General features: G+C 33.6%; 4 protein-coding genes across 4 annotated transcripts; 2 read left to right on the forward strand and 2 right to left on the reverse strand.

The window, feature by feature from the left end:
• Positions 1–36575: 36575 nt before the first annotated feature.
• LOC123668477 (LIM/homeobox protein Awh) lies at positions 36576–88077 on the forward strand. The gene is made up of 6 exons (XM_045602207.1): positions 36576–36848; positions 67034–67215; positions 86434–86651; positions 86809–87051; positions 87270–87365; positions 87998–88077. The coding sequence occupies exons 1-6, from the start codon at positions 36576–36578 to the stop codon at positions 88075–88077; spliced, it is 1092 nt and encodes a 363-aa protein (XP_045458163.1).
• A 4600-nt stretch (positions 88078–92677) lies between these two features.
• Positions 92678–103958, reverse strand: LOC123668470 (protein henna). Its single transcript, XM_045602200.1, has 6 exons — positions 103796–103958; positions 95354–95657; positions 94861–95220; positions 94334–94596; positions 93549–93778; positions 92678–93023 (listed from the first exon to the last, which is right to left on the reverse strand). The coding sequence occupies exons 1-6, from the start codon at positions 103847–103849 to the stop codon at positions 92867–92869; spliced, it is 1368 nt and encodes a 455-aa protein (XP_045458156.1). The 5' UTR covers positions 103850–103958; the 3' UTR covers positions 92678–92866.
• A 9253-nt stretch (positions 103959–113211) lies between these two features.
• On the forward strand, positions 113212–128264 carry LOC123668737 (ATP synthase subunit gamma, mitochondrial-like). The gene is made up of 5 exons (XM_045602432.1): positions 113212–113303; positions 116946–117160; positions 124975–125138; positions 126626–126790; positions 128001–128264. The coding sequence occupies exons 1-5, from the start codon at positions 113212–113214 to the stop codon at positions 128262–128264; spliced, it is 900 nt and encodes a 299-aa protein (XP_045458388.1).
• A 1285-nt stretch (positions 128265–129549) lies between these two features.
• Positions 129550–142157, reverse strand: LOC123668674 (glycine cleavage system H protein-like). The gene is made up of 5 exons (XM_045602382.1): positions 142077–142157; positions 139474–139587; positions 133892–133971; positions 130892–131020; positions 129550–129813 (listed from the first exon to the last, which is right to left on the reverse strand). The coding sequence occupies exons 2-5, from the start codon at positions 139568–139570 to the stop codon at positions 129652–129654; spliced, it is 468 nt and encodes a 155-aa protein (XP_045458338.1). The 5' UTR covers positions 139571–139587; positions 142077–142157; the 3' UTR covers positions 129550–129651.
• Between the last annotated feature and the right edge of the window lie 2022 nt (positions 142158–144179).

Genomic DNA, 144179 nt, shown 5'->3' on the forward strand with positions numbered 1-144179 from the left:
AAGACTTAATAATAACAATCGTATGAATCGTTGAAATTACTTCTACTGAAAATTTTTATACCTATTGAACATGAAACATAACGCGTTTCAATATTTTAATTAAAATCATATTTACAGGGTGTGCTGTTTCAGGATTATTACTCGGTGGACGTAAATATCTTAATATGTTCACAGAAGAAAACGCGCTGTATCTACACAGTACAGATATATGAAGTGTCATATGAAGAGGAATGCTTTTCTAATGCATTAAAATAAAAATTATAAATTAAAAAAAGAACTCAGATAATTAAACTAATTACCAAAAGTGAGTATATGTAAGAGTGGATACACCCATCAAATTTCTGCTTATTAATCAAATTAATCTATAACTACTTTTATTTGAAAGTGAACCGAAATCGTGTTATTCACCCGGCCGAAGCCACAGACGGAAAGCTAGTATCTCGTGCAACTTCGGCACCGCGATTCGGAGACTAATCTTCAAATTAAATATCATGATTGAGACAAGGGTTGAACATAAATCTTTATGGCCGACAGTGCAATAGTTAGTTGCTGTAACTACTGCGCCAAGTTCCTCGTTAAAATATTTGATTGTACAATAAAGTGTCGCCTCGCGTCTCTTTAACATGATAAAACGGAATACAGCAGTGACATCAAATGACAGAAGCGACGTAAGTCGACATCGATTCTAGGCGCCCAAAACACATGAAAATTCTCTGTTATTAACAGTGCAAAACCGGATGCAGTGACGCCGATGTCGTCACACGCTCAGCGATGACGATTTACACGTTATAGATGATAATTGTTACACCGGGTACGCGTCGGGCTGTCTCATTAAGTTTGATTATTCAAATTTATTCCGTACTCCCTTAGGGCGTCCCCTACGGTGGACGATGCAACGGTTGTACAAAATGATAAGGTTGATATTTGCAATTGAAAACGTTTAGAATACATATCTTATTGATGATGGCGGTCTTGTTGATTTACGCGTTCCATCTTTTTATGTGTGGAAGTATAATTTATATGGATTATTTAACTGATAATGTTTTATTTACAATGTGAGGCGAAGATGTCGTATATGAATATATGACACTTTTAAATCGAATGTTTTATTATTAGTAGCATTTTATATGTGGACATATGAACATATATTTAACTGAGGTAGGGCACAGCAGAAATTTCCTGCTCAAAATCTGCAGCAGCCCGACTGGGGTAGTACCTCGACTTTATAGAAAATCACAGCAAAATAATACTGTTTTCAAACAGTATTGTGTTCCTGTTGGTGAGTAAGGTGACCGGAGCTCCTGGGGGGATTGGGGATTGAGTCGGCAACGCGCTTGCGATGCTTCTGGTGTTGCAGGCGTCTATAAGCTACGGTAATCTCTTACCATCAGGTGAGCCGTACGCTTGTTTGCCGACCTAGTGATATAAAATAAAAAATAAAAAAACACAATGTATATGTAAATGTTAATTTTAAGCGCTGTACAGCATTAGAAACTTTAGTCCATGTCATCGTCTCACACATTTCCATAAAAGGTTTCAACAACAAACTAAATAAGTTTTTATGGTATAGCTACAATTAATAAAAAAATTATCAGATATTCGTCAAATATCAGCTACCGTTTAGAGAGTCTATAATGTAACTTAACTTCGAAAACTATGATCAATCAATCAATAATCAGCTTATGAAGTAATTATAAAACAATTAAATTCCTAAACTGAATTAGTTCAATTGATGAACTATTGTTATTGGGCCGCCATATAAATATACAAAAATACAGACTACGCTTCAGACTGTAATATCCCACTACTAGGCTTAGGCCTCTTTCCCCGTGTAGGAGAAGGATCAGAGCTTAATCCACCACGCTGCTGCAATGCGGCTTGGAGGATATATTCCCTACTATGAGTAACGATCGCTATCAGGTGTACACGATAACAACCGGGACCGACGGCTTAACGTGCTCTTCGAGGCACGGTGGGGAGACCCACAAGGACTGCACAAACACCCAGACCACGGCAAACACCTGTATGGCCAATACAAATGTTTGTCATGTGCGAGGATCGAATCCGCAACCGCCAGCGCAACAGCCACAAACCAGTGCTGTGACCGTTGCGTCAACGCGGCGTCAAATACAAAAATACAGATCCTCTGGTTAGTATTATTTAATTATGATAAATACCAACACCGTATATTTTACATTGAGCTGTGTGGCGACTAAGGCGACTAAATAACACAATTCCACTACCACCTTGGAATTTAAAAAGCCGACCGATGGCGGGATAACCATCCAACTGCTGACTTTGAAATACACAGGCCGAAGACGGGCAGCAGCGTCTTCGGTGCGGTAAAGCCATCCCTGCGGTCACCAACCCGCCTGCCCAGCGTGCTGACTATGGGCAACACACATGAGTTCACGCCATTTTTGGTGCAAACTTGTGGAGGCTCTGGTATGTCCGGCAGTGTACTGCGATAGGCTGAACATACGTACATATTACGAGTATATTCATTATAAAATTTATTAAAGTTTTTTTTTATATATAAATTAAAAAAAACTAAGAAACAGAAAGAATATAATTTTTAAAAACTCGAAAATATAATTACTGTATATTCATCGCAGGTATATAGGTACTTGAGCTTAAGCTTTAATCTGAGGTATCTATTTATGCAAATACACAAGAAGTATTACGAAATAATAGAATAGGTAGACGATGCCGATGAAACAGAGCGTCACTCCCGCTCCGAGATAGTACCTCACTTTGTCTACTTCTTTACAAGTTTCCACATTTATTGTACTTATGGAAGTACAACCTAAACCTGAAAAATAAGTGCAAAAATTAAAAGATAAGAACAGAGATACAACTAGAGACTTATTGCTGTTTGATTTGCTGTTGTTTTGCTTTGTTTAGTGGCGCATATATCATGCAAGACATTGAAAAATTTACAATAAAGAAGTTTTTAAAAGATTAATAGCGAAGTTTCTGGCAAATTCTAGATTTCGAATCAATTTTAGCTTTATATTAACGAAAATAAATTCTAAAAACCTAGTATAATTTGTAAAATGACTATTCACGAGTTCTTTTCAGACTTACTTGTGTAAAAATTTCAATTATCTCTTGCTGGTGAGCAAAAGAACTATGAGAAAATTGATCAATTTAGCCCTTCTTTGTTACGTATAAATTTGACAAAAATGGTTTTAATGTACAGATTTTATCAGAAGAATTTAAAAAAATCAAGATACAGATTAGGTATGTACCACTATCAAAAATTTTATAACATTACAATGTTATCATAATTGAATTAAATCGATTTCGTTGCTGATTATCATCATTGCGTCAGAATAAATTTGAAGATTAAAAATATATTATTTTTCACGAATTTTCTATAATTTTGGTTTTGAATGAGTAATCTACGAGTGTTTTATCTTCTGCGATGTAAAATTAAGATCCTTATAAATTGTAATTAATTTTTCGGAAGTTACGAAGATAGATTAAAGTCTTAAGTTGGTGCGCCATAAGGGGGTTCTATCGAAAAGGTTTAAGGACATTTAAGCAATAAATATACTACTGATGATGGTTTCTTTAAACCTACATTATAATCTTCACACATATAGGCAGAAAGTTGTAGAAATTTCAATTTTTCTCTTAATACGTAGAGTTATAAAAATTTCAATTTTTCTCTTAATATTATACAATTTTCTATCAAAAAGCATACAATACTTGACTTACCGATTGTGATAAAAAATAGTGCCACAATTGCAAAACGACTGTAATAAAAAATAGTACTATTACAACTTATTGTATATTTTAGAATTAATAAATTATAAAAAAAGTGCGTGCGTACAAAGCACACGTGTCAGAAGTGAAACTTCTTTGGCAAGCTAATTTTTAAGTCTCGTTTATATTTATACAAATATAAAGCTTTAGATTTCCGTTCCAGCGCCATCGACAAAAACGTTGCTGTTTCATCAAAACGTTGCCGTTTCATCCGTAAAAATTTTACCCTCATACGCCTGAAGAAGTTTCACTTCAAAAATTATTGTTAATAGAAAAATTGGTAAACCTTGTCCAAATCATTTGAGCCTTTGTGTACTCTTGTGCCATTATGAAGCGATAATATGAGTATGTTAACATTTATCACAAATAAACAACACTTAATCAAAATGAAATGTTTTGAAATGAAATTTTGGTATAATGTTCTATGGTTGACGTTTGAAGTATCCCGTCATGTCACCAGATATCTAGAACAATGAGAAGAACTAAAGAGTATCGCATTTTAAATATTTGTTTTAAGTTAAGGGTATATATCATTCTGACTATCTATACAAATAAATAAAATTGGAGTGTCTGTTTGTAATATTAATAAGGCTATATATCATTCTGTATATTTATACAAATAAATAAAATTGGAGTGTCTATTTGTAATATTAAAATAACCGCTTTTTACTAAATGGTTATGGATGTAATAATCTCTGAAATGGCTCGACCGATTTTTACAGGACTTTCACTGGCAGATAGCTGATGTAATAAGAAGTAACTTAGGCTACTTTTATTTTAGATTTTTTTTTATAACTCTACGAACTGAACAATAACTTTTTTGTTAAATTCTACGCGGATGAAATCACGGGTACAAGTAGTCTTGTATAAAAATATATATAAACGATAAAATCAATAGCAGCGAACCTGATTACGTTTTATATTTAGCAACTGTGTTTTTATATAAGAAGAAAATGTCTAAGAAATATTTTTTTTTACCTAAATTAAACTAACGAAAGAAACGGAACAGCTAAAATAATACATAAGATCTATATAACGAGGGTAAAGTCGCGATATAAAAACTAGAATTACTTTAAATCGTAATCTATTGTTGGCCATATATTGGTTTGGCCAGTGAAATCCCGCTACTGGACATAGGGCTCTATTTTCATATAGAAGAAGCGGATAGCGGGAATTGAAACAAACGTCCTTAATTAACCTAATTAATTATAAATTAAAAAAAAATTGTATCAAAGTTTGTGTTAGCCATGATATTTACAGCGAAAAACGAAGACGTAATAATACGTATCGCGAAAGCTCTACAAATATTGTCGGTAGCTGCGAGACGCCCTCAAGTTAGTTCGTTACCGTCTTCGTCTTGAGCCGTAACGAACTGTTTGCACCCGCGGGGGCAGGTAATCTAATCTCGCTCCCCCCACTTCAGGGCTGTCACTACATAAAACAAATGAATATATTTAAAAAAATGCACACTCTACGACTACTAGGATTACACTACTAGGATTATTAGGATTTTTTCCTATATCTCGAGTCCGGAAAAACAATATACAAGCAAAAACGCCCCGACGTTGATATGATGACTATGAACAAAACCCGAGAGTTTGCGAAAGAAATTTCGGCCCTGAGTTTCCGTCAGCCCGACAATTTCCAGTTACGGCAGCGGACACGGTGACGGTGGGGCGGGGGTGGTAAGTAGCACCGGGTTTCAATGGCACCTCTTAGACCTTCTACAACGTTATTACGAGAGACTTCAACGCTTAAGTAGTTAGTACTCCCAGTACAAGACCGCGACGAATCGACCGACGATCTACCTAAGATTGCCGGTGTAGGCTGAAACCGGGATGTGTGACGCGAAATTGTATTGTATGTTATTTTACATTTAATAGTAAGAGACAGCCCTACTTCGCTCCGGGTGTGAGAGACACCCCTCCCGCCCCTTGCCGCCGTGCCGTTTTTCCCGATGTTTATTTCAGTATCTGAACGGCTGGCTCGCGACTTGAATATTTCAAATCGACAGGATATCCCTCGTAAAACAATTGTGTATGTGAATCTTATGTATTCAATTGTATACAATAATTTTTAGATAAATAATAGGGTGCTTGCTTGTATACTGTTGGTTATTTTAAAAAGTAATGCTTACCATACAGTAAAAACGTTGCTTTGTATTTTTAAATCGCATCTTAAAATACTTTTACACCTACCGTGTTGGTGTTGGTACTCGAGATTTAATGTTCAGCGGAATGAATCTCAAAAATAATATGTAGACAAAATAATAAAATTGCAATGCTTTAAAGAGAAATCTAATTTACTCAGATTACAAAATTTATTTTATACTGATCTGGTAAGCGTTTTTTTTGCCGTATATATTATGATAATTTAGGGTTGTATGTTTTTAAGATGACGCGTTAGCGCAGCTGTCACAGAACTGACGGTTGCGCTGGCGGTCGCGGGTTTGATCCGACAGATATTTGTATTGGCCATATAGATATTTGTCGTGGTCTGGGCGTTTGTGCTTGTGTAATGTGTGTATTTCCGGACACCCGACACAGGAGAAAATCCTACTGGGGGCCGTTGAGAGTGAAGCGTTTATTTATTAATTTCAATGCCAAATCAAAATAAAAATAAAAATTCAAAAAAAAAATATTACACAAAATATTTTAGGGTGGGCTGGGCCACCCTTGTAACTTAGGAGACAAAAAACCCTACCAAATATGCACAATTTTTTTAATATAGAAATCGGTTAAGCCGTTTCGGCTACACGGTTACGGGTGACACGAGAATTTTATATATTAGATATAACATGTTCTTATAGTGTTACTAGCGGACCGGACAGACGTTGCCCTGCCCGGAAAACAGCTACCAAATTTAATTGCTTACATACCGATAGCAGCGCCACCTACCGAGTCCAATTGAGATAAAAAACTACCCTATCTCCCAAGTTGGACTAAATTACAGATGCTTACAAAATTTGATAAAAATTGGTTCAATAGTTTCAGAGTTTATCGCCCACATAGATAATTTGGGAGTGAGTCATTTTAGGCGTAGGGAGGTTAATCTTGAAAACTAAGAATTCGATTTTTAAAATTCCATCACTGACATATTAGTGTCGTGTTTCATATTATTACAAATATACTCGTATTATTATATCTTCTATATCTATATATTATTTATTTCGAATCGATAAAGATCATTCATCAACATAAAGTTATTTCACTTATACAACCAATACTATATCATAGCCTTGTGTTCCAAATTTAATATTATATTATCACATCTTATAAGAAAAGTTTAAGTTCGAAATGAATATATCTTTCAAATGTTTAATTTAAGCATTTAATTAATATATGCAACAAAGAATAAGCTATAATACAATTAAAAAACATGCTCAATGATTATATTTCGCGTAAAAAAGGGCAGCGACTGTGAAGAATCATCTCCCAACACGCAGCCGACGCAAGCCCTCAATTGCCCGCCGATAATGAAAGGCGAACAATCATTAGACCGAATGCATTGTAATTTTCGCATTACATCATTATTCTGCACCCATTTACTATAATTCGGAACTCTTGAATGAGGAATGAGTGAACGAACCGCGTGAGAGCGATTTGTTGACACGCGACGCCTTTTCACCTCGATGCGCCTAAATAGACACTACGCAAACTTATTGAGAATTAATTTGTTGAACTAATTTCAACCTTATATTGTTACAATAAGAGTATTTACAAGATGTAGTTTTGAGTGATGGCGACGGTTCATTACGTATCAGAAGCTTCGCATTAACGCCAAATTGTTTTATTAAATAGTCGAGCCAATTTACACCTTATTTCAATGTAGAAAGAGGGGGATGTCTGAACGTGTTTCGTGGTTTATTTGTTAAATTAAAGATTTGTTTAATTCTAAAGCTGCATTGTAAACATGGGGGATATTTGGCTGATTGTAATTGCATTACATATTGCGCTTCGTGTGATAATTTTTTGTAGTTTTTACGCTTGTCAATCTCTATTTTGTTCTTATCAAATAAAACTATTACACATTTTGCTCTATTTTATGTTTTTACCTAGGTGATAAAGTTATTTTTAAGATATTGGTGTTTGTGAAGAAGTAAGAGATGTTTAATGTTGACTTTACTAAACAGTGTAGTACACACAGGTCGCTTAAAATGAAAAGGATCATTAAGCTTTGCTTTAGTTTTTTTTTTGCTCTTGTAATCGCTGCAAGCGAGAGAGCTTGTAGAGACGCACAACGATGCGATATTCATAAATAAGTGTAACTCGAAAAACGGATACTGCTGAAGTATGGAAATTTCTAAAATATTTTAGAGTTGGAAAAAACGAAAACGCGTTGTACGATTTTTTTAGCGTGGGGAAAATCCTCATGGACACCCTCCGGCGCGGAGAGGGGATTCAGACTCATACTGAATAAAAACCGCCACGTGTGTTCCGCCTAGGCGCCTATGTGGCGGGGTCGCAGGGACGCTGTACAAGTCATAATACCTACTAAGTCGAATATTATTCATGGTTATACTGTTAGTACCGTTTTTAGTCTTGTATATAATTTTAAAGTTAGTAGCACCGAGAGTTTTTTGTTCTTTCTAGCTACACTAGGAACATTAGTATATTTTATTTACTGTAACATTTAGTAAAGCCAAAGATAAAATAGGAAGGTAATGTTTACGGAGATATTAGAAATTAATTTTAATAAATTCTTGTGACTTAGTTAAGGTTGCTGGATAACACTGGGTACATTACCTAAGTTTGTAATATACCTAATGTTACGATGTAAATTTTTATTTTATTGATTGATATTTTTGCTACCTTTATTTTTGTAAAGTTTTTTTTTGTGAATGATATTTTGATTTGACGTCCGTTAAGTATGTGTGATCACCTTATGGCGAAATAAATACATTCATTTCACTATTAGACATTGGAAATTTTTAGACCATACAAACTGACTTTGAATTTTCTCCTTTTAGTTATTGACAATTATCCGAGTGTGGTGTTATAGACAATGTACTAGCAAATTAAATTAGATGAAAGTATTGTTATATCAACTTTTTTGTAACTAAAACTACTATTTTTACAGTAACAGAAGTTTTTTTTTTGTTCAATAGAATATTTAAATCGACTAAAATAAAAAAAAAAACTTTATGCGTGTAACAATAAAAAAAAAATTGTAGACTTTCAAATTTCAAACACCATAGTAAATATTACCTCCCATTCAAACTTGAAACTCTTTTTACATTTGCAACATCTTGCGGGCGAGCAAATATTTGCTAAAATGTCCCCTTAGCCCCTAAATGTCGCCCCGGTCCCCCATCCCCGGGGACGGCGTATTAAAAACAATAACAGCGACAATTGCAAACTACTAGTTACACTAACAAGTCCCGAAGGAGTAAGTCCAGTTTGATACACCTCTCTTTCATTACCACACCCTCATTTGTAGTAAAATGTAAATAATAAACCCCCATACTAATACAATTTTCGCGTGATGTACTTACAGCGAAGTTATTGTATCAAACTCTTAGATATCGTGCTTAATGAAAGCGATGAAGTTTAGTATTTCGTCACCAACAATTTACTTAACTTTAGCTAACTCGACTTTTCGATAAGTTGGTTTTTTAATTGCAAACTTGATAAAATGTGTTTATATATATAATTTAAAAAAATAGTAAATTGCAGTGAATAAATTAACTACCAAATTTCAAATAAGTTTCTTAATTAATAAAAATTTATCAAGTTTTTCCTTTTTATAAGCCTCTATAGTAAAGTTTACTTTTATGAAATAGCTTAGTATAAATTGCTGATGTCGAATATGAATCGAACAGGGCTGTCCCGCTAGTGGGCAAGGGTAAGAATCACTTTGATTGGAGAAGTCCTATATGTATGTATGTATGTTAGTTTAATTGCTTTATTAATTCAGCCTGTAATACCCCACTGAGGGTTGCAAGGTTATAGGCCTCTTTCAAAAGTAACAACAATTATTAAAAATATATTTAAAGGTAATTTAGAATAATCTAGACGAAGGGCGTAATTATACCTATTATGTGATATGATAGTCGTAAAGCAAAACAGTATTTCATTCAACTTATTATAAATAATGATTTAGTACAATTTTATTGACTAAAATGACTAAAGTTGGTACTTTAGGTTATTTTACACTTTCAATTTTCTCCTTAACTTAATGTTAATACTACTATCGTTCGAGTCGAGTGAGAGCCTAACTTACAACCAGAGAGAAGCTGAACGCCTAAACTTTTTTCTTCAACCGGTTTTTTTATCAAACCAACGTTTTGCTGTACTGTAATTGTATTTCAACAATTAACAGTTGTCAATGTAAGACTTTAGAATTCAATGAAAAAGGGGAATAAAACGGTGTTTCGTAGGGGGTGTCGCAGTGTAGACGGGGGGATGCGGGCGAAGTAATCGCATCGCGGCGGTCTGCGCGCGCGCGCGTGTAATCTCGTTGTCCTAATAGTCTTAAGGATCACAAAGGGCTGATCAAACGCTGCAATTTAACGCGCCAAATGTCACCGTACTAAATGAAAGAATCGTGTCTGATACAATTGTTTTTTACTATTTCATAACTTGAAATAAACGAAGGAAATGTAAAATCTTATATATAAAATTCTCGTGTCACAATGTTAGTTACCATAATCCTCCGAAACGGTTGGACCGAATTTTATGAAATTTTGTGTGCATATTGGGTAGGTCTGAGAATCGGCCGACCTCTATTTTTCATAGCCTATACTTATAGATGGCGGGTTTAAGGGGGTTAATCTTAATATATATAAATCTCGTGTCACAATGTTTGTCCTCAATGGACTCCTAAACTACTTAATCGATTTTAGTCAAATTTGCACACCGTGTGCAGTTTAATCCAACTTAAAAGATAGGCTATATTTTATTTTGATATATTATGTTATTATTATATTTCAGAAAAAATAAGGTGATACGAAGTTCACCAGGTCAGCTAGTAATATATATGGCAAAACAACCTTTGCGGGCTCAGCTATTATCTATGTATGAATGTATGAAGATGTAAACATATGTAAGTATGGGTATAATAAGGTTTTTTATGTCTTTTGGAAACTCATATTATCATCATTACAGCCTATACAGTCCACTGCTGGACATAAGCCTCCACAAGTTAACGTCAAAAATAACGTGAACTCATGTGTTTTGCCCATAGTCACCACGCTGGGCAGGCGGGTTGTTGACCGCAGTACTGGCTTTGTCGCACCGAAGACGCTGCTGCCCGTCTTCGGCCTGTGTATTTTAAAGCCAGCAGTTGGATGGTTATCCCGCCACCGGTCAGCTTTTTAAAATCCAAGGTGGTAGCGGAACTGTGTTATCCCTTAGTCGCCTCTTACGACACCCACGGGAAGAGAGGAGGTGGCTATATTCTTTAGTACCGTAGCCACACAGTACGCCCAATGCCAATGGTCAATGGTATTATTATACTCGGTACCGGAATATTTTTTAGAAATTGTGGTCAGTCTTATTTTGTAAATGGTATATCAACTTTCTTTTGATTTCATACAGACGATATATGATGAGGATAGATATATACATAGCGCAAAAGGCAGCTTCCAAAGCAAAGCCACTTTCCGAAAAAACTTTATTTTTAAAATTTACGTTTTGGGTAAAAAACTTAAGATGGATCATATCATAATTTTTTTAGAGCATTGAATATATTTCGTTATAGCGTAGGATCAAAATTTTGTTTACTCATTATTTTTAAAGAAATGTTGAGCATGCCGGACAAAGTTCGTTTTGTCAAAAGTTAATAGTAAAAAAAAAAATTGTATTAGAACCTTCCATGGGCCTTAAAGAACATATTAAAAATTAATTATACGAATTGAGAGAGCCATTCTTGAGTTTTTCGCTTAGTAACATTCATTTTTATTTATATAGAAGATATCTCATATACTGGCTGTAAATTTAGTTTGTATACTTCGTAGAACAAAAATTCGGTTATCAAGCCAATAGTATCGACTACATCTGATACGAACCAATAGCCTTCATTAGTCAAGTAGACTATAACATTTCTACTCAAAGGACTGTTCTGTCTGACCAAAGCAGAGCATTCCTGGAATGCGTAATGAAATCAAGCGTTTTGCTGACTATCACCCTCCCCAGGGTTGTTTAACTTCCTTAACTATCCCTTTCCGTCACTCCATTGTTCCGTGCACGAAAATTACGGCAGAGGCCTGTATTATTGTGATTACGACCTTTTGGTAACAACGTGATTGTTCATTTCTTACAGATATTTTATTTATACGAAATTTCCGATACGAATGTAAGAATTATTTGCCAATATCTGACATTTTTGCTTATGGGTTTTTTAAGCATTTTAAAAATGAACAATTAGCTTCTTACATTCAAAAACTCCCAGTAGAAAGAAAATCTGTTTATTTATTTACTAAATAAGACTTTATAATATTTTTTTAAGAAAATAACATTATTCTAATCAGAAAAGTACAAAGACTATCTTGTAACAAATAGTGATATCTTACAGACTCTTTGTCTAACGATATAAAAACACGTAAAACACAAACATAAAACTCTCAGACCACCATAAATATTTGTATGATTGGCAAATATTTGTTATGACGAGAAACCGAATCTGACTGCTGACTGACTTTTGTTCCAATCATTGATGATTACATAGATTAATTGTAGGTTGTCTATAACTTTATCAACTATTTTTTTTTTGGATATCAGAACATTATGGTTTAGATAAGAGAACTAATATACAAAAATTTTAAACTTTCAGGTCACTGTGAACTTCTCTATTACACGGAACTTACCGCGATTTTTATTTTGAAAGACCCGATATTTTGGCGGCGAAACTATAAAAGTGTAATTATAGCTTTTACAATAATCAACATTACACATAAGATAAACATTTGAGTATGATCGAAATTTCTCACAGTTGTCCCCAGTCTATAAAGGATACTTTGGTAAATTTGTGACTTTGGGAAACTTTGGTAACAGGCAAAATTTTTATACGCTATGAATGTAAAGTCTAGTCTAAAATAAATATATAAATGTCACGTCCCCAAATCAGTGACGGACAAACGCGTTGATTGTTAATGCGAGGGCGGAGGACGATACTCGACAGGGGGAAACTTTCTCCTACTTCGAAAACTCAGTAACTCGATTTATTGGTCGATACAAACCGCAATGTCAGATGTTGATTCTGCACCTGCAATTATATTGTTTAACTTATCTCTATTTTTTGTAATTACCATATTGTAATGTTGTTTGGTGATGAAAATGATAAAAGTACAATGGGCATTATGCTGAAGTTTATATTGCGTACAGGATGTACCTGCGATTTCACACACATACACATTTTTCACATACACACAGACATATTTTCCCTCCTCGATGAATCCATACTAAATTTTCGGATAACTTATTATTGTTATTGGCTTCCGCAGTAACTGCATATAGACATTATGGTGATAATGTTGGATAGCTTACAAATTAGACATAGCAACACGGAGTTAGAAAAAGAAAATGGAGTAGAGAAAATGAGGGTTAGAAAAATACGTAAAATAGATGTTAAAAACATTTTTTGCCACTCTGTACCTATACGGATTTTTCAATCGACTTAAAGCTGATACCTTATATATATAATATGTATATCAAAAATAAAACAACTCTTCGTTAAAATAATAAGACCTAATCCATTTCGAACTCAAAGGGCACAACAATGTGATTTCCAAGTCTGCGCACAAAGCAACATCGATAACGAAATTATTCGCTCGTAAAAATGCCGAGAGGGCGTCGACGCAATTAGAATTTCAAATTTGCAATTTGCAATGAAAAATCGATCCTTCCGGCCAATCCGATCGCTTCCGACCGGTTGAGGAGTGGAATTAAAATGCGAATGAAACGGAACGTGCAGAAATAGACAGATTCTGAACAAAAAATATACGTAATTACGAGCAGCGCACTGCGCAACCGGAAGTCAACAATTAGTTAGAGACGTAAAAATATGGTCAATTTTGTTTGTAGGTTATTTATAATTAGAAAATGAAATTGTTGGATTTTACATTATACTTTGATTTCTATATTACAGTTATAAGAATGCGCAGTGAGTAATAAAATATTTTAACTTTCTAAGTTTTTCTTCCTCTTTGCTCGCTATGAAAGTAAATTTGTATATTTCAGGGTAAGTTTTAAGACTTATGTTTGCAACGGTTAATGTTGGTATATCGATAGCATAGGAAAATAAATAATCATCTGCAAGGTTCGACACTCAGATTTATTATTGACCAGAAGGACCTAACATTATATGCAATATTATATATAAATAAAACAGATTGAAATTTTACAATATTATACATTTTTAGAATTAACGACCTCAGAACTAAGTATTTACAGATAGTTGTATAAATCATGTCCGCGTGGAGTGGAACCAAAACTGCTGGCAGCATTTCTCTGTTGAATTGCTATGGCGATTCTATAGGCAAAAATGCACCAGCTATCTTGTCACCAGTGGAGTAATACGACGAAGAGTTAAATGTTTTAATTTTTTTATAGCACTGCTTTTCCAAGTTCCAAGTGTTTCGATTGCAAACGGCACAAAAATGTAATTTGTAGTTAGTAATTTGGAGTAGTAACTTAATCGTTTCAGCTTTCTCCGCAGGGGCTATCGGTCTTAAGGCTGTCTTCCTGACATGAGACGGAGCAAGTGTATCAACGCAGATATGGAATTAATTATTATTGAACAATGGAAGTGAACGATGTAAACGTAGAAGTGTGGGTGTATACAAACATCTATTCGTCCAACCTCATCGTCCAATTCTTGAGCATAGATAGGTACTTTCTCGCGCTAATAACGATGACTCAACGAGAACACAACCATGTCAAACCAAGGGTGTAAAACCGGTGAAGGGTTACGAAAAAGCAGTGGTCTAGTATACTTTTTGCCGCTCGGAGCCTAACGAAAATTTGCCGCAAAATAAAAACATAGTGGTGACTAAAGAGAAAGAATGTTTCCAATGTATACATTATTATTATTAGATTATTATTTATTTATTTTTTTCTTAGATTTTTATTATATTCCAAGAGTAAAAATACAAATCTCAATAGGCGCAGTCTGCTATAGGTACTAAAAGTTCCAATCCCTTTTTTAACCAATTCGACTGACTAAGTATATGCGTTACCTTATTTTCTATTGGTTGCGTCAATTTTAATCAAAAAAATTTATTCGAAAGCCAGTGCTAGTTGAGATCCCAGTGAAATTTAATTCTCTTTCTCTCCTTTAAATTAGAATGAGCCAGAGCGTATAGTTTTTATATCACTAAACTAACATAACATTTAAAGCACAGTCAATATTACTGAATGTAATATTATTGCTCTTCGTGATACGAGTAGACGTACATATATGTTAAAATAAATGAATAATCTATAACATAACTATCACTCAGTATGCATGTACCGACTAGTACATGATTGATGGGATAATTGAATCAGGAGCGGTCAAGACTAACAAAGGTCCACCTAACGACTGGGTACGGAAGTGAAAAGGTAGTTGGTATATCTATACACTGGTAAAACCTTTCCTAAGCTACAGCCTTTATAGTATCAAAAATGTCTGAAGGAGGAGCTTTTGATAAATTATACAGGCGGCAAAGAATTTATAACTGGTTTTCCGTTGGCTTCAGAATAGTGGAAAAAGGCGTCAATCAGAGCATCTAACAAGAAAATTAAACAAAATTCACCAAAATCTCTCTAGAGAGGACCAAAGGAATTGTCTAAAAACGTAGCTGTTGACATATGGGCGAAAAATCGACCGATCGACGGGCTCAGCAGCACCATATCGTATGCGTAGCTGAGAGTAGTTTTATAATTTTATTTTATAATATTATGATTTTATTATATTTTAAAAAAAGAACATATGATTATTTATTTTTATATATTATTTATTTTGGCTTTCTGTTTTTATTTTTAAGTTTCGTTTTAAGTCGTCAAATAATTCTGTTACTTATATGTGGAATCTTGATTGATTAATGTTAATCTTATTTTTTTTCCATTATTATTGAATGAATTTTGTGATAATTGTTTGCTTCTCGAATAATAAAATAAAAATAAAATCAAAAAACCACGGAAATAATGTACCCATAGAACTGTAAATGATATTTAAAAACAGTGTAGAAGTTACATAATCCTTTAAAACTTATTTGAACTCGAGTATCAAAAATACATATATTATAACACTAGTGACATCTGCCCGTCCCTATTTTTTTACACGACAAGTAATCACCAACATATCGTATACTAAAACCTTCTCCGATACACGATGCATCTTATGGTATAAGTATTATTTCGATGGTTCAGTAGTTTTCGCAGTATAATCGAACGAAAAAAAAAACGGTTCCCCGTTTATTAGTTAGTATAGATATATTTATTTTACGTTTGGTTTTATTATCTTATAGTTATGAACTTTTTAACAAAACTTGTGTAATTATTTGTACATGATTTAAAATAAACGAAGTACAGAAACTAAACATCATAGTAGAAGCTTGATTTTATAATGGAGTCAGTCTTTCTGACAATGCAACATATGATCAGTACAACTAGCTGCTAGATACAAAAATGTGAAACCGTACATTAAATTAGTTTATTTATTACTTTATTTATTTATTTAATGCTTTACAAAGCACTAGACAGAAGCATATACAGAAAACAACATACATCACTACATACAACGTACATTACACAGGAAAAAAAAAACAAATTTTCAGGTTTTAGCAAATCGCAGGCTTACATTTTTAATGTACAAGTTCTTCATTCATTTACGTTAATAGTTAAAGTAATTTTAGATACGACCATTAAAGTAATTTTAATACGTCCGTGAAAAATATCAGTCTATCATACATTAAATTATTATTTTTTTTAATATCATATCAAAAATTGACCGCTCCAGTGGGGTTCGAACCCGTGTCTCCGACTGACCGTGTCGGCGCTCTAGCCAATTAAGCTATGGAACGATGTACCCGCTAGAGCGAAATTTTTGATATGATGATTTTTATTTTCAAAAATGTTTAGAATTCCTAATGTGTGGGTAACACAAAATTAAAATCGTACATATACATTAAATTAAATAGAAATAAAAAACAGTTAAATAAAAGTTTGAGAAACGCTGTGTTCTTTGTTTACATTTTATCTCATATACATTATTACTATTATCTTATTAACTTAAAAGTTAAGTAAAAGTTAAAGTTATTCATAGTCAATTAATACATTAATTTAAATGTTCCAATTGATCCAATCTTATTTTATTTCATCATATATCTTTTAATCTCCACTTACAACTGTTAAGAACTTACAAGTACTCGCACAAAAGCGTAATAGTAGTCGACGTCTGAATATAATATCGCCTAAAATCCGACCTAAATACGCCCTTAGCCTTTTGTCACGTGACCTCAAAAGCGCAAAATCCAAAATTACCGTATCCAAGTGAAGGACCATCGAGATACAAGCGGTCGTAATGGCGGTGATTGCTGTCACATTAATCCCTCGTTACAGAATGCACTGTGACTACATACACAAGTAACGTGCAGTTTCGGTTTATGGTTAACTGGGCGTCCACATGGTTTTACCCGCAAGTTTCATACATTAATTTATTGTATGATGACTGTAATACAAAAAGAATTAAAACGAATATTTTTTAGATTTCAATATCCAAAATTGGAGTCACTACAATTTTGTAATAGTGGACCTATACCAAGTAAAAAGGTTATTTAGAGAACCTAATTTAGTTAGTAAATTGATTACATTTTAAAATTATAATAAAACAGAGCAGTTATATTTATAGTTTTTTAGTTATTATATATATATAATATAACTGCTCTGTTTTATATATATATACTTAAGGTTTTTTTAGATTAATATAACTTAACTTATTTATATAGTTATTAAATTGTATATATCGAAAATTTAAATGAGCTGTAAAGTTAAGAACACCATTTTAGAATGTCTAAATGAACAAACTTTTCCTCCCTACCTATTATGTTAGTATATACTCCACTTTATGGCCTAGATATTTAAGAAGAATATTTCGGTAGGAACTCGTACTAGTACTAAGCTTAGAGGGAGATAAGCTAAAAAGCTCAGTGCACAACATTAAAAGCTTTATAGTTTTATTACTTTGATCCGAATTCCTTTAAAAAAGTTATTCTTGTAATATGTTATAATCTAATAATTGCACACATTAGAAAGGAGACAAAATAAAATGAGCTCATTCGGTGGCAGGTTAGAAGTACAGACTGGGGATAGTTAAACCTCTAGTTGAAGGAAGGTTTCTTGCATCCGTTCCTCCCATCACAAGCTACCTTGCTTTATGCCCTACAATGCCAATTAACTAGTCATATCTAGATATATAGCACTATACAAGATATTTAGTGTTTGCGTTTCTCATTTTACTGTTTACCTTTTCATTGATTTTTAATGCAATAAAAATGGAAAAAATATTTGTATGTCATACAAATTTGTTATATTATGTGTATTTTAAGAGTAATTTTCATTCTTAAACCTTAAGAATGTCGCCGCAGATACGATTTCAGATCGACATAAGCTTTCTTCTGTATAATAGTAGAATCATATGCTAAGCCAGTAATATCCCACTGCTGGACATATGCCTCTTTCCTCATGTAGGTGAAGGATCAGAGCTTAATCCGTGACGCTGCTCCAATAGGGGTTGGTGGATTCTCTACTGTGACTAACGATAGATTTCCATAAAAGGTTTCAACAACAAACTAAATAAGTTATTATGGTATAGTTACAATTAATAAAAAAATTATCAGATATTCGTCAAATATCAGCTACTGTTTAGAGAGTCTATAATGTAACTTAACTTCGAAAACTATGATCAATCAATCAATAATCAGCTTATGAAGTAATTATAAAACAATTAAATTCCTAAACTGAATTAGTTCAATTGATGAACTATTGTTATTGGGCCGCCATATAAATATACAAAAATACAAACTACGCTTCAGCCTGTAATATCCCACTACTAGGCTTAGACCTCTTTCCCCGTGTAGGAGAAGGATCAGAGCTTAATCCACCACGCTGCTGCAATGTGGGTTGGCGGATATATTGCCTACTATGAGTAACGATCGCTGTCAGGTGTACACGATAACAACCAGGACCGACGGCTTAACGCGCTCTCCGAGGCACGGTGGGGAGACCCACAAGGACTGCACAAACACCCAGACCACGATAAACATCTGTATGGCCAATACAAATGCTTATCATGTGCGGGGATCGAACCCGCAACCGCCAGCGCAACAGCCACAAACCAGTGCTGTGACTTTTGCGCCAACGTGGCGAGAACGGTAGTAGTAGAGTCATAATAAAGTATTATTCAATTAGGAAATGTTTGTTTTGAGAGCGTCTACATAAAATATGTATTAATATTATTTTCCTTTTGGATTCATTCTATATGTAGGTACATACTTTTTTGTCAAATTATTCATCATCACCAGTCATCATTACAGCCTATACTATTAAATTACTATTGGGAAGTTGTTACTTACGGATAGATACTTAGGTCATCTTTATAGGTACGGTATCACTAAAATTCTCCTGGCCAAGGTAATCTCACCTTTATAAGAGAGAAAATCTTCATTCTGCAGCATTATATTATTTATAAACATCTACTAGATTTACAACAAGCAAAACACGTTTAGTGCAAATAAAAGATGACACCTCGACTGGACAGTGCCTATTACTAGAATTGAATACAATACATACAAATTTAGCTAATAAATGGTTTTATGATATATATAAGTATAATACAAAAACTAATATTTCATCCATAACTACAGATTATGAGTAACTAGGCTTCTTCATATTTTTTAATATTTTTTTTTTATGAACCTACCCCTCAATACCCGTGTTCAGAATACTCGAGTCCAACTTACCATTGTGACATCATACCATTGTGAAATTACATGGGACTGCTCCAGAGATGTGTCATAAATAGTTATTTATTGTGAATTGTCACGTAGAGTATTCACTCTACGTTGACAATTTCACTTCAGAGTGAAATGTCCTTGGTTAACTCTTGGTCTCCTTTTAAATTTTTGTCACGTTTTATACTAGTGTATTTGATCACGGCTTCAAAATAGAATCATTTGAGATCACTAATTTTTAGTAATTACGTCACAGGTATATTATATTTAGGTATATATTATAAGTAAATTACTTTAATTTATGTTTACTAATTTCGAGCTCAGTATTTACAATAAATATACCTAGTAAGAAAAACAGCATTTTTGAACAAATCACAGGAACTCTCTTAAGGGGCTTCTGGAAATGCAAAATATGAATTATGTAGCATTTTTAATTTAAATCCTTCTAATTCGTAGTAGTAGCGATAGTAGATTGGCATGGTGTAATTTAAAGCATTTTTTATCGTGTAGAGATATCCCTATGGTGGAAAATCAGCATACGTTCCACCGTGGTAAGTAATAACTGACATAGATATACCCTACTATATATCTACAACACCCGGAGCACGCTACGAACATTGCCGACTCTATCTCGGCTGTGTTAACACAGCGCGTTGCTAGAAGATCTAGACACCTTATTCACTACGGGAACACAACATCACTTAAGAGAACTAATAATTTGGCTATTAGCGTCATCATGTTTTTTTTAAATAACAATCCTTAGCAATATTACAAACGCGAAAGTAACTCTGTCTGTCTGTCTGTCATGCTTTCACGCCAAAACTACTGAACCGATCTAAATAACATTTGGTACACAAATAGTCTAGAGCCTGAGAAAGGATATAGGATACTTTTTAATGTGAAAAGGGGTTGAAAGGTGGGGATGAAAAGTTGTATGGAAGTATTGTTATTTTTAGAGCTAGAAGCTTGAAACTTATTTTCTAGGCTGTTGATTAAATATAAATAAATATGGCATTCAAAATTTGTGAAATATTTACTTTCAAGGGTGTAAATAGAGGAATAGAGGATGAATGTTTGTATGGAAATGTGTAAGGTTTATGTGAGTGTTTTATAAGTTTGCGACAAGAGACCAAATATTAGAGCTATTCGAATGTCCAAAGTCACTATTCACAGCTAGTAATGAATATAATAAACAGAACGTTCGAAAACTAACATATAGTTTAAATCATAACGAACTAAGCTTTCATTTACGTTATAAACAAATATCCATTAACGGAATTAAATAAAAATTAAAAGAAATCCTGAGCAGGTTTTAAACCATACATTAAAGGGGGTAAAACGCTAAAACAAGCACACAAGTTCGTGCGAACGATTGATACGAACATACACGAGTCAAATATGTTCACCAAAGACATGTAAGATCAACGCAAAGAAATCACGCTGTTAAAGAATCCACTCTAAGCATCGTGGATGACAATGACGTCATTACACTCCATTTTGTATGATTCAATATATAGACATACAACTAGCCATTGCAAGGCATGATATGTAGATATAGTTATATCTTTATAGTTTTGTTATTATTGCACGAATTTCTACTTCTAAATGTTTCGATCCAAAGGACTTCGACTTAGAAGACATTGCTCTATACGATTAGATCGTCTATTGCACCAAGTTTTATTTTTATAACATTTTCAAAAGGTCCAACAGACTAATTTCATTGAACAGAATATTATGGTAGAGCCATATAGTCGCGACAAATCGAACACTTTTTTCTTACATTCGTCAAGTAATTCCTCGTATCTGCAATCATTGGACAGATTCGAATATCACTCCGCTGCAAGCTGTTACGAATCAAAGGATTCTATCGCAATAAAGTTCATGTATTACACCTACCTACGTATCTACAACCAATTTGTCGCGCTTTCTGTTCCGGGGGGTGGTTTGCATTCATTTGCGTGGCGCTATCTTCTGATTTAGTTTGTGACGAAGTCACCCAATAAGGAAAGTGTTTGAATATTTATAGAGAAATGTAAAAATTATTCTAATAATTGGTTTAATGAGACTTAAAAGACAATTGAAAAGAAAAACCATTTGGATTTTGAACATTAATATCTATTTATCGGTCCTTAGTCATTGGCGTAATATTGAAGATTAATTGTTTGCCAACTTTAGTTCTAATGACTTAGTAATCTGATGCTGGTAAGTATAAAATGTCATTAATAGAGAGTCTACTAGAACTAAAAGTTTTTTTAAAGCAGGTATCTACTACAAAACACTGCACTTCCAGCTAATAGATACTTATAGTGGCAGCATACCTAAGTCAACACTTTTTTAAGTAAACAGTAAAATTGACTTCACCTGATTAGATGTTCATATTTAAATTTAAATATAATTAATCGAAAGTTTTTTAAAAATAAAAAGGTGTTCATTCAATTATTCGAATTTTCAATTCCAAATTCGATTTAAAGCATTAAAGCTCAATATTATTATTATACACTAAAAAAAATTAAAATAAGAAACGATAAACGTAAAATGTGTCCCCTTGCTTGTACTTGGGGGAAATACACAAAGCATACGCCCATAATGCAATAAATATCCTTGTAGGTACACCCATGTCCTAAATGAAACACGTCTAGAGCGGGGATCGAACACACGCTCGTTGGTACTGCTTGTTGTAACCGTCGCGTTACGATGCTTACTCACATTTCAGATGTATATTGTGGCTGTTTGAAAATAAATTTATATCTTTTTTTATTCTTTTTTTATATTAACTTATTTTTCTACGAGTGCTCGGTAAAACAATAAAAAAAACCGTTTATAAAAAAATTGAAACAAAATAAACATAACACGCATACAGCGATCTTTATACAGAGACATTAAGTAATTCAGACATGAGTCGATATCCGATATAGGGAACGTACCGCTTTAAGCGCAGTAGTTATAATACAAGTGATTTTAGTACTATTTCTATAGGCGAGGTCCAGTCGCCACGCCTCGCCTCAACCGACCAATCGAAAGGTTGGAAACGGAGGGTTATGAGCTTAGCACCGCCTCGTATTTTGAACTTAGTGCGAAGGTACCGTGTGAAGTGAACGGTCGTCGGTTAAACGTTGTGTGGTTCTGTTCCCCATGGTCGGGTTTTGACAGTTAAATGACGGGATTACCGTAAATGTATGATTGTAAGTTTTATTCTGTGATCACAGAGGATTCTTGGTAACATGAAGGTTAGTGGTTATTATTTATTTTTCATGTATGTTTATTGTCCAATGTTTGTGATGGTAGAGTAAATTTTTTGACGTTTGTTCTGTAGGATTAGAGTTATCGATATAGATATATATTTTTTAAGAGATTGCAATTATTAAAGAAAATGTTTTTATTGTGAAGAGATGAGCTCTGGGCAAAACGATATTCATCACAAATACGATTAAGAGTCATTTTTAAGTAACCGTTATTAACTTAATTTATACAAACTATTATAAACAATACGAGTATAATATTCATAATAATTTAAAGGAATAAAAGCAATTTAATAAAAATTGTAGAGTCACGTTCGTTTCCAATCAAGTTCTATTTGGAGACGAAACATAATATGCATTTACATAACCCACTAATTAAACACTACCTACAATTAATGAAGCAGTGATTTTTATAAGTCATAAAATAAAATAAAAAAACTTTATGACTTTAATTAAATAAACAACCAGTATTTAACAAAATCAATTATTTATTTAATAACGTGTGACATTAAAAACTAATAAAGCGTAGTGTTTATCGTAAAAAAAAATCTAAAATATTTAAATTCACGACTATGGTATCTATTTAAGGAGGTCGTAGGGTTTTTTTTGTGAGATAAAACCTTTTTGTAATTTTTATATTTTACGATTCTTAACGAAGGCCTGTTGTGATAAGAATCGATACCTTTTAGTTTAGAAATCTAAAAGTTAAAGAAGTAAGTTCAATTCGTACAATCAATTAAGTATGTAGATATGAGAAAATTTAATGGTTAGTTCCAAACGTTAAATATTAATTTATTTTTACAACTGTTTAATCTAAATTACTTCCCATACTTACTAATTTTTTATTTTCAATAAAATATCTGAAAGGAAACTGTTAACGTCTTAAAGAAAATGCCGACGGAAATGATTATAAGCTGTATTACACGATTAATCAGAAAAATAATAAGAAATATTTATACTTTTATTTTATTTCGTAAGTTATGACGGTATTATAAAATGATAATAGTAGCGTTAGTTTATTGAAATAAAATATTTTATTTTATTTGTGTAAGAAAATAAAATTGTTTTAGACTTTTTTTCATACTTTGAACTAGCAGCTGTGCCCGCAACTTCGACGGCGTGAAATTTAACAAAAAAGTTATTTTGCAGTTCGCAGAGTTATAAAATAAATAAATTTCTAAAATAAAAGTAGCCTAAGTTACTCCTTATTACATCGATCCAGCTGTTTCAGAGATTAGCCGGAACAAAGAGACAGACAGACAAATATTGTAAAAAAAATATTATATTAGTATATGTACCGTGTATCCGCCCATATGCATTTTGTAAATAGCGGTTATTTTAATATTACAAACAGACACTCCAATTTTATTTATTTGTATAGATATTATTAAAATATAAATATAAATAAATTCAAAATCAATGGCGCGTAATTACAATAAAAATATAATTTTTTCAGAGATTTACGCTGGATTAAGAAATGTTTTTTTGTTTTTTTTTTTCAATAACTATTATATTGTCTAAAGAAAAATTTCGTTATTTTAATCTCTTGTTTTTCATTAATATTTATTATTCAATTAGCGTTTGTTTTAATATAAATATTTCGATTCTATTAAAATAAATCCCATTAAAATTCCAATTTAGCAACTGATGGAAAACTAAATGCCGTCAGTTATTATTTCGGTATATTGTAGGCTGTAACCCAAACACTATTATTACACATTATACAGAAAGGTCCTTAATATAGTATATCAACTAGCATGCTTAATATTTAAGAATAATTGTCTGCCAACTTTAGTTCTGATGACTTAGTAATCTGATGTTGGTAAGTATAAAATGTCATTAATAGAGAATCTACTAGAACTAAAAGTTTTTTTAAAGCAGGTATCTACTACAAAATACTACACTTCCAGATAATAGATACTTATAGTGGCAGCATACCTAAGTCAACACTTTTTTAAGTAAAAATTTAAAATGTTTTTAGCTTACATAACACATGAAATCAACAATAAGTTTCCTTTTAAACATATTTAAAGTATCACCAAATATAACAATGACTGGTAAATCTTTTGCAATTCTCTTATAATTCGAACATAGTTTAACTACGGGCGCCTGGTTTCCTATATGAGTTTTTGATTAGGTATTTACTATTAGCGTTATTAACGTTGTACTGTTAGTCATAATCATGGAAAATCATAGGGTATAATATATTTCGATACAAACCAAAGAAGCGAAATTGAAACCAAACGAGTCAAAGTAGAGTTAATTCTAGTCAAAAATCATTTCAGCTCAGCCTATTGCAGTCCACTGCTGGACATAGGTCTCCCCAAGTTCGCGCCAAACATCCTCGTTTTCCACAATCCTCATCTATCCTACACCGGCAATCTTACGTAGATCGTCGGTCCGACGGGTCGAACGACGTCCCACACTGCGTTTACCAAGACGCGGTCTACACTCCAGGAGCCGTCTGCTCCAACGGCCATCAGTCCTGCGACACAGATGACCAAACCACTGCCACTTCAACTTGCTAATTCTATGGGCTATGTCGGTTACTTTCGTTCTCTCGCGGATAGTCTCATTTCTAATCCTATCTTTAAGAGAGACCCCAAGCATAGCCCGTTTCGTTGCAGGTTGAGCGACTTTAAACTTATGGACCAGTCCCTTCGTCAGTGTTCACGTCTCGCCTGCGTATGTTAACACAGGCAGGACGCATTGCTCGAAGACTTTTGTCTTCAAGCATTGCGGAATCTTCGAAGTGAAGACTTGACGAAAAAAATATATGACCTAATAAATAATGTAGTTGTTTACCCAATTTTAATTAAATACACATGTGATAAAAAGGGTATAGAGTGTCAAGTGCTTGTCTTTTAAGTTTTTTATACCCGTAACGTGACATTAACGTGCTCCAAGTCATATTATCTTGTTTGTCAAACGGTGCACACATCAAAACTTGTCAAACACGCTGTCGATCAAACATTCCATAAGACAGGGTAAACACGTTAACTTTTCAACGTAAAAAAAATATTTTTATTTTTGAAACACACAAATACAAAACACTGTGAATTATTGGTTTGTTATACTCAATATCAAATACTAGAAATTAAGATTTATTTTATATTTATCTGTGTATAAATGCATCTTTGTTGTAATAGTTATTTGGTACATATATTGTCACATATTTAAAATATTGTATACTGGTCAAATAAAGAATAATTTTTCATTTGCCGTGCCGTTAAAAACTGAACTGACAGGTACCTTATACCTAGTACTATATATTTGATTAAGACGAAAATAGCGAAAGATAGTTGTGATAGTATAAACTATTACTTTAATTACTTGTAAGGCATTAGTTGTATCTTTTAAAAGTTTGGCTGATATAATATAATAATAGGTTATCTATGTTACTTTTACAGTTATTTAGTTAAATAATTAGCACGAGCGCTCAAGATGTGTTTTTATTTATTGCAAATAAAATGTTCTTTGAAATTATTTGTTGTTCGTGTAAAATTGTATTATTAAAGTACAAAAATTGTATAATTTTTATTTGATTACAAATAAATAAAAATGAATATGTATTATTTTTTTAAAACTTTAAGATATGAGATGGTTAAGTTTTACAATTGTACACTACTATGACTGCCCGACTGTATTTAACGATACGGTAAATAGCCAAGAAGCCTATACTTAAAAAAAAACGTATTTTAATTATTTTTAGTTAATTTTACTAAAAAAATTGACATTTATAGATTTCAAAACTAGCATTGTTGTAGCAAAACCTTATATTGTATATACGTATACACGTTCAATCGATGATGTCGTATTTAATTTAAACTCGCTAATTCTTTTCAAAGGTACGTTCAGTATTACAGAAAAAATAATCGTTTTATGTAAATAAACGGTAAAGCTTTACAAATAATACTGAATTGGTTTCAAAGAACGCCGCGTATCTGATTCGATGATAAGATACTTAATACTTTCAATCCAAATTTTTTTTAAAGGATTGTTATCGAAAACAGCTCAAATAAAATATTAAATTTTCTATGTAAGAATAAAAAATTAATTTCGACGTTTTACAATATTGTATCTGCATATGTTTACCAATCTTAAGAACTAAATATTTACCTACCTTTATTTATAAAATTATAATTTTAATGAAATAAAATAATATACGAGTTTATGACAATTAAATGAATTAATAATTGCTCGAGCAATTTATTTTAATACCGTAGAATTTTGTTTAACATTACAATTTATTTTGAATAATTTAAAAAAAACACAATGAAATGTAAAATGTCATTATTTTAATAATTTAATTTATTTAACCTCATGAGTGTTTTTTACGTCACAAGTATTTGATTCATATTTATTTTATTACATATCTTTTTAAGAATTAAAATAACATTTTTTTATATTCTTTATTCAAAATAAAAAATTATAATAATAGACTATGCTATAAATTATACCTGTGTCGAAAGGTAAATGAATATACAGGAATATATCAATATAATCTTTACTTTAAAAAACTTTTTTATTTAATATTATAAATAATAAATAGCCTCACATTTATGTTCCTTTGAAATGAAGACTATAATTCAGATAGATTTTGAGCTAAAGATTGTAAACGTTGTTGGCTAAATTTATCTTTTAAAAAGACGTTTTTAATATTCGTCCTTACTATCTTTGTTACGATGTACTAAAAAAATTCAGGAATGAAATGAAAATAAATAGAAATTTACTCTGATGATAAATCGTGAAGACTTATTTATGGATATTATTTGAATTTGACCTTCAATAGCTATGCGACATTCGCAAGTTATTCAATACGTTATAATGAAATATCCTCTAATTTATACGTAATATATCAAGTAGAAAAATCTTAAGCAGTCCGATGGGGACGTACAGCAACTTTACAGAAGATCACAGCCAGGGGACGTTTATCATAATGGTACTCTTAAATAGTGTTGTGTTCCTGTATTGATTAAGCATACCTTATTCTCTTGTCAAGAACTTTTGGTTATGCGTCGTTTTGACAGCGGAGGAAGAGTCGGCAACACTTTTGATGTACTCCTTGTCTACTACGTAGGGTATGATAACCACTTACTATGAGACGGACCGTCCCCTTCTTAAAATCACACAGATATAAAAAAAAACATGATTTCACGCCATTTTTGGCGCGAACTTCTAGAGGCCTATGTCCAGCGGGGGACTGTATTAGGGTGATGTGATGATGATGATGATAAAAAGGCAGTTATAAGTTTGCACAACAGTTATACGATTTATCACACATAATTAAGTTTATAAATAGTTTTGTTTGTGTGTTTTGTTTTTCTTATATACGTAAATGTGTGTCACATCACATATTTCACAACGCACTTTTAATCAGATATTGACAAATTAAGTTTATTAAATTCGAATAAATCTTACAAAACTACGTAATATTTCAAAATTATAGTTGTAGGTATACAAGATGCCTTCGAAAGAAATTAACAGAAAATGATTTTTTAATTATAATTTACTAGTTCTTTGATTACAATTTATTTTCATGTCTTAGTAAATTTATTTTTAACCAACTTCAATAACGCGCCATTTTCTAAGCAATACATACGTATTACTTTTTTTTTTCTACCTTAGATTGATGGTCTAGGCTGGATGAGGATTATGGAGAACCGGAATATCTGGCGCGAACTTGGGGAGGTCTGGGTCCAACAGTGGACTGCAATAGGCTGAACTGACTGACGTATAATTTAAATTAGTAGGAAGCTATCGAAGAGCACCTGATAGCGATCGTTACTCATAGTAGGGAATATATCCACCAAACCGCATTGGAGCAGCGTGGTGGATTAAGCTCTGATCCTTCTCCTACATGGGGAAAGAGGCCTATGCCCAGTTGTGGGATATAACAGGCTGAAGCGTATCGAAGAGCTAGATAGTTTAGTGCACCATGGTCCTCAAACTCAGAGTACTCGGACCTTTTTTTTTATGTAACTAGGTTGGCAAACAAGCGTACGGCTCACCTGATGGTAAGCGATTACCGTAGCTTATAGGCGCCTGCAACACCAGAAGCATCGCAAGCGCGTTACCGACCCAATCCCCAATCCCCCCAGGAGCTCTGGTCACCTTACTCACCAGGAACACAATACTGCTTGAAAACAGTATTATTTTGCTGTGATCTTCTGTAAGGTCGAGGTACTACCCCAGTCGGGCTGCTCCATATTTTGAGCAGGAAATTCCTGCTGTGCCCTACCTCAGTTAAGCTGCCTAACTGCTGCTAGCCTTGGCTAATAACTAGTGTAAATAGTCCAAGTTTACGCTACCTAAGTGTTAGCTTGTGGGGGCTAGTTACTCTGCATTAAAAGGCTTCCTCCATGAAAAAAACAAAAGAAACTTGTAGTAGTATTTTATCTAAGAGAACTTTTTGTTTACAACTCAGGACGCGTAAGTGTCAACGACCTATTATTTGATCAAAGCCTAGGTACCAGTAATTAAGATATAGTTGGTCATTCGGCCATTGATAAATACATAATAATGATAAGCGGAATACATAAAAATTTATCTTTACTATTGAATAAATAAATGTTTTTAAGACAAGAGTTGTCCTAAGAAGAATCGGACCGATTCTAATTACACCTTCAATTGTTTTTAATAAATATTTATTGATAAAAAAGTTTTTTAATACAAATAAATAAAAATGGAAGTGTCAGTTTGTAATAATAAAATAACTGCTTTTTACTAAATGCATATGGATACACGGTACTTATACTAAAATAACATTTTTTACAATTTTTGTCTGTTTGTACCGGCTAATCTCTGAAACGGCTGGGCTAATTTTGACGGGACTTTCACTGGCAGATAGCTGATGTAATGAGTAACTTCGGCTACTGTTATTTTAGAAATTTATTTATTTACAACTCTGCGGACTGAACTATAACTTTTATGTTAAATTCCACGCGGACAAAGTCGCGGGCACAGCTAGTTATATACTATAATTACAGGTAAATTATAAATAACTTATTTCTTATCTATGACAAAAATGGTTCCAACTATCAGGTAGCTATTATATAGTACTAGCATCCCACCCTGGCTTGGCACGGCTATTTAACAAAAACTTCAAATTTTTTTTGATTTTAATCATATTAATATAGCCCATGTCACGCGCGGGTAGGGTAGCTTCCCAACAGGGTAAAATTAGTATAGATTTACAACAAAAATTAAAAATATAAGAGAAGGTTCAAGGCCACCCAAAGCCATATAAATACCCATCTTATTAGCTTTTTACTCGACCACGACAACACCAAAAGGAGGGTTATAATTTTGGCGGTCTATGTATGTTTATCTGTTTCCACTTATCTCCCAAACTACTTGTCATATATAGATATATGAATTATCTTAAAAGCGGCTACGTAGGTGTTTATACAAATATTTATTAAATAATTATTATTTAATGTATTCACAGTAAAATCTATCTATTATTTGCAACAAATATTGAAATATTGATTACCAACGTTAGACGGTGTCACCGTATGACACCGAGCCTTGACGTGACCGAGGCCTAAAATCCTCGAGACCTAACGTCTCTTACGGAAGGTCGAAAGTTAAATAGCTAGGTATTACGGCCTAGGCGTCTTTTTTAAGCTGGATAGCTTACGAAGGTTATTTTTTATAGAAATGGGTACAGATAACACGATTAAACCTGAAGACGTGTTGTGAAAAAAATTAACTCAAATTAGTCAACGGTTGTTAGTTTAGTCGGAATGTATAAAAGGGAAAATAATTACTTAAAAATACCCATACCTACATTACAAATAAATCATATGTACTAGGAGAACATAAAAACAGTAGGAGCTTATCTCGTATACTCAAACATATATTAGTTGCGAAAGTTCTTAGGTACCGTGATCGGTTGAAAAGAATATTAAGTAGCTTATTTAAATGAGAGTCCCTTACTGGTCGAGATTTACATATCGGGCCTCTGGAATTACATTACTGTGTTTGTGTCACACAAATGTTTGATCAGAGTTGAAACTTGCACGTACTTATCTATACATACAAATAAATCAAATTGGAGTCTGTTTGTAATATTAAAATAATCGCTTTGTTTTAAAAAATTTCATATGTATGTATACACGGAACATATACAAAGATGACATTTTTTTATAATTTTAGTTTGTCTGTCTGTCTGTTTGTTCCGGCTAATCTCTGAAAGGGCTGGACCGATTTTGACGGGACATTCACTGGCAGATAGCTGATGTAATAAGGAGTAACGTAGGCTACTTTTACTTTAGATTTTTTATTTTATTTTATTAGATACTCTACAACTGAACAATAACTACTTTGTTAAATTCTACGCGGACGAAGTCGCGGGCACAGCTAGTTTATATCTAATTTATTATCTACAGTAATACTCTAGAGCCGAGAGTTCGTCTATTAATTTGATTGTGTGTTTTTTTGTACGGTTTCAAAATATCTGCTTACGTTACATATACCATAAGCAAAAACATTGTGTGCTATAAATAACGTGGGTACAAGCAAGACGGATTTAAAAAAACATATATGCTATACCTATATCACTTCAGCCTGTAATATCCCTAGGCATAGGCCTCTTTCCCCAGGTAGGAGAAGTATCAGAGCTTGATCGTCCACGCTGCTCCGATCGCTATCAGGTGTATATGATAACCGGGATCGACAGCTTAACGTGCGTGCCGAGGCACGGTGGACAGACCCACGGGGATATACAACCAGACACAAATATCGACGCCGAGAGGGAATCAACCCGCGACTGTCGGTGTTTAGTTGCCGTCGACACGCCACAGACACCATTACACGAGAGCGTTACAAAATACCTATATCACTTATCAGTTAAGTAGGTATATTCAAAACTGCATCTAATATACAATCTTGTGTCTAATAAAAACTACTTACGTTGACTTTGTACAGCTCAATACCATTCGATAAACCATATAACCCGTTTACATCTGTAAAAAATAAAATAAAAAAACAATAACGAAAATTGTAAAAACGTTTTGTTTTTTCGAAAAAACAATATGAAAATATCAATACGTATACGTAGGATGCAATCGTCGTTACATCAAATCGGATTACATTTGAATCGGATGTTCGATAAATCGTCGCCGGAGCTGTCGTCGGCGGTAATTCGTTACGTTTCGTTTTACCGAAAAACTTATTCGATGCATCGAGAAATATTGCGGCGGCCGCTTTATAGACTAATATGTTATTTAAAGCGGTCGAGCGGAGCCCTGTGGCGCTGCCACCGACTCAATACGGATATTAATGATAGGAATGTATCACGTATCTTCAAAGCCCGTGCGAATGTCTCGTTCGTTTGACGGGTCAGCGAGTGCCCGGGTGACCTCAGCGCACTCGGTTATGCAGTTCTGCAACTTTTTACTAATGTTTTAACAAGTTCACTTGTTTTAATTATGAAACGGCGGATTAAAAGATGAGTAATGGGACGTTTAAATGTATTTTATTGTGAAGAAATTTTATTAGGTTTTTACGCAATGCTAGAGATAAATTCAGAGTACGTACTCAAGTATTGTAGTGCCTTTTGTTTTTTAGATTAATCTCAGACTCTATTAGATACATGAAGAAAGTGGCGTTAGCAATATGCTTTGTTGAAAAAAAAACATAACAAATTCCGTATGATAGTACCTACGTAGTGTTGAAAAATATAATCTGAAAATTTCGAAAATTAACCCCAATTTAAGGGGTATTTCAAAGACGCTGTATGTATACTTGAACAGTATAGTTATACATTTACATGCATATTACTAAAGCTTAAGGCCGTATAAGTCCCGATAGAATCACATCTATTTCGGGCTGTGGGTAATACTTTAAAAGAATTAGGTCTCCGTCAACTATAATAATCAGGAACGACGTATCATCAGCCTTATTTTAAGATAACGTTTTAAAAAAGTAAAAAGTTGTACTTTACGTTTTGTAGCCTTACTAACGCATAACTTTCCTAAATAAACACACGTTGTTACTTAAAAGTGACTTGTTAATTTGGTTTGTTCTGATCTTGATTAATCTTGAGATTAGTACAAAAAAAAAAAAACAGTTTATATCTTTATAAATTGGGACATACTACCAAGGCGGCTGACTTAAGATTAGATGATAAAAATATTTAAGCAAAGAGTTATCATACAAATAAACATATAAAATTGACAAATGCAATACGTCTGTATTTCTATACCAGCTGGGCCCGCGGCTTCGTCCGCGTGTAATTTAACAAAAAAGTGATTGCTCATTTTGCAGAGTTATAAAAGACCTGAATATCTAAAATAAAAATATCCTACGTTACTCCTTAATACATCAGCTATCTGCCAGTGAAAGTCCTGTCAAAATCGGTTCAGCTGATTCAGAGATTAGCCGGTACAAACAAACAGACAGTCAGACAGACAGACAAAAATTAAAAAAAAAATGTTTTTTGGTATATGTACCGTGTATACATCCATATGCATTTAGTAAAAAGCGGTTATTTTAATATTACAAACAGAAACTCCAATTTTATTTATTTGTATGGATGTGAAAGTATGTGATTTTGTTAAGCTCTTAAATTAAATATAGAGAAAATCGAAGAAAACTACAAAATATGTAGTTTCCCATTAAAAAAATCGACACCCCTGTACTAATCATTTTCATAACAATATTTTTCGGGTTAAGGATTTGTTCGTATTCATTTGTGAAGCGATAAATCTTTTTAAAAGTAAAATTATGAATATATAATTTTTAATTTAGCAAGTTATATAAAAATAAATTTGTATATTTTATTTGTTTCTTAAGTAAGAAATAACTTGATACAATCAACGAGAGAAATAAATGTTTAATTGAAAAAAATAAAAACTTGAAACGAAATATACAGTAGAGTAGAAAAATTACGAGCTCCAATACCGCCTTGTGTTTGTAGTATAAGTTTCTTCTGGCGGTAAAAATGTATATTGTAAATAACACATTAACATATAAAAGTAATTAACAACAAATTACGTTCTCTGACTAGGTTCGTGCCTTGTAGCGATTAATTTAAATTATTAAATGAGATCAACTTTTTAATACGAATTCAAGTGATAAATAAATATGAAAAGCGAAATATGTCAACGATGTTTCCGTTGTTTGGATATCATCGCTAAGCTCTCATGTAAATTAATTAGGTGACGTCAAATATGTTAATTCTTAAATAAAATGTAAAATGCTACGATCGTATTTTGATAGTTGACGGATGTGTTGACATTTTTAGATCCCGCTCCACATTTACAAATCCCAGTTTGATGTTTTATAGACTATAATCTGCATCAATAAAGGCGCTTTCCAATAAATACATATTTATTGAAAACAATTAGTAAATCCTTTGATTCATTGTATTATAATATATAAAAATTTGAAAATGAAAATTCTATTTATTCGTAATATAACAATATAGTAAATATGTGTTTTTTATTTGCGATTTGATTGCAATAAGGGTTTAGGTTATACATTGAGGATCACTATGTAATTCAGAACTGCCAAAACCAATAATCCTGACAGTTATGGAACATTATTTTAAATTGCTTTTTCATCGCCTCTTTTGAGAAAATTAAGGTAGTGATTCAAAGGGGAAATACTCCTAGCGTTCTTTCCATTATTCCACGCGTTCAAGACTTATACCCTAAGTATTTATTAACATGTTTGGGTTAATATGTATATTAAATTTTATTAGAATTAATTGTTCTAATTAGTACTAAAGATTTCCTAAACGCTACAAATGAATGAAGTTATAAAAGTGTGTGCAGGTAAAATACGGCGTAATCCTTAACAAACAGATGTGTCATATCGAATATATTTAATTTGAGGTTAAAATATCAAACTTTTTATTACCGACCCGCAGCTACCGGAGTGCTTTGAAAAAGTTATAGAAAGAGTTGACAAGGGACGTACAGACAGACGCGTAGACTGGAGGTTGGCTGTTTATTGAATAAACAAAGCAGACTCAGAGTTATTGTGCAACGATGACGCAGACGTTCCCATTTGGAGATCCTTAGGGAGTGGTCATTTTCATGTCTCTACATATGAAATTAATAAGAGAAAGTACGAGTAGTTATACTATGAACTTTTAACATATGTTTAAAATTACTAAGACAAAATCATTGTCTAGCTGCTAAGCATTGTGGAGTATATTGAGGATTTCCATTTCCAAAATATTTCTTTCTAATATTTATTTAATAAACCATTTCTGTATCTCTCGTTACCTCAATCAAATTATTAGAAAGGGGAGTCGAGTATGATGTTAAAAAATGAATAAAATGGCTTCATGGCGTCATAAGGATTGCAACATGGCGGACGTCAGCAGCTGTATCGTAAAATATGGGCGTGTTTTTGCGCATCATTGTTTTCTAACATTGTTTGTCTATGTACTTATTTATATACTAAATTTAAAAGTAAATAAAATATAACATATTTTTTATGTAAATTAATGAATATTTATTTTAGAATATGTATTTTTTTTAAATAATCACAATTTTCCCAAATAATTAAAATTTTAATATTATTTATCTTATACAATTAAACGAGCAATTCTTGTATATATATATATAATCTGAATCTCGGAAACGGCTCCAACGATTTTCATGAAATTTAGTATACAGGGGATTACGGGGGAGATAAATAAATCTAGCTAGGATTCATTTTTAGAAAATGTCGTTTTATCCCTGTTTTTAGGCAATGAAAAAATGGCTACAATATCGTTAGAATAAGAAGGTAAATTTCGCATCTGTCAATAAAGTTGTAATAGCTCAGGGGAAATCGGCCGATCGCGCTCGGCCGAAAAGATCATGGTTCGAATCCTCACGTAATCCAGATCGATTATCGTTTTTTTTCTTTTTTTTTTCTAAAAAAAATAAAATCGAAAAATATTGTTCATATTTTATCAATATGTAATTCGTATTTAAATATGATTTTCAAAAAACACGATTTACTAAAAATACCGAGCTAAGCTCGGTCACCCAGGTCCTTACTCTGATATAATCATTAAACGAACAAGTAAATAAACTAATCCACTATAATTCCGTTTGTTACAGTTTTATACTACTTACTTAAAATTTAGTACCTTGTCGAACTGACCAATAAAACTATAAACTTTATGTACAATCGAAATATCTGAATACTGATTGTGACATGGTCCTAATTGTGTTACAAGACTAGCCTTTCCATCTATATCCATTTATTTCCGTGTTAATTAGAACTTGTAGTTTAAGTTTTATTGTAGTGTGTGTTCACTTAATTTGCAAAGACATGACTACAATTACAAATGGAGGGAATTATTTTAACGTTCTGTAATAAGATCTACAGAGGTCAAATAGCCTTCGTTAAGACGGTTTTCTTTAATAGTTAAGCGGTAACAAACAAGTTAATTAAGTTAAGGTCGTGGGTTGATCCTGCACATTTTACAAGTTGGTAATCTTGAGTTTTAAGGAAAATACTTTGAATTTGTGTCTGGCGTGGTTCCATTACAATTAATACCATTACATACCATTATAATTTGTATAAATGTTGCATACGTTTTGTGAGACAAGAATTTTCTTCATGATATCTATTCAAATTAGTCTCGAAGATTTTGTGTAGATTTATATTCCGATTCTAGTAAAATGATTGAAAATAAAGCAATGGATGGAGATCTTAAGAATGCAGTTCGCATTCTTTTCTCTAGTGATACCCTCGCACCTTTTGATAATAAAACGCTAGAAGCCTTACGCGAAAAGCATCCCTTACCGAATCCGGCGTCCTTGCTCCCAAGTCCACCTATTTTCAATAATGTTTTACAGGTTAAAGATGAAGACACCTATGCTGCAATTATGTCATTCACAAGTGGCTCTGCTAGCGGCATAGACGGCATCACATCACAACATCTTAAAGATCTTGTGAGTGTCTCAGCCGGTGACGCTGGCAGGGCCTCTGTGTATCTTTGTAATTTCATGTTATCTGGCAAAGTATCTTCATCTTTTTTGTCTCATATTTACGGTGCAAGACTATTTGCCTTTAACAAAAAAGACGGTAGTATCCGCCCAATTGCTATTGGGACCACATTTCGCCGTCTGGCGTCTAAATTGGCATGTAGACACATAGTCTCCAGCCTAAAAACAAAATTTCAACGAAATACAAGTGGGCGTCGGAAGCAAAGGAGGTGAAGCAGCAGTTCACGCGGCTCGTACTTTTTTTAAAAGTAATGAGGCTGAAGTTCTGCTGAAAGTTGATGTAAAGAATGCTTTTGATTCTTTAGACAGAGCAACCTTGCTTAACGAAGTTTCATTACATCTTCCTGAAACCCTTTACCCTTATTACCCTTTTACCCTTATGTTTGGCAATGTTACAGTTCACCATCTAAACTACTTTTTGGCGAAAATACAATTTACTCTAATGTCGGCGTTCAGCAAGGAGACCCACTAGGTCCGGCTCTTTTTAGTCTAGGTATCCACAAATGTATCTCAAATTTAAAATCAAAATTGAACATATGGTACCTAGATGATGGAACCATAGGAGGTAAAGTGGACGATATCGTTGAAGACTTAATCAAAATTAAGAGATAGAATTGGTCTCAAATTAAATTTTTCAAAATCTGATTTTTTTTTCACAGATCTTCAATCACTTTCCAAAATTAATTTGGCAACGGAATTATTTAATAAAATTGCTCCTAATTTATAAATACTTGAAAGAAGTACACTTTATCTTCTAGGTGCACCACTTTTTGATGAAGGCATACAGCCAATTTTGAATAATAAGATTAAAATATTTGTTAAAAACACTGACACTATATTAAAATACTAGATCGTTCAATAAGTCCCGAGACTAACCTGGAAATGGCGCATATATTAAAAACTCTTTTGATTTTTAAAAAGTACTGGCTATCAATACAAGAATATGTGTCAAATTTTTAAAAATGGATCAATAAAATTATTGATTTTGAAACATTTATGTGACGCTACGGTTGTAATTTCGATACAATGGAAAAAAAACGAGTTTCGCGTTTTGATAAAACATTGTTTTTTAATGGGAAAAAATACCGTTGAAGCACTGCAATGGCTTATAAAATGTTATGCAGGATCAGCTACCTCTAAAGCAACCATTTGTCGGTGGTATGCCGACTTCAAACGCGGTCGCATGGACACCAATGATGGGGAACGCTCAGGTCGTCCAAATGAAGCAGTGACTCAACAAAATATTAACCAAGTCCTCAAAATCGTATTGGAAGATCGGAAGGTAAAAGTGCGAGAGATAGCCGAGATAGTGAAGATTTCAGCTGGTAGTGTTTTCACTATTTTACATAAAAATTTGGCCATGAAAAAGCTTTTTTCTATGTGGGTGCCGCGTTTGCTTACAACTAATCAAAAGGAACAACGTATCAATGATTCAGAGCGATGTTTGGCGCTGATGAATCATAATAAAAAGGATTTTTTACGTCGGTATGTAACAATGGATGAAACCTGGATATACCATTTCACTCCGGAATCCAATCGGCAGGCAGCGGAGTGGAGAGCGGCTGGTGAAAGCCGCCCGAAGCGTCCAAAGACTCAGAAATAGGCCGGTAAGGTTATGGCGTCTATATTTTGGGATGCGCATAGAATACTTTTCATTGACTACCTTGAAAAGGGGCAAAATATAAATAGTGACTATTACATGTGCTTATTGGAGCGATTGAAGTACGAAATTGCGGATAAACGGTCTCACATGAACAAAAAGAAAGTGGTGTTTCACCAGGACAACGCGCCTTGTCACAAGTCCGTGAGAACGATGGCCAAAATTAACGAATTGGGCTTCGAATTGCTTCCTCATCCCCATTATTCGCCAGACTTGGCCCCCAGCGATTACTGGCTGTTTGCAGACCTCAAAAAAATTCTTCAGGGTAAGAAATGTGACTCAAATAGTAAAGTTATCGCAGCAACGTAGGCTTATTTTGAAGCCAAAGACAAATCGTTCTACACACATGGGATAAAAAAGTTAGAAAAGCGTTGGAGGGACTGTATCGCTCTTGGAGGAGACTAGTTTGATGAATAAAAATTAATTTTATAAAAAAGACCTTTTTTTAGTACTTAGTCTCGGGACTTATTGAACCACGTCTTATTGTTTATTTGTCCCAAAATTAATATATATTTTACGCGCAAGCCCAATTTGTAAATTTCCTGGAATGACCGAAAAACTTGATCCCACTTTAAAAAATTCATTAGAAAAAATTCTAAATATATCTTTTGATGAAAATTCGTGGACCGTGAAGCTACTTTACCAATTAGAGATGGTGGCATCGGCGTGAGAAAAATTTCTAGTGTCAGTCTTCCTGCGTTTCTTGCTTCTGTGCATAGTATCAAGGGTTTATGTTCTGACATCTTAAAATCTAATTCAGTCCAAATTACAGATGCTACAGATGCAATAAAAAACTGGAAGTTAATTTGTCCTAATGGAGATATCCCGAAGGACGTTACAAAACAAAAACTTTGGGATATACCAATAGTTCACAATACTCAAAATCTTACAAGTGACAAAAACCGTGCCAGGCTTTTAGCTGTGTCGAATAAAGAGTCAGATCACTGGTTACACGCAATGCCGCCAAAAAATCTTGGGACACTTTTATACAATGAAAGTTTTAGATTTGCTCTCGGTCTCCGGTTGGGAGCTCCACTGTGCTTTGAACACAGATGTCCGTGCGGAAAAGAGGTCGATTCTTTCGGACTACACGGCCTTTCCTGTAACAATAGCTCAGGTAGGTTTTCCCGCCACGGTTCCCTAAACGATACCACAAAAAGAGCTCTTGCCACCACCGACGTTCCTGCTCTTATCGAGCCTACTACCAAAAAAAAAATAAAATGGCAAGAGACCTGATGCATTGACATTGGTTCCTGGGAAAGGGGACGGGCGCTTTTGTGGGACGCAACCTGCGTTGACACACTTGCTTCGTCTCATGTCAGGGAAATAGCCTTAAAAGCGGGAGACGTAGCGGAAAAAGCTAAAACGAGTCAACGGCACAAATATTCGTCACTTATTCCAAATTACATCTTTGTGCCATTTGCAGTCGAAACACTTGAATCTTGGAGTAGCAGTGTTAAAATTTTTTTAAACGAGATAACTCCTCGCCTTATTGCCTCCACTGGTTACAAGAGGGCTGGTGCATTTTTTGCCCAGAGAATCGGCATAGCGATTCAACGGGGAAATTCTGCCAGCATTCTTGGCACAATTCTACGCGGACATGATTTATACCAAAACTATCTGTAAATATTTAGTTCTTAAGTTGTGAATTGTAAATATGTATAATGTTTAATAAACTTTTGTGTAGATACATTTATTTCTTCTATACGTATGTAATAAAAAATACATACCTATTTTTTTTTATTAATAAGGTAAAAAGTTTTATGCTTACTGAGGGTTTATTAACTGACTTAAAAAGGAGGAAGTTCTCTACTCGACAATTTTTTTAATTTGTCTTACCTCAGAAGTTTTACTGGGTCGACTGATTTCGATGCTTCGAAATTTTGATTTACCTCTAAAAATGCGTATTTATACGACTATGTTTTCGTCGGCTCACGTTGTATTATACCTCATATGTTTTTACTGCGTGTCAGATCAGTATTTCGATGTTTTTTTTTGTAGGTAATCGAAATACGGTGTTTGTTAAGTGTTTCCATTTATTACGTTGTACTGGTTGAAATAATTTCAATCGTTTTTTTTTTTTCATTTGGATGAAAACAAAATTGTATATTATTTTATCTAAAATGGTTTCTTAAACTATTGAATAGTGTAATATATATCAAAATAAATTAAGTAAAATATAAATATGGATTTTTTTTACCTATGTAATATGTTTTTGTTTTAAACGAGGACTACAGGTATGCATAATTTGTTATATTATTAATAATATAAAAATAAAAACAAGATGTTCTCTTACAGTTGACGAGTGAAACAAAACATCGAGTTCGATCGGTTCTGTACAAATAAATAAAATTACAGTGTCTATTTGTAATATTAAAATAACCGCGTTTTACTAAATGCATATGGATATGTATACACGGTACATATAGCAAAATAGCATTTTTTACAATTTTTATCGGTCTGTCTGGATGTTTGTTCCGGCTAATCTCTGAAACGGCTAGACCGATTTTGACAGGACTTTCACTGGCAGATATCTGATATAGTAAGGAGTAACTTCGGCTACATTTATTTTAGAAATTCATTTTTTTATAACTCTGCGAACTGACCAATAACTGATTTGTAAAATTCCACGCGGACGAAGTCGCGGGCACAGCCAGTCAGAAATAAATTATTAAAATCGATATGACAAATATCAATATTAATTATAACGAACCAACTAAGCCTTCGATTTGACAATCGTTGATATGTTGTCTGTCTGCCCCCATTTGTCAAATGTTTTATCATCAAATTAACTAAATTAATGAATATTAATTCATCATATTAGACGTATTACAAAAATTTTACAAATATGAAATGATATTTGACATTATATTATTTATATAGATGTCAATTATATTAATAAGCCTAGGTATATTATTATTATAATAAATATAACAGGTATACATTTCATAATAAAATAATAATGTTCAATGTTAAATAATCAGTAAGTTGACTTAGGTCTATGAGTCATAGCGTCACCATCATCATAGCCTACGTTTTTTTTTATATTTAAAACGTAGCTATATGTAATATGATTTAATATTTTTTTTTTGTAATGGTTGCTAAGTTTACATTACAATCGAACTAATCTTTAAAAATAGTTCTAAAATATATCAAGCGAGCAATGATATTTTTGATATTTGTATTAAGTGGTATAAAAATAAAATATATTTCTAAAAGAAAATAAATTAATAATTAATTAATAATTTTTTTATTATTATTGCATATCAACACAATTAGAAATCATTATTTATTGATGTACATAAATTACTATTATCTGTTAGGTACTATAAAATTTCTAAGGGTGTTAACGTTTTTTGATATACCTATTTCATTTTCCCTTATCAAAATATAAACTACTAGCAATACCTGTGCGAATAATCCATATAAATAAAAATTAATGTTGCTAAGCGCATAACTTGAAAATGGCTAGACTAATTCGGCTAATTTATGTTTTTGTATGTTCCTTAAGGCCCACGGAAGGTTTTAATATTAAAAAGAAATTTAAACAAAAATATTAAAAAAAGAATTAACTTTTGACAGAACAAAGTCTGTCCAGGTAACTAGTTTGCAATATATAAGTAAATAATTGTGTTTGCAGGCAAACGAAAAAAAACCGACTTCAATTATATCGACAAGTAATACTACGTAGGTAGATGAAAAATAGTCAAGTAAATATGCATTATCAAAGATTACTCCAAAAGTAGTTATCAGATCTCGGTAAAATTTAAATGTGACCACATGATAAATATCAGCTTTCGATTAAATTAAAAATTATCAAAATCGGTACACCCAGTAAAAAGTTATGCGGATTTTCGAGAGTTTCCCTCGATTTCTTTGGGATCCTATCATCAAATCCTGGTTTCCTTATCATGGTACCAAACTACGGATATCTCCATTCCAAAAAAAAAGAATTATCAAAATCGGTACATCCAGTAAAAAGTTATGTGGTATAATACAACGTAGGTCGACGAAAAAAGCATCAAGTAAAAACGCATTATTAGATATAACTCTAAAAGTAGTTGTTACATCTCAAATAAATTTAAATGGGACCAAATGACACACACCACCTTTCTATTAAAAAAAACTTTGCCGAAATCGGTCCACCCGGTCAAAAGTGCTGATGTCACATACATAAAAAAAAATCAAAATACAGTCGAATTGAGAACCTTCTCCTTTTTTGGAAGTCGGTTAAAAAATTACCGACCGTTAATAATTGTGACTTAACAACGTTAATTTACAAAAACAAGAGCAATTATAACTTTTTTAGCTGTGGATGCCGGTAGAGCAAGCTATTTTCTATGAAATGATGTATAATATACGTGGAGTAGGTACTTGTGAGGTTTTTTCTAAAAAGGGAGGCAAACACCTTAGCGTATTTAATATATACTAGTGGTCGCCCAGAGGTCAAAATTCGACTATAGCTAAAAATTAAAATTAAAGAAATCCAAAAAGTTATGAAAGTGAAGAAGCTTTTTAAAATTTTTTAATTTGACTACAGACTTTGACAATCAACAAAAGTATAATATGCGTGTGTGCGTAAAATACATGGTAGTATGTGTAATGTTTTTTTTTTATTTGTTTAATATATTTATATGCATAATTAAAAAAAAAAAACTATTAGCATTCTGCACTCCTTCTTTATATAAACTAAAAGTGTGTGAAATTTCATACTCCGGTTTTCGTAAAAAGGGGGACAAAGTTTTAGCTTCACGTATTAATATTATAGATAATGAATATAAAACATAAATCACTGGGAGATCTAATATATATATAATTATTATACCATAAATACTTAACTTTAACTACAAAACTACGAGTAATTCCGTTAAATAATAAAATAAACGTTACAGAACCGCATCTCACAAGTAGGTAGATCGTGATCGCGTTCGAAGTCCGAATAAGTTCAGCTTGATATATCAAAAAAAAAAGTTTGACTTATATTATATTTACTTTGTTCATATACTTATTCGATTACCATAAGTATTTATTATACTAGCCGTGATATAGTCTGTCTGTCTGCCACCTTTTAGGTATTATTTACTTTTTAAACACACTTCTGTTTTTTTTTATTTCTGTTAAAATATAATATTTTATTAAATTTAATAAATAATTCAAAAAAAATTGATCACATTGACATTGAATACAACCTATATTTAAAAATATTTCTTATGGAATAAAAATTGTATGATTTTTTATTACAATGTATTTTTAATATATGACACATGATTAACATACATTTTATAACACAAAATAAAATAAAACAAAATAATAATGTTTATTTTTTTAAACGGTACACATTTAACACTTCGACGTCCAGCCCATTTGATAAATTGTTTCGCGCTGTTCCGAGCATTATGCGCTAGGCGAGGAATCTCGACCTATTAATATTTCATCAAACAGATGTCTAATATTAATAGTGTTCGATAGAGTGATGGAGAACGATACAAAGCGTTTGTACGAAATCACAAAAAATAATCCTCCGGACGTTAAAGGAGTGAAAATATCGAATATTTCACTCGCGTCATTTTGTAAGCGGACCTCTGGGTCCTTTGTGATACATCTCATGTTTTTTTTCCTTTAAGCTTCAAGTATAATATTATTTTTAATATAGTGTTTTCATTACAATAGACACTTTTCATTCATCTTAGTCAACACTTAAAGATGATGATACGTTCGTTAAAATCAACGATTCCCATGTAAGCGAGTTTAGAAAAGATAATGTTTGTAACAAACTGGTTGTCGCTTTGATTACGATTATAATTATTGAAATTTATGACAATAATATATAAAGATATATAAATATCGTCATTGAGTCGAATGATTTCTTTCGGACACGTTCATTTGCATATTATGTAAAATATTCGTAAGATATCTGTCATACACGAATGGCCTAAAATAGCTTATCGCCATCTTTGATCTGTGTATTTACTTTTTTTTTATCGAGTCGCGTTTGAACTGTATTGCCTTCAAGCCTAAAATAAAATTTAAATGATTTAGCTATAAATTAAATTATTTGTGTAAAAGTCAGTACTAAGATAAGAAATTAAAAATATACATGAACTTGATCATTATCTTTTTATGTATAATATGAAACTTTTTTATATATAAATATGAAATTTAGGTGAGAAATAACATCAAAATTCGTTTCTCTGCAACTAGCATGTCTTAAACAACTGTATTAAAACAATGTCAACTGTATTAAAACAATGTCAAAAGGTCATTCAACCATATTTTATGCGCTCATCGAAGTCTTAGAAGTAAGAAACAAAAGTTTAATCATTAGCTAAGTAATATATGTCGAGTTCGAATTAATTTTTACACATCCTTAAAATTGAGGCTACAAAGTATAGATCGTTTAGGAGGTGGGCGTAGTGATCGTAGCAACTAGCGGTTGCACAATGATCGCGGGTTCGATCTCGGACCACAAATGACAGTTTTTTCATTGCTGTGTTTGTGTTACGCACGTTTATTTATTTACCTTTTAGAATAAGCGATATTTTGAAAACAAAATTATAATACATTTATAATACGATTGAATTATAAATAAAAATTTGTATTATGTAAAAGTAGGTAGTTATTTAGGGTTAGGGGTTTTTTATACGACTACCTTCAGTTAAATTGTTGGTCCAGATAGCCTGATCGGCACCCGTAATTGTGTCACAAACTAACCCCTACTAAACTAGACACAAATAAATTACGTTTTTAATTCATTTGTGCGAAAGAAGGTAACAATTTTTTTTAGTAGTTTTTTGAGTTAGGGCACAGTAGTGAAACACTACACTACTGTGTTCCTAAGGTGAGTGAAGTGACCAAAGCTCCTGGAGAGCGTTGGAGGTAAGGTCGGCAACGTGCTTGCGATGCTTTTGGTGTTGCAGACGTCTATAAGCTACGGTAATCTCTTACCATCAGGTGAGACGGACGCTTGATTGCCGACCTAGTCATATCAAAAGATGTGTTTTTCACATTAAGGTACCTACAGAAATACATTTAAAAAATAATTTATATTAAGAGTGATAAACAGAAGATAGACAAGTAAAAAATTATCTACCGTCCTACGTCGTACTTTTAGTACGTACGAAAGATATAAAAAATATGGTTATAGAAAGAAAGCCTTTAAAAGAAACATAAATTAATGAGTATTTACTTTGGTTTCCCTGTAACACACCTACAAACATCCTCTATTGTACTAAAAATGGCTAAAAATTAAAAATGTCCATACTCATGTAGGCTTCACAAGCTATATATTTACTTGATTTAGCCTTTGAAATCCAACTGCTGAGCGAAGACCTCCCATATAGGAAATAGTTGAAACTCAATTAACCACGTACAACCCACAAGGACTGCACAAACACCCAGACCACGGCAAACACCTGTATGGCCAATATAAATGTTTGTTATAAGCGGGGATCGAACCCGCAACCGCCAGCCAACGCGGCGTCAGGAATATTAGTCAGGATCGTTACTCATAGTAGGGAATATATCCGCCAACCCGCATTGGAGCGGCGTGCTGGATTAAGCTCTGATCCTTTTCCTAGGGAAAGAGGCCTATGCCCAGTAGTGGGATGTTACAGGTTGAAGCGTATATTCCTGTATGAAATGTCATTAATATGTCATTTAATATGTCTAATGACAAAAGAGGTTTTATTGCAATTTATTGTAGAGTCCTGGATGTTTTAAATTCTGATAATCGAAAATTAAAAATTCCGGAAATTCCGTCAATTGAAAGCATTTTAAGAAATATTTTATTTTTAATATAAAAAAATACCTCATATATTATTTATAGTCACACACGACATAGCCCTCAGAATTAGCAAGTTGAAGTGGCTGCGAGCTGGTCACCTGTATATCAGGATCGATGACCACTGGAGCAGACGCGTCCTGGAGTGGAGACCGCGTGTTTGCAAACCCAGTGTGGGACGCCCTCCGGCTCGCCGGACCAACGATCTACGTAAGATTGGTGGTGGTGGCTGGATAAGGGTTGCGGAAATCCGGGATAGCGAAACTTGGGGAAGCCTAATGTCCAGAAGTTGACTTTGATAAACTGAAGTGATGATGATGACTGATCAATTAAAGTTTGCCGACAAATTTTTAAGTTAGTTGCTTGATCGGTATAGAAAATATAGACATTGTAACATTACATTAGGTCATCCTTAACTGTGGCTCATCTTAAACTGGCGGTTTTTTTTTATATATATCTCATAGACGACGATCTACAGTTGCAGCACTTGCAGCTAGTCTTATATAAATAAAAATGAATCGCTGATATGCATGTACGGTCGGCCAAGAAAATGGTGAACTAGTTTTGATTTAGTTTCCTGGTCATCGAAAATTACAACAAGGTTCGTTATTAAAAGATATTTCTAAAAGAGACATATAATAATGACGTAAATCTAATTGATAAGTATTCATACGTCATTATTGTATATGACATTTTAAACTCTATTAGGTATAAATAATATCGTTATCAATAATCAGATAAAGACGGCAATAGAAGTTGTCAGATCGATCTGCAAGCGAAACTAATCTTTATCACCTATGAATCTGCAAGCGACATTCAACCTTAGGGTGGTACACCACTTTCTTGGCCGACGGTACGTGCAAATCTTCCGCATGACTGCACCAAATTGAATGACTTATTTGTCCTTATTATTGAAAGAAATTATAAAGAAGAACTTTTTCTCATGCGAAAAAATATGGCGGTACGATGTTCGAAAGTACTTTTAAAATAATAAAGCGCAAATTTTAAAACGCCTTTAAATTGGGTCGAAAAGCTTAATATATTTTGGAGAAGACTTTCTTTTTTTATAAAACTTGTTCTTATTTTTCAAACACCAATCAGATAAAGCAAAGTACTTATTTGAAACTTCATTTTTTAAAAGCGTAAAATAAAATACTGCCCTTGTGTAAAAAGAAAGCTAGAAATTTAGCCAATTAGTCAACGAATTGAAATTCCGTATTAAGGTCAAATATATTTATAAACTGGCCTTTCTTTCATTATCACCTCAATTTTCTGTTAAATATTTTGTGTCAATTTTCAAAGTTTGTTTATTACTGTTGCGTTTTACAGATTAAATATTGTGCCGTTGATATTTTTGAAACCCAAGAATAAGTTTTCCTATCATAACCTTAAAATCAAACCAAATCCAAAAATTTCTTAATCGTGAAATTGTAAAGAGTAAATTAACTTTTAAGGATACCAACATTCAAATAAGTATCTTAATTAATATAAAAGGTTTTTTTTGTCATGTTTCCCTTTTATAAGCCTCTTCTGAAAAAGTTCACTTTTATGAGCTAGCTTAGAATATATGTTATTAGAAGTTATGCTGGTATCGAAATAATAATTTTTATAGGAGTGTTTGGTAAAGGTATAAAGAAGAATCAACATAAAAACTTCGCTTTTGCTCTTTAATGAAAAAATAATTAAAAAAAATATTGTGTCAGGTCTTTTATGAAATATATCGCCACGAAGCCCACACATCTTTTACTTATAGTTAGCTAGCTTTTATAAGTATAGTAAGTATAATTAGACCTCGTCCGTGTGGAATAGTGACTTTGTGCTGAACTTTTATTTATTATGTTTATTTTGCAAACACTACACTTACGTACTTATTATCAACAAACTGTTGTCTTCAATAATGATAAGCATCATACCTTACTTCAATTAACTCACGTTAATTTTTCCAACAAAATGTAGCTCATTTCCTTTTCGAAGGTCCAGTAATGCGCCAAATATCATTATAGGTAATATTGCACCAAAATTGTTTTTAGGAGCAAAAAAGTTACTTTGTTCTTCAACAGAAGGAATAACATAAAAAGTTAGTTCCGCATTACAATATTAATCACAAGAAAATAAATATTTTTATGATATAAATAAAAAAAAATGTTGACTTAACCGTGGAATACATATGGGAACGTCATCACCAAGTCCGTGATACCGAGATGGTCGTTATTTTCACCCATTATCTATGAATACTTTGAATCATTTTTCATGATAAAATTACTATTAAAACCGTGTGAGTACAAATGCGTTCTGAGTCGCGTACAATGAGCGAACATACGTCAAACACGGCGCATCGATTTCGGTGAGAGAAAACGATTCTTCGCTTCGTAATCCTCGTGTAAGAGGTCATTTCGTTGAGGATTAACCGTGTCCTACCTGTAATTTATCAATTTGTACTTTTAATGATATTTTGTAAGTTATGCATCCAATAATTTTAGTAACGCACAATTGGATTTAACGGTGTCTTTTTAGACCTGATCGCGAGCGGCTGCTCCTTTACAAGAATACCGACTACGCATTGTTGAGTGTAGAATTAAATTTTTCTCATACTACGTACGTCTTGTACCTACGTTGTACAGTTTTATACGTTAAGTATTTGAAATATATATTTGTGTATACCATTTAATAAACTATATGTATACATGATTATATTTTAAAGTGTAGGTACTGAGTTAAATGCTTTAACCTATCGCAGTCCACTGCTGGACATAGGCCTTCACAAGTTCGCGTCAAAATGGCGCGAACTTGTGGAGAAGATTGTGTGACAAGAGGTCCAAAATTTTGTCAAAATTACATATGTCCAAAATTCAACCTTTTACTAAAACTGTTTTGTATAGTGCAATTAATACACTTTATTAATAATTAATTACACAAATTTATTGGTGTTATATATTTATTGTCAGTCGGAGATGCAGGTTCGATCCCCGCTGGAACGGTCGATTTTTAATATGATATTTAAAAATGTTTAGAAATATATTTGTTTGAGCTTAAAATCGAAAATAAGTGTGCTAACTATGTAAATGAAAAGGTATTATGTAAAAAGTGCAATAAAATTTTTCTTTACATTTTCTTACAATTACCTCAAAACATAGAAGTAAGAAAATGACCAAAAAAAAATTAGAATTACTTTTAAAATTATTTTGTACAAATAATTGAGCTTATTCAAACAAGACATGTCACCGCTGAGAACAGAGCTACAACCTCTGAGGCGTGCCATGCGCCAGACGATCGTTACAATATTTTCAAATACAAACACAAAAACAATATTGGCCGTCCATATTCGTTCGCGAGTTAATTTATCGAAAGAGCCATTAAAAATTTGAAACGGGCTAGCGACGTCAGACAATAAAAATTCGAATATACAATGTATGCTTTTGATAATTTGTAACGTTATCTTGTATTAGCTTACCACATATATAACTAAAAACTAATATTACAAAATAGTTCTATAGGTATTTTTATATAACTAAGACGGTTGTAGAATTCTGCAACACCAGAAGCATCGCAAGCGGGGCCGTATCCCCTATTCCCCCCAGGCGCTCTGGTCACCTTACTCACCAACAGGAACACAACATTGCTTGAAGACAGCATTATTTAGCTGTGATCTTCTGTAATGTCGAGGTACTACCCCAGTCAAGCTGCCCCATATTTTGAGCAGGAAATTTCCTGTTGTACTCTACCTTAGTTAAGTACTGTTCATATGTCTATCACTTCGAAGATTCGGCAATGCAAGTCATACCTGTGTTAACATACGCCCACAAGCTTAAAGTCGCTCAACGTGCAATGGAACGGGCTTGGCTTGGGGTTTCTCTCAAAGATAGAGACTAGAAATGAGACTATCCGCGAAAGAACGAAAGTAACCGACATAGCCCAAGAATTAGCAATTTAAAGGGGCAGTGGGCTGGTCATCTGTGCCGCAGGACCGATGGCCGTCGGAGCAGACGGGTTTTGGCAAACGCAGTGTGGGACGTCCTCCGGCCCGTTGGACCAATGATCTATGTAAGATTGCCGGTGTAGGCTAGATGAGGATTGCGGAAAACCGGGATGTCTGGCGCGAACTTGGGGAGGCCCATGTCCAGCAGTAGACTGCAATAGGCTGAACTGGCTGACTGACTGACTTTAAATTAACTTCATTGTACTTATTAATTATACCAACACGCCACAAAAGAGGTTGTCCCATTTCTTTTAAGTTTTTTTCTTCACATTGAATCGGAGTCGTATAGTTTTGTATGCTGTAGTTTGTTATTTCACTTATAAATATTTATTTTAATGAAGTTTAATGTGGTTTCATAACCAAAATGATGCTGTGTGGTTACGGCGTTAAAGAATATAGCTAGCCCCTCTCTTCCCGTGGATGTCGTAAGAGCCGACTAAGGGGTAACAGTTCCACGACCACCTCGAAACTTAAATAGCCGACCGATAGCGGTATAACCATCCAACTGATGGCTTTGAAATACACAGGCCGAAGATGGGCAGCTGCCTCTTTGGTACGACAAAACCAGTCCTGCAGTCACCAACCCGCCTGTCCAGCCTGATGATTATGGGCAAAACACATAAGTTCACGCCATTTTTGGCGCAAACCTGTGGAAGCCTATGTCCAGCAGTGGAGTACGATAGGCTAAACCTCCTGAACCTTATAACCAAAATTAATGTAGATACAGTAAACCATGACATAGTCCATATAATGTCTTATATAAATCGAATAGAAGTTAAAGAATGTAGGTCGCTATAAAATAAATAATTTATGAAAATATGCACGTGTGAAAGACAAACTTATTCCAACCTTGTGACATCTATATTACATTGACAGCTCAATTAGTAACGACGTAACACACATAATCCATCAATGTAATCTCTACTTAAATTTCTAAGATATAGATATTAATATCACACAACACACACACAATGTGTGCACAGTTTGCTTCTTCACTTGTGTCAATTGTTTCATCGTTCTCAAGTATGCATGATCTGTTGTGTAAACTTGAACCTTATTACGTACGCGTTAATATAATATTAAATGTTTTAATACCCGTAATGTTAAGATGTTTGTGTTAACAAACAGTCGATTTAAACATTATATTATTTAGAAAATATGCTTAAGCATGATTTAATAGTTGGGCTTACTGTCGGTGAGTTGAAAGCATTTTTATTCTGTTAAAGAATTTACCTTTTGTAAAAAAAAAGATTAGGAAAATTTAAGCTTTTGTAGTCTTTATAAATAAGTATATAATCTTCATATCTACTACTAAGTTTATGAAAAGAAATGTAAAATTAATAAGAATTTTTTTCTATTTATTTATTACCACGTTAAAATTTAAAACACAAACCGCCTATGTGCCTAATGTTGGCAACATTTATAGCTGTGTTTCATGTAGGAGTCATCTGATGTACATACCAATACCTATAATATTTTTACCACGTAAATACAGAAATAAATATATTTTACAGTTAGACTCTTGACGGGATTCGACTACATAACCCAGGAGCAAAGGATAGTCAGTCAGCCATTTCAGCCTATTGCAGTCCACTGCTGGACATGGGCCTCCGCTAGCTTGCATCTCAGTTCGCAGACATCCCGGTTTTCGGCAATCCTCATCGAGCCTACACCGGCAATCTTACGTAGATCGTCGGTTGGATAATTTTATAGTCTTAAAAATTATATTTCAAAAAGTTATCTCAAGACAAAAAAGACCTCGGTTATATAATAATGTGCTCATTAGGTACATGCTATGACACGCATAGTGATTTTGGTGTATCTACTGAATATATCAATAACTAGCTGTGCCCGCGACTTCGTCCACGTGTATTTAATAAAATAGTTATTATTCAGTTCGCAGTTATAAAAAAAATCTAAAATAAAAGTAGCCTAAGATACTCCTTATTACATCAGCTATATTTGCTACTGAAAGTCCCATCAACATCTATCTAGTTTTTTCAGAGATTAGCCGGAACAAACAGGCAGACAGACAGACAAAAATTTAAAAAAATGTTATTTTGGTATATTTAGTAAAAAGCGTTTATTTTAATATTACAAACAGACACTCAAATTTTATTTATTTGTATAGATAAAAAATATGTATAAGAATCTTCGAGGACATGTATCATTTGTCTTCCCGCCCCTCGGCTGATGTATCTAAACAAAGTCGCTTTTCGCTGTCTGTATGCTTAGATCTTTAAAACTACGCAACGGATTTTCATGTGGTTTTCTTTGATAAATAAAGTGATTCTAGATAAACTATATCATATCTAAGTCATAAGAAGAACAAAATTAAATGTAAATTAAAATTTAAAGTATTAAGTAGTCATTGGTTTAAGCTTGAGATGTAATCGCTTATACTGATTATCTTATAAGAGTTGAAAAAAAAGTTTGTAGTATAAGTTTTCAAATAATACATACATTTTAGTAATATACTCATTTTTTAAATTGCAAAATTAGGCACTTACCAAGAGTCCGTAATTAAAACTCTTAGGGAATAAATTTCCTAAATAATAATAATGTGGCCTCCTTACACCTAGCTACGGTTTTTATTTTAATGTAACTTTTAGATCGAATATTTGATATATATATGTGTAACAAAATAATCATGATAAAACTCAGATATGAATTGTATTCTATCTTGAACATCTGTTCTTTACAAAGATATCGAAACGACACTTTAACCACTAAGTTAAAATATAATAATTTATAGCTTTAGTGATGTATTACAGCAAAAAAAATATCGACAAAAAACTGTAGGCAAGCTCGGAAATAAAACGCTCCATTTTAAGCACAAATAATTAATTTTTAATTTATTTACTTTTAGCTTATAAGCAGTGAATGTCAGTGAATAAAGAATAAGAAATTTACTTTAATTTATTATCAAAACTCCATAATTAGCCGTTGTAAACTAAAATGAATACTTGAAATTAGGAAAATCGTTAATAATTATTCACATAATTGTCGAATAATACAAATAAGTTTCAAACTTGTTTCGACGAGAAATCCATTTTTACATCTTAAGGAACCTACTAACACTTCATTTTCTCGTAATCAACTATAACATTATTGAACGTTTGATCTGTGCGATCATCAATTTTATCGCGTTGACCACCGACCACCGACCACCGGGCCGAGATGCCCTTGTTCTCCGAACCAGCAGGGTGTTGTATCAACGATTGTGTGTGTTTGTGTAGACAATAGGATGTATTTACGCACAAATAGCCGTACCGAGGCGCGGGCAGGTGGGGCGGGCACGAGCGGCACCCCGCGGCGTGACACCGTAAGAGACGCCGGCCGTTGACTGTCGATAAGTCGTTTGTCGATATATTGCAGGCATGTGAAATTCAAATACGAATTTTTGTGTCTAACTCACTACTTTTGACCTGTCTTGAAATTTCGTTTTATAGAGCTAATGTTGTATCATTACAATTAAGGCACCTTTTCTTTTTTATTTAATGCGAGATAGCTCACCGCTGGTGTCCTTCAGGACGGTGTACTATATCCGTTGTTATTTTCTGTGCTTATTAACAACATCTCACGTGCTATTTCTTTTCTCTACTACCTGTATGCAGATGATTTGCAAATATTGAGCTTTATAGCTTTATTAATTTGAGCTGACCTGAGCTGCATGAGTCTGTTAAAATCCTAAACGAAGACTTTTCAGCTATTATCCTATGGGCTAAATCGTTTGATCTTCTTATTAACCCATTCACGTCACAGGTAATAGGTAGCAGTCGTTTGAAAAACCTAATCGATTGGAGTGCTATACCTCCCGTCTTGTACACCTATTCATTATTGTGACAAAGTTAGGAACTTGGGCTCGCTTAAAGATAACAGTTTACAATGGGTTATAGACAAAAACTTATCTTGGATAACTGATTTCAGCGAGGTCAGCAGAAAAATGCACCACACCTTTCACTTTTGAAGCATCTCCAATTTTTTTAACCCTTTTGAAAATAAAATTTTGCTTACACATCCCTTCTCTTATTCTTTCTCGACTATGCAGATGTGTGCTATTTAGATGTGACAAGTAAGTCCTTGCTTAGCAAATTGGAGCGTCTACAAAATCTTGCTAGACTGAATATTTTTGGTTAAGGCAAATATGATCGCTTCTCCCACTTTCGGACTTAATTCAAATGGCTCCCTATAGTTTTCTTTTACTGTCCTATTCCTGCACTATGTGATTGGAAGAGATCTCTTTAAGAGACAAATTCGCCCTTGCCAACTTCCTATATTATAATCTATACATATAATAAATGACTTATAAAATTACTTAATGTAATAGGTAAAGAATATATATATATGAAAAATGCTAGTCAAATTACTACTCTGAAATCTTATTTACTGATTAACATTAAAATAAATTATCACTGTAATTCATTACCTATACATTAAGCGACAATAAAATAAACATACTTATAATATCGATAATTAGTAAGCACATCCCTATTTATCTTTTCGATACAAGCAATTCACACCTGCCATCAATTCATGCGCGTCGTTTTTATAAAGTCAACTCGGAATTAGCAATAATCTGATATAAAAGGAATGTCATACAAAAATAATATGGATACGGATAGTATATTTAATGTAATTTAAACAACAAGGTAATTATTTTTTTTATTCATATTGTATGATTATGATTATAAAGTATTCAAATCTTTATGTAGTTTTTTATATCGACGTAATATTCCTTGTGATATTACTTAAAACTTAAGACGCGATATAACTAAACTAATTAAATCTGTACATATTTTTAATTATAATTATAATAACATGTATTATTTATTTATATTATAATAACATATCTAATTTATTTATATCGGTAATATATAGGTACAAATAAATGGTGTGTAATAAAATCTTAAATGATTTAGAAAGTATTTCAATAATTAGGTACAATAATTCGATTCAACGCGAAGCTTATAAAAGTTTTATGACACAATTATTAGTTATAACTTTAAGAGGTACGAGATATTCGTTTACAAGAGCCTTTTAAACGCTAATACAACGTATAGACCCAATATCCGATATGACAGCAACATGTGGTATCGACGAATGCAAATAATCAGAACGGCGAGCCTCTGCCCGCAGACTTGAACAAGTTTTAATTAGTTTAGAATTTTGTTTGAAAACGCTATGAATATTAAAAGGCCAGCCGACCGTTTAATTTACTACAGTCGAGAATGAGACCGGCCGAGGCAATTAAAGCCGAAAAACAGAACTAGCGTCGAATTATTAATACTGGCGCCTTCGGCTGTTAAGAAAAAAGAAATTTGGAATTTATACGTCAATAAGATTTTGTCGGGCATTATCGTAAAATGTGTATAGTATTTAATAGTTGGCATAAGGCCTGCCGCTCCTATTAGAATGTAAGTTATTGGACAGTTGAAACGGACCGGCGCGCCCCGCGGATGCCCCGTGTGCCATTGGGCCTATGACGTTCTATTAAACAAAACTAAATTGGCAATGTTATAGACACCTTTATCAACGAATACCTCTAATGATCACATGACTTCGTTCGTATTATCTGTATTAAAGACATTTATAATAGAATTTTGGACCTCGCTTCATCTGTATAGGTAGGTATCTCAGTGATTTGAGAAATATATTTTTAAGTTGCAATAATACCTACCATCTTTCACTCCCAAATTACCTAAATTTGTTTCGTTATAATGTATGTTTTCTACGGTAACTATGGAATTGTACGCTAGAAAATATTATGTCTGATATACAAACAAGTTTCGTACACCAATTTATACCATTTATGGTTTTTATTATCATACAATTGTTAAAATATAGTTTTAATAATAATCAATTAGAGCCGCTAAATCTATTAAAATTTCAAACATTACATCATACCATAGAAATATTTTTGCATTTGACGACTGTATAAAAAAGTCTAGAACGATCGGTACGTTCGTGTTTTTTGTTTTCAATATGCAATAAATAGAATAATAACGAGGCGTCGCGCCGGGGGGCGGCATCTAGCAACTAATTGTCAGTAATTAGTCGACCTCTTCACCGGCCGCTGCGTGTTTATTGACTGTTTATTACTTAATACCTTCTCTCGATGTTTTCGAATCTATTCCGGAGAAATATAATGATCGGAGCCGAAGCCGACAGAGAAATTCGACCGATTTAATGTATGCTTGTCATTTTATACCGTAGCCTTCGCTTGGCGCCCTGACTCTCTTGCTTTAATATCGCCGGAGTCATCTTAAAATCGTGTTATGAGAGAAACGTAATGGGTTTTGTTTATCGGTACGTTGTAAAACGGTGTTTTTATGTTAGGTTATGCTTTCGATACCATACCTAAAGGAGATTCGATGATTGGTAATATTGTAAGTAAATTGGCTGATACACAATAGAGCTATTTTGCTGTTGAGATTAATAAGAAAATGTATTTGCAATCGCTGAAATTAAATTGTTCGATAATATTTTTTTTTTTTTGCAATAACGGACGACACCTAATGTTTATCCTTTTTATTTTATAGGAACATTACCTAAATGAAATACTTAGTGTATTTTACGTAAATGTGCTCAAAATTTTTAAAGTATTAATATTAGTCTAATTGAAACTTTTAATGTTCGTGTTTATGTAAAAGTCTTCAAAATTTCAAAGTTTCGTAAGATTTTAAAGTTTGAAATATATCAATTTTATTGTTGTCATAACAGAAAATAGCAGCACCTGGAAGATATGTATATGCCATCTGTCATCTGGCGCCACGGAGCACACATAAATTTTAATATAGTTAAATTTATGATATTTGAACTCATTACTTATTTTTAAAAAGCATAGAAATTTAATTAATATGTTCTTCTGTAATATTAACTTTATACATACGATGATAAAGTCAAACTGCCCAACTACAATAATTGGTAATTGTAACCAAAAGGATATCTCGAAGTAATTTAGATACCTACTAAAGTCGTGGTCATAGGATTGTAATAGCCGCAGCAACGACTGAACACGACTCGATACGATCAGAGGCGAATGTAGACTATAGCTATCTATGATGTTTACCTACAAATCATTTACTCATAATAGGTATGAGTAAATGATTGTATAATTTGTAAATATTGGTATCCCTATGTATCTCATGTTTTCTTGTGTGAACTTCTAGGTCTAGGGCAGGTATAAGTGTGGAAATTCAGATCAATTTCAGAACAATTTTTTAATATCATATCAAAAATCGACCGTTCCAGCGGGGATCGAACCTGCATCTCCGACTTACCGTGTCGGTGCTTTAGCCAATTAAGCTATGGAACGATGTACTCGCTAGATCGAAATTTTCGATATGATGATTTTACATTCGATCTAAGCGACCGTGGCGTCGTCTATAGTGAGTCCTTTACAGTACTCGACACACTACCCGACTCACAGTTACGAGTGCTGTAAAGGATTGATATGATATTTTTAAAAAATATTTAGAATTTCCTAATGTGTGGGTAACACAAAAATAAATCGTACGAATCAATTTCAGAACTTTATTTTAGTAGCCTATGGACGCCTGCAATGAATATTATACAAAATAGTAGGTATTTCTACAAGAGTTTTGGATGCTTTACTCGCCACAGGAACATAAGGGCAGTATTATTTGCCTGCGATCTCCTGTAAGATTCTACTATGTCATTACGGCAGTAAAGAATATAGCCACCCCCTCCCTTGCCGTGGGTGTCGTCAACTTAAAAACCCGACCGATGGCGGGATAACTATCCAACTGCTGGCTTTGAAATACACAGGCCGCAGGAGGGCGTCATCGTCTTTGGTGTGACAAAGCCAGCCCTGCGGTCATTTACCCGCCTGCCCAGCGTAGTGACTATGGGCAAAACACATGAGTTCACGCCATTTTTGGCGCGAACTTGTGGAGGTCTATGTCCAACAGTGGACTACGATTAGGCTGAAGTGTATGTAAGTGTCTCCAATAAGATTGAGATACTTCGTTAGTCGAGCTGCCACAATTACACTGTAGGTATCTAGGTAATATCAATTGGTTGCATGGTACCTAGGTTGTCAAACAAGCGAACAGTTCCCCTGATGGTGAGCTATTACCATAGCTTGCGCCTGCAACGCCAAAAGCATCGCAAGCACCATGCCAGCTCTACCAAAATACCCCCAGGAGCTCTGGTCACTTTACTCACCATAGGAACGCAACGCTGCTTGACAACAGTATTATTTAGCTGTGATCTTCTGTATATTCGAGGTAATTACCCCAGTCGGATTGCTCCAGATTTTGAGCAGGATATTTCCTGCTGTAGGTACCCTCACCTCAGTTAAAATGCATGCATGTTATAGCCTTATATTAATGCCTATGTAATTTGTTAAAGTACTTAGGTACTTAATATTGTAGGTGCCTATACTGATCCTGCTGCCAAATGCTGGTTATCTGGACGAGTATCTAGATTAGGTGTTAGGATTAGGGTTAATGTAAATTCTGGATATCTATCCAGAATTTACATTGCACCCAGTCTTAAGTTCTGTTTTCAAATAAATAACTTCTGTAGTTTGCAGTGCCTATTTTTATAATGATTCCTTATTAATGTATTAAATATGGATAGGGGACTTCTCAGAACTTTGTTCCTCAATCTAAATTGCTAACTCCGGATTGAGACGATCACTCCAGATTGAGCACTTCACAGTGCATAATCACTTTTATGTACTAACAGATGCTATTTCGAATTTCGCTGTCTTTTGATCTCGTAACAGAGCCTCGATCTAAGTTCAGGTTGTCTTCGGCGAGTACAAACAATTCGATCGTCCGACATTCTGACACGACGTGTGCAAACACTGACGTCAGCCGACACGCCCAGTCCCGCCCGCTCTACTCTCAAACACAGCGCAAGCTGAAATAAACCCAATATCAATGTTACAAGGTTGCAATTCCTGCATTAATAACATTCATACTTAAGTTCAAGTTCTCGTCTTGGACTCCTGTTCCATAAAATGTGCTTTATTTCGATGCGATAAGCATCAATTTCGAATGGTCGTGCAATATGAACGAATGCCTAACTATTCGTAACTTCTATTTTGACAGCTATAAATGCGATTGTATACTTTACGCCATAGTATAAAGTTGAGTTTGAGTTGATTTCGAGAATTACGTTTACGGGATATTTCACTCTCTACCCAACTGGTACATGCATTGAAAATAAGTTTTAAAACAAAAATGTGTACATATTGTAATTTTTTTATTGTAAGAGAAAAGTATACATAGATATTAATTTAGTATTTTTTCAGCTAACTAATAAACATGTATTCTCATACAAAAAAAAAAACTGAATACAACTGCGTAACAAATAAAATAGACCCTAAGCCGACGGTCCTGGATTCTAAGTAGGACGAAATTGTAAACAGGAACTCTTTATATGTTCGAGTAAGCGCTTAAAAGATTTATGGAACAAATACAGTCTACATTTCATTTAGCTTAGTAATTTAATAAGACAAATAAAGTTCAACTGTGTTTTCTCGTAAACGAAAAAAAAAGCCAACTTCAATTACATAGACAAGTAACACAACGTAAGTAGACGAAAAAATAGTCAAGTAAATGCGCGCTATCAAACTCAAAAAGTAGTCATGAGATCTCGATCAAATTTAAATGAGAGTACAAGACAAACATCAGATTTCAATTAAAATAAGAATAATAAAAATCGGTACATCCACTGAAAAGTAATGCGGTATCACACAACGTCGGTCGACGAAAAAATAGTCAAGTAAACACGCATTATTAGATACGACTCGAAAAGTACTTGTTAGAACGCAATTAATATTAAATGGCACTATACAACACGTACCACCTTTCGATGAAAAACAAAATCATCAGTATCGGTCTACCCAGTCAAAAGATCTGAGGTAACATATACATAAAAAAAAAATATCATCGGATTGAGAACCTCCTCCTTCTTTGGAAGTTGTTTACAAATTTATTCGATTTAATACTGTTAATTATATTCATCCTATCTTTATTATTATTGTGAAAACTAAGCTGATTTTTAGGAGACCTTCCTCTCTATTGATTGATTATTTAGACTTGTAACTCTATGCTGACTCAATACTGAAAATAATGCAACAATATTATTTCATAAAATCGAAACATCGAGTTAAACTAGGTGATTGTTGTTTATGTTTTTTTTAACGTATTTCCGAATCGTAAAAAGACTAAAGTGTCTTTGAGCAGCGGCTGCGCGGTGGTAGCCCTGGTGACGGATGGTCGCCGTGACCCGCGTCACCGAGAAAAAACTCCAAAGCGATGCGTGAATGGTGTGAACCTTACTCTATTATGCTGCTCGAACCCCGCTGCGCCTCTCAGTACGCGCGCCCGCCCGGTTCTCTTCGCTGACACACACATAATTCATTTCCGATCCTTTGTTGCCCACACGGTCTTTTACACTTCTATAAACGAAAAAGACAAACCCAAATCGACTGTGAACGCGAAAACAAACTTTCCTATTTGTAAATGTTTTACAATCAGCCGTCCCATTTCCGTGCGCCTCTCGAATATAAAAAGGTCTCGTCGAGGAACCCGAATTTCTGAGATTGACTACTGTTATGGTAATTCGCGAAGGAAACTGCCTCTCGTTTGTGTTGTATTGTTTGCGTAATATGTTCCTCTGATCACGCGCTTTTCTGTAAAAAGATACGTCTTATAAAAATATTCACTCGGTGTTCTCGAAATTAAAACTAACGTCCGCATACGTTGTAGTAAATCAGAATTGGAAACAGAATTCCTTGAACGCATTGAATGCGAGCGCGCACCCACTACGCTTAATCTTCGAAACACATTTATCATTTTGAACCGATAAAAATGCCATTGAGATCAGGCTCACACAATGAGATACAAGCTCTTCGTACCTGATATGAGACCGAAAGTCAATTATATTCAAATATAAATCGGATTTGCAAACGTAAGTCCGTGACAATGGCGTAGGGCTAGCGCCAAGCCACCTTTGCGTCTCTGCATCGTAATGGCGCTGACAGTGCCGGCCGCGGAGCCCACAGTGCGTCACTCCCGCACCCCCGCAGTATCTGCCGATTTGCGGATTATAAAGTCACCTTTGTTGTCAACTATAATAATTTACTATCACGCCGATCGAGGAACGATTGACCGATACTTCCAATTTAAAGTAAATCATTTCGCGTGAATTTATTATGGCTTTCGATTAAATCGAAAACTATGAGAACGAGTTCCGTATATATTGTCAGCTTGTGAATATAGAAATATATACGTTTGAAATCTAGAATTAATTTACATATTATATTTATTATTTTATCATTTTATTGTCACATTGTGTAGGAAAACAGATTTTCAAACGAATAAAATACGGGTAGTTTTTACCGTTATCTTTATATATAAATAAAAATGAATGTTGCTAAGCGCATAACTCGAGAATGGATTCGGCTAATTTATTTATTGTATGTTCCTTAAAGCCCACGGAAGGTTTTAATGCTAAAAAATAAAAGAAAAAAAGTGTATATGAACAAAAATATATTAAATTTTGATAGAACGAAGCCTATCCGGGCAGCTAGTTTATAATAAAACTTGAAGTTACTAAATTTATGCTTTTATTTATGTTTTTTCTCAGCATATATTCTTTGTAGAGTAGAGAAATACAAACTGCAATATAAAATTTTTGGTTGCAGAGACAGTACCATTCTTTGAGTGTGTGTCTTTAGTAGTAGTTTTGTGTACAGCTTTGCATCGAGTGTTCACGTCACGCCCGCCAAATCATCTAACAAAAGCTCTCTCGTGACGCTACTCGTCGCCCGACCGTTGCCTTGCCTATTGTAAACCGTCATTAAATATCAATGACGGGGTAGAAGTGGCTCTGTGACTGAGCAATCATTTCATACACCATTGCAAATGGCAAACGATCCGTGTGAGTTTTTTTTTGACACAAAAAAAGTCACAGAAGCTAAAGTTATTACTGGTATTACATTATAAGTCACAGCTGATATGATTTCCTTTTTTTCTGGTGGTTTTGTGGCATTGATACGTTTCGATATTAATAGCGATATTTAATATTAATTTTTTAGCCGTAAAAATAACTTTAGTTGCTAATTATTAAAATAATTGAATTATATAATAATCAACTGAAATTTAAACGAATTAAAGTATTTAAAGCATTGAACAGACTGTCACGAATAATTTATCGCCACACCTTTCGAGATACATTGAAACGTCCGTATCACACATACACGTCAAAAAAGGTAACATTAGCATAATTTCAAACCAAAAAGCAGAATAAACAAACCCTTCTAAATGACGCGTTAAATACAGTCAAACAACATCATTATACGCGAGTAGCTGACTCGCTTCGGTTGTGCCAGAAAAACTGTCATAAAAAGCATATCAGTCAGCTGTGGAGTACAATGCGGCCACCGGGGCGCCATTGATGGGGGCCCTTAAGAAATTTGTTACGAAGATTTTGATGGGTGACAAGTCGCTTTGTCCCATTCGCATCATGATACATATGTGCGGCGTATATTGTGGCTACAACGTTTATTGCGATGTATTCGCTCAGGGGTTCCGGAGCGCGTCTAAGCGATTGTAGGATTCATTGTTTGTTATTATTTGATAGTCCGGCTGCTGCGTGTAAGTTGGAATTGAGTGGAAATTTATTGAGTCGAGGGCTGTTGACTCTTATGAAGTGATACCCCTGTTTTCTATTTTGAGTTATGTTCAAACATATTTTGCTTGTCGACTCATCTACGTTATACTCTTAGCGATTATTATTTAAATGTAGTAACTCTGTACGTATTTATTTATTTTTAAATTTTTTATAAACATGTGTTATTAAATTATCTACGTAAAATTGCCGGTGTAGGCTGGATGAGGATTGCGGAAGACCGGGATATGTGGCGCGAACTTGGGGAGGTCTATGTCCAGCAGTGGACTGCCATAGGCTGAAGTAATGATTAAATTTTTAGAGTTCCAATTTTGATAACTTTCTTTTCTATCTAAACGAATTTGAGTGAATGGCCTCACGAGTGGCTCTGTAGGAGATACCGGATCTGGAGGAGGAAGATAAGGAATACCAGTGATAAGTGAGATATTACATATTTCATAGCTATATTTAATCGAACATTATATATAATAAAATTATCGAGCTATTACTATAATAATCTAAATAAATTAAAATAATTTATATTTTTAGCATAGTCCTTAAAACGGAAGGAGCAATTACATAATTTTAAATTACGATATTAGTTTTAATTGCTCTAGTATTACAAAACGCATGTATATTATAATCTGTCGTGTAAATAATAAAATTCTAAATACCTTTCGAAACTGAAATCCAGTACAACATAATAAAAAAAAAAGACAAACAAACGAAAACAATTGCAAATATTTAAAACAATAAATCGCATTGTCCCGAGCGTTTTATTCGAGTCACGTTGCAAATATTTGACTAAATCAATTTGACCAACGTTTGATTATCCCCGAGCGGAGTAGGATGTAGTATTTATGCAAGGGCCATATTAGATTACGATCGTCACACCCCCTGTAATCGAATAAACGCGCGTTCGTACACATGTCGCGTTTGCAATTATTGCCATAAGCGTGTACTGCATTATTACTACACTAACGTCCCACCCAGGTTTCATTTGCGTAATATTTAAGTTGTTAAGTTCAAGGTTTGTTTTGTTTCGTTATTAATGTATAACGAAAATGCTAGTTAATTTGTGGTGTCAGATATGTCAGACTGGAATAGAGCATGCACAAATTGGAAGCAGCCCGACTGGAGAAGCATCTCAATTTCACAGAAAATTCCAGCTGAGTTAAACCGGTTTAAAGTATTTTGCTCCTGTACTCCAATGCAGGAACACAAAACTCCTATGGATGATCGAGGAGGGTGTCAATGCTCTGGTTTGCTCTTGGCGTTGCAGCCGTCAATAGGCTATAATTTATGTTAAATTATTCATCCGCTATTGCTGTTGTGTAGTGACGCTCACAATGTGTTAACGTACTCTTAGTCTCGACTTTTACACATCCAGTGTCTCTTGACTTCATGATACTGACAGATATCTTCGACAAACAAAGAAAGTACCATAAATACTGACCGCGCTGTATCTGCGCTTCCTACTTTTAACCGCGTAATTTCCGATCCCTTAGGACTGTAAGGTTAAAATTAGTCTACGTGTTTTTTAAACCTCCAGCAATCTACTCGTACTAAGTTTCTATAGAATCGATTAACTTTTTTTTTTGGTGAAAGTCTAACAAACGGCCAGCCAGGATTTGTTTCTGGTTCTCGTAAGTTTCCGTCATACCATCTAGCGTATATAAAAAAGGGTACTTTTTGGTATCATAAATACCTGATGCGGAGTAACGTGACGAATGAAGTTTCTGTTTCTCTCATACTGAAGAAAAGCCGATAGCTGAACACTTGTGGGCGGCTCTTGTTCAGTTTATTTGCTATACCTCTTTAAATGACAGTCGCAAATATAAATATGAATGAATTAATGAAAAATTAATCTCTGTCATAAAAAGACTGTTCAAAATTTTATACAATTACTATTTCTTCATTAGGAATGCGGGCAGCAGTTTCCAAGTTAACCCCAATACTAATTTTTTGAGCAAGAAATGCACCAGTTTACTTTTTTTTATGTCACTAGGTCGGCAAACAAGCGTACGGCTCACCTGATGGTAAGCGATTACCGTAGCTTATAGACACCTGCAACAACAGAAGCATCGTAAGCGCGTTGCCGACCCAATCCCCAATCCCCCCAGGAGATCTGGTAACCTTACTCACCAACAGGAACACAATACTGCTTGAAAACAGTATTATTTATCTGTGATCTTCTTTAAGGTCGAGGTACTACCCCAGTCGGGCTGCTCCATATTTTGAGCAGGAAATTCCTATACTTAGATCTCTTAGAGATACTTAGATCGATCACTTGTGCACGGAGGGAGGCTTTGAGACGTTAAGTCAATTATTAAAGATTTTTTTTTTAATTCTGCAAGCTACTATTTTGTCGACAAAGAAGTAAATAAAACATATTTCGTCGTTTGTCAATTAAATATTATATATATCACGAATTATTAAATATATATTATATTTGCAATAGGACGGGCTATACTTGAGGTTTTTCTCAAAGATAGGATCAGAAATGGGACTAGCCGAGTGAGAACGAAAGTAACCGGCATAGCCCACACAATCAGCAAGTTGAAATGGCCGTGGGCTGGACTCCAGCCCGCTGCTACGTATTGCCAGTGGTGGCTGGGTAAAGATTGCGGAAAACCGAGATGTTTGACGCGAACTTGAGGAGGCCTGTGTCCAGCAATAGGCTGAAGATAAAGAGAGAGAAAGAGGGAGAGAAACCTGTATCAGTGTGTTTTAAAGTTCTACCTTTTGAGAGGAATTAAGTTGTAATTTTTAAAGTAGAATTCTTGTATAAATTAAATATTTTTATCACACATAAATCCATCATATAGGTATGCCTCTTACGACATACCTATAACCTTATTGAAATTTTAAACCAAAAAAATAATAAATAAATATCTAAACAATACACACACTGTCGTCTGTTCCTAAAGTAAGCAACTTAATGCTTGTGTTATAGGTAACAGATGACTGGTATAGCTACATTTTTTTTTCCGATAAACATACAAATAATACATAATTATATAAATATATAAATCAATGCATTACACCCAGATTCGGGGCGGGAATCGAACCCACAACCCTCGGAGCAGAAAGCACGGTAGCTACAAACTGCGTCAACGGGCTAGTCAAAAAAGGAAACAGGATTAACAATACTTAGAGATTTAAACTTAGTTTACCAACTTAAAAAGCAAATAATACCTTTTCGGTATATTCCTTCATGTGTTTCAAGTAAAAAAACTGAAAGACGCGTTTGTACTGCAATCGGTTTAATTTTTTAAATGATTTTTCGCTTGCTTAGTATATGTGCATGTACCTAATATATGTACAAAAACCCAACCTTTTACTTCGTATTACATCGAATATCTAACGAAAAATATTCCTTAAATAAAAAATTGTGACAATGTCCATAGAAATAGCGGTTTGTTTTTTTGTCAACCTTAACGCTAATGCTAAAATTATATACGCGACCGAGGAAATCTAGTTCTTTCACATATAAAACATACCATTTTACATATTCTTTGAGAAATTTTAAAACAAAGCAAAACCAAGCACATAGGTGCTATCACGGTACCGTTAATAAATCACGTCGTTCATTACCGACGGCCGGTTTTAAAGCGAGATTCGCGTAACTGTATTTACTTTTACCGTATTTACTTTTACTGTATTTACTTTTACTGTATTTACTTTTAATGTATTTAAGAAAATATTTCGCGATCGTTAGTTAAAGAAATGCAGAAAGCGATGTAAGAAAAACTATGATGTTTGGAAGAAATTACGTTGTTTATGCCTATAAAAAAGGGCCGGCGTACATATGATAAATATAGGTATATTTATCATATGTACATAATATTATACATATTAATATCGATTCGCTGTAGGTAACTACAACAAAAAAGTTGGTTACCTTAGGCAGATGACGTTTCATGATTCCTCCGCCCCTCTTTCAAGCCTCACGTGATTAATGGGCGACCCCATATGAGGTTATAAAGAATATTACACGCATGCAAGGTACGTAAAAAACAACACTTCTAGTTAGTTTGGTTAAAAGTTAGCGTAATTTCCAGACGGAGCACCGCACGTGCTGTGCGTGCGGCGAGCCCATAGCTGATCGCTTCCTCCTGGAGGTGGGAGGCGGAGCTTGGCACACCGGCTGTCTTCGCTGTTGCGTCTGCGCCATCCAGCTCGACAGACACCCCTCGTGCTTCCTCAGGGACAGGCAGGTCTACTGCAAACAGGACTATGCTAAGTGAGTAACTTTATAAAGCTAACACATTTCAAGAGATCTAATTCAAAATTAGTCATATCCCATTTTCCCACAAGTGTACGAAAAAAATTTGATAGTAAATACGTTTGTAACAGGATATTTTTGAAATAGGGACGATCTTAAAATTATGTTTAATGAATGTAGTTATATTAGACTTGTTTATCAAGCGATTAAATTTAGTTTCCATTTGTCTATAGAATCATACTGATATCTGAAAAATTTTGTTTAAAAAATCTCTATTTGGAAATGACCGGTTTTGAAAATTATATTCTGACATATCAACTCGGATATTGCTTCACATTGGGAGTACATGCTGATATTGCATCGTAGCGTTGCTGATCAGTACTTATACAGAATATACGGATTGTAGTTTCTACTGTATGATATCATACAAAGAATACTATAGCTGACTTGTCATGTTAAAGTCGATTTCCATTTCCGTGTCGATATGTGAGCTATATCCTACATGGAGATACGCTGTGCGTGTTGTATCATGAAATCTTATAAATCATGGATAATTTGAATTTATTATTTTCGAAATTATAATTTTATAATAGATAACGAGAGGCTTATTGTCAATGATACTACAGTTTTCTTAGGAATACATTTGGACTCAAAACTTCAGTGGAATTCCCATTTGTCATCCTTGAATGGTAGACTCAGCTCCGCAGCATTCGCAGTTCAAAAAGTACGACAACTGACCGACGTTGCAACTGCACGCTTAATATACTTTAGCTATTTCCATAGTATTGTGTCTTACGGCCTGTTACTGTAGGGTAATGCTACAGATATTGAGACTGTATTTATCTTGCAAGAAAGGGCTATTCGCGGCATTTAAGATCTTGGAGCTCGAGCACGGGATGTTTACCAAAAGGAAAAAAAATATATTAACAAATATATTAACGTCGCAGTATGTTTATAACAATATTATGTATATTCACCAGAATATTAATTGTTTTGAAATAAATAGTAATAATCGCATTGTAAACACGAGAAGGAATAAGAAAATTGTAACTCCAAGTTTCCGACTGTGCAAAGTAAACGTCTCCATTCTGGGTTATAGTATTCACATCTATAATAAAATCCCACAAACAATTTTGGAATTGTCTCAGCATAAATTTAAAGTTTTTATTAAAAAAAAAAATTGATAAAGTTTATTATTCGGTGCAGGATTACATAGTCAACTATGATAAGATGTGTGGACTTAGTGTCGCTGTATTTTATGCAACATTTTACTTATTTTTAAATTATTAATTATATTTTTAAAACACATTTTATATATTATTTTTCAAAAGAGTAACTGCGGAGTTTCTTGCCGATTCTTCTCTGCAGAATCTACATTCCGAATCGGTGGTAGCTTTACTTTTACAAAAATAATTTGTTTTAAAATTTTTATTTGTAAAATGACGATTCGAAAGTGCTCTTGCCTATTTGAATAAAGCTGTTTTTGATTTTGATTTCGATCTTGATTTTGAATGGTCATGGATAATACATATATCATACACCACAATAATTTATATTATTGTGAGTACTTATTACTCGCGTTTTGCGACGTTACGTGTCGCTGTAAGTCGATTTTCGATTACGATTCGGAAGTTTAACATCGATTAAGCAAAGCTTTGTTTTTTAAAAAAGTAAAACGTATAAACATCAAAAGTGTAATAAACTTATATCAAAATAATGAAATAGATTTGACCGAGAGGCCATTAACAGAAATTGCACTTAAGATAATCGTAAATAAAAATCGAATCGCTTTAATAACTTAATCGTGGCTCGCGAAGGCCGGCGCAACACGCACAACCAATACGATAAAAACACAAAGATATTTTCAATGCATCTGTTTCATCACAATACTATGCTCGCATCCAATTAACCTTAGCCGTATTAGAAGTATTCAGTCAGCAATTCCCGAGTCATCCACGCTTACGGTATCATGTCGAGATGGTCATTGTTACTCCAATGAATGCTGGCCGTGCGGTTCAGTCTTGTATCAGTCGGGTCGTCGATGGTATGTGGTGGATCGGGGTAGGGTGACCCCTGACCCTCGCTGTGTGGCCGTGATGCTGCACTATGAGCCATCAGCGATCGTGTATCATCGGCGCTCATCGGCCGATGCGAATATACCTGTTCGTATAATATGGTAGTAGTTTCTATTACAACGATCTTATCTGATCATGATGAAGAGATTGAATATAAATACGTATGAAAAAAACACGCGTATTGTTTACTTTCCTTTAAGAAGAAGTTCCCGGCGGAGTCTTCGACGGGAACATACAATATGGAAATATAAAGCGACAGGTGCGTGAGAATTCACTATCATCTTAAAAAAAGACAAGGCCGATGTCCTGAGAGAGGTTTTATTGAAAATCTCGGCTCGAGTGTGGCACAACAAAGCGACGACGGAGAATGTTGCCAGCGTAAAAAAATACTCTGAGTGCGTCGTGACTTGCAACACTGGCGTTTTCATTTGTCATTTATTTTGATTGTGATAAGTCGATGCGACGTCGGACGATATATTTTAATCGGAACGGGGTCGGATATGCGAGGCTCTGCCGCTGATGTGACTCGACCACCCCGCCGGCCATTGCTTACAAAGACATTTTTAACATTACATTACAAGCAACCTCACTCATTGTATGTCTAATCGGGCTTTTAAAACAAGGATAATAATATCCCAGCTATTGCCTACTCCGCAACTTCAATGGTAATTAAAAAGCCCTTGACGCTCTATCGTTTCACCTTGACGATATTTTTTTTATAAACAATTACAGTTTATAATAGAAAATTATACCAAAAAGTTTTACGCATTACATTTTCTAAGTATTTATTCTTTGTACACTTCAAATCTTTCATTTAAAAATCTATTGAAACTCTCACGTAAACGTCATGACTCGCGGTAGGTATCACAATCACAATGATAGGTCACAGCGTGTCAAACTGTACTCCTTCACGATCCGATACTTTGAGTATCACTGCATCCTTGACATTAAGTGCGATGATGCCACGCTTGAGTAACTATTTATATTTTATTTACCATACTATAATTATGGCCTTTGTTGATTCGAAGGCTTACTCGACCGAAACGAATCTTACACGTCATTTTTTTCAACCCAATCTCTCGACTCTGGAATTATTACATACTTTTTCGCTATCAAAATCAAATTGCAGACGCTGGACATCGCATCGCGGTACAAAACGGGCGCTGTCACACCACAAAAAGTTATTAATGACGAAGCTTATTAGCGCCGTACCTATTCTAACCGAATTAATAAAACGGCAGAAGCCGACACGGTGTAAATATGAATGTTTATTCATTAGACCTTAGAGAGCACGGTTCCCTTAATTTTGACAAATTATTTCTTCAACAATAATCTCGGGAACATAAATATTTGAGCAAATAAGCATACATTAAGAGAGACGCTCCATCGAAGGTAAAACTGAGCTGTTGAAACTTGTGTTGATTGGGCCAATATATTATATTTTAGTAGAGTGTTATTTGACTTGTTGCGTCTCCCACAGTAACAGAAATTGTTTCTAATCATCACCGAGGTATTACCATTATACAAATCATTAATAATAGTATAATACGCGCGGTATTATATGGTGACGACGGCTTTTTGAAAATTAAAGATGGTTGTAAAAGCATAGAGTGCCAAGATTGTTTGTTTAAAACGAAAAAATAATCGACTTTAATTAAATCGGCAAGTAATACAACGAAGGTAGACGAAAAAATAGTCAAATAAATGAATGATGAATGATAATGATGATGAATTATCAGATATAACTCGAAAAGTGTTTATTAGATTTCAATTAAATTTCAATGGAACCACGTGACACGCACCACTTTTCGATTTAAAAAAAATTACCAGCTTACTCCCCAAGAGAAGCGTGCAGTAAAAAAGTTTTACTTCAAAAAACAATCGATTTGAGCACTTCCTCCTTTTTGAGAAGTCGGGTAGTAAAGATTTTCTCTTGCGACGTGTCATACAGACAACACTTAAGTATATTTATTTTCTTTACTTAGTTCGGGGCCCAAATTCTTGTGGTTATATTTTGGCGTACAAAAATAAACAGGATAATAAATGAAAGTCTATTACATATTCATCTAGTATCAACTGTTTGTATTCTTATTTATAATGTTATTTTATTATTTATTATGGTTTTATCTTATGTTTTACATAATTAGACTTGTTATGTACTTATATATTAAAAAGATATATTACATTATTTTATCTTTTTGGATCAAAGTCATCAATAGCTGTAACTAGTTTATAAATCTAATTACCGATTTGAATCCCCTCCGAATAATTGTTACCAAAGACTATGCGGGTGTAGGTCGTGGACTTATTGTTAGTATTTATCTTGCGTGTAGTTCTAGACAGCCGACTCGCGTCGTAAGAGAGTCCACCGAGTGTGAGTAGTTTTATTTATGTATGATATATACAGCGATAGTTCTTATCTCGGCTCTCAGGCTGACACGTACTATGTAGATGTGACCGCGACACGAGTCAACGCCGCCGTACTTATAGGCGACATACATTACGACCCTATTTCTGAAATTGAATTAACTCTTTGCACGAAACGATGCAATCAACAATGTTTATTCTCGAAAATTCACCTAATTCAATATCTGTTCGACGTAGATTGACTAAAATTTAAATCTCATTTCGTAAATCATTAAAACACGTATTGACACTTCGATCGTTCGTTACACGGCGAGATATAAATAACGCTGCGGTTAGAGCCGACGCGTGTAACGAGTGGTGCTGGCTGTAAATCCGACGTCGCCGCCGGCTACCGCTGTAATTGCTTTCTCATATGTTATAACGTTATATGATATATCATACGTTCATTGTTTATTTAGCGCGCCTTTTTGTCAGGTAGCGCTCGCCTTTGTCTCGACATCCTGTCACGAAAATGTGTACAAGTGTTCAATTAATCGTCCCTACGATCACGACGTATCCGTTCTAAACATACTCCTAAGAAACATTTAATAGTACAAATGATCATTGGCCTCGTACGAAGGTCGCTACAATGTGAAAATGAAACATCGCTAGAACAATTATTTTATTAACATTCGCTTCTTAATTACAGTACATTCGCAGGTTAGGGTCGGCACGGAGAGGCACAGAGCATTCCAATAAGGCTAAGGTTCTATTATAAAAGAGGCTATGAAAGCAACACACGCGATGTTGCGCCCACACCGCACTCGAACCAAATGCGAGCACCATGTCTTATGTAAATGGGCCATGTCGCCCCTGAGTTTAATTAATCTCTAGTCGCATAAATAAGCCCGCGTAATCGATTCCCCCTGAATATTAAACAATGCGCGGCGCCGAACCAGTCATATCGCTTACGAACGAGAAGACGCGAATCTCCTCCCGAGATTGGATCTTGTACGGTCGCTACATAATGGTAATCTTATGATTTTTTAGATAAATATGTTGTATATGTTAACTAAAGGTGATATATCTGTAATATTTATCTACAAGTTATCTAAACGCACCACTTTGGAGATTATGAATGAAATAAATTCAGATACGGTTTCTGTTTATCGTAGTTTTCGAAAATTATATTAAATGTTATATTTATCCGTTATTTTGTTACGTTCAGAGTCTATTAACAGTAAATTGTAAGCAACTGTAGCTAATATAACACAACGACATAAATTATTTGACAACTTGATACATTTATTGTTTGCTGTTTGTTTTTGTATATTTCGAACAGACGTCATGGTCGTTTATTAAGAGGAAAGGGTACCGGCTCTTTCTCCATACAAACGTAGTCGACTGTTTTCTCCCTGGATAATGACACTAGATCAAATATTTTTGTGACATAGAACTCTTTGCTGCCATGACCATGCCCCTATGTTTTGATTTTTTTCATATTCTTATTATAATAGGAATTAGGAGACTTCAAAAACTCGAAATATTGCATAATTTTTTGTACATTTTCAGACAATCATTAAAAAATATATATGCATATTTTCAAAAAAATGAGAACATAGGGGCATAGCCGAAGTCTTCTTTTATTTTCTAAAAAAAATTAAAAAAAAAATTGCCATGTTTTGAGGAGAAAACAGTCGACTACGAAACACTGTTTTGGTCAAAAATTATCTACCTAAAACGGTCTGAGCTGCAGTTGTCCCTTTCTTGCTTTTTGGAGGATAGGTCTGGGGGAGGGAAGGGTCAAAACAATACGTATACGCCAGCGAAGTGATGCCTCATAGTCGATAATTATATCGATACACTAGTGATGTAATTTTTAGTCGATATTTTTTAAAATTCGTATTAACAAAATTAAATAATTTCTCTTTTCATAACTACAATAGAACCGTATTTGTATATGCGTTTTTATTGTAACACTGTGCAAACCTGGGCTAACGAAGGGTTTCGCTAACAAATAACAATGATAATTATGGTAAACTAGCTGACCCGGCGAACTTCGTATCGCCTAACAGTCGATTCTTTAATTTTATTAATTTTTTTTTAGCATTTTTCTCTCCGTAAGAACCATCCTCGTACTTCAAGGAATATTTTAAAAAAAGAATTAGCGAAATCGGTCCAACCGTTCTCGAGTTTTGCGCTTAGCAACACATTCAGCGACTTATTTTTATATTATAGATAACTGTGTTGCTTGTTTTTGGTATCAAATTAAAGGGCTCAATACAAGGATTTCAAAAAAGTATATTATGATTATTATTACCGTAATACTAATAAAAAATACAATAAGAAAGTTTAAAAAATTAAGACTCTGCTCTTTCCCATGCCTACGCCAAGCAAGCTGCGAGCCGCGCTTCTTCCTCGCCTCGTAGGCGAAAAACAACTTCGGGGTTTACTCTTTCCAATATATTTTTTTTATCAATTTCGGAATACTCTGTAAAAAGTTATGCATGGTCAAACATAAATAAATATAGGTACGTGGCGACTTTAGAACCTCCTCTGTTTTTTTTTTCATCGGTAAAAAATTGCTTAGTTGTTTTCTTGACATTACTGAGGAGCAGATTATTAAATTTGGTCGAATCTATGTACCTATGCGATTCGTATTTGGACTTCGCAAATAGAATCATATTTCTGAATTGCGTAAAAAACTCAAGTGGTACCACTGGCGTAGCATTCCTTGGAACCCCGGGAACCTTGGGACCCTGTATCAAAATTAGTGGGGGGGCAGGCAAATGATGGGTAAAGATTTCTCACAAAAAAAAGCTTGCATTGAATTAAAATAAATATTTATTGATTATAAGTTATTATTTCCTCCTAGAATAGACAATAGCGAGTGTAGTCTGCTGTAGCTGTTCCTGTTCCATCGAAATCCTTAGGTAATTTTTTATCAGTTTTAGTTTTGAAAAACATCAAGTTAATACCTCCGGAAAAGTGGATGCAAGGCTATTGAATTTTATCACTAATAATTCCATGAGTTCTTTAATGGAATGAATGGTTTGAATTTCGGATTTTAAGCTAATTTAAAGAGCTTGTAGTTCCAAGCTGGAGAGTTATTAGCCTTGACCTGCAGCAATAGATGCGGGGGATCGTTCGCTTCAGCCTGTGAGGCCAATACTATTAGTGAATTCCTATGAATCTTCCGCATCTATATGGAGGATTCACAGGCGCATAACCTGAAGAAGAGATTCAACGCTGCCTCCAGATCTTACAGGTAGTAAATCGCTAGGGCAAAGTTCAAACACAGCAGAATTGGCGAGAGACTATTGGGCTTTCCAAATAGAACCCGTGCCTTTTGTTTCTTACAAAAGCTGTCGAAGGTAACTTTTTTTAGTCTACACTTCCATCATTGCGCGAACCTGAAGGCTCTCTAGCACATTATGCGAAAAGGTAAGCGACAATTCTTTGCACTCTTTTTGCGTCGAATTCAACTCTTGACGATGAGGGAAAAGCACCATCGAGCATTCCACGGTTCGAGCACGCGATGCGTAATGTGCACTATAAGCAGTGTCGTTTGTCGTGTTCTGCATTCTTTCGAAGTCAAAAGACTTCTTGCTAGTGGTGCTAATTGTATCCACCAGTGATTTGCAACCAATGTGCGAGCTTCGTGCGCATTCTTTCCGCGTACATTCAAAGTTTGGAATGACCTTGCTAAAATTTGGGGGTTTTCAAGCGTCTAGTGTCTAAAACTTTTCTCTAAAGGCCATGGGCGACGTTAGCCGTTATAAATCAGATGGCTTCGTCTGCTTGTGTGCCCCATTCTTATATAAAAAAATATTAATTCATTGTTCATAATGATTAACTGAATCCCGAAATAAACGATACAGAATGTTATTAACAGTTGGGCGCACGCTTGACTCAGATAAAAGGGGATTGCTTTTCAGACTTCAGTCATTTCTGAAGTGAAAACTCTATAGGTATGTATGACAGTTTTTATATTATTTTTTCCAGGAAGCACAAGATTAAGGGACATTGTGGATAAAATTTTACTAATTTTTGCTTACACACCTTAGGGGCCCTGTAAATAGGGGGCCCCGTATCATTGATACGGCTGATACGGCAGTAGTTACGCCCTGAGTGGCACCCAATTCCCTACTGCGGGAATACGTACATTCTCAACTTACTTTATTCTTTTTAACCCTGTTGTACCTGCTTATCTAAAACGACGATTTAAATTTCTTAGTGATTCCAATGAACGCAGTCTTTGTTCTGAGGAAAGCTTACTTCTTGAATTTCCCTCTCACTCCTCTTTCTTTTATACTAAATCTTTCACTGTTCAAGCTTGTCGACTTAGGAATTCTATTGACTTGTAAAATCGGTTTCTATTTTTAACCGACTTCCAAAAAAGGAGGAAGCTCTCAATTTAACTGTATTTTTTATGTATGTTACTTCAGAACTTTTGACTGAGTGGACCGATTTCAACAATTTTTTTTTTAATCGAAAGGTGGTGTGTGTCATTTGGTCTCACTTAAGTTTATTTGAGATCTAACAACAACTTTTCGAGTTATATAAATAATACGTTTTTACTTGACTATTTTCGTCGATCTACGTTGTATTATACCGCATAACTTTTTACTGGGTGTACCGATTTTGATGATTTTTAATTTAATCGAAAGCTGATGTTTATCGTGTAGTCATATTTAAATTTCATCGAGATCTGATAACAACTTTTTGATTAATCTTTAATAACGCGTATTTACTTGACTATATTTTCGTCTACCTTTGTTGTATTACATGTCGATGTAATTGAAGTCCGTTTTTTTTTTCTTTGCGTACAAGTCGAACTCGGTCCACCCTGTCAAAAGTTCTGAAGTAACATATATACAAAAAAAAGAAAATGAAAAATACAGTCGAATTAAGAACCTCCTCCTTTTTTGGAAGTCGGTTAAAAATCAATCTGATACGTATTATTATTTTCTGTTGGTGTACAATAAAGTGTATTGTTATGTTATGTCATGTTAATCAACCACTCTTTAAAAAAATTCAATCGATTACGTAATTTGCCTAACTAAAAAAACATAAATAAAATAATAATTGAAAAAGTCGCCTTCATGATTTTTGTAAGTGTACAGTACATAATGTGTGAAATTGGTGTGATTTATTTAGCTATCTTTGTGTAATTATTGAATTTTTATCTTGTTCCAGCCTTTTCAATTGACTTTCTAATAGTTGTTTTTCACGCAGGCGGTTTTCCTTGTTTTTTTTTTTAAATTATAATATTATTTTTAACCATTGTTATATTGCCTCAATTATATGTTAATTAATACATATAACCTATACCTATGTATTAATAACTGCGACAAACATGAGACATTACAAATTATATAGGTACTAAGACAAACATTTTATACTATGTATGTACTACATTACATATATATACTATACTTACACTTATACTATGTACTACATGTATACACTATAATTATGTATGTATTTCATTACCCATTCTTACACACACCTCAACCATGTAATTACATACCTAATTCATAAATAAAGTACCTAAGTATTTCGATAATTACCCACAAAAATATAGACATGTATCAAGTCACAAAGAGTATCCAAGTCAAAATAATAAAACATAATAATAAGTAGTTTACGAAATTCAATAATAGTAAGCCGAGTCACAGCAATACGATGCAGAACAAATTCAATAAAACAAGCCAAATTCAGAAAAATAGCACTATGCGCTATATGTATTTAATTCGTAGTCAATCACAAACGAAAGATGCGAATTCTAAAATATCGTCAACAATTAATAGCTGAATAGCCGGCGCACGCACACTAACAACACGACAGTCACACATAGAAAAAACGGAGCGAAGATGGCGCGGGGCGCGGTAGCGGCATGCAGCGCGACAGAAACATTTTATTCAAATACCTATTTTTGAAAAGTCTCTTCGGTACCCTTTCCTCTTAAGTGATAAAAAATTATAGTTGATGTGACCGTTGCTTCATGAATTTGAAAAAGGAAACAATAAGAATTCGCACACTTACTTGTTTTTTTTAACAACACATGATCTATAAATAAATAAAATTGAAGTGTCTGTTTGTAATATTACAATAACCGCTTTTTACACATGGATGTTGACACGGTACAAATACCAAAATAGCATTTTTTTTTCAATTTTGTATGTCTGTCTGTCTGTCTACTTGTTCCAAACAATCTCTGAAATATATAACTTTTTTGTTAAATTTCACGCGGACGATGTCGCGGGCATAGCTACTATTAAATATAAAGATAGAAAAAGTAACGAGTATACCAATCAAGTTAATTATTTATTATTTATCAACGAACAGGCGTCTTTAGAGCGTGCTACGAAATATTTCTGTTACAGATACCATACAAACACAAATGTAAACATAAATAGATCAAAACAAATAATATGAAAACTATTATTGTTGTTTTACGATCGTTAATTAAAATTCTTTAAAAGTTACGCTTGAACCAGCCGTTGACAAAATCCGGAGCAGTTGAGCCTCAGGCAAGCTGTAAATCCTCACTCGTTGATTGCTTAAAGGTCCCTATCCCGTCCCCCCTACCTTCAACGCCCTGCGCGACCTTTCGCTGGACGACATGATTTAAGTTATTTGTTTTAGAAACACCAACTAAAGATTCATTGGAATATTATGCATGTTGTTTTAACAGTACCCTGGGCACTTTACGTTTACCGTCCACTGGTTTTTAATACTATAATACGACTATAATATATAGAACATTGATTATGACTTATACCGCTTAAAATAACGAGCTTTTGTAATGACAATAGTGAATTGTTAGACGATATTTATTGCGTATCTATCTATGGTATATAGGAACGAAGTGGACCGCGGGTTTAATCTGTTTTAACAGTTCGATAGGCACTGTTACACGCCGCGGGCTACAAACAGATTCACAAAGCACGCCAACAACTCGCCATGTGACTGATAGCTTTATATACTAAGCTTAATTGCTTTTCTGTTATTGAGTTATTACAGGCAAGGTTGCGTTTTTATTTAATTGTTTTCTTACCACATTACGTTATCTTTATTTACTTTTAAACGTCGGTTATAAGTTTGATAAATCGTTTGCGACGGTTACAAAGCTTTTTGTGAACTTGGACGTTTTTGTATCGACTTTGTACTGACATTGTCTGATATTGTATGTTTCTTTATTTTCTACATTCTTAATAGATATAAATTTAAAAATCTTAAAATATGTATTTCTGTAACAATTTTTATTTACTTTCGCACGCATTAAATTTTCAGCCTTCAACTAATAATTTAAAATATAAATGAATGTTCATATTTTTCGTATGTTTCATGTAAAAATTTAATGTTGTTATTGTAACAACTAAAATCGAGTGTGCCTTAGACCACACGACTGAAGTAAAACCCCTTTAGCAATAGGCCTGCACTGTGTCTTAGATAATACAAGAAACATGACTATGAGAGAAAGAGAGAAAGAAAATGTGAGCTCGCACCTCTCTTTCTTGATATGTTTTTTTATATATATCATGAGGTCGGCAAACAAGCGTACGGCTCACCTGATGGTAAGAGATTACCGTAGCTTATAGACGCCTGCAACACCATAAGCATCGCAAGGGCGGAGCTCTGGTCACCTTACTCACCAACAGGAAAACAACACTGCTTGAAAACAGTATTATTTAGCTGTGATCTTCTGTAAGGTCGAGGTACTACCCCAGTCCAGCTCCAGATTTTGAGCGAGACATTCCTGCTGTGCCCTACCTCAGATAAGTTTGTCTTGCCCGCTAACACTTCTCGTAACGCTCTCGTCACGTATTCACCAGCTTACTCCCCAAGGCAAGCGTGCGTAGAGAAGTTTTACTTCAAAAGAAATAAACTTCAATTTACTCCTAATACAACGTAACAAAAAAAAAATCGTTTTTTTTTTTAATTTTCGAACTAACGTAGTTTGAGCGTCGAGTCAGTGGCCGAGTCACCTGAGATTTTAAGTTAAGTCGTTTATTTATATCCTCATAATCTGTATCTTCACAAAAATTTTGGATTACCTCATAACAATTTACGTTTCGTATATCTAAGGCACAGGGCAGGCCTATTGTGCAGGCCTATTGCTAAAGAAATTTAATTTTTTAACCAAGGTAAACAGGAGGAGGTTTCTCAATTCGACAGTACATATTTTTTTAGTTTGTTCGAACTTGAAATTAATATTATAATAAGGAACTTTGTTCCTATCTGGTGTCCCACGACAACAGACGGTATTTTTTAATTCCTTAAAATTTTTGAATAAAAAAAAATACGTATCAAAATAAGTTTTTTTATTACTATTCTAAGTGTCTTCGCAATAGGTGTAGTATGATAACCTCTATAGTTCATTATTTCGTAGTTTTATGTCTTTAATCGTAGTAAAATAACTATGTTATTAAAAATATCTTTTAAATAGCACATTCTATATGAAGTAGTTGTGACGAACTTACTGCTCTTAATACAAAACTCTTCAAATATACTCTCTCTCTCTTTCATTAATGCTTGTAAAGAGATTCTAAAAAAATAAATGAAAAACTTAATGGCTTAAATATTTGTTATGTATTTCGATAAAAGTGTTATTATCTCGTGATCAAATAGCTCTAAGCCGCCAAAATACTTGTTATTTCTAATTACAGTAGTTAATGTTGCAATTTTTAATGCCTTATTCAATAAAAAAAAAACTATTCCCTACTACTACTAATCATCATCCTTATTTCAATCTAAGCATTAATATATATAAATAAAAATGAATGTTACTAAGCGCATAACTTGAGAATGTACTGTACTGTGTGGCTACGGTACTAAAGAATATAACCACCCCCTCTCTTCCCGTGGGTGTCGTATGAGGTGACTAAGGGATAACACAGTCGGAACACCTTAGAATTTAAAAAGCCGACCGATGGCAGGATAATCATCCAACGGCTGGCTTTGAAATACACAGGCCGAAGACGGGCAGCAGCGTCTTCGGTGCGACAAAGTCAGCCCTGCGGTCACCAACTCGCCTGCCCAGCGTGGTGACGTGGGGCAAAACACATGAGTTCACGTTATTTTTGGCGTAAACTTGTGGAGGCCTATGTCCAGCAGTGGACTGTATAGGCTGTAATGATGATGATGAACTTGAGAATGGCTCGACCAATTCGGCTAATTTACATTTTGTATGTTCCTTAAGGCCCACTTTAGGTTTTAATACTATTTTTTTTAATCTATGTAAATAAACAGAACGGAGTCTGTCCGGGCGGCCAGTAGGTAATAGATATTTCTATATATTTCTAGAAAAAATATAGCACAATCTACCCTTAAAGTACTAAGTGCTCAGCGCTACCGAATCCCCTCGCTCACAAAGCGCATTCCCTACCCGTAGATACAGTACCGTGTCCGGACCACCCTAGACACGCATGCATAGTCTACTTCCACTGTTTATCGGTTCGCTACGAGACGTCTTCATTACCGTCGAGTGTTAAAACTTGTTAATCTGTCACTGAGTTAATTACTATGCGAGGTCCGCTTTTAATTGATTCAGCTGGCGACAAAATGTTAATAAGACCTGATAACGGTAGCGAGGAAATGCTCTCTGTCCGCCAACAGCGTTTTGAAATGCAAATCGCATTTGAAACATTGCAGCGGATAAGTGATATGTATGGGAGCAATTAATACATAACAAGCGACTTTGCACTTTATAGATGCATTATCTCATAATAGGATTTTGCTATTTAGTTTGATACTAAGTTTTGTTATAATTTTAAATTCTAAGGGCTTAGTGTTGATTAAGTTCAAACTATTTGACTTAATTCAAATAAATATTATTTATAAATTATTATAATATATTACAGTCGTTGCATTATATCATCTTATATTAGAAGAAGTGTGAGTCGATCAGCTCTCAAATCGTCAATAAATAAGACATCGGTACTAAATTCAAGTTTTGTAATTATATCATAGATACATAATTATATACAAAGATAATTGAATATAATAAATTTTAATCAAACATAATCAATCGATCTTATCAAAACGTGTGATGTGACTAAATAAACATCTCACAGTTACTTCGCTATAAATCCTTCAGTTCGTAAGATGTAATAAAACTATAAAAACAAAAAAAAAGATTGTTCAAGCCGGTCCACTCTTACCTACATACACTCAAAGATTGCGTAAATATTTGTGTACCAAGTTAACTGTATTCGTTTGAATTTATTTTCGTTTTACGTTCTATAATATACTTTAGGTATTGATTATTCTACTTTAAATTGTTATTTTTATTTCCTTCATTAAATACATTGTATCGTGACTATTTACGAGCGATATCGATTTATCATCTTAACAGTTTGTACCATCGTAAAAAAAAATATAACTTTATTTTAAACCATGTTTACTTACAAAATGAATTATTAAATAACAAAATGATAAATTATAAAAAATATTTCGAATTTGCTTTCAAAACACTTGTACCAGTTACGAGTTATTTTGTATTTTATTTAATTTGCACTATGCCAAATAAGATTTACGCCAGATTAAGCAACAAACGGTAGCCGAATTCTCACAAGTTTATTGACCAAAAAATACATTCAAGATATCGCTCGCCTAAAATGTTTAAACATTCCAAATAAACAAAAAATAATATAGAACATATTTTAAATTTCACTTTGCATTTATTTATTAGAATCGGTAAATTATCTCCGTTTCGAATACTAAGCATTGATCGAAGGGAGGCAGATAACACTGATTCATAACCAGCGATCCGGCAAAGTGACTTCTGGATGCGGGACAGTAAAAAAAGGTGACAAAAAGACTAAAAAATCAAAAGTGTTTTAACGTTCCGAATCGACTGATATGATAGCGTGTTAATGGTGTTTCACGTATACTTAATTAATTAAATATTAAGCCACTGCGAAATGGTAATCAGCTGGCGTCGATAAGCGGCCGAGGTACGGTCACAGGGGCCGCAAGATATATGACGCGCTGGGCGCCGCTCGAGAGCTGCTTTATCGTCGTTTCGCTTCTGAGTCGATTTCGTAATTAAAAATCTTAATAAACATACGGATTATACAGTCATAACATTTCTTCGCTTACGAGAACGAGTATTGACGATTTATTCTTTTAAGAATTTAAGATCTGTGCATTTTAGAGTATGATCTGTGAACAATTTCCAAAGTAAATACTTGAAATGAGTAAATATTTATGTATAATTCGGTTTGTATCAACAATATGTATCTAATATATGAAGGTATAGCGTTAACCGTATTGAAATTGATTATAATTCAATTAAGTCACGCATTAAAACTTGTGATAATGCAGATACACGCGTTTAATTCAAATTTTATACATTTAAATAATCCGGCGATAATTTTTACGATTACTCCGTCACTATTTTATTTTTATCAGACAACGATATACTGCTACGATATTCCGAAATACGCATCTCATTGGCGACTATCTCTCAGAGGAATATCTTTATAAATTGGTTTGTATCTACATATTGATAAGCTTCGATATACACGGCTTTATATAACCGTATCATGTAGATTATTCCTTTTAGGTAAAATTTTACTAATTTATTTGTATATATCTTTATATATGCTTAATTACTTGTTATATGTCGCGGTTTTTTTCGCGTTAATTCGAGGAAAAGAGTACTATATCAATAATATAATATAAAAAAAAATCACTTCACTTCAGCCTATCGCAGTCCACTGCTGGACATAGGCCTCCACAAGCTTTCACCAAAAATGGCGTGAACTCATGTGTGTTGCCCATAGTCACCACGCTGGGTAAGCGGGTTGGTGACCGCAGGGCTGGCTTTGTCGCATTGAAAACGCTGCCGCCCATCTTTGGCCTGTGTATTTCAAAGCTAGCAGTTGGATGATTATCCCGCCATCGATCGGCTGTATAAGTTTCAAGGTGGTAATGGAACTGTGTTATCCCTTAGTCGCCTCTTACGACATACATAGGAAGAGGGGCGGCTATATTCTTTACTGCCGTAGCCACACAATTTTAAAAAAGTTGGTGGTATTTTGGTATTAGCTAGCAAAAGATAGCCTTTGTAGAGTAAGGGAAACTCTGTTCATTTTTTGCCGTATTTTGATTTGTAAAATAATTTGTGAAGTTCTCGTTAAAAATTAAATTTAAGCAGTCAAAGGTTTAATTTTCATAGTATATTAGTTAGTTCTTTTTAAATGACGGTAGTTTAAAAATAAATTAAAATCTACCAACAAAATATAATTCCTTGTAACTAAGTCTTTATATTTTGATTACATTTTGTTTTCGCCTTTTATTTAGCTATGGATAGCAATAGCAGAGCCGTAGACCTAACTATGGTCAACAGTTCTGCCGTTTATAAAAATGTTAACGGGCAGCACTTCTATACATCTACACAAATAAATAAAATTGGAGTGTCTGTTTGTAATATTAAAAGAACCGCTTTTTACTAAATGCATATGGATGTAGATAGGGTAGTGCCGTGTGGTGTCGGCTGAGTAGAATTGCACCACCCCCTTTCTTCTCGTGGGGGTCGTAAAAGGCGACCGAGGGATAAACTGGGCTCAAAATCATCAGAGTCCTGGAGAAGGAAACTTCATTTGAAACCCGGAATAGAGTCTCCGTCAAGCATTCGTGGCATAGCTCTAAAATGCGAAAGACTCCTACAGCCGAACTGGCTCCACACGTATTGACTCGTCGTTCCTGCGGGCCTAGCCAGTGAGGTCGAGAGGGTGGCGCAGAGCTTAGGCAACTCTACGTTTTCCTGAAGAGCGTCCAAGGCGACAAAGTGTCTGTCTGACACTGTCTAAATCGTCAACAATAGACGGACTAAGGCCAATAGATTGATATGGATGTATACACGGTACATACACCAAAATAACATTTTTTACAATTTTTGATGTCTGTCTGACTGTTCGTTCTGGCTAATCTCTGAAACGGCTGGACCGATTTTGACGGAACTTTAACTGACAGATAGCTGATGTAATAAGGTGTAACTTAGGCTACTTTTATATTAGAAATTTATTTATGTTGTAACTCTGCGAACTAAACGATAACTTTTTTGTTACATTCCACGCGGACGAATCCGCGGGCACAGCTAGTCTGATATATATGTTCTATATAGAATCAAGAAACCGGAATAGTACAAAGATGGCGACATTTTTTACGATTTAATCGATTTCGATTAAATTATCTTTGTGAAATATTTAGCGGGATTATTATAAATTAATATAGTTTACCCTTAATTATTATTTGAACTAGTTATTATTTGACCTACTTAAGTTGACTATATGTATATATATGTATCGTCAATATTCTATAGTTTTAGTGGTAAAGTACTTGGGTGACCGAACTTAGTTCGGTATTTTTAGTAAATCGTGTTTTTGGAAAACATATTTAAATACGAATTAGATATTGATAAAATATGATTAATATTTTCTAATTTTACCGACATAATAATAAAAAATATGACCTGGTTATTTAATTAAAAAATCTTGAGTGCAATTAGGTAAAAAGGAAAAAATAATCGATCTGGAGACATGGGCATTTGAACCGTGGTCTCCTCGGTCGATCCCGACCGACCTATTTCCCACTTGAGCTATTACAACTTCATTGACACTTGCAAAATTTACTTTCATATTCTAACAATATTGCAGTCATTTTTTCATTGCCTAAAAACAGGGATAAAACGACATTTTTGTTTTCTTTATTAAAGAGCTTTGCCGCTGCTGTTGACTATATTACTCTGTTACATTTATGTTAATACAATTACATGATAACACCTTAAGACACTATTGATTGAACTTGATCGATCAATTTATATAATTTCATTGCCGAAATAGATTCTGATTTTGTCAAAATACTACCTATTACATTCTCCAACATTCGTATAAAACAGTTTATTAGGAAAAAATTGGCGTCTTCTGGTTTCGTTCTTAACACATTTTATTAATATATGATAGGCATCCTCTACTACTTCACAAACTGAACAATTAGGGTGTGGACTTATACCCATCAAATGGCCAAATTTATTGAATGGAATATGTCCAGACCGCAACCGTAAAGCAGTGACAACATCTTTTCTGTTCAATAACACTGTGTCTATCCAAGGTACATTGGGTGGGTGAGGTTGTATGATCCGGTACCAGATGCCTTTGTCTTTTGACCTTTTAAAACGATATTTCCTAAGAATGAATACTAGCTATTTCGATTTATCGCCCCCGAAATCTCCTACATACTAAGTTTTATGAAAATCATTGGAGCCACAATCATTGGAGCTACAAGAATTGCTCTCGTTTAATAGTATTAGATAAGTTTAGAGTTCTTAGGAGTATAAAAGTCGGTTCTTTGCAAATGTTTATGTTGTTCTTATGTGTGTTATCTAGTAGATGTTAAGTAATATAAAAAGTTTTTACTAATATCCTACTAGATCATGAATAAAGGAAGGAGGAATGAACTAGGCTTGAGAAACTTTAGTAATTGTTTAATTTCTGGTCATCTTTGGAAAAAAAAACTGGAGAAATTGGAATAAAACTCCATCTTTTCGTCCTATTTTCACACCGTGTAACAATTGCAAAATTAATTACAGCTAAGCGAAAGTTTTTTTTTTTGTATATTATGAATATGATTGCGAGCTATAATTGCACCTGCGAATGATGTGACATTTTATCTCTGAGTAAAATCTACAACATATTAACACACAAATAACTTTTCTTATTTTCCTCACTGTCACATGTTTTAGCTCTTAAAATTACATACCAATTTTCGATGTGTCCAACAGCCAAAATTTCCAATTGTGCAGGAGTTTTGGCGCCAAGTGCTCCAAGTGTTGCCGCGGAATCTCCTCATCAGACTGGGTGCGCAAGGCCCGGGAACAGGTGTATCACCTGGCCTGCTTCGCATGCGATGCGTGTGGCCGGCAGCTGTCAACAGGGGAGCAGTTTGCTCTTCACGAGGACAGAGTACTGTGCAAACCTCATTATTTAGAGACGTTGGACGGGGGTTCTATCTCATCTGATGGTAAATAAACTGATAATTTTTGTTAATACTTTTATGTTAAAATCTATTGTATTTTACAAAATAAGTAAATAATTATAATTTTTAGGTTCATGATTTTATTACTGTTGATAAAATTTTTTTTGCAATTAATGAAATAATATAATAATCTAAACTTCAGATGGTTGCGATTCAGAAGGATACCACAAGAGTAAGGCGAAACGGGTCAGAACAACATTCACAGAAGAACAGCTGCAAGTATTACAAGCTAACTTCCAGCTGGATTCCAACCCAGATGGTCAAGATCTAGAGAGGATCGCGCAGGTCACTGGCTTAAGTAAAAGGGTCACGCAAGTCTGGTTTCAGAATAGTCGTGCTCGTCAGAAGAAGCACCAACATACTGGAAAGGGGAAACAAAATCAAGGTAATTCAGTTTTCAAATTATTTATAATAAGGCATATTTAATTAATAAACACTGTGTGGCCCTTTTTTTGTATATGATTAAAAAAAAGTGTTTAAATGCTGGCGGACGCTTTGCGATTTCATATTTTTCTGCGCATTTATTTCTGTGGTATTGCGAAACGTAACATTGTTATAAACTGTGTATTCTACTTAACTCTTTTGCATTGCTATTGTCCGCAGCGATGTCCCGGGATTCAGATCCGGTGGGGTTTGGTCGGCCCATCAACCTCCATCTTACTTATTCCTTTCAGAACAAACCGCCTTTCGTTCCAATAGGTATGCAATCACTGTAGTAAACTTGAAACGAATAGGGCCAATTTCACCAGTTGATGAAATGAATGAAACAAAAAGTTCAAAAAGTCGCACATAAGCTACTGATTTCATGTTGATGATAATTATCAGCAGGTAAAACAGGCCCTATGCTGTTACACTATACCGCAAGAGCAAATTAATGTCTTTGTAACAGATTTTTATTTGTATTAGTTTTTATTTATTAAATAATCGTACTTTGCTTTTATTGACGGATGTAAGGTTATACATATTTTTAGGAATTTTACCGAAATAGGTTAAAATTCCGAGTCATGTATACAATTATACATACTATGGATTTCTTACTATTTCTTCATCGCCTCATACAAAACAAATAGCAATGAAGTTTTACAACTATAAAATCGGTGTTTCTTAACAGGATTTAAAACGACTTTTCGTATCATGAAAGTTTTAATATTTATTTATATTGCCATAAATATACTACCATTACAGGTTTATTACATAATGCGATAGTACATACTAAAATATTTTAACCAAAACAACCACTAATCATAACATATAATAAACAAAGCAGCCCTTGTGGATTCATTCAGAGTACAACAGAATAAGGTCATAATTTGCATTTTTACAAATTCCAGATGGAACTTCGTTCACGGATTCTTCGATGGATGAACTGTCGGAGGACTCATCCATCCACTGTATGCAGAGCGAAGTCTAGGAAACGTATGACGTCTTCACAACGCCCTACTTCTCTCCAGTAACATACTATATCTGTATACCTCTTGTAGATATTCTCCTTACTTTAATTTAGGTGTAGATTTTGTTTATATCATATAGTTACAATGTTTATTTTTATTTCCTCGTTTTTATAAATAACTATTTCAAACACTGCATTTATAATTTTTACAACATTGTAATATAATAGCCTAGGTTTACGTGCATTTTGATGTATAATTTTTAAACATGCAACGAAAATAACGTTATTTAATGATTTTAAATTAACATGTTAAATAAAATATTTGATATTTATAGTCTTACATGTGTCGTGGTATTTAAATATGACTATTCGCTATTAGAAGTCTAAACAAAGTATTAGATAGGTATGCATTTCGAGAATTAGATTTAAATTGATCTTTTAATGCTTACATATTTACCTCTTAAAATAAATATGTTTAATTAATAATAATGATCTACGAGCTAAAAATGTTTTCATTACATCGCTAAGTAAAGCACTTTTTTCGTATAAAAAAACTAAGAGTTATGTAAATATCAGCACCTGAAATTATTTGAAAATTGACAGCTTTTAAATCGTTACGATTATAATTTAAAAATTGCATACTTATAATTTAATGACGTTCTTTTTTTCTTTCTGTCAATTAATAATGTTTTTAAAATCGAAAAGAACAAATATTGCATGGCACATACTTTTTACTAATAAGAAAACACTGTATAATATATATTCCAATTTGTAAATTATATTTATAATGATAATTAATATAATAAATTTATTTAAAGGTACGGAATTATATGGAATATTGTAAAAAGTTGTATTTATTTATTTTTTATTAACTGTGATACGGTCGTTCAAATATATAATTTGTCGGTGATCGAGCGGTTTTGCTTTGTACTCCCAACACCGAACTCTTTATTTCTCTGTAGAAAAATGTATATCTTTGTGCCAAAACATTAGATTTGAATAAATGACATTTAATGTTTACAAAAACCTAGAAAAATATTTTATTGTATTAAAAGAAACCCGACTGCACTTACATTTTAAGACTTAAGAGATTTCTTGCAATATGGCTAGTCTTTAGATTAAGAGCCGTCATTTTGAAGTTAGATAGGTTAGGGTTATTTTTTTTTTTTGTAACAACATTATGTCGATAAACAGTCTAATTTTCAAGTTAGGTTATGGTTATTTTTTTTTTTTGTAACGAAATTATGCCGATAAACGGTCAATTTTAAGCTTAGATAATTCGACGGCTCATAATCTAAAAACTTACTCGCAATATTGACGAGTTCATTTAAATTTGAAAAGAATATTAATATAAGTATACGAGTATGTATTGATTACTCGTGAATATCAAAAGTATTGTAAAGAAGAACTGAACTAATACCATGAAAGTCTTGCAATAAATACTTTAAAGTAGATTGTATTGTTTTCTCTTCGACTTGAATAAAACTCGGGCCGCTTTTCACCATTTTTGTGTATGAAGTTTATCCTGTAAATAAGTTAAAAATAGATTTTAACAGCAGGAGGTAGTATAGGTCATTAAGACGTGTTTCGCCTTAGTTAATAAACTACTACAAGTCATAGATTTGCGAATTGAAATATCTGATAAATCTACTGAAAATCGATGATAAAAAAAATTATTATTATCACGTCCGTCAAATAGCATTACCTACAACCAGTGATCCCGGCCCTAAGTTGTACTAGAGTATATCGTAATTTTTTTTCCTTATCCTCAACAAAAGTGATATTTTTGCGGTTTACAGTATGAGTACTATGAATTTTCATTTATAATGTATGATGTTTGATAAATGTTATTGTATTTGTATGTAATACTTTTCTACAGGTTTCAGAAATACATCGACTTCAACTTTATAACTGTACCTAAATAGAAAAGTTTTCTTCTTTACGAGATCTATGGAGCAATTATTACTGTATGTTCAACGATCATAATAATTTAGTCTTGTCGTGTATTCCATTATTTAATAAATATTTCAATGAAAAAAAATTCCATTTTAGAGAGATTTCTTTGTATAAGTAATCGATTTTCCATCGTCATAATATCAAGATTTAGAAACATTATGTCAATTATGGAATACGTTAGCTCTGTAGTAAAAGCAGCTTAGATTCGCTTGTGTAAATAATTATCATTGTAATTTTAGATCATACACCAGTGTGATCTTAGACACCGCAGTTACGCTTAAAACATTATATTACTATTTTATTAAAGTTGAGAGTGGAGAAAGTTTCTGTGTGGCTACGGCGTTAAAAAATATAGCCAACCCCTCTCTTCCCTTGGGTGTCGTAAGAGGCGACTAAGGCATAACACAGTTCCACTACCACCGTGGAATTTATAAAGCCGACCGATGGCAGGATAACGGGCAGCAGTGTCTGTGGCGCGAGAAAGCTAGCCCTACGGTCATCAACCCGCCTGCCCAGCGTGGTGACTATGGGCAACACACATGAGTTCACGCCATTTTTGGCGCAAACTTGCGGTGGCCTATGTCCAGTAGTGGACTGCAATAGGCTGAAATGATGAATGATGAAAGTTGAGAATGTCAACAAAAGTCGAACAATTGTTTTAACCTCTAAATCAAGAATAGATGTTTTATTAAATATTTATTTAAATATATTGTCTACTGTCTAGATGCTTGTGTTGCTAGTAGGAAATTTTTTAATAAAAGTTATGAGTTGCCAACGTATAAAAAATATTTTTTATATAAAATTGTGTTGTTTATGAGAAGTAAATATGTTAACAATATTTATTGATGCTGTTGTACGAATGGTCAAAGTTTGAAAATACTCTCTTGTAGGATTCAAACTTGATAAATTTTTATTATGTTTTTATAATGAGCGTGAAACTCAGGTCACACTGGTGTGAAAGATGTTTAATATATTAACAAATAAAATAATCAAATATCTTATATTAATAGTCGCCATACCTTTGTCTTTACATCTTGTCATTTAGTAGAAATAATTATTTGTAAGTTGAGTACTAGGTACTTTCTGTACAAACTATTATATATTATGTTGGTTATAAAATTGTTTTATTTAAATACAATAAAAAACAATACTTTATGTAATATTTTATTATTCTCAATTCAAACACTTCAGATTACATATCTTAAAGTAGCGTATTATTATAAATATTAAACATTTGTATTAATTTATTACATAATTACATCTACATTTATTAACTTAAATTAATAAAGCTATTAATATCTTAAGTATAATAACAATAAACGGACATAGGAAGCATAGTGACGCATTAAATTCTAAGCACTTATAAATTCTAATTCAATTTATTTTATTTTCATTTTTAATTATGGCAACTGGGCCCAATTGATTTCGCTGATGTCATGTGAGGTAGAGAGGACACATTGAATTGTTACCCTTGCAGCGAAATAAGTTCACAAGAAAAAATTAAACATATGAATTAAGTTAATTTAAAAATAAGTAGCAATTAAATCTTTTACATGCCTGGTTTTGCTTATATTATAGCAAAACATCATTCACTCTTGTCGTTAGACTTTAGCTGTGGACTACATTCGAACATATCTCAGAACTTGTTCTAGTTTAAAGAAACATTGAGCCATTTCACAATTTTACGCTCTGCAAGTTTAGGTAAATTTGGTCGCATCGCGCGAGTCGTACGAGCCGCGCGATCTTTTTGCTAGTAAGTATAGTGTGACAACCAAAGACCATCTTGATCATTTTCTAATGTATAATAAAAATTAATAACTATGGTATAAAATGTTTTTTACATAATTAATTTGGTAAAAATTTCAAGTATGTTATATAACAACAGTCAATAAATTTAAAATTAAAATAAAAAATCAATTTTATGAAACAATTTTTTTTAAATTGATTTAGTTTTTTCAGTTTACGAATGAATCTAATATTTACGATATGAATAAAACAGCATTTTATTATGCCCCAGAAAATATGTGTGTGAATGTGAGTTTCATAGTTTTGGATGAAAGTAGACCAACAAATTTTGGCGGTTTTAATTTTTAACCGACTTCCAAAAAAGGAGGAGATTCTCAATTTGAATGTTTTTTTTTTAATATATGTTACTTCAGAACTTGACTGGGTGGAGCGATTTCGACAAATTTTCTTTTGACCGAAAGGTGGCTCAATTTGAATGATTTTTTTTTTAATATATGTTACTTCAGAACTTGACTGGGTGGAGCGATTTCGACAAATTTTCTTTTGATCGAAAGGTGGTGTGTGTCATTTAGTCCCATTTAGATTTATTTGAGTTCTAACAACTACTTTGTTCGAGTATTCTAATTGCACACCAATCGTTTGTTTACTTCCTAACTGCAGTTTCTATTTCATGTCCTATACCCAAAGGTTGTTTGGAAGAGATCGCTCTTTCAGCGATAAGACCGCCTTTGTACATCTTTCGTTTTATGTTTTTTTTTTCTCTTTTGTTTCTTTTAATGGTGTACAATAAAGAGTATTATTATTATTACTTTTCGAGTTATATCTAATATGCGTTTTTACTTGACTATTTTTTTGTCGACGTTGTATTATAGCGCATAACTTTTGAATGGGTGGACCGATTTTGACAATTTTTATTTTAATCGAAAGCTGATATTTATCATGAGGTCACATTTAAATTTCATTGAGATCTGATAACAACTTTTTGAGTTATTTTTGAATGGCTCTTAAGCATATACTCCTTTAGTTACTGACAAATTAAAAAATATATTACATTCTTCCAGCCTTTCATACGATCCATTATATAATGAAATGTATATACATATCTAATCTACAATTTGTCCATCGTGCTGACTAATAGCTCCATTTCCTGATGAATTTGTTTAAAAAGGTCCCTCATTTGCCGCGGTGAATCAAGGATGTCGATACTCTGGGTGTATGGGTTGTATCTGACACCGAAGTCACGAGGTATCGTTTGAGCGAATTTGCTGAATTAAAAACAAGGGTATGATAAGTAAAATATAATTATATACTTGATTTTAATTTTAATTGAAATGGATTATCTATATGAATAGTAGTTATAAAATTTAAATAGGTAAGTTAGGGCGGATAAGTATTAACACCTGCTAAATGATAGAAGTGCTAAATAGGTAGAATAGGAATGCTGAATAGGGAATAAGGCTAACTGGTCAAGGTTATAATAGTACGACCCACATTAAAATAAGCGGTTACCGTAGCCTCTATAGCCTGTAAAACCACAAGGACCGCAAGCGCGTTGTCGACCCTACCTCCAAACCCACCACAGGAGCACATGACTGCTTGAAAGCAGTATTATTTAGCTGTGATCTTCTGTAAGCTCAAAGTAATTCCCCAGTCAGGCTGCTCCAGATTTGGGCAGGATATTTGCTACTATGTACCCCATCTCAGTAATTCGTTATTCGTGTGTGTATTGCAAAAATTTTATATAGTGTCTAATAATTTATTAAAATAATACAACTAATAATATTACTTACATCATTTTCTCCTTTGCGTCTTCGAAGCTATTTGCTACGAAGTAAACTGGTTGATATTCAGTGATGGGGTACTTTTGCATTCCTGTAATACTTGGCTCAAATTCTCTCAATTCCGGCTTATCGGAGAGACAGTACTGTAGTTCACCGAACGATGACAACAGTCCTGCACCGTAAGCTTTGAGTTCACCCTCTTGACGACATAAACCAAATTCCACGGTGAACCAGAAGCACTAAAAACAGATTAGAAAACAATGATAAGTGTAAGTGTTATCAGATTTGGTATTTTAACGTGTAGTACTTATTACTTTAGTAATTTTATTCTTTTTTTTGTTTATTTTGTTTTTTTACAACATACACAGACGGTCATCTGTTCCTAAAGTAAGCAACTAACTGCTTTTGTTATAGGTAACAGCCGACTGGTATAGCTACTTTTTTTGATAAACATACATATAAATAATACGTATATAAATAAATATATATAACACCCAGATTCGGGGTGGGAATCGAACCCACAACCCCGGAGCAGAAAGCAGGGTCACTATAAACTGCGCCAAAGGGCTAGTCAAGTCAGTCATATTTCTATTATATGCATGTATATAAATTGACATTAATAATAAAAATTCTGAATTTTTTTACCAATTACTACTGAAGAGAGTAAATTATCAGTAATATCATTATATTATTACAGTCATTAATATCTAAATAACCGAAATAAAGAAACACTAATATGTTTACCTAGTTGTTATAAACGGAAAATTAAATAGTATATTAAAAGGTCAACTAACTGTGGCAAGTTTTTCTATATAGTCATCTGGTGCTCCGAGCGACGCCAGACCAATTTCTTGGGAGAACTGTGCAAAAGCTGGATCAGCAAACAACGGAGCGTGACCTAGCAGCTCGTGACACACGTCTGGCTCCGGCGTGTAGAGTGGGCGGGAGTGGTGCCTTATATACTGGGTGCTATGGAACACCCGGAAAGCCAGACCAGCCAGGAAATCTCTTGACGACAGTAGACCCGCTACTGGACGAAGAGTGAATCCCGTACAATCTGCAAATTATATATCAAATATAAATATAAAATACTTGAAAAAATAAAGCATCCTTTGTTAAACAATTAGTTTTTAATTGAAAATAAAATTACATATTTTTAGTCAGTACATTCGTGTAATTTTTAACTGACAATCTTAGAGGGTTGTTATAAATTTTTTTTTTTTTTTGTACTTTTACAAATTATAAACTGGATAAAGCTGTCTAGTAATACTAGTACTGTACTAGTTGTAATACATGAGTTTAAACAGAAAATCATATAAACCTTTGAGGAAATTGGACACATCTTCAAGTTGTGGGATATTGTCTTCCCTGTATCCACAGTTTTCGATCAGTAATGGAAAAACGTGGTTATGCTCCTTACAAGCATGGGTTGGATATAAATCTGTGAGTTTTTTAAATACAACGCCCCATGTTGCGATTTCATCTTTCGTGTAGTTAACATGGGGCAAGGGCTGGCCGTGCTTGTAATTATAGGCGATATCAGCGAAGTATTTCCTGCGAGCTCGGTACTCTGGGTCCGTGAAGCCAGGGTGGTCTGCGTCTAATTCTGAACCGTACGAAAGAATCTGATTCGCAAATCTGTCCAAATCACGTATGCGCCTCGGGAACCAGGGTACGGCGGCTGTAATACAGACGATATTAACGACAATAACCTAAAATTACTCTAATAGAATTTAAGCACATTGTTGGTTTCATAGTTAATCCACGGTGCAAAATAAATACAAATAAAACAAATTGTATTGATTGACACTTACATCTATTGTCTTTGTAGTTTCTTGAAATAATGTTCAAGTAACCAGTACTTTTCTTTAACTCTGCCAAAACAGCACCAAAATCACCGGATCCGTGCTCGCATTCCACCATGAACTCATAACCAGGTCTCCTAGCTGAGGAACGAGACTCGATATGGCTGAGATTCACACCGTGAGTGGAGAAGATGCTCAAGAATCTTGCCAGGGAACCAGCTTCATCGGGTGTCTCGGGGGAGAAAAGCAGCCATGTCGATTTGTTTGAATCGTTCCCTTCAGCAATGTAATTGCCTCCATGCATAAGTTTTGGCTGTAAATGGAAGAAAGAGACTGATAAATACAACGTATTTTTAAAATAAGGCTTAATTACGTAAATACTGTATTATTATATTATTATTCTCCGTATTATTATTCTCTGTATTTATTAATAATATCTCTCGTGCTATTTCTTCTCCCTACCACCTGTATGCAGATGATTTGCAAATATATCGTCATTTTGAGCTGACCGAGCTGCATGAGTCTATTAAAACTCTAAACGAAGACCTTTCAGCTATTGACCTGTGGGCTAAATCGTTCGGTCTTCTTATTAATCCAGCTAAATCACAAGCAATAATTGTCAGTAGCAGTCGCTTAAGAAACCGAATCGATTGGAGTGCTATTCCTCCCATTTTGTACCGTGGCACACCTATTCCTTACTGTGAAAAAGTTAGGAACTTGGGCTTGGTTATAGACAAAAACTATCTTGGATAGCTCATGTCAGCGAGGTCAGCAGAAAAATGCACCATACCTTTCACTCTCTGAAGCGTCTCCAATTCTTTTTACCATTTAAAACCAAAATTTTGCTTGCGCAATCCCTTCTTTTACCCATTCTCGACTATGCAGATGTGTGCTATTTAGATGTGACACAGGAGCTACTTGGTAAATTGGAGCGTCTACAAAATCTTGCTATACGCTTTATTTTTGGTTTACGCAAATATGATCGTATCTCCCACTTTCGTACTAAACTTAAGTGGCTCCCTATCCACCTTCGCCGTGATATGCACATCCTTTCTTTCCTTTATAACATACTCCATGATCAAAAATCTCCTCCTTACCTTCGATCCCGTTTCAAATTGCTTCCTACCCCCACCCGCTCTAGACGTTCTTGCATAACAACAATGCTTGAAGTTCCTAGGCATAACACCAACTTCCGATTAAATTCATTTTCCGTATACGCCGCTAAACTTTGGAATAATCTCCCAAAATTCATCCAAGAAAGCTCATCGCTGTCCACTTTTAAAAACTATCTTAAGAACTATCTGCTTTCCAAAATCACTACAGATGTATGAGATGTATATATGTATTATATTTATGTTTTACGTATATATGTATGTAGATGTATGTATGTATGTATATATGTATGTATGTATGTATGTCTGTATGAATTTAGATGTATCTGTGTATGTTTATATATGTTTATGTATGTGTGGTGTATGCATTTTATATGTTTTATTATTATTATTACTCTATTCCTGCACTACTTTGCCCCGCGTTTCACATCATAACTCACTGCCATGGGTTGACTGGAAGAGATCTCTTTTAGAGATAAGTTCGCCCTTGCCAACTTCCTTTATTATTATGACTATCGTAAAATTTACTTAGTGCAATAAAGAATATATAATAATAATAATAATAATATTGAATGTAGCCCGGATTACGCTTAAGTTAATCACAGTTCTAGTATGTTCTAGAAGACATACGTAGTAAAAACATTTTATTAATCTTTAACCGACATTGGAGGTAATAACAGATATGACAAATGAAAGCATTTGTTTGATAAACTAGTAGCTTGAAGTTATATATTTTAAGTACCTACAATGGAACGTGTTCAGATTATGAAGTAAATTGATAACCTTAGACCCGTTATGTCGTTGACCTGTCAGTACGTGCACGAAAACAATGACGAAACATTTGTATCTACAACTGACTTAATTTTTTACGAATTAGGCCATTAACGCCGAGTTGAACGAAACAAAATGAAAATTTAAGTAGAAATTAAACTAATTTAATCACAAGAATTTCATACGATTCTTGCGATTAAATTAGTTTAATCACTACTTATAATTTAATTTCTTCTCGTGCAACTCGGCGTAAGTAAAATTAAATTGATAGACTGGCCAATTAATCTCAGTTTAATCTTTGTTTATTAAGTTTTGTGGACTGCTTTAAAAAAAACAAAACTTATATAATATTATTATTGTTTTTTTGTGTTTTATTTCATGGTCGTTATAGCTATATTTAAAAATATGATATCCTTTTTTTTTTAGTTTAGTAAGATTCAATTTAATATTTTTAAATACAACCTTGTACGAATGCTACCTTGCTTCTTTTTTTCCTGCATTTTTTGCAGAATGTCATTTAAAAAAATATGCACTAAGAAATAAGTGTAATAATAAAACGTTATGTATTTTGTTTCATACACTGTGCTAGTGATTTTCAACTACAAATATTTTAGGATTTCGATCGTTAAATCATTACACAGTATAAAACAAGTCGCTTCGCGCTGTCTGTATGCTTAGATCTTTAAAATTACGCAACGGATTTTAATGCGGTTTTCTTTAGTAAATAAAGTGATTCCAGAAGAAGGTTTATATCTGTAATACATACATAATATAGTAGAGGAATACTGATAGTTTTTGCAACCGTGCGAAGCTGGGGCGGGTCGCTAGTAAATAATAATTTCGTGGCGCCGTTTATAGTGAGTTCTTTAAAGAACTCGTAACTATACAAAGTTTTATATTACAAGGAAAATCTTTTGACATGAGACGACACCATGCTACTTTTAATTCGTACGATTTATTTTTGTGTTACCCACACATTAGGGAATTCTTGACGGTACCGTAGAACCGAATAAAAATCATCATATCAAAAATTTCGATCTAACGGGTACATCGTTCCATAGCTTAATTGGTTAAAGCACCGACACGGTCAGTCGGAGGTATAGATTCGATCCCCGCTGGATTGTTCGTTTTTATATACGATATTAAAAATTGTTACAATTCCCTAACGTGTGGGTAACTCAAAAATAAATCGTACGAAAAAAAAAGTTATTAAAAATATTGAATATGTTATTGGGTAACGAGGCATGCGCTCTTAAGTATTTCACTGTTTTCAATTTCAAAAAAAACTGTCATACGGCCATTATTCTCAAAGATGAAAAGTCCGGGAGGGCCAGACTTTTGTCATTTCATAAAAGCTAAAAATTACTTTCTCTTTCTCCCAACACTGGTAGAAGCAATGGTCAAATATAAAAATTAGCTCAAAGTGGCTTTATCATAACTTCAAACATTTTTCTTGAACTTCATTTTATACTGCTTCTACCTGTGTTGGGAGCATGCGCTGAGAAACTTTCAGCTGATATAAAATGACGAAAGTCTGGCCCTCGCGGGCTCTTTGGGGACTTAAAACAACTCTTTGGGGATAAATAGGCTTCCTGAGTTTCTAGTTATGTGTATTTTTATATGCATATGCAAACAGATTCTATTTTTTTTTATATAAGGTAAATGATTATTCGTTACACAGAGCTATGTATATATATGTAGTAATTAGCGGTAATAGATTATTAAAATTCCTTTGACAGTTCCGCATTTATTAAATCGAACTCAATATCGTAAACCTTATAAACTATGGTTGCACCCGTTTTGGATAAAAATTATCCTGCACATAAATTACAAATAGACTTAAACAGCAGGAAGAAAAATAGGCCATTATGCCTTTTTTAACCGACTTCATAAAAAGGAGGAGGTTACTCAATTCGACCGTATATATATGTATATTCGGGGATAACTCCGTCGTTCATGAACCGATTTTGATAATTCTTTTTTTGTTGGAAAGGAAATATCCCTAGTTTGGTACTATGATAAGGAAACCACGATCTGATGATGTATCCCAGAGAAATCAAGGGGAAACTTTCGAAAATCCGCATAACTTTTTAGTGGGTGTACCGATTTTGATGATTTTTAATTTAATCGAAAGCCGATGTTTATCAAGTGGTCACATTTAAATTTCATCGTGATCTGATTACAACTTTTGGAGTAATCTTTGATGATGCGTATTTACTTGACTAATTTTTCGTCTACCTACGTTGTATTACTTGTCGATATAATTGAAGTCGGTTTTTCTTCGTTTGCCTGCAAACACAATTATTAGAGTTACGTACCTCAAAAGGAAAAAACGGAACCTTATATGATCACTTTGATGTTAGTCTCTCTGTCAAGACCCTTTTTCTCACGAACGCGTTGAGATATCAAAAAGAAATTCATACAACATACTCAGGTCTACTGTCTCTTGGCGCTGTCAAAAATTCAAACTTCTTATCCAACGCCTCTACAGCCGTTTATGCAGCAAAGACACTCGCAACGGAATCAAAACCTACAGGGTACTTCCCGTGAACGTGAAACTTGAAATTTGGTACAAAGCAACTCTTATAGCATAGTTAAAGGAAAAATTGCGAAAAGTATAAATTTTTAGTAACACCTACACAAATAAATAAAATTGGAGTCTCTGTTACAAACAGAAACTATGTCCATTTTCTGCCGTATATTTAATTTGATTTGTGAAATAATTTGTGAAGTTCTAGTTAAAAGTTAAATTTAAGCAGTTAGAGATTTAATTTTCGTACTATTTTACCTAGTTAGTCCTTTTTAAGTGACGCTAGTTTAAAAATAAATTACAAATCTACCAACAAAATATAATTCTTTGTAACTAAATTTTTATATTTTGATTTCATTTTGCGCTATGGATAGTAATTTATGGCAGAGACGTAGACCTAACTATGGTAAACGGTTCTATAATTTATAAAACTTAACGAGGCAGCAAATCTATACAAATAAATAAAATTGGAGTGTCTGTTCGTAATATTAAAATAATCGCGTTTTATTAAATGCTTATTTTATACAATTTTTTTACAATTTTTATCTGTCTGTCTGTCTGTCTGTTTGTTCCGGCTAATCTCTAACACGGCTGAATCGATTTTGACGGGACTTTCACTGGCAGATAGCTGATATAATAAGGAGTAACTTAGGCTACTTTTATTTTAAATTTATTTTTATTTTATATCTCTGCGAACTAAACAATAACTACTTTGTAAAATTCCTCCCGGACGAAGTCGTGGGCACAGCTAGTCGTATAATAAAGATATTTTTAATATATTTAATATTTTTATTATATGTGTCTCCTGTTTTTAAACATCTAGCATTATATTGCTTATACGCGAGTGGTTTTGTTTATTATATTGGCACGTCAGGCCACCAACCCTCAGACTGCTAGAAAAGCTAGAACCTGTAGTTAGGTCCGGTTTCACCTTGATTAACGTACCAAAGCTTTTAGCTGTTTGTATCGTCACATGCGTCAGGTAAATGGCAACCATTGAAATAGGCTCTAAGTGTTATACTACCTACAATTGTAAAAAAAAATATTATTTACTAGCGACCCGCCCCGGCTTCGCAAGAGTGTTCCTCTACTATATATTACATATATTTTACATATAAACTTTCCCCTGGAATCACTCTATTTACTAAAGAAAAACGCTATGAAATCCGTTGCGTGGTTTTAAACATAAATAATTGTGTTTGCTCGCAAACGAAAAAAAACCGACTTCACTTACATCGACGAGTAATACAACGTAGATCGACGAAAAAATAGTCAAGTAACTACGCGTTATCAAAGATTTCTCAAAAAATAGTGATCAGATCTCAATAAAATTTATATGTGACCACATGACAAATATCAGCTTTCGATTAAATTAAAAATTATCAAAATCGGTACACCCAGTAAAAAGCTATTGCGGATTTTCAAGAGTTTCCCTCGATTTCTCTGAGATCCCATCATCAGATCCTGGTTTCCTTATCATGGTACTAAACTAGGGATATCTTATTTCCAACAAAAAAAGAATTATCAAAATCGGTACACCCAGTAAAAAGTTATTGCGGATTTTCAAGAGTTTCCCTCGATTTCTCTGGGATCCCATCATCAGATCCTGGTTTCCTTATCATGATACTAAGCTAGGGATATCTCCTTTCCAACAAAAGAAAGAATCATTAAAATCAGTACATCCAGTAGAAGGTTATGCGGTATAATACAACGTAGGTCGACGAAAAAAGCGTCAAGTAAAAACGCATTATTAGATATAACTCGAAAAGTAGTTGTAAGATCTCAAATAAATTTAAATGGGACCAATTGGCACACACCACCTTTCGATAAAAAAAACATTTGTTGAAATCGGTCCACACGGTCAAAAGATCTGATGTAACATACATAAAATAAAAAAAAAAAAAAGAAATACAGTCGAATTGAGAACCTCCTCCTTTTTTGGAAGTCGGTTAAAAAATAAGGCATACAAACAGCGGGAAGCGACTTTGTTCTGTACTATGTAATGATTTATCATTTTCATAATCAACAGTGGTTAACATCGTTTGTAAAATGTTTTTGTAAAATTTTCAATCGAATTTTTACTAAATATTATAGTACATAATATAGTTTTCAATATTCTAAAATTAAATTAACGTACTAATTAATTTGCACCATAAATATCTGTAAATATGTATTTCTTAAGTTTGGAATTGTAAACATATAAAAAAATGCACTGCTATAGGTACAATTTCGATTTAATAATTACAATGACTTTTAAAACGTCTGAACCGGTTTCCACTGGATATTTACTGTTTGTTGTTATCAAGAATAGGTGAAGCCAACTTTGTTTAATAAAAAAGGAGCGAGTAAAAAACATTGTGGGTACCGTTTAATGTAACAAATCTATTTAGATAGATACCTGTTTTGTTTCTAAATAAAAGACCGTGGTTTAGTGTTACATTAAAATAATTTAAAAACAAAATATGGGAATTAAAATCGGAACAAAAATAACAAAAATGTTACAGTAAAATACGAGTGTAAGGAATATATTAATTTCTGGTAGGAACATTCTAGAATTTGTCTTAGTACTTCAATAACTTAATATGTAAGAGCAAAGCGATTTACGACTCAGTTTTTTTTTTTTTTTTTTTTTTTTTTACGTGGGGAAAATCCATCATGGATACCCTCCGGCGCGGGGGCACCAGGGGGTTATGTCAGACTCCTACTGACTAAAAACCACCACGTGTGAGCAGTCGTCCACCTGGGTAGGGCGAGATGGGCTCGCGCTAGCATCGCCACCTCGCCCCGGCAGTAGGCCCGGACAAAGACTCCGGGCCCCGACACAATGGTGGGGTGGCTTCGCTCACAACAAGACCACCCCTCAGACGTGTGGGGTCGTGTCGTCCGGCCGGCCGAAGTCCCCCGACTGTACGGCCGGCGACCCCGCTATTTACGGTTCAGCCTGTAACATCCCAATGCAGGGCATAGGCCTCTTTTTCCATGTAGGAGAATTAATCCACCACGCTACTCCAATGCGGGTAGGCGGATATATTACCTATTATGAGTAACGATCGCTAACAGGTTTATATGAGAACGACTGAGACCGACAGCTTAACGTGCTCTCCGAGGTGCGGCGGGGAGACGCACAAGAACTAACATTCAAACTGAAAACAAATATTTGTGTAAATACAAATATATATCCCGAGTGCGAATTGAACCAGCAAACTGCCGATCTTTAGGCACATACATAGTACACGCACACTGCGGTTGCACAAAGCAATATTTTAATATTCGTTTGTATATGTTTAAAAAAAGTCAAGTAAATAATTGTGTTTGCAGGCGAACGAAGAAAAACCGACTTCAATTATATCGACAAATAATACAATGTAGGTAGACGAAAAAATAGTCAAGTAAATACGCATTATCCATCATTATCAAAGATTACTCCAAAATTTGTAATCAGATCTCGATGAAATTTAAATGTACCCAATGATAAACATCGGCTTTCGATTAAATTAAAAATCATTAAAATCGGTACACCCAGTAAAAAGTTATGCGGATTTTCAAGAGTTTTCCTCGATTTCTCTAGGATCCCCTCGTCAGATCCTGGTTTCTTTATCATGGTTAGAACTAGGGATATCTCCTTTCATACAAAAAAAGAATTATCAAAATCGGTTCATAAACGTCGGAGTTATCCCCAAACATACATAAAAATAAAAAAATATATACGGTCGTAATTGAGTAACCTCCTCCTTTTTTTGAAGTCGGTTAAAAATAGTAAATATTAACTTAATATTATTATTTAAAAATGCTACAAAACCAACGAAAAGAAGCAACATTACAAATATCAATTTAAAAAACTTAAAATAATACGTAGGTACGATTTATTTTTGTGTTACCCACACATCATATCAAATGTTTTTGATATGATATTAAAAATGGTTATAATAATACGTTTGAAATATCACATAGCTTAATTTTAATAAAAACATTTTTTTGTCTTCAAAATAAATATAAACAAAATAGTCGCATGGCATAAGAAGGAAATAAATTAAATACCGTATCCATAGGCGAAGTGGACAGGATCTCCTGGTTCTGAGACGGTGTCTCCATTTTCTAGAATATTCTTGTAACAGCTTCTATATAATAAATGTTTGCAATGAATTTAGGTCAAAGCGCGCGAGGGTAAACAGTGCGACTTATAAGAGGCGTTCGGACGGATAGAAACGAAACTGACCCGTAAACTGGTCTTTTATAATCGTTCGTTCGTGACGTAGCTATGACACGCGAGATAATAAATTCGGATGCGGTATTTCTATATACATACTTATAATTATTTTTTGAAGTAAACCTTCTTTACGTGCGCTTGACTTGAGGAGTATGCCGGTGAATGCGCACGAAAAGTGTGATCGGGCGATGCTAACGGAAGTTGAGAGGTTGGTATAAGTTAGTGAAGATATAGAGTTACGTTTCATAAGTTTTACTTCAGTCGTGTGGTCTAAAGAACACTCGATTTTTCTAGGTTATTATAATACAATAAAGAAGTTGGCGGATATAATATTCCCTACTATGATAGATATTATATATATGAGTAACGATCGCTATCAGGTGTACATGATAACAACCAGCACCGATGGCTTAACGTGCTCTCCGAGGCATGGGGGAAGATATCTTTACTTATAACTAGCTCACAAAATATAGGGGTTGGTGGTAGAAGAGTGAAAATTTAAGGTTGTGTGTATTTTTTATGCTAAATCATAATAAAATAAATATATAAAAAAATTCACAAAAATAAAAAATTAAAGAGTATGTCACCCTTATAACTTAGGGATATGAAAAATAGATGTTGGCTGATTCTCAGACCTACCCGATATACACACAAAATTTCATAAAAACCTGTCCAGCCGTACGGAGGAGTATGTCAACTAATATTGTAACACGAGAATTTTACATATAAGATAAAACCGTGGCAGGTATAATAAGTAATGCATATTGAGAATATTCTGGGATATGTCTTTGTGAGCTTCCTATAACTGAAATGATTGTCAGGGCAAAAGTACTAAATTTTTTTTTTTCGCAATAAGATCGGATCGGATATCATGAAAGTGGCTAACATCGGATATTTTTTTACCCCGAAATTGCACAAGGTCTCCTTCAAAGAGGTCCTAAAAGCGTAATGTATATTTAAACGCATAATTAATATTTGTTCACAATATTATGTCATGTATTTAAGTTTATTAGTCGTCGCCCAATAGTCAAAATTCGACTATAATTAATTTAAATTATAAGTTTGAACATTAATATTTTAACTGAGGTAGGGCACAGCAGGAATTTCCTGCTCAAAATATGGAGCAGCCCGACTGGGGTAGTACCTCGACCTTACAGAAGATCACAGCAAAATAATACTGTTTTCAAGCAGTATTGTGTTCCTGTTGGTGAGTAAGGTGACCAGAGCTCCTGGGGGGATTGGGGATTGGGTCGGCAACGCGCTTGCGATGCTTCTGGTGTTGCAGGTGTCTATAAGCTACGGTAATCGCTTACCATCAGGTGAGCCGTACGCTTGTTTGCCGACCTATTGACATAAAAAAAAAAATAATAATAATTTTCTGTTGGCAGAGACTATAACTATATGCGTGTGTAGGTATGTCAAATACATAGAAGTATGGGCAATGTTTTTTTTTTATTAAATTAATGTGTTTTTATGCATAATTTAAAAAAAAAATATTACAAATCTGCGCTTTGTCTCTATATAAACTATGAGTGTGCGAAATTTCATAGTCCTCCGTCCACGCAATTTCCATAAAAAGGGGCACAAAGTTTTTGCTTCACTTATTAATATATAGATTTAACTCTATTCTTGAAAGTGTTAACCTTATATTAATTCTTTATAAACTTATATTGATTTTTTACATTTTTTTTTTTTTTGAATATTTTCAAAACAAAATTACAATTAATGATCAGCCCTGTAAACAAAGAAACAACATTTAAAGTTTATTGTTTCACCGGAACATTCCTTCCGAATTTCTCATAATTAAAGTAATTGTAAAATATATATTTGATCATAACATGTCCATTATTTTATCTCTTCCCCTTTCAAATATATTTACAAAATTCTAAACATGTGCCTAAGGAAAATTCTAAAGTTTGTTTTTTTGAATTCGTTGAGTCACCTAGTGTCAAAACAAATTTGTTAACTACTATAATTTAAAAATTAAATATAACATAAGATACCACATCCAAATGATCACATAGGAATTAGTAGCTCGATGTCGTAGATGTAAGATGTCGACGCAATATCAGAATAAAATTGCGTTTAGATTTCTTGTAATTATCTCAAGGTCAAGACGAAATTAAAATTACATATATGAACAAAAAATATACAAGCAACTAGTTAATTGTCACTTAATAAAAAAGTATATGCATTTTTATGCTAGTTAATGTTTCAAATGTTCAGTTTTTGCTGTACGTGCATTTTATTACACAATTTGTAGGTAGAAATAAAAATTCAATAATAATTTAAAAAAAAAAATCGTTAAGTGTGACGACCGTTATCGTGTATTTAATATGTTTTTAAATATCTAACAATCGAGGTTTATTTTTCTGGGAATATGTTTTTTAAACGACTTCAAAAAAAGGAAGAGGTTATATTCGACCGTATATATATTAAATTTATATATTATATATATATATATATATATATATATATATATATATATATATATATATATATATATAATTTTTTTTTGTTTTATGTATTTTCGGGGATAACTCCTTCGTTTACGAACTGATTTTGATAATTCTTTTTTTGTTGGAAAGAAGATATCCCTAGTTTGGTACAATGATAAGGAAACCATGATCTGGCGATGGGATCCCAGAGAAATCGAGGGAAACTTTCGAAAATCCACATAAATTTTTTATGGGTGTGCCGATTTTAATGGTTTTAATTTAATCGAAAGCCGATGTTTATCATGTGGTCACATTTAATTTTCATCGACATCTGATTACAACTTTTGGAGTAATCTTTGATAATGCGTATTTACTTGACTATTTTTCCGTCTACCTAAGTTGTATTACTTTTTCGATTTTTCTTCGTCTGCCTGCAAACACAATTATTCTTGTTGGTTTTTATTTTTTATAAGGGCTTTGACACTGAATGTCAGTCCTATTGTACTTTAAAGAACGGTTACCAAGAAATTAAAATTATTTATTATTTAAGTATGAATTCAAGTTCTCATTAGTAGGTATAAATGAAATTATTATAAAGTAGGTAATCGAAACAAATTGTCAGCTTCTTCTGAGCGAATTGTGTTCTTTGAAATATTTGTATCTTGGGGGGTGTTTGTACAAAGAGGTTTGTACTTCCTACAAAAAATATAAATCTCGTGTCGCGATGTTTGCCCGGGCTAATATCGAAACCTATTAGACCAATTTAAATGAAATTTTACACAGATATGTAACTTTTTACAACTTAAAATATAAAGATATTAATATTGCTAAATATAAAAAAATACGATGATTCGAAGTTCGCCAGGTCAATTAGTATACTTATAAATAGTACTGACCTAAATTTTACGTCTTCATTCCTGCAAAAATAATAAAATTGATTTAGTTGTTATCGTTATTAAATTATTTTGTTTTTATAAATGGAAAATGTTTTGACTACCTACAGTCCTACATACAATCTTAACGCTACGTCATTACCTTACAAGCTGTTTATGAGCAAAATTATTTGTCTTGATTCATATTTACATAATATTGTATAAATCTTAAACAATTTATCACTGGATAAACGCAAAAGTCTTCTTTAATATAAATAGGTTTTTATCTATATATATTTATATTGATATAATTATATTATTATAGTTTTTAACCGAGTTCAAAAAAAAAAGGAGGAGGTTACTCAAATCGATCGTATATATATATATATATATATATATATATATATATATATATTTTAATGTATGTTCGGGGATAACTCCGTCGTTTATGAACCGATTTTGATAATTCTTTTTTTTTGTTGGAAAGGAGATATCCCAGGTGATATATCCCATGATAAGGATACCAGGATCTGATGATGGGCTCTCTGAGAAATCGAGGGAACTCTCGAAAATCCGCATAGCTTTTTACTGGGTGAACCGATTTTAATGATTTTTAATTTAATCGAAAGCCGATGTTTATCATATGGTCACATTTAAATTTCATCGAGATTTGATTACAACTTTTTGAGTAATCTTTGATAATACGTATTTACTTGACTATTTTTTCGTCTACCTACGTTGTAATACTTGTCGATATAATTTGAAGTCGGTTTTTCTTCGTTTGCCTGCAAACACAATTATGGTGGAACAGTTTCAAATACTGCTCAGAATCACCAATTAGTTGTTTTTTTTGGGCTCGCGTGCCACCTACTTTGAACATAGCTTTCGTAAATCCAAAAATGTATACAAGATATGTCCAACATATTTCTTTGATGTCTGTAGAGCCTCAGCTATCTCAATCGACTTCACTTTACGGCCATCTAAAATTACTTTGCTAACATTTTGTTATTTTGCAATGTTTTCGTCATTAACAGTGGTTCACCTACTACTTACTAAGCAAATCACTTCTTTGCAGCGGTTGATTTTCCTGGTACAAAGTCCGAATAATGTTTATCAAGTCAAGCTTTGAATTCAACAGTATTTTTTTCACCAAAAAGGAAAGTTTTATTAACACGTGAAATTACTTTTTAACCGACTTAAAAAAAAGAGGAGGTTACTCAATTCGACCGTATATATTTTTAATATGTGTTCGGGAATAACTCCGTCGTTTATGAACCGATTTTGATAATTCTTTTTTTGTTGGAAAGGAGATATCACTAGTTTAGTACCATGATAAGGAAACCAGGATCTGATGATGGGATCTCGGAGAAATCGAGGGAAACTTTCGAAAATCCACATAACTTTTTACTGGGTGTACCGATTTTTAATGATTTTTATTTAATTGAAAGCCGATGTTTATCATGTGGTCACATTTAAATTTCATCGAAATCTGATTACAACTTTTGGAGTAATCTTTGGTAATGCGTATTTACTTGACTATTTTTTCGTCTACCTACATTGTATTATTTGTCGATATAATTGAAGTGGGTTTTTCTTCGTTTGCCTGCAAACAAAATTATTATCCATTTTCTTTAAACCAACAAAGGTTGCTTCACTCAAAACGCAGTAACCAAAAAACTAATCCGGCAGTTGTGAAATTTGTATACGTGATTTTTGAAGGTTAGGGGTACCATACAAATCGGCGGGACTCGAACCGATCAAGCAAGAAATTGCTCAGCGGAAGTAAAAGTGGATAGGACACACCCTCCGAAGACCAAAGGACATCACTGCCAGGGTCGCGTTCACGAGCAAACCGCGCGGGAGCAGGAGGCGGGGCCTTCTTATGAAAAGTGATTCTACTTTTAATAGATCACAATAAAACTGTTATATTTAGTACTTTATTGTTGTAACGAGTAATAGTAAACATTTTGTTAACATTGATAGGTGATTGATAGCCTCATATAGTGTATGTAACAGTGCTTTAAATGTTTGACTTATATTGTTATACATTAATTGTACTATTGTTTCGTTAAATAAAATAAATAATAATAAAAAAGTAGTATGCGAGTTCCCTGTATTTACATTAATCTGATAGAGGTTATATACTATTAATTACGCACGTTGAACGTGATGTTAGGATTAGTAGAAGCTATGTGGGTAGTCTAATCGTAAAAATATTTACATAGAAGTTAAAAAAAAAAGTTACACGCAAGTTATCTTTGTAACAACTCTTCAATTCGAAAAGTACAAACTAAAGTATTATATTGTCATTCATTTCCTTATTTTATTACCTTTTGTGAATTAAATATATAATAACAAATAATACATAAATTAAACTAATGTTACAATAGGGCAAACCAATAAAATTTTAAATAATACACAATTCGTTGAACAAAAAATACTAGTCATATACCTAATATTAATAAATTGTCATTCATACAATAAATTCAATTCAAATAAATTAAGAAGTGCTTCACACTCAACGGTCAAACAGTATTGTTTTCTCCGGTGTCGGTAGTCTGGAAACATACAAAATACACGAGCTCAAACGTCCCGACCACGACAAACATCTATATGGCCAATACAAATGTTTGTCATGTGTGGAGATTGAACCCGCAACAAAATAGAATTTATTTTCATGCTTAAAATTACGTAAGCTTTATATTCTTATACTTCGTCCGCGTGGAATGTTACCAAAAAGTTATTGTTCAGTTCGCAGAGTTACAAAATAAATAAATTTCTAAAATAAAAGTAGCCTAAGTTACTCCGTACTACATCAGCTATCTGCCAGTGAAAGTACCGTCAAAAATCGGTCTAGCCGTTTCAGAGATTAGCCAGAATAAACAGACAGACAGACAAAAATTGTAAAAAAATGTCATTTTGGTATTTGTACCGTGTAATACATCCATAAACATGTAATAAAAAGCGATTATTTTAATATTACAAACAGACACTCCACTTTTATTTATTTGTATAGACTTGCTGCGTCGTTAACATTTTTATAACGGCAGAACTGTTGATCATAATTACGGCTCTGTTATTACTATCCATAGCGATAAATAAAAGGCGAAAGCAAAATGAAATCAAAATATAAAGATTAAATAACAAAGAATTATATTTTGTGGGTAGATTTGTAATTTATTTTTAAACTACCGTCATTCAAAAAGAACTAACTAATATACTATGAAAATTAAACCTTTGACTGCTTAAATTTAACTTTTAACGAGAACTTCACAATTTTTTTCACAAATCAAAATACATATACGGACGAAAAAGACAGATTTAGCAAAAAGCGGTTATATTAATATTACAAACAGACACTCCAATTTCATTTATTTGTATAGATTTACTTTTTATAAGTATGTGTTATAACAAATACTTATAAATAAATATTATATAATGAAATTAAGTTGGCAACAGTTTGTGATTACTCGTACAGCGTATTACGTATTCGTGGCATTTTATAATAAATTTGATACAGAAATACAGAATGTTAAAAAATAAATGCATTCGACATAAATATAAAACAAAAAAAATCGTAATTGTTATTGTTACAAAATCGCTACATAAACACAATCTCTTAAACTTGACCCTAGATGAAAGTAAGCGCGACAGAATGTACGAGAGATGTTTTTTATCTCAACCTAAATAGTATACACTTTATAATTGAATATTTGCTAGACTAATAATTACCATATTTATCATCACTTTAATCTTCATTCATAATTTTTCATTTATGTACGAGATGCTCTAAAATGACTAAAATCTGAAACTAACTTTTCTTTTAACAAGAATAGCGCCTAAATTAACCACCCACTTTTCAATATATCCCGCCTGCCCAGCGTGGTGACTATGGGCAAAACACATGAGTTCACGTTATTTTTGGCGTAAACTTGTGGAGGCCTATGTCCAGCAGTGAACTGTATAGGCTGTAATGATTTCAATATATCCACGCTTTCTGCCACCCCACTGCTACCATACCACTGCTGGGAACTTATGCCCAGCAGTGGGATATTATAGGCAGGCTGGCAGAGGACTACCTCTTTCCCCGCGTAGGAGAAGGATCAGAGCTTAATCCACCAAGCTGCTCCACTGCGGATTGGCGGATTCAATATATCTACGCGGACGTAAAAACATATTTCAATGCACAGCTAATTATGAAACTAATTTTATATTGTCAAAAAGCTATGATCACATCTAGGAAATTTTCGTATAAAGTACAGTTGATTATTTAATTTTGCGATCTACTATTTAGTTAAATTATTTTTTACACTCATACGAGTATATTCTTACGTTTTGTTATTGTATGCTACTTGTGCAATTTTTACACACACACACACACACAGACACATATATATATATATATATATATATATATATATATATATATATATATATATATATAGTTTATATATATATGTATATATATATGTACATTTTTATCTAAGTGTCTTAATATCGTATAATAGGATGTTAGGAGTTTTACAAAAAACAGAATCAAATCTGACCATAATACATTAATCATTTTTTCCGTTACTATTTTGTAAATAATGGCAAGTTTCTAAAACTTGATAGTATACTTAGTCATGACAATTTTTTAATAATAAGGAAAAATAAATGTAATATTTATCACATCCTCATCGTTTCGTATTATTTATACATTAGAAAGGTTGTAAACAAACCTACGGTCGCCGTGATGGTAAGTGGATTCCGTTGCCTATGGACACCTGCAACACTAGAAGCAATAAAAGCACGTTGCCCACCCTATCCCCTTAATCTCCACCTGAGCTCTGGCTACCTTATTTACCGCATGAAAACAAGACTACTTGGACGCAGTATTAAATAATAATCTATCTGATCTATCTGAATCTATCTAATCTGTAATCTTCTTTAAGGTTGATGTACTTCCCCAGTCGGTCTGCTCGAAATTTCAAGCATGATATTTCCTATTGAAACCAACCTCAAAAAAAATTCTGACGATGGTCATTTGCTGGCTTTTTTATGGTTTTTAACTACAAACCTCAAGAACAAATGTCTTCTCGTTTATATCTAAAGATTGGTTACAAGCAAAACGAATGTTTTTAGCCTTAAGACCCCTTTCTGGACAATAGCGTAGTTTACTCCTGCAAAGAAAAATTAGATAATAAATAAAGCATTATAAATAATTGTGTTTGCGGGCAAACGAAGAAAAACCGACTTCAATTATATCGACAAGTAATACAACGTAGGTAGACGAAAAAATAGTCAAGTAAATACGCATTATCAAAGATTACTCCAAAAGTTGTAATCAGACCTGGATGAAATTAAATGTGTGTGCCGATGTTTATCATGTGGTCACATGATAAACATCGGCTTTCGATTAAAATAAAAATCATTAAAATCGGTTCACCCAGTAAAAAGTTATGCGGATTTTCTAGAGTTTCCCTCAATTTCTCTGGGATCTCATGATCAGATCCTGGTTTCTATATCATGGTACCAAACTAGGGATATCTCCTTTCCAACAAAAAAGTTATCCTCGAATATACATACATACATACATACATACGTACATATATATACGGTCGAATTAAGTAACCTCCTCCTTTTTTTGAAGTCGGTTAAAAAGAAAAATTGGTCTAAATTAAGGACTGTATTTATGTAAAAATAGGTTTTTTTGTTACGCAGTTAATAGATTAAATAGTAACTGGCTGTAATACAAGCCTTTCAATGTTAACTAACTTCAAAGTGTCACCGTTGACACAAGTCAATTAGTAGTTAATATCAAACCTACATAGCTAATGGAGTCATAACTTATAAAGATGTAGAAGATTCAACCAATCAAGCAATTAATTAGCTTTAAATCAATAATTTAAAAAGTTTATTCTATTTAATAAAGTAAAGTATAGTAGTGTTATCATAATGGTGCAGTTAAAACAAGTTTCGTTACGTTTGAAGTCGGTTAAGAATATACAAAAGATTACAAAGACGATGAAGATGGTTTCAGCCAGCAAGTATGTAACAATCGTCAGTATACAAATACCTAAATAAATAATTTCTCTAGGACGTTTAAATATCTAGAGATAAATTTATTCTTACTCATGTGTCTTCAATATTTGAGCAGTGTGGTTTACAGAGCTTTGATTTTTTGCGCAGTTTCTTTGCTCATTACTAATACAACTTCAATTGCTTTATTGATGAAGACTAAAAAAAAGAATGTTTTATTGTTGTAAAAGCATTACAAACCAAAGGGACTAAAATTAAAAGGCTATGCTTTAGATGAAGAACCATCGAATTATAGGGTTTACGCTGTGTGGTTACGGTATTAAAGAATATAGCCACTCCCTCTCTTCCCGTGGGTGTTGTAAAAGGCTAATAAGGGATAAGATAGTTCCACTACTACCTTGGAACTTATAAAGCCGACCGGTGGCGGGATAACCATCTAATTGCTGGTTTTTAAATACACAGACCGAAGACGGGCAGCAACATCTTCGGTGCGACAAAGCCAGCCTGTGGTCACCAACCCGCCTGCCTATGACTATGGGCAACACACATGAGTTCACGCCATTTTTGACGCGAATTTGTGGAGGCCTATGTTCAGTAGTGGACTGCAATAGGCTGAAGTGATGAATTATAGGGTTTTGGCGGGTGGAGGGCGAACGATGGCGGGAAAGCCACACTAGGTAACACTGCCATCATTCGGAAACCAATGGTTATGGAGATATTATGGAGATATCCATGGTTAAAGTTTTGAAATTAGAAGAAGAACTTAAAGCTATTATAATACCTTGGAGGTCTGCGTCTGAATCCACCTTGGCTGTGGCGCTGCGGGAAGTGCCACTCATGCTCCGTTTTGCAGCTTTAAAGGCAAGAAGCGAAACGCTGTGGCGCGCCATTTTTTTTAAAGCATCTATCTCTTAGTTGTTAAACGTCAGTTGTATTGTTTGTTAAAAAACCGTGTGTAAATGTTAAAATAACGTGTGAAATGTGAAAATAACGTGCGAAAAGTGAGAATAACGTGTAAAAGCTACAGAACGGAGCATGAGTAACGTAAGTTGTGTCGTTTGTTGATCGTGCAGTCGAGATCGGTTTTATGTACTTCTGTTCGAAAATAACGTGTGAAATGTGAGAATAACGTGTGAAATGTGAACATAACTTGTGAAAGCTGCGGAATTCTTCTTCGAATCTCAAAACTTGATATCATGATATATGATAAACTTGGATATCTCCATAATATCTCCATAACCATGGTATTCCGAAGGGTGGCAGTGGTACCGGGGGTAACACTCCCCGACCCTCTCTCCCCTCTTACCCCCAAATTCCAAAACTCGATGGTTCCTAATCTAAAGCTTTACCAATTGAAAGATTAATAAGTACTTTCTTCAGTTGAATTTATTTAAGACATCATTAAAATATTTTACATTCCTGCAGATTCTATACGTATAGCGTCTTATATTTCTTATACATGTATGTAATATTTTTTTATTCAAATATGTTGCATTTTGAATACATTTCTTAGCTGCAAATAAATTAATAAAATATTAAACGTTTTAAAATAAGAGCAACTATTTTTCTATATTTATCTCGGGCAAACAATAACGGGACATCAGCTAGTCTTATCATAATTTATTTTCTTTAATATATTATTGGACTTAATACATATTTTAGGCCACAATTAATTGTACTTTTATATAATTTTTAGTTATTTTTGCGTCCGATTACGTAATATTTTAACACTCGCTAGAAATCGTTCGTTTGATACAAGATTGGTTTGCGTTGCAATTGCAAACAGTCTTTTAATAATTGTGTTTGCATGCAAAAGAAAAAAAACCGACTTCGATTACATTGTAATACAACGTAAGAAGACGAAAAAACAATTAGAACAAACGCACTAGGTGTCACTACGATTTTCGAGGATTTCCCTTAATTTCTCTGGGATTCTATCATCAGATCCTAGTTTTCTTAGTTTTCTTACCTTGGGATATCTCCTTTCCAACAAAAAAGAATCATAAAAAATCGGTTTGTAGACGACAAACTTATCCCCAAATATACATAAAATATATATATACGATCGAATTGAATAAACTCCTCCTTTTTTGAAGTCGGTTAAAAAAGTTAATTGGTTGAACGGCAAACTTTTTTATTGAATAAAAATTCCATTTTAGTAAACGTATACTTTATTGCAGTGTCGTTTCTATATTTGAAATGCTTAAAGTAAAAAAGTTCTACCTACCTTAAAAGCCGCTAGTTAATTTATTTTTCCGCCACTACCGCATTTTTCCAAACATAGTCATAAGTTTTTTTATTATTATTATGAGTTTTCAGGTACAGTCCATATTCCTTAATTCTATATTTATATCCCGTACTTTAAAATAGTTTAATTAATAACCAAAAATATGATTTGTTTATTGTTTAAAAAAATATATATTTTACGAATAGTTTCTTGTGTCTAGAATTCAAAATCGACAAGCATCGATATACCTAGTTAGCTGAGCATGGGCATGCGCTAAGAATTTGTTCAAACATTTTGTTCATTTACATTTTATCGTTTGGTTGAACGGAGCTGTTCAATGAATGTGCGTTCAATCGTATAGCTATAACACCAATATTTTAATCATTTGCTTGTGTCATATCTATTTGCCGCAAAAACTATTTGATAAGACGTATCGTAAATATTATTATACAGTCGTCAAATTTAATTATTTACATTAAACAACGTAATCAGTGTTATCACATGAAGAATATAGTTTTTTTTTTTTTTATATTTATTTTTGTCAATATTGAAAAACAATATGATGATGTTTTGCTATGTAAGAGATAATATAAAAATTTAATTTAATTTGTTAATTTTCTTCTTACAATTATACAGGCTGTTTTATCTACTCACAACAATTATGAAGTAACACAATCTCATATTTTATTTAAATTATTTCTTCTCACTTTAAATTATAATGAAACTTTGATATTAAACAAGTAATATCTCTGCAGAAGAAATGAATATAAAAAGTTTTCCATGTCTATACAACATGTTATTAAAATTGCGTCTTTCCGTGTAGGACCATATAAGTATACATGGAGACATACCGTAGCTGAAATTATACGTGAAAAAAATATAGCAGTAGAAAGTTATTACGTAGCGTTAATTCGACACATTTGAAAAAAAATGTTGCGAAGACATGGGTTAAAAGACTGGTAAGAATGACCGACTTAACTATTCACGTTGGTGACTCTGTCATTGACACAATACAAGACGTATACACGATGGTAATTTTATTGATAATGATTATTTAATATTACATTTTATTATTTTTTAACCTAACCGCTTTTCTATGCGCTGTCCTATACCCAAAGGTTGTGTTGAAGAAATCGCCCTTTTAGCGATAAGACTGCCTTTGTACATCTTCCTCTAATTATACTACTTTTGTTTATATCTTTTAATGTTGTGCAATAAAAAATATTATTATTATTATTATTTTTATTAAAGCATTTGAGCAAGTAAGTTGCACATTTGGGTTATAATGTCGATTCTGATATCGAAGCTACATGGAAGGACGCTAGTTTAATAACACGTTGTATAATTTAAAATATTCTTGTGTTGTATTGAATTATTGATAATAATATATTAATATCAACTTATCAAATTAAAATATTGTTAGGTTTACAAAAGCGGAACGCGAACTAGCTTCTGCACGACCCTTTGGTTATGGACCGCAAAAGTTCTATGAGTCGAGTCGATTAGTAGCCAATGTAACCAAGGAAGATGATGAAAAAGCAAATTCGGAGCCACCAGCTAAGGATACTCCTGAAATGGCTGAAGATAAAGAAGACAAGAAATTCAAAAGAATATACGTTGCTGTTACATCTGATAGAGGTAACTGTATAGATGTTTGGGGAGTATGAGGAACTGGATGTTACGTTCCTCATCCACTACAGAAAAGGGTCGGAGCCTCCAACCAGGCGGATATAGTCACTCATGGGCTAGCGCCCCGACGGTTGTTGTCGGGTTCTTGTCTATATAATTAATCGCTCTGATAACTTTGATATCACGATGTAGGATATGTCAGTTCTTAGTTCCGTAGTTCATATGCCGTGCGATTGATGTCGCCACAGATGTCTTAACTAAAAGACCAAATTGAACCCTCACTCAATGACAGAATAGTGTAGAATTCACAAGATAGAAACTACCTAATAAAGATGAAGCTAAGTGGAATCTAAAAATGTTGACTTTGAAACTATTAAATCACAATAAAATATTTCAGAATATATAATATCTGCTAATTTGTGCTCTGATATTAAGATACGTTCCACGTGGACTACAGTTGAAGTAATAACATATTTTCATAGCGATAACGATATCTCGACTGCTGTTGACCCCGGGGTGAGGCGCGTATACCGGAGCATACGCAGTTGGCGTGCAATATTGTCTAATAAAATAACAGCCCGCGTACACACCCCTACACCGAGGGACTAGTTTTTAATAGGACAGGTACATAACCTTTCATCATTACAGCCTATACAGTCCACTGCTGGACATAGGCCTCCACAAGTTTACGCCAAAAATTACGTGAACTCGTGTGTTTTGCCCATAGTCACCACGCGGGGCAGGCGGGTTTGTGACCGCGGTACTGGCTTTGTCGCACCGACGACGCTGCTGCCCGTCTTCGGTCTGTGTATTTCAAAGCCAGCAGTTGGATGGTTATCCCGCCATCGGTCGGCTTTTTAAGTTCCAAGGTGGTAGCGGAACTGTGTTATCCCTTAGTCGCCTCTTACGACGCCCACGGGAAGAGAGGGGGTGGCTATATTCTTTAGTACCGTAGCCACACAGTACACATAACCTTTATAAGCGAGTAAATTTAATTATTGGTAGACAATAAAGTAATTCATGAACAAGTTAAGTATGAAATACATACGCTTTTAATTGTATGAATTTATCAATACTAGTGGTCTGCCAGCGGTCGAAATTCGACCATAGTTAGTTTAAACTATAAGTTTGAACATTAAGCAAAAGATTATATATGCGTGTGTTTGTCAAACACCTGGTAGTGTGTGTAACGTTTTTTTATTTTTTATTTTATTGATTTAATGTACTTTTGCATAATTTTAAAAGATATTAGCACACTGCACTCCTTCTCTATATAAACTATAAGTGTACAAATTTTCATAATCCTTCGTCCGCGTAATTTTCTTAAAATGGGTACATAGTTTTAGCTTCACGTATTAATTTATCAATAATATACTTATGCTATGTACGCGTAAAGAACGATACGTGTTACGAGTAATTCGCCGACTCATTGACTTGCACATCGGGTAATTTTTGCCTCCTTTTATCCTTTTATATATTGTCTATTTATTAACTTTGGCTTTAAAACACAATGATCAAATGATTTTTCCTAATACATACGAACATTATATGTATAATTTTACATATAATATATATATAGGTTTTTACCTATGAAATATGTTTAATGGTTAGCGTTCTGTTTACATCGCATTTGTACGTTTTTCGTCATCATGGATAATATGTTAAAAATTCGAGTGACTATGGAGTAAGTTCCGTCTTGGTAGCAAAGCAGCAGAAGCGGCACGCAACATCAACGACGTTTACGCTGCGAACACTAATAACGATCGTACCACCCGTTATTAATTTGCTCGCTTTCGTTCCGGAAATTTTGAAGAGAACCATGAGGAGAACCTAAGAAATGAACCATGTATGTGGTCGGCCGAAAATTTTGGTCAACAATGACGAATTAAAGGCGATTGTGGAGGCTGATGATTCTCAAACTACAGCTGAATTAGCAGCAGTTTTCGAAGTTAGCACTAAAACAATATTAGTCATTTTGCATCAAATTGGCAAGGTAAAGAAGCTCGAGAAATGGGTGCCACACGAAATGAATGAACGCCAGCGTGAATACGCGTCGAGACGTGCCTTGCACTGCTCAACAGACACACAAAGGAAGGCATATTAAATCGCATTGTTACTTGTGACAAAAATGGATTCTATTTGACAATCGCAAGTGCTCAAATAGTTGGTTAGATCCTGGTTCAGTACCTAAACAATACCCTAAACGAGAAATGACCCCTAAGGAAGTGATGGTAACTGTTTGGTGGTCTAGCCGGTGTAATTCATCACAGCTTCTTACCAAACGGAATGAGCATTACTGCAGATGTCTACTGTGAAGAATTAGTTCTTAATGTGCTCTCAATAATGGGGAAGCTCGTACGTCTCCAACCAGCTTTTGTCAATCGCTCGGTTCCGCTGCTCCTGCACGACAGCGCGCGACCTCATACTGCACAGCAGACGGTCTCCAAGTTACAAGAGCTGGGGTTGGAAGTTCTCCGTCATACACCGTACTCACCAGATCTAGCCCATGAAGACTTCCACTTTTTCAAGAATTTGCATAACTTTTTGGCGGAAAAAAAATTCAATACCCGAGAGGCAGTACAAAATACCTTTGAAGAGTTCGTTGCCTCCCGTCCCGCAGAGTTTTTCAAGAAAGGCATCAATAAGTTACCACTACGTTGGCAAAAATGCATTGATTCCATGGGTAATTACTTTGAATAAAAAAATAAAAATATAGAATTAAGTGCGTCAACTTATTTCATTAAAAACGGCAATATGATAGGCCATATTACTTTTGTTGGCTAGTACTGTGTGGCTACGGTACTAAAGAATTTAGCCACACCCTCTCTTCCCGTGGGTGTCGTAAGAGGCGACTAAGGGATATCACAGTTTTACTACCACCTTGGAACTTAAAAAGACGACCGGTGGCGGGATAACCATCCAACTGCTGGCTTTGAAATACACAGGCCGAAGACGGGCAGCAGCGTCTTCGGTGCGACAAAGCCAGTACTGCGGTCACCAACCCGCCTGCCCAGCGTGGTGACTATGGGCAAAACACATGAGTTCACGTTATTTTTGGCGTAAACTTGTGGAGGCCTATATCCAACAGTGGACTGTATAGGCTGTAATGATTGATTACTTTTGTTTGTTGAACTTTTCGTCAACAAATCTTAGTGAAAGTAATCAATTATTATCTAATTAAAATCAAAAGTTCAATGTACTGGTTGTGTTGTATTGAGCATAAATAGTAAATATACAAAATCTTATCACCGATTCGGCTAACTGGAGCAGATCAAGGTCTTAAAAGGCTCACATTCAATCAATTTTATTATTGTTACACATTACTTTTTATATTTTCGTCCAAGGCTTAGTAAAAAATTTTATTGTGTTTGCTCGCAAACGAAAAAAAAACGACTTCAATTACATTGACAAGTAATACAACGTAGGCAGACGAAAAAATAGTCAAGTAAATACGCGTTATCAAAGATTACTCAAAAAGTTGAAATCAAATCTCGATTAAATTTAATGTGACCACATGGTAAACATCAGCTTTCTTTTGAATTAAAAATAATCAAAATCGGTACACCCAGTAAAAAGTTATGCGGTATAATACAATATATGCGATAATATAGCGGTATAATATGCAGTATATACGTAGGTCGACGAAAAAAAAATATATATATATATACATATATTAAAATATTATTAAATATATTAGACTTCCAATTAAAGTTTTATAATATACTAGCGACCCGCCCCGGCTTTGCACAGTTGTATAAACTATGATTATTCCACTACTATATTATGCATGTATTATACATATACGCCTTCATCTGGAATCACTATTTACTGAAGAAAATTGCATCAAAATCCGTTGCGTAATTTTAAAGATCTAAGCATACAGACAGCGGGAAGCGACTTTGTTTTATACTATGTAATGATATAGTGAAAATTGTGCGAACCTTCTTATCAATAGGCCCAATAAATGAACTACAGAACTAAAGGCTTTTGCACGTGGTTTCTTTAAGATAACATTGGCCCAGACAGTTTTTAGGTTGCAGGTATGTTAATTTCAAAGATAAATCAGATAAATCGAAAAGTGGACTGCCCTGTCATTTCCGCTCCAAAGTATAAAACTCGTGCTAATAAATGTTATTTTCTTAGGCTTACGACATTGCTGCATTGCAGTTTTTATATAATCACTAGCTGCCCGGACAAACTTTGTTCTGTCAAAAGTTAATAGTAATTTTTTATTTAATTTTTTTCGTATTAAAACCCCGGGCCTGAAGGAACATATAAAAAAATAAATTAGCCGAATTGGTCGAGCCATTCTCGAGTTTTCAGCCAGCCATTCACTTAGCAACATTCACTTTTATTTATATAGATAAAAAATAACAGGCAGTTCATTTTTTGTTGCCTTAAAAAAAGAATTAAAAACAAATTACTCGATTTTTAAAAACTTTGGCAACGTGATCCTGTTAAGTATATACAAAAAAGGCTCCGAGAAGTGAAAAATTTATAGAGCAATTATTTAAACATATAAATATATACATAACGAAAAGACGAGCGATTTCAAGGAATTGTTTTATGTACAAAGTTTATATTTAGCTCATGTCAGCGTGGATGGAGTCACAAGTCCTGAAGAATTTCTGGAAGTTCTCTTTTGAATCTCAATGCCATTCATTAAAATAAAATAGAAATTAGACTTGAAAAATCAATGCTTATATTATTTATCTATAAAAATCCGTATCATGACGACATTTTAAATGAATTTAATGAGATATAGAATTGTATCAAGCGAGAAAATTCAATTAGGAGTAATTGATCGACACGACACTTGTGACTTTAGTTTGATAATAGTAATATTAAACGAATCGACTTTGAATACGAAATACTCTTTCTATCTCTTTTTAATGTATAAATTCGAAATTTGACAGAAAATTTCATCTATAGGTGTATATTAGCTGGGAATTGAATAATAAAAATGTATCGTTTTAAGGGACACTAAAAAAATATCTTGTTTTTTTGTCAACTTTATTTATTTATTTATTTATTTTTTTATGTCACTAGGTCGGCAAACAAGCGTACGGCTCACCTGATGGTAAGCGACTACCGCAGCCTATAGACACTTGCAATACCAGAAGCATCGCAAGCGCGTTGCCGACCCAATCCCCAATCCCCCAGGAGCTCTGGTCACCTTACTCACCAACAGGAACACAATACTGCTTGAAAACAGTATTATTTTGCTGTGATCTTCTGTAAGGTCGAGATACTACCCCAGTCGGGCTGCTCCATATTTTGAGCAGGAAATTCCTGCTGTGCCCTACCTCAGTTGAAATTATTGTATTGTTATTGTAAACTATTTGGCACTTTTATATTATAAACGCTTCGCCCTTTTTTAAAAGTTGTTTCTAGGCAATGCTCGTTTCTTCGGCTGCAACGACGTGTTATCCTTAGTTGATTAGTCAGTATAAATTGCAAAAGGTACAATTATTTGAGACAAAAACTACTTATTAGTACCGAAAATTATCGTACTTGAATTTGAAACCACGGTAGTCAATTATCGATACGCGTGTTTTGTCTATCTCAGTTCGTTGGCCGATATATTATAGAAATATAAACATATCACATAATTTTAATTATAAATGCGAATACTTTGTTAATTTATTTACTTAAGCGCGCAAATATCAAGATTTACGCATCTCGCTCTATTGATTATTTAATTTTGGAAAGGTTAGTTCTATTTTTGTAGAAGTTTATCTAAGAAAGTATTTTACTATTTATTTTGTCATAGTATAAATGATAACACATTATTATCTATATTACATTATAATAAAATGGTAGAAAAGTCAAAACTGTACATTGAATATTTTTTTAAAAGAATACTTGGGGTGTGATCTACAGTCGATACCGAAGCCAAAATTATAGTTTTTAGAATTTTTGTCTGTTTGTCTGTTTTCTGTATGTATGTCCGGGATAAACTCAAAAAGTACTGCTTGGATTTACTCCAAATTTGGCACGAATATTATTAAGAAGTCGGGTCAACATATAGGCTACATATTATCACGCTATCACCTACGGGGAACGAGCAGTGAACCATTATTTCTTCAACGCATTCTGTATCAACGTGTAATCTAACGACGCATATTTGAACGTTGTTATTATGTTAACAACCATGCTATAAGCTAGCTTCATACTATAAATAAAGACATTCTGTAGTATATTTAGTATTAGCATTGCACCCGTGCAAAACCGGGGCGGGTCGCTAGTTGATAATAAAACCAGATATTTTGGAGAATTCCCCTTATTGCATTACACCTATTCCATAACAAGATTGCTTAGTGCAAGAAACACGCTTCAGTCCATCGCAGTCCACTGCTGGACATCTCACAAAGCATCCACAAACTCACGCCAAAAATGGCGTGAACTCATGTGTTTTGCCCATAGTCACCACGTTGAGCAGAGGCGGATTGGTGACCGCAGGGCTGACTTTATCGCACCGAAGACGCTACTGAAAAACCTCAGTGCAAGAAAACGCTTATAAAAATGTTTACTTTTACTTTTCCACTGTTATGTATCTAATAACGTGCTATTTATCATACACTAGCTTCTGCTCACTACTTCGTCCACGCGGAATAGTTACTTTGGGCTAACGCTAACTTTAACCCACACTTAACTGTTTACGCAGCACACGCAGCAGACGCTGTCAAAAGGAAAAAAAAGCAATTTTAATATATTCTTCATTGGTGCTCCGCTTCTGATGGTCATAATAATAATAATAATAATATAATAGCCTTTATTTCCAATCTTACAATAGTCCATTTGCATGCATGTCATTAATTGGTATAATAGTAGTATAATAACTTAAATAATTAAATATTTTGATATGATATTAAAAATGTTTATAATAATAGTAATCATCATTATCAGTAATATAAATGTCATTTTACTGTGATCAATGTTTGTGTTCGTCATTATCTGTGTGATTGGAACGGCCATTTTTGTGCAAAGGCCTCCTCCGTCCTTCTCCGTGTAATACGATCTCTCGCCAATCTCGTCCAGGTGGTCCCCGCCACCTCGCCAGCATCTCGGCCTGCGCTTGTCTCGAGGCTACCAATGCAGCAATTTTTCTGTCCGTCCATCAGTGCTTCTCGCAATATGGCCGGCCCACCGCCATTTACGAAGACATGCCAGTTTTGCCGCGTCAATTGTTTTTGTTTTTGATCGAATAGTCTCGTTTTTTTTATTTTATCCTTAAGTTTTAGGCCTAGCATGCTCCTTTCCATTGCTCTTTGGGTAACCTGTATCATGTTCATATTTTCTTTAGTTATCTGCTATGTCTGGCAGCTGTAAAGCAGAGTCGGCGTCACTACCGAGTCAATTACTTTCTTTTTCAGTTTAATGTCATTTTTGTGATTTGAAAATATGTTTAAGGGACCAACCAGTACGACGCCCAAGCTTTTTTGATTCTTCTTTCTATTTCATCGTTGTGTTGTCGTGTAAATGGGCTATCTAACAGTGAAAGAATTTTTGAAAACGGACCAGTATTTCCTGAGATTAGCGCGTTCAAACAAACAAACAAACAAACTCTAGCATAGATGATATCTATTACCTTATGTGATAGCGTCAAGTCTATCGAAACCAAAAATATTGCCTCGTAATTTGTAAAAGATTCGGCTTCCATTTCACAGATATTGACTACTAAATATAAACCCCAGAGCGGTGGGTATCTGTTAGTACCTACATCATTGTTGACACATTTTTAAATAAGCTGATGTTATTATTAATCTTCGAAATTGTGTTGAGTAGTTTCGATAATGTTTTATTTGTAAATATATTATCAGGTCTCTGCGGTGGTGTACACACTGGCGTCGCAAGGCGAATCCGGCGCAGCTTGACAACGCGCAGCGCAGACGCAGCAGCGCATAAACTCGTCTGCATTGGGGACAAATCTCGAGTTATGCTGAGAAGGGCGTTCAGCGAAAACATGCTCGTTAACGTTAAAGATGTAACTAGAACCTTATACAAATATGTATATTACTTATGTTAGATATTTGGTTTAAAAGATAATCAGGTCAATTTTTTATATCTTAATTACGCGAAAAATATGTCAAGAGTATGTATAATCTTTTAAAAATAAAGTCAGAAAGATTAAGATTGGACACAACAGTATATATTGGTCAAGGGTGCTGTGTTAACAACAGCTGTAACAAGTTTGAGAGCTCCCGGTTTAGCAGGCGAAGTACGACAAATGGGCGAACTAATGTTCACTTGTTGAACACCATTATGTTGAAAAAAAAAATGATTATAAATCTAGTAATCACGGATAAATCGGAATGTATTATATTTAACATAAAATATAAAAAAATGATAGAATTAAAGATTTTAATAAGCATTAGTACTCGCAGTAAAAGTAAACTATAAAGGACGCGAAACAGTTTTTAGACTTGAATGGAGGTTTTGTTTTGTCGTCACAATAAATATGACGCAATTCATGAATAAGGTTGCTTTTATCGTTTATGATAATAGGAGTAATTTATATGAAGTATCTATTGAATTATGGTATAGGATTTCTTGTTAAAATCAAATAAATTCAAAATTACTTAAGATAATTTTGAAAAAAAAAAATCAATTGATGTATACTTTATTTATGTTTTAGATACGTCTATTGGAATATACTTTACTAGAAATAATAGAAAAAGTAGTTCAGTACTTGTAGATTGTACAAAAACTAGTCTAACTATTAATAATAGTGTTTACTCGCAAACGAAAGAAAAAACCGACTTTAATATTATATAGACAAGTAATGCAATGTAGGTCGTCGAAAAAATTGTCAAGTAAAAACGCATTATTAGATATAAGTCAAAAGTACTTGTCAGATCTCGATTAAATTTTAATGGGACCACATGACAGGCAACGAAATTGGTCCATCCGGTAAAAAGTTCTGAGGTAATATAAAAAAAAAAAATTACAGCCGAATTGGGAGTCTCCTCCTTTTTTTAAGTCGATTAAAAAGTAATAACTCTTCCAAAATGAATATAAACGTTTGCAATTTGAATGAACCAAAGAACATTTCAACGTTAAGTTTTTTCTTGATTGAATTTTCTAGTCTCTCTGTCTAGTCTCTGGTCTACAAGTTCGACTTCGATTGGTCTCTAGTCTACAAGTTCGACTTACCTAAAAAGCTACGTGTTTTAAATTTATACCGCGAGACACGGTTTCATAGCGTTAAAACCTTATTTACTTCGTTCAGTTAGAATACATGCCGCATTTTTTTTTTTGTAATTTTATCTTTTTTTTATATCTGAAATTCACACAAATAAAAATATATATATTTTTTGCAATCGTTCGTAAGTAATGCAGTATTGCAGCGATTCATTTTTATTTATATTATTTTTTCGTAAAAACTATCAACAAAGAAATTTAGTATTACTATAATTCTAGTGTATTTTGAATGACACGAATTACTTTTTTCTTTATATTATATTTACATAGATTGGTCGAATAGCTCCCGTGTTTAAAGATGCTTCAATAATATCAGCGGCCATCATGCAGTCAGGTTATTTGTACGACGTTGGCGAGATATACTACAACAAATACTTTAGCCCTGTCAAGTATGAGCTGACTGTCATGCCCTTTTTTACGAAGGACAAAATAGAGGTATGATACTTTATACAGTTCTTGTAAATGAACATGAAGTGAGAAGTAAATAATTTGCTTCTATTGTTTTCATATAAATAACGGAAACTTCGATGTGAGATGACGTGTTGTTCAATGGACCGTATGAAACCGAAAAATCTGCTGAAGCTGGATGCGCATTAGAGGCAACATTTATATTTGACGCTAATTTTGAATGTGACGACGCGTTGGTGCAACGGTCACGGCACTGGTTTGTGGCTGTTGCGCTGGGTTTGCGTTTTGCACATTTGTATTGACCATACAGATGTTTTGCCGTGGTCTGGGTGTTTGAGCAGTCTTTATGGGTTTCCCCAGCGCGCCTCGGAGAACACGTCAGACCGTCGGTCCCGGTTGCTTTCGTGTACACCTGATAGCGATCGGTACTCATTATAGGGCATATACCTGCGAACCTGCATTGGAGCAGCGTGGTGGATTAAGCTCAGATCCTTCTCCTACATGTGGAAAAGGCATAAGCCTCTGCCACATGTAGGAGAAGGATCGCATAGGCCTAGCAGCGGGATATTACAGGCTGAAACCTCTGGGAATGTCTATATAATCAGTATTGTACTGCGCTAGGCTTATGTGATCTAATTCTTTCTAATCGATGAAAAAATAAAAGGAAACGATTTTATTGCAATAAAGCTTCAAATGCAATAATAATATAAAATATCTGATATCATCATCATCATTACAGCCTATACAGTCCACTGCTGGACATAGGCCTCCACAAGTTCACGCCAAAAATAACGTGAACTCATGTGCTTTGCCCATAGTCACCAAGCTGGGCAGGCGGGTTGGTGACCGCAGTACGGGCTTTGTCGCACCGAAGACGCTGCTGCCCGTCTTCGGCGTGTGTATTTCAAAGCCAGCAGTTGGATGGTTATCCCGCCATCGGTCGGCTTCTTAAGTTCCAAGGTGGTTGTGGAACCTTGTTATCCCTTAGTCGCCTCTTACGACACCCACGGGAAGAGAGAGGGAGGCTAAATTCTTTAGTGCCGTAGCCACACAGCACATATCTGATATCATGAATGATTCAAATTTTTATGCAGGTACTACATATTTGTCCTGTAGTAGAAAATTAAAAATTTGATATTAATTTCCTATTATATTTGTATGTTGTTTGAAAGTGAGTGTGTGTTTTAATGGAACCAAATTGTTTTGGACCCTTTACGTAAATTACTAATTTTAACAGTCGGCTCCAAACATGTCTGCATTTGACGACGTAGAAGATGACCAACTCGAATGCTACGCTGAGTGGACTTTTGCAGCGTTATTATTTTATGCCCTGAAAGAATCTGCGGCTTCGGAGCAATCAGCGCGTATGGCGGCCATGGACAATGCTACTAAGAACGCTGAAGACATGATAAGGAAGTTAACCTTGCTGTTCAATAGAACGCGCCAGGCAGTTATCACGCGAGAACTTATTGAGATTATCTCTGGAGCTGCTGCTTTGTAGTTTTTGTCTGCAAATATGGGTATGGTTGAATAGTTTTTGATAACTTGATGGAAAAGAAAATACTAGAATAGATTACCGTCTACAATGAAGTAATTAATAGACACTCTCGAGTGTAATTAATTGCTGCTTGTCACAGCTTTTATACGGCTATATAACAGCTTATCAAATAATTTCATGGTTCAATGACATCTGGGTAGATATCTTCACTGGCAGTATTCGTAATCTTGTATACAATGTATATTAAATAAACCTTATAATTCAGATTAATTGAAAGAAGTTAAGAGATTTTGACACATTTGGTCTGTGATAGAATTAGTCGTACAATAAATAATACATTAAGCTTTTAATGGGTAATGTCATATGAAATAAAAGTTTACAACGTAAACTTGTACGAAACACGTCCATTTTAAGCATTGGACAACTTTTTGATACAATTGTGCACCAAATGTAATTAATAAAGATCAGTTGAGTATTTAGTGAAGCGATGATATTTTCATTATTTTAAACCATATTTCACAAGACAAGAAAATATGGTGATAGAATTAAACTTTTTTTTTGTTTAAATATTTTGTTGATCGTCGAATTGATCGTTTTAAGGTTTGAAATGTCCAAAGAAAAAATGCATGTACATGTGTTTTATGCAATAAATGTTTCAGCTGCTGAATAATGTATTACATTATTTATTTAACAAATAAATAAAAATATAACATTGAACACCGACAACAGATTAAATCACCTAGCAAATTATGTGCTAAAACAAAATAAAATACCATGATTTTATGGCAACACATTACAAAACATTACATTTAAAAAATGCCACAAGATTACTCAGAACTATTGTTAAATTATTTATTTCACTGTGTCTATATTTTATTTAAGATTTATCAAATTAAATCATGTTATTGTGAAACAAATTAATAGTCCAAGCGTTAAAAACAAACAAAGAGGGTTTCTAATCTCACTACATATTGTTTTATTTTGTTATATACATATATTATCTTATCTAATATTATATCGCACGAGGGTATATATTGGCAAATATTTTATTAAAATACCCTGGTATTTCTAATAATAAAAGATAGTCGTCGGTACTACCTAATTTAGAAGATTAGACAAAAACATTTATAGATTGATGTAGTGACATTATTATCGACATACATGCATTGAATACCTTTGGATACTTTATTATACAACTTATTTTAACTTGAGCTTCGGCATCTGTTATATAAGACCAGACTAACTAAATTATGTTTATCGATAAGTCAATCAGATCAAACCATTAATATACTATCACGTGAATTATCGAATATATTGTCATATTGATTCATGAGAAAAATAGTCGGAAATTCGTTAAATATCTTTGTCCGGAAAACGATCGAGTCGAATATCAATGTGATTCTTCAAGGTATTTGTCGTACTCCATCTGGTTCATAAGTTGCTTCAGTTCTTCTGGTGACGAGAGTTTCACTCGAAACAGCCAGCCTTCGTCATAGCAGGACTTGTTGATAAGAGATGGTGTTGATTCAACCGTGTCGTTCTTTTCAGTCACCTGAAATTTATTGGTTTTTCTTATTAATAAATCATTATATTTTGTTGGAAGTCAATTGCAAATTGAGGTCTTAGTTTTAACCCCAGTATTTTTTAGCAATAGGAAGTCTGCAATACTAGAACTATTGCAAACGCTTTGCCAAGTCTACTCCTGACCCTCCCCCGGAGCTCAGACTACCTTACCCGCCACCAGAACACAACACTACTTGAAGAAATTATTATATGGATAAAATCTTTTATGTAAATCAGGTACAACCCTAGTCAAATTGTTTCAACTTGTAACTTACTTTAAAAATAGGTAAGTAGTTAATAAACTTAAACTAAATTGAAAATCTCGGTGACTACTTATCATACTTCAAATAGCACATGACCACAACGACGCAAGTCACATAGCAGTCATATACATAATTGATAGACCGCATCAGACCAATCCAATCATATTACATAATCAGCCGACTGAATCAGACCCTCAACATCTTAATATATATAAACAAGTGACCCGTCCTGGCTTTGCACGGGTGTAATGCTGATTACTAAATATAAACTTAATATAAAATAAATATAATATATAATACTATCTGACCCCGCAAACGTTGTTTTGCCATATATGTTATTAGCCCCCTTAATCCCTCCCCCCATATACTTATATAACTTAGGGGTATGAAAAATAGATGTTGGTCGATTCTCAGACCTACCCGATATGCAAACAAAATTTCATAAACATCAGTTCAGCCGTTTCGGGAGAATTTTATATATAAGTGTGATGTATATTTTACATCACATTAGAAAACCTCTAAAACTATCAATGTTCCGTTAAAATCCGTTACGTATTTTTAAAGATCTAAGCATACAGACCACCTGAAACGACTTTGTGTTATACTGTGTAGTGATTACGCGACACGTTGTTTGTCCGCGATGGACTCCTAAACTACTTAACCGATATTAATCAAATTTGGAAAACGTGTGCAATTTTATCCAACTAGAAATATAAGCTATATTTTATTTCGATATAAATAATTATTATATTTACAAAAAAAAGTCGGTACGGAGTTCGCCAGGCCTTAAACAGATTTACTTACAGTTCCGGAGACTGGGGTGTAGACCTCACTGGCAGCTTTGACACTTTCTAGGGCGCCGCATTCCTCGCCCACAGCAACTGTCCGCCCTACTTCAGGCAACTGCGCAAATACTACTTCACCAAGGGCATCCTGAAATACAGCACAATAATATTTAAAAAAATCAGACAACTAAACTTATCGGAAACATTTATTTAATTTAGTTAAATCTCTTTTTTGATGGCTTGTAGTTCAATTTTGGATTGGTTTATTGTGCCAATAATAATTAGTGGATTTAATCATTTATTTTTGATCATCGTTTAGCCAGTATACTTGTGCAATGTCTAATAAAAATTTAAATGCGGTGACAGAAAATATTACAAATAAAAAAATAGATTTAATATAGTTAAAAGAAATTATTTAGATGTTTATTGATAACTAACGACCCTCCCCGGCTTCGCACGGGTGCAATGCTAATACTAAATACAAAATATAAAATAAATATAACATTTAATGTATGCGCAAAAAATGTATTTATTTACGACATCATATTAGAAACATCTAAAATTATCAGTGTTTCTCGACTATATTATGCATGTATTATACATAAAAACCTTCCTTTGAAATCACTCTATTTATTAAAGAAAACGACATCAAAATCCGTTGCGTAGTTTTAAAGATCTAAGCGTACAGACAGGAAGCGCCTTTTTTTCATACTATCTAGTGACGATTTTGTATAGAAAGACAGTCCTTCTGGTATAGTGCAAATGTGAGTGCGAATAGTCCTCTTAACGCCGGTGATCACGAATTCGATTCTTACTAATCGCAAGTAATTTGTATTTACTTATTACTGGTCTGGCCGCACGTCTTTGTCTTCCGAGGTCACGTTGATAGTGATCGTTAGTCCTGGCACGGAAATTATCCGCCAAACCAAAGTACTACAGTATGGTGGATTAAGCCCCACCACCCTTATCCTACATAGGGAAAAAGCTTTCCCTCAGCTATATGGCCATAATTCCAAATTAGAAAGCACACTTGCAGGCTAGTCAGTTTAATTGTACAAAAAAATTATAAGTACTTCATCATTCATCATCATCATTTCAGCCGATCACAGTCCATTACTGGACATAGGCCACCATAAGTTCACGCCAAAAATGGCGTGAACTCGTGTGTTTTACCCATAGTCACCACGCGGGGCAGGCGGGTTGGTGACCGTAGGGCTGGCTTTGTCGCACCGAAAACGCTGCTGCCCGTCTTTGGCCTGTGTATTTCAAAGCCAGCAGCTGGAATGGTTATGCCGCCACCGGTCGGCTTTGTAAGTTCCAAGGTGGTAGTGGCACTGTGTTATCCCTTAGTCGCCTCTTACGACACCCACGGGAAGAGAGGGGGTGGCTATATTCTTTACAACCGTAGCTACACAGTAGTAAGTACTTGTGTAATATTGATTTAGTAATTAAAATTTGTTTAGTTCGCAATGTATTTTTATTACTCTACTACTGTGTGATAATTACGTTTTATCGTAATAAAGAGTAATCATCTAGTCAATATCAGAGGTCTCAGTACGACCAGCCGCCGTCTTGGTTTCTGATTATTGATTATATTTTTTGAGGTCAATACTGTTTCGTATGTAACTCGTATATTGTTTACTAGCTGCTCCCGCGACTTTGTCCTCGTAGAATTTAACACAAAAGTTTTTTTTTTCTGTTCGCAAAGCTATAAAATAAATAAATTTATAAAATTAAAGTAGCCTAATAATTACTCCTTATTCTCTATTATATCTGCCAGCGAAAATCTAAAAATGTTATTTTGGTATACGTACCGTGTCATCCATTATATATATTAATATGCATTTAGTAAAAAGCGGTTATTTTAATATTACAAACAGACACTCTAATTTTATTTATTTATATAGATTATTTTTTTATCTTCTCGCATGACACTAGATCATTTAAATATTCCTAATTAGCAACTAAATGTAAAAATATGATAACTAATTATCAGCTCGGAAGTGAGGTCCATTTTTCATTTACTGTCGCATGTTCCATTTTATTATATAAAATGAATCTACAAAGAAATGATCGACACTCTCAATTCATTAAAGATAAATTAATTTAAATTTTAAATTTGTTTATTTGTAAGTAGTTGTACACTGCGCGCGTTGGTACGCTTTTATTTTCATTTTTTATTTTGTTATTGGTCGTACCAACTCCAACCTTTGTGGACTCTAATAGTCAGTCCAAGAATTTTTGAGACAACCCATTTTTAATATATTATCTAATATACTAAATTGATTATAAAGTATGTTTCATTCTATTATCAGCTCGGTGAAGGTCGACTTAGGTTCGGATCTTAGACCATAGTTTTTTAGTTTTTGCGCATATGGAAGACGTTATTATAAATTAATGAATTAACTTTTCACGAGTGACTAGCTTTAGTAACAAAACATGTAAACAGATAATAAATAGTCAACCTATATAATATTGTAGCACCTTGGTGACCGAGCTTAAATCGGTATTTTTAGTAAGTCATGTTTTTTGGAAATCATATTTAAATACGAATTACATATTGATAGAATATGGATGATATTTTCTATTTTACCGACATAACAATAAAAAAAAGTTATTTAAATGAGAAAATATTAGTACAATTAGAAAAAAAGGAAAAACATAATCGATCTGGAGACATGGCGATTTGATCTATGATCTTCTCGGTCGATCTCGACCGGCCGATTTCACACCTGAGCTATTAAACAACTTTATTGACTATCACAAAATTTACCTTCGGATTGTAACGATATTGTAGCCATTTTTTCATTGCCTGAAAACAGGGATTAAACGAGATTTCCTAAATATTAATCCTAGCTATATCTATTTATCGCCCCCGAAATCCCCCATTATATATATATACATATATATATATATATATATATATATATATATATATATATATATATATATATTGTATATTTACAAGAATTGCTCGTTTAATAGTATTAGATACGTCGATAAAGTTAAAAATACGAACCTGGGCGTAGCTTGAAATTCCAATAGTTCCAACGCCAGAATCAATAGATACCCACTCATGTTTCTTTGTATAGTAACGTCCTGAAAATAGTAGAGAAGACATTAAAAACTAGATATGCTACAGACTAACACAGTTTATGACGAAATTTGGAAAACTCTTTAATGTTTATAATCTGGAATAGCACAAGGCTCCTATAGCCTGGAAAAATTTACGCTTTCCGTGAGACAGATTAAATTTGTTTTTGTTTTTAGGCTAAGGGGTCGAGACGGTGTTTACATACTGGCCGTTTAGCAATCTATGAATGACATAGATTATATTCAAGCCCACAGATATTCATGTTTCCTATTAATATTAATAGTAAGTATAACAATTGCTTATTACAAATATTCGTAAAAAAAGAAAGAAGCGAAATTGCCAGCAACGGGTAAAACAGAAACTAAAAAGACCAATATGCTTTAACGATCAGCCAGATATGCCAGTGAAAGTCCCATCAAAATCGGTCAAGCCGTTTCAGAGACTAGCTGGAACAAACAGAGAGACAGACAGGCAATAATTGTAAAAAATGTTATTTTGATATATGTACCATGTATACATTACATATAAATATAGTAAAAAGCGGTTATTTTAATATTACAAACATACACTCCGATTTTATTTATTTGTATAGATCACAAATTATAATTCATATATTTGTTTCATTATGATTTCTTCATTAGCTACTGATAGGCAATAAATCAAACGATACTCTAACGCGCGAAACGATCTCTAGCGATTCATACATATAAATTTTGAAGGATATTCTTGATCGATACTACAGCTTATAATGTCTAATAATGCTTATAATGCTTTTTCAGTCTCTCTAAACATAACCACGCTAATGGCCGATTTTGTCTTCTACTAATAGTCTCTGACTGATTGTTTATGTCGAATAGCTGTTCAAAATAAACGATCTCTATATACAATATCTCGTATTTAAAGCGATGTCTCTATTTTTGGAACGAAGTTCCTTACGGCAGGCTTGACATTTGACTGAGCGACCGAACTGGAAAAAATGTGATACTAAAACCTTAAGAAAAATATATAACGGAAGTGACGTAATATCAATCACACGACTGTATAATATGACGTTTGTAAAACTAAAATAGTACTAGTAAACTATTTTTAAATTATTTATATAACTTTATACTGTCGACAATAATAAATAAAGCCATATGTTTTTTTTTTATTTCACATAATAGTTTGAATTGTCATTATTATTATTTTGTTTGATTTATTTTATTTTCGGTATTTGTCATTTTCTAAAATACTAAATTTTCTAAATAGTTTTATGTACTTAATTAAAAACCAATCAACAAAATTTAAAAAATTCAAGAACTAGTAAATATATATAAAATTCAACTTTTTTTTCCAAATTGTGTTGCTTCTATACTATCCACATAAGCACATAATTATTAATTATATTATTATTTTATTTATTTTAGTACGTATCAAATAAATAGAATATATTCAAAATTACAAAAAATTAGAAATGTAGATTCAGCAGAGAAGAATCGGCAAGAAACTGCAGTTACTAGTTAATATCATCATCGTTCACTGACCAATTATAAAGTCTCAAAAAATCTTTATTTAAAAATTTAAAATTTGCCGCGAAGTTTCATTATGAGTAGAAGACGTCAGCCGAGATGGTTTGCGAAAATTTCTTCATAAAGGGGCAGATTAAGAACTAAGTATATTTTCTGACGTTTACAGCTGCCAAATCTTCGAACAGGAAGTGTTGTAGCTAGGCTACATCATAACAAAAGACAGCTGTGACTTTAACTACAATTCATTTTCTTTATAATATAATAAAAAGAATGTTTTCAAGCAATTACAAGATAGTACAGGATATTTATTACATAAAGGATTTGTTGCCAATTTAGTCCTCCATATGTAAATAAATATGTATATAATCTATGTCATTCATAGATTGATTACGCGCGCACACACATTCGAGTAATTTGTATATATAGGTTCTCTTTTAATAATTGTCGTTTAACTAAAATATCTAAGTATATTACAATATTGCGAGTGTTCCGAGAATGTGGTAACATGTGGTTGCCGATTATTAATGCTACTCTGTGTATATCGCATGCTTTAAACATAAACTGTACTTTTTTTATTTACTATACACGAAAAAAAATATATAACATAATAATGAAACAAATAAGAAAAAAATATATAATAACGCCGATTACAGTGTAAATCTTTAATTCTAAGCTTCTTAATATTTCATCGAATGTATAATTTTAGAGATTTTATTCTTAAGCAACAAAATATCTCGAATGATCGATGTATACAATTGAATTAGTAGAATGCTAAAAGTAGTTAGTGTAAGCAGTAGAATTAATAAATAAACAAAACAATCATTATGAAGTCAATCAACTATGTACAAATGTTTGGATTAGAATCTACAACCTATCTCATATAATTTCGCAATGCAATCATTATTGCCAGCAAGGCTAACTAATAAAACACAATTTTAAATGAAACTTAAAGTACATCATTATCATCATCACATCACTTCAGCCCGATACAGTCCACTGCTGGACATCCACGGGAAGAGAGGGGTGACTATATTCTTACTACCGTAACCACACAGCAAAATAGTATATAAAGCAAAGTACATATCGCATTGCAATTAAATTAAATCAAGGCAGTTCTTAAACAGTAAACGTTTACACTAAGAATCTTATTTTTAATCAATAAATAAAAGGTTGGAGGTCCGGAAATATACACACTACACAGACATAACTTGACTTTATAGCCTTCACAAATAATTGTCAACATACGAGTACCTTCTACTGTGACCTTTACGTTAAAGCGTAATTTAAATAATGACTAAAGCGCTTGCTACTTACATTCCTTATAACTATTTCTTTGGGTTTATTTTCAAAATGTAATTACTTAATTAAAAAGTCCTGGAAACAAAATACTTAAAGAAAAAGTAGGTAGCTTCGTCGCTTAGTATTAGTGATGATAGACAATTATTATGACCTATATATATATATATATATATATATCGCGCCTATTTTAATTGATACAATTAAAAAAATGTGGATTTTTAAATCTTTGTACGTTACATTACAATAGAATATTTGTTTATCACAATTATTATTTATATAATTTTTGAACTCAAAGATAACTTTGATATAAGTATATTTAATTATTTTTATTGATAATAAAGAAACGGTCATAATAATTGTCTATCATCACTAATACTAAGCGACGAAGCTACCTACTTTTTCTTTAAGTATTTTGTATTATAAAAACATAATAAAATGGTCAGTCAGTTAGTCAGTTCAGCTGCTTGTAGTCCACTGCTGGACGTAGGCCTCCCCAAGTTCACACCAGACATTCCGGTTTTCCGCAATCCTCATCCTGCCTACACCGGCGATCTTACCTATATCGTCGATTCAACGGGCCGGTAGACGTCCCACACTGTGTTTGGCAAGACGCGGTCTCCACTCCAGGACCCGTCCGCTCCAACATCCATCGGCCTTGCGACACAAATGACCAGCCCACTGCCCACTTCAACTTGCTAATTCTGTGGGTTATGTCGGCTGCTTTCGTTCTCTCGCGGATAGTCTCATTTCTAATCCTATCTTTGAGAGCAACCCCAAGCATAGCCCGTTCCATTGCACGTTGAGCGATTTTAAACTTGTGGACCAGTCCTTTCGTCAGCGTCCACGTCTCGGCTCCGTACGTTAACACAGGCATCACGTATTGGTCGATTACTTTTGTCTTCAAGCATTGTGGAATCTTCAAAGTAAAGATTCCGAATGCTTGAAAAGGAGATTCATTAAAATAATTTAATATATAATGATGAATGAATAAATATCTTACATAAATTAAATAATAATTATTATTTCAGTTATTTTTTAGTACATATAATTTATAATTATTATTTAAAAACTTTTTCGCAAAGCATATTTTTTTTTGCATAATAATTACTAAGTATTTAGACGTAATTTCACAAAAATTAATATTTTTTTGTATTATCAAGAGCAATTGAAGAAAATACATAAGTTGTATATACATATATCTATGACACTTGGCTTTTAACCTGTAATAGCGTTGTCTAACCTATGTTCAAAGTTTAAAAAAAAAAAACATAAATTATTGGCAATTTTTTAAAACAACACACATATAAGAAATCAAAAGTATTTTCAGAAGGATTGTTAAGTAAACATCGCAGTACAATTAACTAAAAAAATTTCCCTCTACTTTCCTGTTATTTTAGTTTTGCAGTTTTGGTAATCTTCTGATTTATGATAATTATAAATATTTATATAGTCAGAAATAAAGACACAGTATGAATGTATGATAAGAGTACAGCAGGAAATTTCCTGCTGTGCTCCTGCTCCTCCTTTCCTGCTCTGTGTTTCCTGTGTGCTGTGCAAAAAATGGAGCAGAATTGAGGTAGTACCTCCACCTTACAGAAGGCCACAGCTAAATAATACTGCTTTCAAGCAGTGTTATTCCATGAGTAGGGTGACCGAGCTCCTGGGGGGAATTGGGGATAGGGTCGGCAACGCGCTTGCAACGCTTCTTGTGTTGCAGACGTCAATAAGCTAATCGCTTACCATCAAGTGTGCCGTACACTTATTTGCCGACTAATTTATATTTTTAAAAAATCAAATCTAAGTTCTTAATTTAAAAAAAAAAGCTATAATAAAATTATTCCTTCTTGTGATCTATCTCCTTATAAAAAAACGATTAATTAATAAAATTATTCAAATTATTGATAAACTTATTTTTGCTATCGCATCTAATTCCTATTTACCCGATATCCGACATCGGAACAAAATTTTCTGCCTTATTGAAACTAATTACCTAGTTTAATTTCTTCATAAAAACCTGGTTAAAAAAAGAAAAGCAAAATTTGTGGCCTGCACTTAGCGCATAAAGCTAACCGACTATACAAAAGTCGCAATGAGGAATCAAATGTAAACATATAGTAATAGTAAAAAATTGGATTAATGGATATAGATAGACGATATATATAGCAAGTCACAATTCAGAAAACCCTACACTAAGATCTGCTGCGTTGGCTGAGCAAGAAGAAAAAAATTTAAAAAAAAAATTAAAGAATTCAACGATGTCCAGCAAAGCATGACTGCGTTTGCATCTTTCCATAATATATCCAGTACAACATCTCTACATTATACTATTCTATAACCATTACCAGTAAACGCCTATTAACAGGTATGATGATAATGCAAACACTCGACTGATGGTGTAATCTTCCTACGTATACATAAAATTCTCGTGTCACAATGTTAGTTACAATACGCATCCAAAACGGCTGGACCGATTTTTATGAAATTTTGTGCATATCGGGTAGGTTTGAGAATCAGCCAACATCTATTTTTCGTACCCCTAAGTTACGAGGTATTAAGGGGCTCATTATATACATATGTGACAAAACAACGTTTGCTGGATCAGCTAGTGATAATATAAATACGTCAAAAATAACTACAAAGGTGTCAAATATTCTTACAATACTCCAGAAAGAATATTAACAATAGGATGGATATTTATACCTTTACTGTCCGTGCTGTAAAAAGCTCTCCGACAGCAGTGTGTGATGCCTGATCTGCTGAGCTTCGTCGCGGAGCGCATTATACTTCCGAGGACCATTTTTGTGTATATTTTTTCTGAAAAATTAACGGTAATTTTATTTTTTAACATGTTTACAATTTACTATAAATGTATGGACTAATCGTAATAATAATAAAATGTCATTGTATTCAGAACTATGTAATGAAACATAAAGATCAAGAGTATATTCTAATCTGATCTGCTCAAACAAAATATTACGTTAAGATAATACAGTCAATTTGTACTCTAAAGGGCCACTTGTGGGGAAGTTTTGGGGTAGTTCTGATTTGTTTCCTTCTATACGTATTTTAAAATATTCATTTATCAATTTTATTCTATACGTAAATAAAATTTCGTGACGCAACATTGAAAAAATCGTAAAAAATCTGCTTTTTTCGTTTTGTTTTTTTTTTTTTTTTTTTTGCCTAAAACTCAAAAACTATTATAAGTGGTTTGTTTACAGAAATTACAGGACCTAAAATTTTCTACAAATGTCACTTTTAGTTTTTTTATTAGGTTAAGGGTTTTTGAAAGCTTGGCAGGTGGACTGACGACCGAGGATTCAGACGGGGCCGAATATAGTGGCGAACATTAGGCGATGCCTACTTCCAGCAGTGGACTTGTAAGGAGTGATGGATGGATGGAAGAATGGACGGATAGGCCATTTGGGTCTATCGTCAATAAATAAATACGTAACAAACTTTTAGATTCATTTTTGCTACTATAAATATCTGATAAATATAATAGAATTCGACGATGAAAAAAACAATACATCATAAACTTTTATATGTTGGATAACATCATCCATCAAATAGCGTTATCCACAACTGGTGAGACAGGCCCTTAAAGTTACTGATCTTGAACCCTTAACTACGTCAATATTGCGTGAGAATAATTTATACGTAAACAATATTCAGGAGTAACCTAGTTGTCTGTTTTAATTATTATCAGTGTTTCAACTCAAGGCTCTAACGAATCATTCGTAATGTTTACGAGTTATCGAGGACGTCGAATCTTTAAATAAGATGATAATAAGGTGATGAGATTTCCGTTTGGACCGACTAAACGATAATTGCGTCACGTCAAAGTAACATCACATTTTTATCATTTGTATATATTTGCGAATTTTTCGTTCTTTTTTTTTAACCTACGTATAAATACCATTGTCACGAAATAAAGGTATAATTTCTATTTTATATAGAGGTCTATCGTTTTAATGAATAAATGGATATAGTGTGATATTTACTCTTTAAATAATAAACAACAACAAACGTATCTAAAAATGTATTGAATGGTATACATATACATTTTTTTTATGAAAATTAAATAGTTAAAAAATATCTAAAAAAATTTATTTGTGCACTTCAACACAGTTAAAAAAACAGAAGGCTCCACGCAGGTAGTCGCTGAGTCAACTGAGTGTGCATGTAACTACAGCGTTTGTGTGAAACGGACTCTTATGTCAATCACGTGGACCAAAAATAAAGCAGTCAATTTCGGTACTCATTTATTAAGTGAAAAACAGACTATAGCAATAATATTTCTATTAATTTTAAATTATTATTAAATAAATAATTGATATTCTGCGATAAAAAAAAAAACACATCAACGTGCTAAACGAATTTTATTTGTAATTTCTAAGTATTTTTAATCGTACTTAGTAATTTTGTATATCGAGTGTTGTTGATTAATTTTGCTTACTACCCACAATTCTGATTCACGCTACGCTCAGTCCCAAACAAGCTTAATTATTTCGCTTCTAGGACATTCATAACAAATAAGTATTTTTTTATTTTTTTATTTTTGGTTTAAGTCCCTTTTAAAATTAATTAAATAAATTTTAAAACCGGAACAATATATCCTGACATAAAGCGAGTAAGCTATATTTTTATAAAATACAACATAATTAATTATATGCACAAAACCTGTCCTCTAACTTAAAATCTTATCGGATTATTCATTGCATTAAAATGAACTAATATTAACTTTTTAGAGAACATTTTAATGTATGATTGTATAATAATAAATTATTATTTACATAAATACTTACTATATAAAGTACTTTACACATTTACTGCTACCAATCGATTAAAAAAAAACATTTTATAATGATTTCGTTTGATAATTCGCTAATAATAATTTATTTGATAAGTTTTTAGCCATAGTTGATAGAGTAGGGGCATAGCGGCTGGCGCTTTCTTAAAAGCGCTTATGGTAGGTAATAATTCAGAATATGCATAAAAAGATAAAGCTAAAACGAGATAAGATTTCTATATAATACTCAAAGTACACTCATGCGTCAATACCCACTCGTATCAAATATATAAATTAATTAAAATAATTGTTGAAATCCAAAAAACCTCGATTGAAACTTTAGTAAAGCAAAAAATACATACTTAGGTAATATTAAATTACGCTAGTAGCCCAAATATAAAACATAATTTAATATAAAATACTCTTATTTCGAATAATAATATTTTCGAACAAAATAATAATGAAATAATTTTAAATAAAAAAAGTTTATAAAAAATATAAGAAAACTAACTTATCTGTGAAAACGTCCGGGTCGAAGCGGGATCGGGCGAGTAGTGTCGGGTTCGTGCGGAGTCTTCGCTTATCACTAATACACTGTCCAAAGTCACTACTGGCATTTCGATACATCTTAAGCTATACTCAGACGGCGAGTTGGGAGTTCAAACGTAGTCTTGAATAAATAAATTATATTAAACTCTTAGGTTAGGACAGCCATAGGTACTGTACGCTATCTCACAAGTAGCCTAAAAACATGAAGACCGTTAACAAGGTTTGTAATAAAAACTTAACCTTTTTATCAAATATTTGTTACACTTTTCAATTAAAAAGGAGATTTTTAATATCGCGGGTCGCATTATACATTATAAACGACTTCAAAATACGGAAAAATTTTATTTTTAATATGCGTACCACATAAATTTTAGACTGAGTTTACCGATTTTGATGATCCTTTTTTAATCGAAACGGGTACTTGTCATGTGGTTCTATTTAAAGATCGAGATCACAGTTATTCGTAATATGCGTGCTGCCACAAACGGTGATACAGCCTAAGATTACGCGCGCGCGTGCTTGAATAAGCGCCGTCCGTACGCGTCCTTAGCTGAATTAGTTTCTCACTTTTTACTGCTTGATAACTTTGGTTGTTATGATAAATTTGTTATTAGTAATGTTGATATATTGGTACAATGCTTTACATAAAATTGTGAATGAAAAAAATAAGAAATAAAGTATATATAATCTATTCAACGTATTTTTCTCTATAGCATTATTCACGTTTATATTTCCTGTTGTATAAAACTCCGTTTATATTAGGTTTTTGAGGTAAAACTTCTTACCGCACGATTGACTTAGAAAGTGAGCTAGTGAATGGGTGACGAAGACGTTACGAAAAGTGTAATCGGGCGAGGCGAACGGACTAAGAGAGATAGATGCGAGCAAACATTTTCTTTCACTCTTTCTCTCATAGCCAGTTACGTTTCTTACATGTAAGACACAGTGCAGGCCTATTGTGCAGAAGTTTTACTTCAGTCGTGTGGTCTAAAGTAAACTCGTTTATTTACCTATAAAGTTGCTTAAAACTTTTAATTAACACAATAACGGTGATAGTTTACTGCAGTTTACTTTTAGATGTGTGCTGTCTAAGGGCGTACCCACAATTTTAAACGGACACCGGTAGATATCTATATGTTTAGTAAAATGTAATTAGAATATCGTCTTAATGAAAACAATTGATACCTACAACTATTTTACCATTTTTGTCTATATGTAAACGCAGCGCCGGATTGCGGCTGTTGCGCTGGCGGTCGTGGGTTGGTGGTCTGGGCGCTTGTGCTTGTGTATTGTGTGTGTATCCGGACCCCCACTGGTCCAGGAACGTGGGTCAAGTAGATTAGATTTACACCTGTGTCCTGTCCCAAGACAGGAGTAAGTAAAAAAATAATTCTCGTGACACAGTGTAACATACTCCTCCGAAACGGCTGGACCGGCCAACGTGAATCGACCAACATCTATTTTTCATACCCCTACGTTATGAGGAATGGGGGGGGGTAAAGGGGGTTCATAGCATATATGGTAAAACAACGTTTGCGGGGTCAGCTGATCTTACTGAAGATCACAGTTGAAGGTAAAGCTTTAGATTAGGTAAAACCGAATTTCGGGACCGTGGGGGGAAGGGGGGGGAGAGGGTGAGGAACGCTACCCCTGGTACCACTGTCACACCTCAGAACCCCATTGTTATGGAGATATCCATGGTTAAAGTTTTGAGGTTAGAAGAAGAATGTAAGTAATGTTGTGTTCGTTTGTTGAATAAGGTGGCCAGAGCTTCTGCGAATGTTCGGGAGTAGTGTGGCAACGCCGTTGTGATGCTTTTGGTTTTGCAGGCGTCTATACGCTACGGTAACTGCTTGCCATCAGGTGGTTCACGTGGGTCGTAAGCTTGCTTGTTTGATTGATTGTTGATGTAACTTAATCTAAACGAAGCTGTGTGGTCACGGCAGTAAAGAACATAGCCACCCCCTTTCTTCCCGTGGGTGTCGTAAAAGGCGACTAAGGGATAACACAGTTCCACTACCATCTTGGAACTTATAAAGCCGATCGATGGCGGGATAACCATCCT

Source organism: Melitaea cinxia, chromosome Z (genome assembly GCF_905220565.1).
Source record: "Melitaea cinxia chromosome Z, ilMelCinx1.1, whole genome shotgun sequence".
In the NCBI taxonomy this organism is placed as follows: Eukaryota; Metazoa; Arthropoda; class Insecta; order Lepidoptera; family Nymphalidae; genus Melitaea; species Melitaea cinxia.

Coding starts and splice junctions, on each gene's coding strand:
- LOC123668674 (XM_045602382.1), bottom strand. CDS start 139,570: ATGGTCCTCGGAAGTATAATGCGCTCCGCGACGAAGCTCAGCAGATCA. Junction 133,972..139,473: donor TTACAGCACGGACAGTAAAG/GTATAAATATCC, acceptor TACTATTTTCAG/GACGTTACTATACAAAGAAA. Junction 131,021..133,891: donor GAATTTCAAGCTACGCCCAG/GTTCGTATTTTT, acceptor GCTGTATTTCAG/GATGCCCTTGGTGAAGTAGT.
- LOC123668477 (XM_045602207.1), top strand. CDS start 36,576: ATGATTGAAAATAAAGCAATGGATGGAGATCTTAAGAATGCAGTTCGC. Junction 36,849..67,033: donor CACAACATCTTAAAGATCTT/GTGAGTGTCTCA, acceptor CGTAATTTCCAG/ACGGAGCACCGCACGTGCTG. Junction 86,652..86,808: donor GGGTTCTATCTCATCTGATG/GTAAATAAACTG, acceptor TCTAAACTTCAG/ATGGTTGCGATTCAGAAGGA.
- LOC123668470 (XM_045602200.1), bottom strand. CDS start 103,849: ATGGAGACACCGTCTCAGAACCAGGAGATCCTGTCCACTTCGCCTATG. Junction 95,658..103,795: donor CCACTTCGCCTATGGATACG/GTATTTAATTTA, acceptor TTCCATTTACAG/CCAAAACTTATGCATGGAGG. Junction 95,221..95,353: donor AAACTACAAAGACAATAGAT/GTAAGTGTCAAT, acceptor TCTGTATTACAG/CCGCCGTACCCTGGTTCCCG.
- LOC123668737 (XM_045602432.1), top strand. CDS start 113,212: ATGGTGCAGTTAAAACAAGTTTCGTTACGTTTGAAGTCGGTTAAGAAT. Junction 117,161..124,974: donor TGCTGTTACATCTGATAGAG/GTAACTGTATAG, acceptor ATATATTATCAG/GTCTCTGCGGTGGTGTACAC. Junction 126,791..128,000: donor TTACGAAGGACAAAATAGAG/GTATGATACTTT, acceptor TAATTTTAACAG/TCGGCTCCAAACATGTCTGC.